The sequence below is a fragment of the Martes martes genome (assembly GCF_963455335.1).
Source record: "Martes martes genome assembly, chromosome: 18".
Taxonomy (NCBI): domain Eukaryota; kingdom Metazoa; phylum Chordata; class Mammalia; order Carnivora; family Mustelidae; genus Martes; species Martes martes.
The window spans coordinates 13,432,762-13,560,357 of NC_137906.1; the positions used below are offsets into that span (position 1 = coordinate 13,432,762).

The 127,596-nt window shown below is 51.7% G+C and overlaps 1 protein-coding gene across 1 annotated transcript; it reads left to right on the top strand.

Annotated features, from left to right (window-relative positions):
* Positions 1–1,172: 1,172 nt before the first annotated feature.
* On the top strand, positions 1,173–111,696 carry CARD11 (caspase recruitment domain family member 11; the record flags this gene model as incomplete). The annotated part of the gene is given in 27 exon segments (XM_080830705.1): positions 1,173–1,190; positions 1,192–1,287; positions 1,290–1,352; positions 1,354–1,390; positions 80,356–80,568; positions 82,445–82,582; positions 83,469–83,794; positions 86,499–86,678; positions 87,546–87,698; positions 88,117–88,242; positions 88,711–88,908; positions 90,025–90,201; positions 90,965–91,016; positions 92,616–92,698; positions 93,804–93,904; positions 94,126–94,178; positions 95,556–95,688; positions 96,320–96,521; positions 96,917–97,043; positions 98,840–99,080; positions 99,656–99,752; positions 100,149–100,244; positions 101,819–101,954; positions 103,148–103,327; positions 106,994–107,118; positions 108,127–108,242; positions 109,953–111,696. Coding segments are annotated over 27 exon segments (3,672 nt in total). The 3' UTR covers positions 110,158–111,696.
* Positions 111,697–127,596: the final 15,900 nt, after the last annotated feature.

The following is a 127,596-nucleotide window of genomic DNA, read 5'->3' on the forward strand; positions in this document are numbered from 1 at the left end:
TCTCGATCACAGTCTCGAATACGCTCCACAGAAAGCAAGCCTGTGTTCCTTCGTCCCCAGTGCACACGCATCCCCACCACCGCGCCCCCCAAGATGGCCTGGATGTCCAATTCTCCCGCGCTCCGACCACACGCCGTGATTGATTTTTCTCTCGCTTAATGTGTTAATACATCAAATGCCTTGCGCTCTGGTAGCTCAAGGGACTTTTCTCAGAGAACTTACAACATGAAATGGGAAGGCGTGTCCTCTAGCTATTACAGGGGTAAATGAAAAGAGTGGCAGAAGGGGGAGAAGGATGGCGAACTGAGGCAGAATGGGGGGGGCTGGGGGAACAGGGGTGCCTCAGCCGGGAGAGAAGGGTCCGAGAATATCAGGCTGTGTCCAGTTCAGCCAGATTTTTGGGTTCATGATTCAGATAAAGCCTCAGGCAGGATCTTCCCATCCATACAGTGAGGATCAAGGACCGCCACCCCCCGCCCCTCCCCCGCCCCACCCCGCCCCAGGGCCTATGGCCATAGCTGCTGCCAAGAGTGCATTATTATAAACGTGGACATCTGGAAAGCACAATTTCTCTTATGGGGTCATTCAGCAGAACTTTGAGAGCACTAGTGGGCGTGGGTGTCCTGGGCCCAGGACAGTGGGGGGGGGGGGTGGGAGGCACAGGTAGGGTCTTTGGCCATGAAGTGTCCAGGATTGGCACATGCCAGGCAAGCCCAGGGCAGTTTCCAGAACAGAGGCTGAGGGTGAGGAGAGGTTGGGGCTTGGGCGGGTAGGGGATGACAAGACTATAGGATTCCTAGCTTCCCACTCCCTTGGGGGAAAAGCCTCCCACCAAATCACAAGGAGGAGGCCTGGAAGTTCTTCAGAATGTGCCCAATTCCTGTAAAAGGACAGCTGCCTACACCCCGACCCGGAGCTGGAGAAGGGGGCATCCCTGCCTGAGGCACCCCCTAGGTCCTCCCCAGGTCCCCTGAGCCAAGGCAGTAGGACTGGGAGGTCTGAACTGCAGCCCCAGGACCCACCTGCTCTCCCCTCCACTCTCCTCCCCTCTGCTCCCCAGGGACCAAGGACCCAAACCCCGCCCCACCCCCTCTTCCTTATCTCTTTCTAACCTTTTGCATTTTTTAGTCTCATTTCCTGTCGGGTTTTGCATTTCCCTCCCCTGCCAGCCTATGACACACTTTCTCTCCTTTTCTTCTCTCTTTCACCTCCTCTGGCCACGGGACTCTGGCCAGGGCTGCGCGTAGCCCCCTCCCCGCCCTGCAGCCCCTGGGCCGGCGGCACCCTTTAACCGACAGCCGGAGGGCCGGGGCCCAGGGGGAAGCCGGCGGCCTGCGCGGAGGAGGCGGAGGAGGCGGCCAATGCGGCTGGTGGAGCATGAGCGCCCCAGGTAGGCAGGGCGGACGCGGGGGTGGGGGGCATGGGGCGCGACTAGGGGGCGCAGAGTGGGGAATGCCTCCGCCGCAGGGGGCACCGTCTGGGGGGGGGGTGCTGCCGGGGAGAAGATACACGGGGGTGGGACGGCGTGAGGGAGGAGCCACAATGCATCCGGGCCCAGGAGGGGTGCGGCGGGAAGATGGGGGGCTGGGCTGAGGGGGACGGTGCCGGGGGTGGGGTGCGGTCGCTGTGGGGGCACACCTGGGGAGAGCACACGCGGGGTGGGAGCGTCGTGAGAGGTCTGGGATGACTTGCCCTCCTTGCCCTTGAGCTGGACCCCCATCTATCTCTCTCCCCCTCCCTTTCTCTACCTCACTCTCCATGTGGTATCCCCCCCTCCACCGCTACCCCAGCCCTTCCAGTCCTGATTAGTCCCACTTTCCACCTCCCTGTGCCCCCTCCATGGCTCTCTGGGACAGTCTGTCTCCCTGTGTCTCCACCTGGCAGAGTCCCCACACCCCTCTCAGAAGAAAGGGATGAACCTGGGAGTGAGTCCGGGGAGCAGGTCCCCAGAGTGGTCCCTGGCAGTGGCCTGGCAGGGTGCCCCTCCATGCACCTGCCCCACAGAGAGGAAAAGAACCTTTTCTAACACCTGAAAGGACAGGAAGTTTCCATACCACAGCGAGGCCTGACTCAGAGGCTCCCGAGAAGGTGGGGCCCCTGGGTGCAGAGGGGGAAGGATGGCCTCCCCCGTGGGGAGTGTATGAGAAGGGGACAGGAGGGGCTCCAGTTCCCAGCAAAGCCAGGAGGAGGTCCTGGTGACCCCAGCCTGCAGTTCCCTTCCCTGGATGGAGGACCAGGGAGGACCACCCCAGCACAGGGTTAGGCAGAAAGCGCCCCCCACCCCCCACCAAGCTCTCCCGCGCCCTGGGGCATGGGGAGGGAAGGTGAATTCTCTGTGGCTTCAGAGCTCAGAACAAAGTTGGAGAGGCCACAGAGAGACTAGTAGGCTGTAGGGAAACAGCCTTCCCAGTTGCACTTGCCCTGCAGGAACGAAGAGGTTTGTCTAAGCTAGGAGCCCCCCAGCACCAGCCCTGGAGTGGGTCAGCAGGGGGCCATTTGCTTACACCTGGACTTGGACCAAACTGACCTCTGTGCCTGGACCGCCCTGAGAGCCTTTGATTTGCAATTCCAAAAATTTGTCCTGACATTTACAACTCTCTTGAAGCTACAAGGTTATCAACCTTCTAGAAAGGGAAAACATGTTGGTCAGTCCCTTGACAATTACTGAGTGCCTACCGTGTGTGTAATGTTCCCTGGCAGTCCTGGGGGCCATGGATTCATGCAGCGACTGGAATTTAGTGAAAATTCTCCTCTTCTGTCCTTTCCCTGCATATCCACTCCTGTCCACCCCCGAGGAAGCCATAAAGAAATGCTGGTCCCACCGTGGGCCAGGAGTTCTCTGAGGCCAGAGGGAGCCTGGCACCGAGCCTTGCCACACTCCAGCAACAAAGATTATATCAGCACTGGCATCAAAAAGGAAGGCTTCTGGCCCCACCAATCCAGTCTTGAGTCAGCACACAAATGATCCTTGATGGGATGTTTTTCTTAATGGTGGTAAAATACACGTAATGTGAAATTTACCTTCTCCACTGCTGTTGCCGTGTCCAGAAATTTCTCGTCTCCCCACTCTGAGACTCTGTTCCCATTCAGCTCTAACCCCCACACCCTCCCCCGGTTCCTGGCATCCATCCTGCTTTCTGTCTCTGTGAGCCTGATTCCTCCAGGGACCTCCCATAAGGGGGTTCCTGCGGCATTTGTCTTTCTGTGGCTGGCTTGTTGCAGTGAATGCGATGTCCTCCAGGCTTACCCACGCTGTAGCAAGGCATCTGAATTGCCTTCCTCTCCAAGGCTGTTGTATTCCATGGTGTCAACGCTCTTGGCTTTGTTTTATCCATTCATTCTTGGTGAGATCTTTTAAAATGACTGTGGACCTAACTGTTCATTGAAACGTCACAGCCCTTGTTTGAATCAGGCAGTGGGCACTGTCTAGGGGGGTGCTGCCCTGGGCGTCGTGGGGGACACACTGAAGGGAAGTGAGACCCAGATGTCCTCGCCCTAAGTAGTTTGTGCTGAGCGTACTGAGACTCAAACAAGATGGAACAGAATTGAGGGGAGGGAGGACTGTGGGCGGTAAGGCTGCGACATGGTAGGTGGGCGTGCTCAGAGGACATGGGGTCTGGTAGAAGGTTCCAGGCTGAGACAGCACTCCCGGGACGAGATCCTGGCCTCTTCTTTACTTTCCTCCTAGTGTTTCTCCATCCTTTGGAGAGACCATTTGCTTCCCAGGACTGAAGGGCTGTGTGTCTGGTGCGCCAGGGCGGAGGGGAAGGACGGGGTCAGGGGCAGGGGCGGTGAAGGATGAAGACGGCTCTTCTTAGCATCTCACATGGAAGACGAGCTCGTGTCCTGATGTTCAGATGACGGCGATGAAGAGGAACGTTGGAGGATCCTCAGAGCTCCTTAAGTCGGTTTTAAGGCCGTCTTCCACTCTCTGCTCAGCCTTGAAGGCAGTGCGCCCTGATGATGGGGACAGGGCGTGACGTCTCATCTGTGCTCTGCCTGTGACCTTGGATGGGCCATCGCGTCAGCTTCTGGGAGTCATTTCTCCCCAGTGAAACCCGGATGTTCATACTGATTATTCTCAGGATTGTCGGTTACACCAAGCATAAAATGAGAAAACACGAATTGTGACAAATGACCACCTTTGCGAGTATTACTGAGATCTGGGGGAGGAGGAGAGGTGGGACAGTGCGGTCCAGACTTTCCCACTCAGCCCAGCTGGGTGGACTCCGTCACTCAGCTTCCTTGTGCACAAGCGCCGTCCTCCAGGCAATTGTGTGGACATTCTTCAGTATGCCATCGGCCTAGAAAACATTTGCATCAATTTAAATATAGGAACAGAGAGAAAAGGGAAAGACAACTTTCCAGGAAGCCCCTTAAAAATGCTTTTCTCCAGGGCACCTCAGTGGCTCAGTCATTAAGCATCTGCCTTAGGCTCGGGTCGTGATCCCGGGGTCCTGGGATCGAGCCCTGCTTTGGGCTCCCTGCTCGGCGGGAAGCCTGCTTCCTCCTCTCCTTCTCCCCCTGCTTGTGTTCCCTCTCTTGCTGTGTCTCTCTCTGTCAAATAAATAAACAAAATCTTTTTTAAAAAATGCTTTTCTTCTAAGATTAGTTTCCCAGATGCCAGTCCTGACGTGGGCCAGCCCTCGCAGGAGAAACACTCTGGGCATCATCCCCTGACCTCTTGGCGAGCTCCTCCTGCTCTGTGGATCAGTGGTTTTAATGTTCTCAGGAGGGTAACCTTTTTTGGTCACGATCTGTTCAGGTCTCTGAGATTATCATGGCCGCTGTCACGCTTGTGTTCGGGTGTCCATGGCCCAGTGCAAAGGAGTCATAGGGGTTGTGTTCCCACCTTCCCGAACTTGTGTGCTTTCTCCGTGGTCCAGCCCCATGGTCGGGCTCCCCCAGACACATGTACTGTGTCACAGCTCCCCACACAGCTGGGGGGGGGGGTCATTCCCCAATGGATGATGGTCCTCACTTGTGGCTGAGCCCAAGGGAGGGGTGCACAGACTCCACACCCCAAAAGAGGGCTCCCTCCTCCCCATTGGTTTCTCTTTCAAGGGTACAGACTTCCTTCCTGCCCCACTCCCACTCAGGAATGAGCAGTCCTCGGACACACATGCGGCAGTGACAAGGTGGGGCCTGACACACTTCTGTCCCATATCCCACCACACCCCCCCCCCCCAGATCCTGGTGGTGCCGCAGGCAACACTCATCACCCTTGGCTTTCTCCAGTCACTGCCACCCACCCCTGGTGCTGGCCCTGTCCATAAGGAGGAAAGATCCTTGAGTGGGAAGACTGTGGTCTTGGGGCCAGACAGAAGGGGCGTGCACCCTGGCTCTGCAGAGTGCTAGCTGGGTGCCCTCAGCACACTCAGGAGAGTCACCATGGCCCCAAGCCTCAATTGCCTCTGTGTAAAATGCGTATAAAAATACCAACCCTAGGGGTGCCTGGGTGGCTCAGTGGGTTAAAACCTCTGCCTTCGGCTCAGGTCATGATCTCAGGGTCCTGGGATCGAGCCCCACATCAGGCTCTCTGCTCAGCGGGGAGCCTGCTTCCCCCTCTCTCTCTGCCTGCTGCTCTGCCTACTCGTGATCTCTGTCTGTCAAATAAATAAATAAAATCTTTAAAAAAAAATACCAACCCTTAATTAACGTAGACCTCAGTGTCTCTAAATGAAGGTGTCCGGGGACTTCTTTTAAAGTCATACTTCTGACTTGGTTCCTTGGGGTGGAGGTGGGGAGTGGGAGGTAGGACAGAGTGAGGAGTTAAACACGAAACCGTATGTACCACAGCGCTCTCTTCTAATTCACACACACACACACATACACACACACACACACAAATCAACGAGATGGAGGAATTGGCACACTTTCTCTGTGACGGTCCAGAGAGTAAATATTTTAGGCTTTTCAAGCCAGACGGTCGCTGTGGAAACTGCTCAGCTCTGGTCTTGCAGCATGAGAGCAGCGGGCATGAGCGAGTGTGGCCAGATCGGGCCAAGGGCACAAAACAGGGCACGCAGGATTCACGCCTGACCATAATTTGCCAAATCCAGAATGGGGGAACCTAGCCCATGAGGAAAATTCTTTTTTTTTTTTTTTTGTTTAAAGATTTTATTTATTTATTTGAGAGAGAGAGAGCACGAGCGGCAGGGAGCAACAGAGGGAGAGAGAGAAGCAGGCTCCATGCTGAGCGGGGAGACCCACACGGGGCTCGATCCCAGGAATGCTGAGATCATGACCTTAGCCAAATTCAGATGCTTAACCGACTGAGCCACCCAGGCACCCCAAGAGAAAAAGTCTTAAAGGACCTGAGCAAACAGTATGAACATACCAGTCAACGCGCTTCCTTTCTAATGAAATGCATGCGAAGTCATATGGCAGGGGCGTACCAGTTTCCACGTTGTGGCTTTGACAATATTTACCAACAGGATAAGTGCATAAACCCTCTGGCCCAAGAATCCCGCTTCTAAGAATTTATCTCACAGATGGAGTGTTTCTGCGCGCCAATGTCCGCTGTAGCATCATCACAAGAAAAAGTTCGAAGCCACACCAGTGTGCCCCAGGAGTGAAGTCCATCCAATACCATGGAATTCTGTGAGGCCATTAATGGGCCAGGCAGGACTCTAGGGGACATCCGAGGAGTTTCTGGAAAAAACTCTAACACATATAAGAAACTGCTCTGGTCTGGACCTTGGGGAGAGCGGCTTGGTATTTATTTTGTGTTTTGTAGGATTTATTTTGTGTCCTTGTCCCTCTTTATGTTTCTTTTTTTTACCAAGAGCATCTGTTATCTTTATGATCAAGAAAACAACAACGTAGGGGTGCTCGGGTGGCTTGGTTGGCATCTGCCTTCGGCTCGAGCCCCGATCTCAGGGTTCTGGGATCGAGCCCCGTGTCGGGCTCCCTGCCCAGCAGGGAGTCTGCTTCTCCCTCTCCCTTTTTCCCCTCCCCCTTGCTCATGCATGCACGCATGTGCTCTCTTTCTCAAATTAAATTTAAAAAAAAGAAAACAATATAAAGTAAGGTTAGGAAGCATGTCTAGGTTCATTCCCATCCACTGTTGCTGCCGTCCTAGCTGCCCTGGGTCCACCTTCCAGCTCGCCCCCCTGCCCAAAGAACCTGACTTCTGATCTCAGTGGCATCGCAGTAAGAAAAATCCCAGGACCTCAGCGCTCCCGTTGAAAGACAAGACATGCGTCTGACCTGCACGGCCGCTGAGTGTGTCCATCCACCCGTGTAGCCAAGCACCCAGGTGGAGACACAGGTCCCTTCCAGGCCCCTGGGGTCGGGGAGTGTCTGGATCCCCTGCTCTGCCGCTCACCCCCCACCTGCTTTGCCTGCCCTTGGGTGTCACATAAATGGAACCACAGGGCACGTTCCCTTCTGTCCCCCGCCTGAGACCCCCTCGTTGGCACCGTGTGCTGCCGCACTGGGGTTGTGGGACCCGCGCCGTACGAACATACCACGCTTTCTTTACCATCTCCTGCTGGGAAACATCTGCGTGTTTGCACTTAGGGGCTCTTACGATAAAGGCGCAGTGGACATTCTTGCGGAAGTCTGAGTAGCAAGGACCCATTCTTTTTTTTTTTTTAAATCTAAAGGCGCACAGAAGCCCCACGCCAGCATTACTGAACGTCAGTTAATTATATTTTAGCGGATGAACATTGGAATGAAATATAGCCGTGACTTACCGACATTAGTACTTCCTTCCTGGCCTCTGAGTAAGGATTATGGGATTCACTGAAGGTTCCTAAGAAGAAATGGTCTTTTCTTTTCTTTTTTTTAAGGGATTCAAGTATAGTTGGTTCAGGGCGACATATTCAGTTGAGTAGTAGGGATACATCACTCGGCCGTCCCAGGCTCCAGGCCCCGATTCTCAGGTGCTTTTTGAAGCCCGAATGTTAACCATCACTCCTGAGGTGCCGTAGCCCATGGTCATCCCTGTTTGTGGACGAAGAGACAGGTGCAGAGAGATCCCCTGTTCCCAGGGATGTTCTCCCGGTGGGCCTCTTGGGAAGTTTCTGTTTCATGGCTTCTATATTCGGGGAGGTTTTAGGTCTCAGAGGAAAGTGACTCCAAGTAGGGAACCCCCCCCCGACTACAGCAGAGCACGGGGATCCGCAGGGAACGGACCTATGTTTCTCCCTCAGTGTCATATAGAACCTTGACACTGTATTGTGTCTTTCTTAACAAACTTTAAAATACACTTTTTAAGCCCAACCTTCTCTATCTTATGGCAGAGTCACACAAACAGGCCCTCCTGCCCTGAGCCGGCGGCCACCCTCCCTCCTGGGTCTGGGCACGTGGCCACTCCCCACCCTCTTCCCCCTGCATGGGTCCCGGGGCCAGTTGCATCTGTCCAGAGGATCCCTGCCCCCCAGCACCCTTGCTCTCCTCCATCATCCACGTCTCCCCTCTCCCAAGGATCATGGCCATCTGCCTACAGATAGACTGCGGCTCTACCAGGCTTTAAAGAAAAGAGCAGCCCCCCACCCCTCAGCTTTCCTGGCCGCTCGCGGCTCCCAGCAGGCCTGGCTCTGGCCGGCTTCGCACCGGTCCCCCAGTGGGACTAGGCTGTTTCAGAATCCACTGGAGCAGAATCCCACAGTGGGGACTTACTGTCTCAGTCCGGGAGGCTGGACGTCCCCGAAGAATGTGTGGCCAGGGCTGAGGTCTCCGAAGGCCCCTCTCCGGGGCGGGTGGACGGCCGCCTTTCCCTCTCGTGCGTTTGCTGCTAAGACTCCGTGTGTGTTCCCTTTCCTCCTCTGACGGAGACACCGGTTGTGCCAGATTGCTTTAACTTAACTTAAATCAGCTTCCTTTAACTTAACCACCTCTTCGCAGGCCTTATCGCCGACAACAGGTCCCGGGGCTGGAGCTTCAGTTTATGAACGCGGGGGATGCGATTTAGGCCATCAGCTTTCGAGCAGGTCTCTCTGGAAAGGTTGTCTACACTGTCTGTCCCCCACTCCTCCGCTGCCCTCCGTCTGGGCCCCAGCACTCAGTTTTAATAGTTCTCATCAAGGTCACGGATGGCCCCCAGACAGCTTAGTCCAGGGGTCCATTCTTAGTCCTCCCACCACCTGACCCTGGCCTCATTTGACCGTCCTCTCCGTCCTCTTCAGAACACGGCATGGGTCCCGCCGCACTGACCACTCCTTCCTACTTCTCTTTTCTGGTTCCTCTGTAACCCCCGACCTCAGGGTCAGAGTGCCTGGGGCCTCTTCTCCCCGTGCTCACCTTCCCCGGGTGCCCCCAATCTCACGACAGCCAGGTCTCTGTCTGCTGCTCAGGCCCCCTCCTGAGCTCTAGAGGCTAACAGCCGACAGTCTCAGCTTGACCTGGACACGGAGCAGATCCAGAATTTCACGACCCTACCAGGTGCCCAGGCTTAACCACCTCCTAGAGGCTCTGGATTCCTCTCTCAGAAACAGCAATGCGTGCCCTGCTCAGCGCGGAAGTCCACCTGCTCCGGCGAGGTCGTGGAGAACGCCCTTCTTACGCCTCGGCGGTGCATCTGTTTGGGGCCTCGCTCCCCCAGCAGGTGGAGAATGGCGTGGGGTGTTGGAGACACCGCCCGACTCAGCAAGGCGGGGGGGGGGGGGGGACTCGGAGTCTGGGCCACGAACCCATTGCGCAGTCTTGGCCAAGTCCCTTCTGCCGTCTGGGCTCAGTCTCCTCCGACGCGACGCAGTTACACAGGACTCGGGACGGCACGCGAGGTCCTTCTCGAAGGCCAGTCCTTGCAGCTAGTGATGGCTTGCATGAGAAGGACCAAGCGCGGTGGAAGGGTTCTGTGCTCGATTGCCCACGTCTGCTGTGGGTGTAAAACTGAAAACTGAAGCCGGGTGCCCCCGATGAGTCATCTGCGCACTTGCTTGTCAGAACCAGGAACGCTCAGAGCCTTCAAAATCCGTGATCGCTCCGTGACCTTGAGCAAATCACCTCACTGTCCCAAGATTTTTGCTTCTTTACGAGCAAGAGGGAGATAAATAACCTCTGCCTCCCTACCACCCAAAAATTGCTCCGGGGAGCCTATGAGATAGCCGGTGAAAAATCGCTTTGGAAATTACAAAATGTTATATAAATGTGAGGTTTTATGGTTATTAATTGACCTCTCCAGTCCGTAATTCTTGGTAGCCATGCCTTCCTCGGGAACATCTCCCTGGGCTTTGCTTTTCTTTTCTCCCGCTCTGGCAAGACTATGCCATTTGGATTTCCCTAATGATGACGAGGAAGGGAGTGACCATAATATTGGGCGTGGGGCATGATCTTTTGAGCTCTGAAGATCGCGACATCTTTAATGCCAGGGCAGGTGGCTTTCTCTGGGACCTCGCAGGTGGTCAGGGGTGAGCCATTGTGTCTCCAACCATGGTCTGCCCCCCCCCGCCCCCACTTTGTGATGCTTCTGCACAACAGGTGGGGAACAAAAATCTTCCCGAAGTAAATTTTTGTCTCCCTTCAGGGTTCATCCTTAGGACCCAAATTCTGGAGTTAAACTAATTCTCCCTTTGGGCAGTCGGGAGAGGTTGGTCCTGTGGCCGAGCCCAGCTCTGGCTCATTTCCAGAGTGGGCATCCATGGAGGAATCCTTATCCATCCATTCTGTCACCAGGTAAAAACTTCCCTGTCCCCAAATCCACACGTCTCCCTTCTTTCACCTTGAACGTTGTTAATGCCCTGTGTTTTCCGTGAAAATCCCAAACAAGAGTCCCCATTTGTAGCCTCCTGTATGCATGAACTTTTCCCTCAGACCCAGGGGAGCCATCTGTTCTTACATTATTTGGTTTAAGCGAAGCTTTGGGGCATTTCTTCTTGCCAGTGGTGTATTCTGAGTTGGATTCATTGGCCGGGCTCTTATTTATTAGCGAGTATGTTTTATTGTAATTCATTTCCTTCTGGCTTCATTCTCCGGCCTTTGTCATGAACAATGTTTGGTGTGGTGTGAAATGAGCAGCATTCACAACTTTTCAAAGACATAAAGGGTCTTTTTTTTCTGGGTTGATTTCTTTCTTTTCTTTCTTTCTTTCTTTCTTTCTTTTTTTTTTTTTTTTTGGTTAGTGTCAGAAAAATAAAGGACTTGTGTTTCCTGTAGGCCTGGAAACAGTGAATCAGATTTTTGTTTTGTTTCAAACCTGAAAATCTCAGGCAGGCGTTGAAAGTCTCTGGACAGAGCTGAACGTCGTGTTTAAGGGCTCGGGGTGGTGCCCCTTCCCAACGGGCCGTTCCACAGGACAGGGGGTGGCTACCCACAGAGACTGATTTGAGCAGGACCAGAAGAGTAGCCTGAGTCAAACCGCGGCTGGGGTAGAGTGGGTCCTGACACTTCCTCCCTCGCCTTTCCTGTCCCGAGGGACATTTTTGTGATTCAACACCTGGTTGTTATTCACAGAAGAAAGAGTATACGTGGAAGGTGTGGGCTCTGCCTCCCACCAGACACGAGACCTTGAATGGATCCCCAAACATCTCTGCACTTCTCCTCTTCTGTAATGTGGGGGTCACAGCAGTATTAGGCAAGATGCCGTCCCCTGAGTGCCCAGCACCTGCAGCGGGCTCGTCACTCGGGGAGACACACGGGAAGGGACACGTGCACATTCATGGTACAGGGGTATGCTGCTTGTTAGCACGGGAACCTAGAGTGAGCTCCAGAAGGGCTCCTGTCCAATCTAGAATTTATCGAGAACAGTTTACTCCTCTACCCGATCCCCCGTACCTGAACCCCCCATTACTACCATTATCCATTTACCCATCCCTCTCACACATGCCCAGTGTGCACCAGCCATGGGCTCCTTGCTAGGTGCTAAGGATAAAAGGAGGGCAAGCTGGCATCCCGGCCCCAACCGGCCTGTAGTATGGTGAAGAGACAGGTGAGGGAGCACCTGGGGCTGCCCGAGGAATTTAGAAAGACTTCCCAGGGCCGATCGAAGCTGAACGGAGTCTGGGAGCATAACAAGGCTTTTGCCTGCAGAGAACCAGCCTATGCTAAAGCCATGGAGGGGCGGTAAGCGTCAGGCTCAGACAGGAAGATGGGGAGGAATCTGGGCAGAGGGAGGAGAGGCCACTGAGAGCCGTGGGCTGCCGTGCCAAGGAGGCAGATGCTGTCCTGTGGGCGAGAGCCGGCCGCTGGAGGGTTCTGAGCAGGAGCCACGAGCCAGGATGGATGTGCAGGTTCGAAAGATCACGAGTGGCAGCAAGGGGGACAGATGGGAGACTCGAGGCGAGAGGCAGGCCCCTCCCTGTGATGGGACACGGGCCAGGATTCGTTTTATTGTGATTTCAGATAAACTTCCCATTGAAGGGTAACTTTCACACGAGAGACGTGTGCAGACCCCAAGCACGTGACCCCCGGGAGGTTACGCAAAGCGCACGTGCCCGTGTCACCAGCGCCCAGATCAGGAAACAGAACGCGACGGGCTGAAAATTAACGACTGTCATTAATGATTATAGTGACTCTCCATATAGTCATAATGACTAGTGTGGGTGTGTCCCCAATATTGTGTGGGACATCGAGGTGCTAAAAATATACTGTTTCTTCAACTACCAATCTAACTGGGTGCTGTATCTTCTCTCCAGACCCCCCAAGTGGCATCTACGTTTTGCACATGTGGCTGTACTTTGCCCTTAGCCCCTTGCCAGAGACAGCCCGTTTCATGAATGTTGCACATTTTATACATTTTATCTGTACTTACTGGTGAAGGCTCCTTGGGCTGTTTCTGATTTCTTGCCATTGGGAATAAGGCTGCTGTGAACATTCTTATCACCGTCTTTTGGAGATCCATGCCTGTTTTTCCACTCCAGAGGGGGATCTGCTGAATCACCGAGTTTGCTGCTAGTCAGCTCTGCTAAATTCTGTCAAGTCATTCTCCAAGAATGTTCCAGACTACACCCCTATCAGTGCCACATGTGAGGTCCAGCTGCCCGGCATCTTTGCTCACACATGCTGGTGTCTGTCTGTGCATATTATCCATTCCAGTGGGGCTATGGCCAAGACAAATAACGTTGTGGTTTCGATTTGCATTTCGCCTGTGACTAAGTCAAATCACCTTTTATGTGCTTATTGGCCATTTTGGATATCGTCCTTGGCAAAACATGTTTTGCCTGTTAATCTCTTAGGTTGGCAGTTTCTTATTGAATTATAGTAGTTCTTTATATATGATAGGTAGGAGTCCGTTGTCAGACATGTGTGTTACTGCTGTCTTTCTTCAGTTTATGGCTTTCTCTTTCACCTTCTTAATAAAATCTGCTGATGAATGGAAGTTTTTCATTTTAACGTAGTCCAATTGACGTGGATTTTTTTCTTATGGCCAATTATTTTTTGAATCCTTTGCAGAAAGACTTGTCTACCCCAAGGTTTATGGCTTCTTCTTAAAGCTTGATTGTTTCATCTTTCACATTTTTGGGATGATTTCATTTATTTATTTGAGAGGGAGAGAGAGAGGGAGGACAAGCAGGGAGAGGAATAGAAGGAGAGGGAGAAGTAGGCTCCCCACAGAGCAGGAAGCCTGATATGGGGGTCTATCCCAGGACCCTGGGATCATGACCAGAGCCAAAGGCAGTCACTTAACCAACTGAACCACGCAGGCAGGCGTCCCTCTTCTTCCACATTTAGATCTAATAATACCTCTAGAGTGATTTTCTTTTAATATAAATTTTACTGAAGGATAATTTACATAGGATAAAATGTACCCATTTTAATTATACAGTCCAGTGTGTTTTGAAAAATGTATATACCCATGTAATGACAACCACAGTCAAGTCATAGACTGTTTCCATGACCCCATAAAGTTGCCCCAGGTCCCTTTGCCACTCAGGGTGTGGGCCACGGACCAGCAGTTACCGTCTTATGAATATTCCACTTACCTGGAAGCCGGCTAGAAATGCAGATTCCCGGGTCCCGCCCCCAGACCCGCTAAATTAGAATCTGCATTTCAACAATATTCCAAGGTACTTTGTATGCACACTAAAGGTTTAGAGGCAATCTGAGTGCCTTTGGAGAAAGATGACAAGCCAAAAATGCCGTTTCTATTGTTATAAATAGCATAGCCCCAGGCAAGGCAGGGTAAATGATAGATTATCCCGTTTGGGGGAAAAATGAAAGTGAGAAGAAGGACTAAGTTGGGAAGAAGTGTTGAAGTCATCACGGGAGCACCCTGTAGTCCCCGGATGGAGTCCTGGCCCCAGCCATGTCGGGACAGGGCTCCCGGGAGGGATAGGATCTGACAGTGGGGAGGCTCATGGGGCTGCTGTGTCCTGCTGTGTGCCCTGGACCAGAACGGAGAAAGCCATCCTAAGGACCGAGCTCAGAAGAGATTTAATTGGGGGGTACTTATTGTTACATTTTTTACTTTGTTTCAAGTTTGTTTTTTTGTTTGTTTGTTTGTTTGTTTTTCAAGATTTTATTTATTTATTTGATAGAGAGAACACAAGTAGGCAGAGAGGCAGGCAGAGAGAGAGAGAGGGAAGCAGGCTCCCTGCTGAGCAGAGAGCCCGATGCGGGACTCAATCCCAGGACCCTGAGATCATGACCTGAGCCGAAGGCAGCAGCTTAACCCACTGAGCCACCCAGGCACCCTCAAGTTTGTTTTTTATATTTATCTAATAAATACATGTATTGGTTTTAAATGTGCAGCATTTCCTCATGGCTTATAATAAAAAGTAGCAGTCCCCCCAGCCCTCCCCCTGCCCCATTCTGCCGCCATCTTCATTACCTCCTCTTCCCATGGCCCTTTAAACCGCTCATACCTGGTGCCCTGTTCTCCAGGGAGCAAACCTTCCTTCTCCTGGTGGACTGGGGTGGAAATATGGGGGTTAACTGCTCCTTTTCCACATCTTCAACCATCCCTCCTGGTGTAAGCCGTCCCCTGCATGTCCATCGTCTGTAGTATAAAGTGACTATTTCCTGAGCCTTTCTGGGCCCTTCTTGCCAGCTCTTTGACCACAAAGCACTAGATTACATGTTTCTCCAAGTCTTTAAGCATTTTTAAATTATACACTAAGTATCTCTTAACAATTCAAATAAATTGGGGCACCTGGGTGGCTCAGTCAGGTTAAGCATCTGCCTTGGGCTCGTAGGTAGCATAGGCACTGAGAGAAAACATGGTCATTCATTTCACCAGCCCCCATCCTAGAATCACCTGATACACTGTAGCTATTAGGGAAAAGTCACAAACATTGTTGCTATCGTAGACCGGCCCCTATTTGTAATGGTTCCACTTACGACCTCTCATTTTTCAACTTTACAGTGGTGCAAAAGTGATGTGCCTTCAGTAGCAACTACACTTTGAGCTGGATTTGGGTATGTTCCCAGCCTGGCGATTGCAGTATGATTTCTCTCATGATGCTGGGCAGCCCTGGGCCATGGCTGTCACTCAGCAGTGCCAGGATGAGCATAGCCAGTATGCTTCCAACCATCCAGCACCCACACACCCACGTTTTCACTTTCAGTACAGTATCCGATGGATGACCTGGCATACTCAGCCCTTTATTATAAAATTGGCTTTGTGATAGACGATTTTGCCCAAGTGTGGGCTAATGTCAATGTTCTGAGCCCATTGAAGGTAGGCTTAAATGTAGCTATGATGTAATGTTCCACAGGTTAAGTGTATTAAGTTGCATTTTTTTTAATGATTTTATTTATTTGTCAGAGAGAGTGAGCACCGGCAGCAGAGAGGCAGGCAGAGGCAGAGGGAGAAGCAGGCTCCCTGCCGAGCAAGGAGCCCGATGTGGGACTCGATCCCAGGACTCTGGGATCATGACCTGAGCCGAAGGCAGCTGCCCAACCAACTGAGCCACCCAGGCGTCCCTTAAGTTACATTTTTGACTTAACAGTATTTTCAGCTTCCAATGGGCTGAACAGGAGGTAACCCCATCAGAACTCGAGGAAGATCCGTACTTGAGAGAACAGTTCTATTTTAGGTCAATTAAGAATGAGAAAAATGAAAGAGCTTATTTTACATGTATTTATTTATTCCTTCTCCAGTGTTCTTCCTTTCTATATAATGTCTTTCTTCTACCTGAAGATCCACTTTTATTTTTTTTAAAGATTTTATTTATTTATTTGACAGAGAGACCACAAGCAGGCAGAGAGGCAGGCATAGAGAGAGAGGAGGAAGCAGGCTCCCTGCTGAGCAGAGAGCCCGATGTGGGGCTCGATCCAGGGACCCCGAGATCATGACCTGAGCCGGAGGCAGAGGCTTTAACCCACTGAGCCACCCAGGCGCCCCTGAAGATCCACTTTTAACATATCTTGCAGGGCAAGTCTTGCTGGCCATAAAATCTCTGCATTTAGTTTATCTGAGCAAGTCTTTATTTCTCCTTCCCTTTGAGGACAATTTCCTTGGATATAGAATTCTAGGTTGGTAACTTTTTCTTTCTTGATACTTGGATACCGCCCTCCACTCTCACGGCATGATGGCTGACAAGGAGACCACTGTGATTCTTACCGTTAGTGCTTTGTAGGTGTTTTCTCCCCCTGTGGATGCTTTCTGGATTTCCTGTTCATCTTTGGATTGCTGTAGTTTGGATCTGATGTATGTAGGTGTGTTTTTCTTTTCTTTTTATTTTTTAAAAGATTTTATGTATTTGAGAGAAAGAGTACAGAGCGACCGAGGGAGTGAGAGAGAGAGCATGAGCGGGGAGGAGAGGGAGAAGCAGGGTCCCCACTGAGCAGGGAACCTGATGCAGGACTCGATCCCAGAACCGCAGGATCACGACCTGAGCCAAAGGCAGATGCTTAACCGACTGAGCCACCCAGTCGCCCTTGTAGATGTGTTTTTCTTGTTATTTATCCTTCTTGGTATGCTCTAAATTTCCTGGATCTGTGCAGTTTGGTGTCATTAGCTCTGGAAAGTTCTAGGTTATTATTAATTCAAATATTCCTCCTGCTTCTCTTTTTCTCTGCCCCGTCCCCCACTCATCCAATTACATGTATCCTCTGCCCCTGATACTAACCAATAATTCTTGCTTATTCTGTTCTGATCCCCCCCCCTCCCGCCGCACTCTTTTCTCTTTCTACATTTCAGTTTGGAAAATTTTATTAACCTATATTCAAATGCACGGATTTTTTTTTTTGCCTTGACGAGGTTGTCAGAGATGCTCTTCATTCCTGATACTGTGTTTTTTGCTTCTAGCCTGCCCTCTCGGTTGTCACCAAGAGCTTCCATCTCTGCTTACGTGACCCATCTGCCTGCTACTTTTACTACTGGAAAAAATAGCACCATCCACCTGTTAACCACAGTTATTTGAAATTCCCCATCTGATCATTCCAGTACCCTTGTCATACCTGAGTCTGCTTCTGATCACCGCCTTGTCACTTCAAAATGTGGCTTTTTTTTTTTTCTTGCCTTTTGGCATTCCTTGTGCTTTTTCGTGGAGAGTAATAGAACCTGAGGTAAAGAGGCCTTTAGTGGGAGAATATACGTTCGTATGACCAGGACGGGGCTCTGTTTAATGTCCACGGTAGCTGTAGGTACAAAGCAAGCTCCCGCCGCCTCGGAGATCCCTCTTTTTGTCTTCATTCTTGACTTTGAGCTTCCCTCCTCCTCCAAGCGTGAGTTTTTACAGCACTTTCAGCTCTAATCCACGGTAGTCCTGGAGCCTGCTGGTGTGGTGGAATGTTCTAGAACATGTGATAAAGTGTCAGTCTTTTAGTGGGCCTGTGCCTCGGGGCTGGGATACCCCAGCGATACAGATTTCCCTCTATGCCCCACTTGCTCCTCCAGCCACAGTGTCTTGGTCTGTTTCCTTGACGCCTTTCTTACCTGTGACTGTGGCTATGAAAAAGGTATTGGGTCTGTTCAAGGTGGTTCCTTTCATCTCCCTCTGCCAGAGCCACCGCGTGCATCTTCCTGGGGTCCTCCCTGTGAGAACTTGGTGGGGTTCCTGGTAGAAAAACCAAGAAGATTGTGGTGTCCCCTTCACAGAGAGGTCCCCTAGCTTTTCAGTCTCACTGGTCTACACTCAGCCTCCAGCAATCTGCCAAAACCACCGTGAAGAGTTCCTACCAGTGTATGGCAGCAGCGCTTCTGTTCCCTCTAATAGGTCTCCGTTGCTGCCTCCTGCTAGATGTCCCCGTCTCTCACATTCTCAAGGTGGCCATTTGTCCTGTGACCTCACTCCTCTGATGTTAGTTCTCTGAGTCTCTTAGTTCTCAAGAAAATCGTTGATTTGCCATTTATCCAGCTTTTTCTACCCCACATCACAGGTCGATACCAAGCTGCCTTCATTACTGTAGTATAGTACTGAGGGTGGGCTGTACCGCAGAGCAAGGGGACCCTACAATACCAATGTCTTAAAGAACAGAAAGTAGGGGCGCCTGGGTGGCTCAGTGGGTTAAAGCCGCTGCCTTAGGCTCAGGTCATGGTCCCAGCATCCTGGGATCGAGCCCCACATCGGGCTCTCTGCTCAGCAGGGAGCCTGCTTCCTCCCTTCTCTCTCTGCCTGCCTCTCTGCCTACTTGTGATCTGTCTGTCAAATAAATAAATAAAATCTTAAAAAAAAGAAAAGAACAGAAAGTATATGTTTTTTTCTCAAGTAAAGCGCAGGGCGGGTTTTCAGGTTAGGAGGAGAGCTGCCTTCCCTGCTGTTCAGGGCACCAGGCTCTTTCCACCATACCCAGTGGCCACGGTGTTGTTCTCACCTTGGTTAGCGGAAGGAAAAGAGCAGAAAAGCGCACACGTGGGAGGTTTATTATGCACCTGTCCTGGGAGGAAGACTTACTGCTTTTGTTCACCTTGAATTGAAAAGAACACGGTCACATGACCACACTTCATTCTAAAGAAGCTAGGAAATGTACTCAGTCAAGCACCTGTCCCCCCACCCACCCCACAACACCTACCAACCTTTTTTTCTTTTTTTAAGATTTTATTTATTAGAGAGAGCACACAAATGGGTGGGAGGGGCAGAGGGAGAAGCAGACTCTCTGCCAAGCAGGGAGCCCGATGCGGGGCTTGATCCCAGGACCCTGAGACCATGACCTGAACCCGAAGGCAGACGCTTAACCCACTGAGCCACCCAGGCACCCCAGCAGCTACCAGTCTCAATCACTTACTGCTTCACTTTTGATCTTAATGCCTGGTAGGACCAATCCACTTGACTTCATTCTTTAATCTTGTGTGTCTTGATTCTTCTTGATCACTTGCTTCCCCTCCCGCACCTCCCGCACCTGCTCCTGATGTTCTATAAAACACCCTGTTGGGACTTCACTTGTATCAAATCTATATACAGATCCATTTGCAGAGAACTGGCATCTTTCTGATACTGTTTCCGCCTGTGAATTTGGCTTATCTTTCCATTTCTTTAGGTCTTCTATAACGTCTTTCAATAAACTTTTAAAATCTCTGTAAAGGTCTTGCTTAGTTTTTGCTAGTATAGTGTCTTTTTAAAACCTAGCATTTATGTTTTTACTAGTGTAGAGAACATGGGGTTTTCTATATATTTAATCTTGGGATCAGAATGATACTGAATTCTTTTTTAAATTCTGATAATTAGTCTCCAGGTTTTTTGATTTTTCTATGCAGATAAGAATATCATTTGTGGGGGATAATAGTGATTTTTCCCCTTCTTTCTCAATTCTTAGATCTTTTATTTTTTTCCTTTCATTCTTTTTTTATTTTTAAAATATCTTTATAATATACTATATACTATATAACATTAATATTATAATATACAATAATATAATAAATATATTATATAACATATATAATATTAATTTTATATTATATTAATTATATTAAATATATATTAATATATAATATATAATTATATAATATATAATTTTACATAATTATATATTATATATTAAATATATTATGTAATTATATATTATAATATATAATTATATATATTAATTATATATTATATTATATTAATAGTATTAATATAATACTATAATATTGTGTAACATATAATTTTATATATTATAAAATATTTGTATATATTAATGTTTTATATAGTTATATAAATATATATAAATATATAAATATTTATAAATATTTTATGTGTATTATGTATATTTATATAAGTATTTTCTATTTTTATATTTTTTATATTTTTTTTATTTTATTTTTACTATGCTGGGTAGCATCTTGAACAAAACACCAAATAGTAGCAGTAATAGTGAGCATCTGTGTTTTCGTTCCAATCTTGAAGGAAAAACTTCAGACTTTCACTCTTAACTGTTATATTTGCTGGAGGATTTCTGTGGAGAGAGATATATATATATATTTAGTTTATTTATTTCCTTTCCATTCCTAGTTTGCAAATATATTTGATCTTGAACGCATGTCAGATCTTATCAGCTGCTGTTTCTACAGTTACTGAAGTATGTACAATTCTGCCTTACTCTTAATTAATCAAATCTCTCTCTTTTTTTTAAAGATTTTATTCATTTATTTGGCAGAGAGAGAAATGGCGAGAAAGGGAACACAAGTAGGGGGAGTGGGAGAGGGAGAAGCAAGTTTCTTGCTGAGCAGGGAGCCCAATGCAGAGCTCGATCCCAGGACTCTGGGATCATGACCTGAGCTGAAGGCAAAGGCTTAACGACTGAGCCACCCAGGCGCCCCTTACTCAAATCTCTTTATACTATTTTCTGAACTTAAGCAACTTTGTATTTCTAGGATAAACCCAACTTGGTCATGATTTTGTTTATTGTAGTTAGATTTTTTTTTTCCTACTTGACAATCTTTTTGAGTTAGAGCACTCATTTTGTGCTCTTTCTATTCCCCAACTTCAACTATATATATAGATATGCCTATATCTATCTATCTATCTATATATATTTTTTTTTCTTCCCTTCAGGATTGAGATATTTGTTGTGTTTTCCTCCCAGTTCTATCCCTCACCCACAGGTTTCTGGTTTGAAAGTTATACACTTCATTTTATATTCACTTACTGGAGACTGGAGACATTTAAACATTCGTGTTTAATACATTTTAATACATTTGTATTTAATAAATTATAAAGTCAACTAACATCTTTGCTCTCCTCCCCCAAAATGCAGGGACTTTGGATTCATTTCCAAATGTCGAGCATACCAATTCATGGACTGCTGCACAGTATTTTAGTTCTCTTATTTTTAAACCCACAAAATAGGCATCATTAGTTTTGTTCTCTATGTTTGCCTAGATTTATGTATATATTTGCCATTTTCTTTGGTCACTATTCCTCTCTGCATCCAGACCTAGTATTTTTCTTCCTTCCAGAGCTATGTGCCTTAGAAGTTCCTTTAATGAGGGTCTGTTGGTGATAAATTCTCTCTTTTTCTTGGTATGAAAATGCCCCTATTTTGCTGTTGTTCTTTTTTTTTTTTTTAAGATTTTATTTATTTACTTGACAGAGAGAGATCACAAGTAGGCAGAGAGGCAGGCAGAGGAGGGGGGGAAGCAGGCTCCCTACTGAGCAGAGAGCCCGATGCAGGGCTCAATCCCAGGACACTGAGATCATGACCTGAGCCGAAGGCAGAGGCTTAACCCACTGAGCCACCCAGGCGCCCCTTACTGTTGTTCTTGAAATAAAATTGCACTGGGTATACAGTTGCGAGTCAGCTGATCCGTTTTCTCAGTACCTTGGATGAACCATCGACTGCCTGAAGTTTCTCGTCTTGTTGACAGTTTTCTCCTCCCCGAGTGATTGTTGTTCCTTCGGAGGTGGTCTTCTCTCTGGCTTCTCTTACAGCTGCTTTCTGTCTTAACAGTGTTTGCTCTCCGTCATCCCACAAAACGCATGGGTGTGGGTTGACACATCTGTTGTGCATCTCGGGATTCCTCGAACATCCTGCGTATGGAGACTCACGTTTTCCTCAGTTCTGGAAAATGCTCAACCACGCCCCCTTCGAGGGCTGTCTCTACTCCTGGACATCCCAACCCACGTGGTGTCCCTTCCGTTGTGCCTCCACGTGCCTCAACCTCCCTGATAGTTTCCGTCTTTTCGCCTTGCTAGGCACCACCTTCTTGGTAAATTCTTGGCAGTTGGTATCTTAGTGATTTCTTTTTTTTTTTTTTTTAAGATTTTATTTATTTATTCGAGGGAAGGAGAGAGCAGGGGGAAGAACAGAGAGAAAGGAAAAAGCAGACTCCCTGCTCAGCCCAGAGCTCCATGCAGGGCTCAACCCCAGGACCCCAAGACCGTGACCCAAGCCAAAACCAAGAGTCAGACACCCAACCAGCAGAGCCGTCCAGGGACCCCTAGTGATTTCTTCATATCTGTTTTCAGTTGATTAATCCTCCCCTCTGGTGTATCTGTCTTACGTTGAACCACCCTTTAAGAGCTTTAAAAACCATACTAGGAGGACTTATTCAAACACACGCAAAAGTAGAGATTTGGATGGTGAACACTTTCCATGTCATTTTCTGCACGTGGTGCTCTCCTTACAGCCCGTGGACCTTGGGGCACATCCCCAGCTCTCCCTCATTTCAAAGAGAGCCCCTCACTTCGGGAAGTTTTCAACGTCAATCATGATGGCTTGGTTCGTTTAGAAATCTGCCTGTTTGCTTTGAGTTGCTCTTTACTTTTTATATTTGGTTTCTTTAAACATATTGAACATTTTGGTTATTTAAGCGTATTAAAGTTAACATGTCTGCGTTCCGCATTGTTCAGCCTCTAATATCGGGATTCCTTGTGAGTCTGATGCTACCGTTGCTGTTCCGTTGATGACCAGGCTTTCCTTTGCTTTATCCCTTTTTTAAAATTGTTCCCTGTTTTTGTTTCTTTGGGAAACATGAAGTGTTTCACTTAATTGCATAAACTATTTCTCTCAGTCGTGAATTCAAAAAAAAAAAAAAGAAGAAGAAGAAGAAGAAGAATTTGGCTTGGCAGTTCTACAGATAATTTTATTGAATTTAATTTTTAAAAATTTTTTAAATGTTTAATGGAAGTACGGCTTCAATTGTTGGATCGCAACATGATCCAACAATTATAACAATCCAGAAGGCTCACCACTTTGAGCACAGGACAGCATTACTGACTGTATTCCCCATTCCGCACTCACCATCCCTGTAACGGAATAATTTTATTTTATTTATAAAATAATTTAATTATGTTATTTTATTTTTAAATTTAAAATTCTTTTAATTTAATAATTTAATTTAATAAAATTTTAATTAAAAATTTAAATTTATTTTTAAATTTAAATTTAAATTATTAATTAATTTTATTTCTATTTAATTAATTAATTTATTTGATGACTGGACGTCTGTGCCTCTTCACCCCCTTTACCCATTTTGCCCACCCTCTGTCTTCGGCAACCACCAGTTTTTCCTCCGTATTTACATGAGCCCACGTTCTTTGAAATGTTCTCCGCAGACAAGTGTCGAGGCCCAAATAGAGCATGTGTTTCTCCAAAGACGATGTGGGTTTGCCTCTGCCAGACGCCCGGGCCCCCTAGGAGCAGGATCATGCTCTCTGTTTGGTTCATGGGAACATTTTATGGAAGTACGACATACATATGAACAAAACGCAAGTCATTACCCAACAGTGTTTGTGGCCAGCCAGCGGACGGTGATCCGAACATCAGAATTCCCCTTTTGCTTCCATGGGTCATGTCCTCCATCCGAGCTCAAAACCATCCTCAGCACAGGGTGGTTCTCTCTGTTTTCTCTTGACCAAACCTCACACTCTGGGCTCTTCCTTCGTAGCTGGCCTTTTTTAATGTAGCACGCACCTGTGAGACCCATCCATGGGGCTGTGCTCCCTGACTTTGCTGTATAGTACTCCACTTTGTGTCTCTCTCTCCTGTGGTTGATGAGCATGAGGAGAGTGGCTTCCCTTTGGGGATCTGATGCCACGAGCTTCCCGTGTGTGTCCCATGTGAATAGACCATGCTCGTCTGTCAGGTCTCACACTTAGGAACGGAGGAATTGGGCGGGGGGAACAAGATACTTGTGTTTCTGCTTTCCTACTAACCGTGTTCTGCAACGGTCGTGCTCACATATTTCCATCAGCTGTACGAGCATGCAGGACGATTTAAACTAAATCTTCCGCTCGGTGCATTTTTGGTCCATGAAGTCAGGTGAATGAAAATCCTCAAGCTGGCCAGAAACAGGTGGCTACAGTTTCACAGCGGGGGCATTCCCCTCCTCTCAGCAGAGGCTGAGATGGGTGAATTCCCTTGTGGTCTCTAAGTTTGTTAAATCTTTTTTTTTTAAGATTTTATTTATTTATCAGAGAGAGAGAGAGAGAGCACGCACAAGCAGGCAGAGGAAGAGAGAGAAGCAGGCTCCCTGCAAGGAAGGAGCCTGATGCGGGACTCGATCCCCAGACTCTGGGATCATGACCTGAGCTGAAGGCAGCAGCTTAACCGACTGAGCCACCCAGGCGTCCTATGTTAAATCTTTTTTTTAAGATTTTATTTGTTTATTTAGAGAAAGAGCGAGCGAGCAGCAGGAGGGGCAGGGGGGAGGGGGAGAATCTCCATCAGACTCCTCACTGAGCGTGGAGACCAACAAAGGGCTCGATCTCACCACCCTGAGATCAGGACCTAAGCCGAAATCAAGAGTTAGATGCTTACCCGACTCTGCGCCCCTCCATCTGAGCTTTCAAAATCCATCACGTCTCTGGGAATACAGCCCATCAGGGGTCCTGTACTGTAGGTGAGGGTGTCTGGTCTGAGTGCCCATCGCCAGCTGGCCCCAGGTTGGCTCACCTCGGCTCGGTGGGTAGCCCAACCGCAGTGTTTCCTCCCTAACTTCTGTAGCTCCCGCTCTGGTTTTGCTCCCAGCCCCTGAGGACTTCGCTTACAGTCTTGCGGGGTCCGTTATGTACTTTAATTAACATTCTGAAAGGCTTTCTCTGGCATTTTCGATCTATTATGGTGGAAATGTTTTAGACCATGTAGTCTTCCCAGAAGGGGTAGTCTCTGTCTGCTTTCCATCTCCAAAACTTTGTTGATGGGTCTCAGCTGCCCCGGTCCCTTCCATTCTCTGCGTCCATGTGAACACACACACACGTGTGCGTGTGTTTCGTTCCTTTATTGTCAGATTGGTGCCGTGTCAGGAGGAAACGGAGAGAAATGTGTAGGCATATAACTGGAAATCCAACGTGAAGCTTTTTTTTTTTTTAAAGAGTTTTATTTATTTTCCAGAGAGAGAGAGAGAGAGTACACACAAGCAGGCAGAGAGGCAGGCAGAAGCAGCGAGAGAAGCAGGCTCCCCGCCAAGCAAGGAGCCCGATGCGGGACTCGATCCCAGGACCCTAGGATCATGACCTGAGCTGAAGGCAGCGGCTTAACCAACTGAGCCACCCAGGCGTCCCCAACGTGAAGCATTTTAAGTAATTTTGTTTCTCTCTCTCTCTCTGTATTTGCTGACGACTTCTCTCCTGGTGCCCCTTTCTCCTGGTTCTCAACCGTTGGTCTTCAGGACATTAGCACTGACATCTCTTGGGCTCTTGCTAGAAGTCCACGCTCCCAGGCCCCACCCCAGACCCTCCAAGCTGTTTCTACAAGAGCCCCTGGTGATGTCTACAAGCAGCAGATCTCAAGAGGCATAGCTCAGTGAATCCAAGATCCCAGGAAACAAAGTTCTGGGACTTTTACCATGAATCCAAGCCTCTGACTCCATTGGGCCCCACATGGGCCCCTTCTCCTGGCCCTGCTCCCTCTTGCGTCCTGGCTCCTTCTTCCTTTTCCACTTGGGTCCCTGTTCAGGCCAGGAGCTCTGCTGTAGTGCTTTTCAACCTCCATGTTAGAACCAGCTTCTAAAACTCACTCTTCCTGGGCCACACCACAACTGGTCACATCCTTATTTGGGGCAGCACCCCAAGCATCGAGTATCGTGTTCTAAAACTCCACAGCTGAGAGCCAGGTGTATCCAAGAGATGCAAAGATAGTGAAAAATAGCCATGGCCTTGGGAAGTTCCCAGCCTGGCACTGAGAAACATTCTAGAGAATCACAAGCAGCCCTGAAGGCAGAGAGTAGATTTCTGGGCATTTAATTAATGTAATTTACGCACAGCTAATGAGCAACAGCATTATTTTGGAGTCAGAGGCTTGGACTCGTGGTAAAAGTCCCAGAGCTTTGTTTCCTGGGATCTTGGATTCAGTCGAAGCGCTCAGGGTTTTCCTGGCCAAGTTCGGGCCCCCATGACAAAGTAAACAAATTGAACTCGATCGCTTTGTCCAGGATCCACAGCGGGACCCAGGACTGATGTGGGAAGAAACCCGTGACCAGGGTATCATCGAGCGGCATCCTCTGGAAGTTTCTCCCCAGACAGTCTCGTCCTGCCCTACAGACGTCCTGTTTGAGCAACAGGTTGAGGGGCCTCTCCATCTCCACTAGTGAGCAGGGTGGCCCCGGCCCCACAGAGGCAAAGCGGGCCTCTGCTCCCCAACATCCCACAACCTCCCCTCTGCATCTACATTCTGATTTTTCAATGAGACTTGCCTTAACGCAGCCTCGGGTTCGTGAGTGGAGGACAGACCGTCCTAGAGCTGGGTTCTCCGGGACCCGCTGTCTCTCTCCTCTGCCTGCTGGATGAGGCACCTGAGTTTCCCTGGAGATGCTGGGAGTTTTCATTCCTGGTGCTGTGCTGGTGGTTGAGACTCCTGCATGCCTCCCATGGGGAACTGGTGCCTGGGGTTGTTCTCCGAAGTTCCCCCGCCAAAACTCACCTGTTGAAATCCTCACCTGTGGCACCTCGGAACGGACTGTGTCTGGAGACAGGGCCTTGAAAGAGGTCGTTAAGGTAAAGTGAGGTCAGTAGGGTGAGCCCTAATCCAGTCTGACCGGTGCCGTCCTGAGATGAGACGATCAGGACACAGACACACCCAGGGGGATGTCCGTGGGGAGGACACAGGGAGAGCACGGTTGTCTGCACGGCAAGGAGAGAGGCCTCACAAGGAACCGACCCTGCCGACACCTTGATCTTGGACTTCCAGCCCCCAGACCTAGAACAGAATGAAATTCTGCCATCCCGGCCACCTGGTCTGTGATACTGATACAGGGGCCCTGCTGACGTCTGCCTCCTCTGATGTGACTCCCTGCCCTGACGTGGGCGACAGCCTGAGACAGGGAACCAGACGCTCTCCTCTGGACACTGGAAGCAGTGATGTAGCAAATATTAGACCTGACTGTGGCATCAGCCCCAAATACGCATCCAGCCCGTGGGTCCCCAGAGCGGAGCGGGAAAGCGGGCTGGGGAAGCAGTTTGGGTTTGCGCCTTCCCCGTGGTTCCCCAGTGTCCTTCCCCATTACTGTGGAGCTGCTGGGTGAACACAGAGCTGAGCTGATTTTTTTTTTTTTAATTGGCCTTCCAGGCCCACTGTGGGAGCTCCTGGGAGTTCATTTTAAAGTCAGAGAGAGAGAGAGGAGAAGCAGGAGCCGGCTGATTCCCGGTTTGACTGCATGCTAAATCTAGTTCGGTATTTTCCCCACTTGGCACATCTCTTTTATGGTAGTTGGAAGCTGATGAATGACAGGTCTGGGTATCCTGCCTCTGTAATTCGAGGGTCAGGACAAAAGAATGACCTCATTACAAGGCCCCCCGCACTCTGTCCTGTCTAGTCCGCCTTTTATTGCAGATTCCCACGATCTGCTTAGAAGCCAAGGGACATGGGTGACAGGGATTGGGTCCCAAGCCAGAGCCCAGTCTCTGCTAAAGGGCCCTCAACCCACCCATCAAGTAAACTTCCTGCAACATGGGGCGCCTGGGTGGCTCAGTGGGTTGAAGCCTCTGCTTTCGGCTCGGGTCGTGATCCCAGGGTCCTGGGATCGAGCCCTGCATCGGGCTCTCTGCTCAGCGGGGAGCCTGCTTCCCTTCCCCTCTCTCTGCCTGCCTCTCTGCCTACTTGTGATCTCTGTCTGTCAAATAAATAAATAAAATCTTTAAAAAAAAAAAAAAAAAACTTCCTGCAACTTAATGTGGGTACTCAACTGAGCGGATTACATAGATGGTGGCCGGACCAGTCCCCACCTCTGGGGCTCAGCCTGGGCTCCCTCCCTGCACTGCCTGGCTGTCCTCTGTGCCCACGTAGACCACCCGTCCTGCAATCTCGCTCGGGCCCCGTGGAACCTCTGCTGGGTGCCATCTTCCACTCAGCTGCCTCCCTCCTCGGAACTTCTAATGCTCTTTGTAATTAAAAGCAAAATCCTGGTGGGGTGAGAAATGGTGCAGCTGGTGTGGAAAACACTTTGGCGCTTCCTCAAAAGGTTAAACAGTGAGTTACCAGCAATTCCACTCCTAAGTGAGCCCCCCACAAGAATTGGGAACAGGTGTTCACACAACTTGTACGCAGATGTTCACGGGAACACTATTCACAAGAGCCAAATGGTGGAAATAACCCAAGTACACATTAGCAGAGGAAGGGATAAACAAAATGTCGTAAATTCAGACAATGGACTGTTAATCAGCCATGAAAAGAAACGGCGTCCACACGCCTGGTGCGAGGACAGCCTTGAAACCGTCGCGCCGCGTCGAAGCCAGGCACAAAAGAGCCCCGTTCCTTCCGCTTACACAAAACGTCCAGGATAGGCAATTCCACAGGGACAGAAAAGCAAACCAGGAGTTGCCCAAGGCTGGGGGTTGCGGGCGGGAGGACCTGACTGTGGAGGGCGTTTAGAACCAGGTAAATGTGCTTGTACAACACGGGGAACATGTAAAACGCCGCTAAATTGTGCGCTTGAAGCGGTCGATTTCCTGTTGTGTGAATTTCATCCCCATGAGAAGGAGGAAATCGTGGGCTCTTAGAGCCAGCGGGAGCTTGGATCCAGTCCACCCTTGTAGGTGAGGCAGGGCTCCTGTGTGGGAATGTGTGAGAGGCCACAGCTGATTAGGAGAGGGTCACGGGCAGGCGGACAGCTTAGTCATGGTCTGTGGGTACGGACCAGTCCCCTCCGCTGTCCTTGTTGGGGTTTTCGCACTGATCACCAACTCGGTCGTTTCCCTGAATGGTTAGGATGACTGTATCCCTTCCTGTCAAATCAGGACGCTCTTTGTTTCAATTAACGTACAAAACAGTTAACGCCCTTTGCTGGGTCGTTCCTTGATTTTCAGTGCATATGTGGATTCAGGTGACCACCGCCAAAATCCACATTGAGAACCGCTCTGTGCCCCCAAAACAACTCCCTCAAATCGGCAACACCCTCCCTTCACCCCAGCCCTGCCAACCAACTACTGATGTGTTCTGACGCTATACTTTCTCTTTTGCAGAACATCATACATGTGAAATTTTGGAGACTAGATTCCTCCATCCAGCATAACATCTTTTTTTTTTTTTTAAAGATTTTATTTATTTATTTGAGAGAGAGGGAGAGGCAGACTTGCTGCTGAGCAGAGAGCCCGACGCAGGGCTTGATCCCAGGATCCCGGGATCATGACCTGAACGGAAGGTTGACGCTTCACCGACAGAGCCCCCCAGACGCCCCATCAGGCACAATGGCTGTGACGTTCATCCACATTATTGTGGATATCAACAATGAGTTCCTTCTCTTGCTGGGTAGATTATGATGTTCTGGACACAAGTGCTCTGTGAGACAGGTGATGTGCAATCGTATCCTCCCAATCAGTAGCTTCGTTTTCATCTTTTTAATCCTGTCTTTTGCCAAGTTTGCGATTTTCGAAAAATCCCACTTGTCCATTTCTCTTTTCATGGACTCTGCATTTGGAGTCTTGTCTAAGAACTCTGTCAGATCCATGGTCACAGATATTTTCTATTTTTTCCTAAAGGTTATACAGTTGTACGTTGTATTCTTAAATACAGGATCAATTTTGAATTAATTTTTAGACAATGGAATTTTACGTGGAAGTTCATGTTTTCGCATAGGGATGCCCAATTATTTCCTCACCATTTATTGAAAAGACCGCCCTTCTATTGAGTAGCTTTGAACCTTTGTCATAAATCTCTTGGCCATATTTCTGTAGGTTTATTTCTGGACTCTCTTCTGTTCCTCTGATCTGAGTCCACTCCTTCCCCAATACCATACCCTGTTGACGACTCTAGGTTTATAATAGTTTCAAAATCAGGTTTTCAAATTGTTTCGATCATTCTCGTTTCTTTGCCTTTCCATATAAATTTTAGAACCAGCTTATCTGTATCTACAAAAAATCCTGCTGTGATTTTTTTTACTGAAATCAGATTAAATATATAGATCCATTTGGCAAGAATTCATATCTTTACCACGTTGAGTTTTTTCGTCCTTGAACACCAGATGTCTCCTCATTCATTTGGGTCTTCTTTGAGTCCTTTCGTCACTATTTGTTCCGTATTCAGATCCCACACCTGTTTGGGGAGAATCGTGCCTGCGGTTTTTATTTTTGTTTTTGGGAGAACTTCTTTACATCAAACCAGGGAACTCTTGATTGAAAGAAGAGACACTGTTCATAATTACACTAGGGCAATAGGCAGGAACCAGGTTGTACTGGGCAAATGAGAAAGTATCGTAGAGATAGCACACTCTGGTCATGAATGTCTCTCTTCGAGCATGATACTCTGATCGGTCTCAGAATCACAGACGTCTGGCCCTCCCACCACACAGGGGGAGTGGCTGTTGCTTCTTATACTCTGGATACCCTACTCACTCCACGATAAAGTAACCAAAGATTGCATTGGCGTTTGGTTTGGTTTTGTATTTTATTTATTTGCATTTCTAAAAATTCATAGGTGAAGCCATTCTTTTAAGTTTTTCAAGCAGTGTAGACAAAGCTGTGACGTCCCTATGTACATGCATATCGTCAGTCCTGGGGCGCTCCCCTGATGAAAGTGGGGCTGTCCATAGTCTAAGCTCTGCTCTGTTCTCACGAATGCCAGCAAGGTCTCCCGCAGTATGAAAGCCCCATGTTTTACGGAACGTAATTTACAACAGGGAATTCCTGGATGTAGGTTACAACCACTGTATGTGTGAATGGTTATCCCCAAATCATCCAACCAAAGCTGGCTGGACCAACTTATATTCTACCAAGACAGTGTGAGAGTATTTTTTTTTCCCTGTATCCTTACCAAAACTTTGTATTACCAACATCTAACATTCGTGCCACTCAGACTGCTAAAACCTGCTAAAGACAATAATAGTCACTAATGCTTATAGACAGTTGACTGTGTTCTGGGCACTACTCCAGAATCTCTACTTATATATTTATATAAGCTCAGTGAATCCCATAGCAACCCTGTGAGATGGGGTCGTTTTATTGTTCCTGTTCTGTAGCGGAAGAAATTCAGGTGCAGGAGGAGATCTCATGGTTTCAGCCGGTTTTCAGAGCCTAATTATGGCTTCATGTTTATTGATCACGGAAACCTTTGTGACTTGCAGGTTCGTTTTCCTTCTGCTCCGTTCCTCATCTGTTTCTTATTGATCCTCTGCATTAATCTTTCTTTCATACATTACAGATGTTTTCCTAGACCATAGCCTACATTTTTAACTTGGTTGCACTGTTTTCCATCATACGGAAGTTTTAAATTATGATGGACTCAGACGCATCAATCTTTTCCCAAATGACATTAGCACATTATGCCTTGTTTGGGGAGGCCTTCTCGATCCCAAGGTCATAAGCATATTTTGGTTCTTCTAATACTTTCAGAATTCATTATTTAATTTTTAAGTCATTAATCTACCCACAAATCATTTTGGCAGTAGGGCAAGGGAGGAGTAGAATTTTCTCCAAATTGTTGGCAAATTATCCCAACAGTCATTGAACACTCCTTTAATTCTCTGCCTGGATTTGGAGCGCCACCCTACTCATGCACTTAATTTCTGCACATAGTTGAGTTGTTTGCTAGACTTTTGTTCATTGATCTAATTATCTGCATCTGTGCAGATATGTTTTAATATCTGGAGAGATACAGACTTTTGTTCATTGATCTAATTATCTGCATTTGTGCAGATATGTTTTAATATCTGGAGAGATACAAGATGATCCTGTATCTGGTCACCTTGGTCAGTCTTCCTATCAGCTCTAGCAGTTAGTGTTCTCATTACTGTTCCTTTTTCAATAGCTTTTAATTTATGTTTTTGTTGGAAACAAATAGGTTGGAAATGGGAGTCTCTGGCCATTTTTAAAAATTTTTATATTTTCACCAGCAAATATGCCCTATGTTATTTTTGCTTTTCGTTGGTTTGAAATTTCCCTTGTGGCTAATACGTGGTAAATTTTTGTAAAATTTCTACGTGTATTTGAGAAGAACTTGTCTTCCCTGTCTGTTGGATACAGAATTCTGTAGATCCATTACAGCAAACGTGTTCATTATTTTTTGTCTTCTGCAACTGTACTTTTCTGGTCTTTTCTCCAGGACTCTATGAAATCTCTTATGGGGGCAGCGTCTTTACCAACTTCTTCTGTTTCTCTTAGTTTGCATTACGTGCTTCAAAACTGTATTATGAGGCGCATAAACATTCATGGTGGTTGATGGTTTCTCTTAATCACGTAAAAATCTTTGTCCCTTTTAATGTTTTTCCCCTTGAATTCTGTTTTCTCATAAATCCTTTTATATTTACTGTAAATTATGACACACTGGACTTATTCTCAATACTTCATCTTGTGGTTCCCATTTCTCATGATTTTTTACCCTCTTGCCTTTTGTAGAATGGATCAGGTATTTTTGTTCTGTTTTGTTCCTATAATGGTTTGCTCTTCGTTGTTTCTTTTCTTTTGCTGTTTTTTTTTTTAAGAGGTGGGGGAGGGGCAGAGGGAGAGAGAATCTTAAGCAGACTCCACACCCAGCATGGAGCCCAGAGCAGGGCTCCATATCTCAACCCTGAAATCATGACCTGAGCTGAAATCAAGAGTCAGACACCTAAACCGACTGAGCCACCCACGCACCCCTCATCATTGTTTCTCATCGATCTATCTGGTTATTCTGTTCATTATTGGAAGTGGGTTATTAAACTATCCAGTTTGTTATTGTAGAACCATTTCTCCCTCTAATTCTTTAGCTATATGTAATTTGGGGCTCTGTTATTAGGTGCATATATGTATATAATTGTTGTATCTAATTAATCAGTCCTTTTACAATATATAATGTCTTTGTCTCTTATAACAATTATTACTTAAGTCTATCTTGTCTCATATTGGGAAAGCTGCCCCACCTCCCAGTTCTCGTTATTATTTGCATGGAATACCTTTTTCCATTCTTATTATAATCCCATCCTAATGGTTTTTTAAGCAGTCTTTTTTTTTTAAGATTTTACTTATTTATTTGACAGAGAGAGATCACAAGTAGGCAGAGAGGCAGGCAGAGAGAGAGGGAGAAGCAGGCTCCCCGCCGAGCAGAGAGCCCGATGCGTGGCTCGATCCCAGGATCCTGGGATCATGACCCGAGCTGAAGGCAGAGGCTTTAACCCACTGAGCCACCCAGGCACCCCCTAATGGTTTTGTTTTAATTTAATCACTTCTTTAAAGAGCTGTCTTCAAATACACATACATTCCAAGGTACAGGGGCTGGAGAACATTAACATATGAATTTTGCAGGGCACCTAGGTGACTCAGTCGGTTAAGCATCTGACTCTTGATCTTGGCTTAAGTCTTGATCTCGGGGTTGTGGGCTCAAATCACTCTGGGCTCCACACTGGACATGGAAACTACTTAAAAAAAAAACAAACCATGAATTTTGCAGACACAATTCAGATCATAGCAGGTAGGTACCATTGTTTCTTCCCCCTTGAAATTCTTTCCTCCTCACTGAGGTCCATTGCTTGGTGATTTTTTCATTGTAGGTCCGTGCACGGTAAATGTTTTGAGTCCTTGTGTGTGTGCAAAGTGTTTCTTTTCCTTTTTTTACACTCGAGTCATTGTTAACTGAACATAGAATTCTAGTTTTAAAAGTATATTTTCTTGGAACTGTAAAGATATTGTCCCCAATGTCTTCTTGTATCTGGTACTGCAGTTGGTCCCTCTGATTCTGTGTCTTTGTAGGCAATATATCTCTGTGAGCTTTTAGGACTTTTCTGTGTGAGTCTGGTGTTCTAAGCTTCATCACAAGGTAAATGTGGTCTTCTTTCCTTTATCTTACTGGCAATTTGTGTGTCCTGTTAGCTGAGGCCTCCCATCTCTTTTCAATTCTGGAGGGTTTTTTTCCTAGAATGTCTTAGACATTCCTAGAATGTCTCCATTCTTTTCGTTTTCTCCTTCTGGGTCACCTGTAAGAGAAATGTTGTCCCACCTGGCTCTAGCTTCCATTTCTCTTGACTTTTCTTTCATTCTGTTCAGCAACCCCCCCCCCTTTTTTTTCTGGATTCCGGGAGAATTCCTCAGTTCTATCGTGCAGCTCACTGATTCAGTCATGAGCTCTGTCCATTCTGCAACTTGGATCCACCTGCTGATTTTTGGCTCAGTGACGTTTCAAATCTCTCCTGGCTGAGCCAATATTGTGCCTCTTTCTGAAGACATTAAATATGCATGTTCTCATTCGTGGCTTGTTCTGCTGGCTCTGTGAACGGTTTCCCCGGGCGGGAGGTTCTGTTTGTTGCACTTGGTTTTCCTCGGTGGCATTGGTGTTCTGCAAACACCCAGAGTTTCTCATGAAGGGACTATATTTGCACTGAATGTTCTGTCACCTCTCTGTTATGGCTGCACTTGTCACTTCAGCCTTCCTGTGAGAGAGATGATCGCAGGAGTGCCATGGGGAAAGATGCTTCAGGCATTCCTTTTCTCGGTTTTGAATCCTCGAGGGTTCCTGGACCTTGCCTGCATACCCCATCCCTCATCCCTCGCCCCAGGGGCTGCCCCGCCTCTCTGGCCACCAGACTCCCGCCTGTAGGTAGGCACCTCCATGATTTGCTGCCTGGCCATGGCTGAGGGATAACAGTCTGCTGAGCTGCCCCTGTCCCTGCAGAGCTCTAACCTGTCACCCTAGGGCCGCTCCTTTGCCAGGCACAAGCTGGGAATCGGCCCTTTCTGCAGTCATTTGGACCTGGGTTTCCTCTTTCAATCTTCTGCTTATTAAAAGAATCCTTGAGACTCTTTTGCACTCTTTCTCATGCCCTGGCCGGTGGTGGGAGGGAAGGGAGAAACTACATGATATACAGACTTTCCTTTCTTCATACGATCCTACATGGTATTTTAAGTACTTGTGTTACATTATCGGGTCCTTTTCAACATTTAGTTAGTCGAAAGCATATGCACATCGCGCCTTTTTATTTGCACGGGCCTCTGCCATGCTGAGTTCCCCGTATCCTGCCCTTCTACACTTTATAAAGGCAAATTTCAGCATTTTACATTTATTTCTGTTGAATCCCGTCTTGTGGTTAGGCTCTATATCCTTGCCTATCAAATCTCGCTGAACGTTGATGAGCACATTTATCATATTAACGGTCTCTCCCAATGTTGTGTGACCTGCAGATCTGATAACATTCTCCTTTACACCTTCCTCCACTGTCATTGCCAAAAAATGTTGACCACAACAGGGCCCAGAAACGAGCTCTTTGGTTTTACCATTTGACACCCTGCCCAATGTTTATTCACTTACTCAGCAGACATGTCAGTACTCTTTAGGTGATGCTGTTCAACAACTCCCGAGTTCACCTGTTGGGAAGAATAGTCAATCCAAATTCTATTATCTTATCCTCAAGGTTATCACAGAAAATTAGTCAGGAGCTGAAATCAGGACGTACCGTTTGTTAATCCTAGCAGATCAGCGTGTAATTGTCTCATTGTTTCCCGATTGCTCTGATATACTGGTTTGTCTCCCGAGCTGGAGTAGGAGCTTCTTGGGGGAGAGTATTAGTGTCATTTCCTGAGGGGCCTTACGCGTACACATATGCTCGTTCTGACGCGGAAGCCATCGTGTTCAAGACATAGTGCGCCATACCACAGTTAAAGAGATGTTGTGATTCTGACTTTATAGATGAGGAAATGCCTTGCTGGCCTTGCCTTTATAGATGAGGATATGCCTTGCCTTGCCCAGCTGGTTATGGTGGAGTTTATCTGTCTGACTCCACGCCCAATCCCTCTGTGGCGCACTTGGTCCCTCCCCAGGTGTGGCACCACCCAGTCCACAATTTGGGAATAGGCTCAGAAAACACTATCCTCTAAAATTCCACCAGACAGGAAATGAGGTAAAATGAGTGAGATGATCCCTAGCAGGGGGTCAGCCACCCTAAAAGATGAACCGGAGTGAATGGGTCCTTCCCACACCTCAGCAGTAGACACCAAGCCAAATGTAACCGAATGCACGGGATCTCATTCACTGGGCTTGTCCTTCATGAATCTTGGTGCCATGACAGAGCAGGGGAGTTCTTGGCGGAGAGCGAGAATTGACCTTGTGTGCTTTACCTGCACTAGCCTGGGGAAGGCATAGCCTGGTGCTACTGACAAGTCCCTGTTTTCAGAACAGACACATCCCTGGAGTGAACATGAGTTCATCATGCTTTTCCACGTTGATGAATGTGAAGCTGAGATGACGCTTCTCGAAGTGTGTGACAAAGAACACCAGCCCTGTGAGTTGCTCCATAAAGCAAGGATTCTGCGATCAAACAAGTTGGGAAAGGCTACCTGCTGCTTTTGCCTTGGGGAGATGTACGAGCTAAGGCTCTGAGAAGTCCTGCAGTATGCCAAACTTCCAATCAATTTGAGCACATCATAGCCCCCACTACTCACTTTGTTGTTGTTGTTAAACATACTTTGAAGGAAATCCTGACTCTGGAGACCTTGCATTTTTTGCTCTGTTTTTTGAACTTGCTCACTGGGCACATACCTCAGTCCTTTACTCTCTTATAACCTCACTTCACTGCTTTCAAATCTCATATCACAATGTCTTACTCTGGGTTTATTAGTATGCTTATTTGTTTCATGCTAATATTACCCACTGGACTGTAAGCTCCATGAAGGCAGAGATCACGCTGGTTTTATTCACCCCTGCAAACTTAGTGTCCAGAGAAGAACGGGCGTGTAGTAGTGCTCAGAAGTGTGTACGCATAGACTAAATGTGTCTCCAGTCATTATTTTGGTCTCCTGGGGCAGAAGTTTGTGCAGCTAACAGGTTATTCTAATTGACTTTCCACGTGTCAGGCCCTAGGCTAAGCTTCTGCACATCACTTCATTTACTCCCTGTGGCAACCCTGTAAACTTTCTAGAGTCACCGTTCCCCTCTTACAGGTAAAGCATTTGAGGCTTGGAGAGTTCGAGTCACTTCCCCAGCTCCCTCAGCCAATAAGCCGCAGAACCAGGTTCAATCCCAGGCCTGCCTCACTCCGGAGTCTGCACTGCTGTGCTCTTCTGGGGGAAGGTGACCATTTATAACGGGACAAAAATGAATTAGCATTCTGCCTCATGAGTCAGCCTCATAAGAGCCCGGTGCTCCAGATGACCCGGAACGAAGGGGAAAATATTCAATTCCTCAAGCTTGCAGAATTGAGTCTCTTGTCCCAAGTGGAGGGTGACCCAGGGGACCCCAACTACGGTGCAGCCAGAGTCTTGGTCTCTTTCTAGAGATTTCACTTAACCTCTCTGTGGCCAAACTTTCCTGCTGAAAGAGATCAAGCGTGGTGCCAGGCACGTTTAGGCATGACTTAGCTGCAGAAGTGTGTGCCGGCGAGTGCTTCCCTGGGAAGGCATGGCTGTGAGCCCAGGGAGGTGGGGGGGGGGCACTGCTGGCCTGTCTCCCAGCCCCAAGTGGTGCTTTAAGTCAGGGTCTGCTCTCTGGAACTTCCTGGCGTGTGGCTGTGGGTTATGCGACATGCCCCAGGGTGCTGCCCTCAGTCGCTGCACCCCCGGCCGCTGACCCAGCTGCTTCTCCTCCCTCTGCCACTCTCAGAGCCCCTTGGGAGCCCAGAAATCCCCACTCTGCCTGGTCCTGGGCCTCTTGGCCCCTCAGCCCATGACGCTCATTCACCCTGTCCCCGTGGGGACCTGACATCCCATCTCCATAGTAACCTGCAGGAGGCTCGCGATGCTCTGGCCCGGAGTAGACCACGTTGCGATCCACATGCAGCAGATGTGGCCTCCTCCCACGGTGACCCGAGGTGGGGAAGAGGTGACTCGGAGCGGGCAGTGTGAAAAGCTGGTCCCCGCGCTTTCTGGGCCACTTGTTGGCAGAAGCATCCGCTCCTATGCCCTTCTTGACTTTGAGTTCTTGCCAAAACACATCACTGAGCCGATGTGACAGTAGGTTAAGGTTCTAAGAGGCCCTCCCGGCAAAGATTCATTATTAATAGGCCAGGCTGTGATGAGTAGTTGGGCAGGAGACTAGACCGCACGAGGGACGTGTGCGATCTGCTGCAGGTGTGTGGCTTTCCAGTGTCTGAGGGGCCCGGGACCAGCAAGGGTTCCCCCAGCGGTGCGACTGCCTGCTGAGTTCTGGGCCCCGCGCTGGGACAGGAGGGTGAGTGAAACAGACATGGGCCTTAATACAGGAAGCACTTGAGGTGGCATCAGTAGTGAGATCTTGAACCACCATCTAGTACCTTAAGAAGGGTCTTTTAGGGGCGCCTGGGTGGCTCAGTGGGTTAAAGCCTCTGCCTTCAGCTCAGGTCATGATCCCAGGGTCCTGGGATCGAGCCCCGCGTGAGCTCTCTGCTCGGCAGGGAACCTGCTTCCCCCCCTCTCTCTACCTGCCTCTCTGCCTACGTGTGATCTGTCTGTCAAATAAATAAATAAATAAATCTTTCTGTCTGTCAAATAAATAAATAAATAAATCTTTAAAAAAAAAAAAAAAGAAGGGTCTTTTAGTTATACCAGGAGTTAGGTGGTGAGATGGGACAGTCAGCCCCTCTGTTCACTATCAGCATCTGGTGTCCAAGGTCACCATGACCCCACGCCCCCTGAGTGGTCCCCTCCCTTCACTCTTTCCTCCTGAGTCTGTTCTCCCGAAACAGCCTCTTCAGTCTGTTTAAGATGCAGACCACGTCACATCACGCCTCCTGTCCCCGAAGATCAGCACTCGCGCTGCATTCGCCCTCTAGCAGCCCTCTCTGTGCCACTCCCCGGTGTGGCCATCGGGCACTTGAACTCCATGTCTCAACTGGGAATGTGCTGTACGTGTAAAGAAACGCACTTTGGGTTTCAAGGTCTTAGAATTTTAAAAAAATGCAGAATGTCTCATTGACAGTTTTTATGTTGATCGCATGTCAAAATGTTCATACTTTGGTTATATTGGGTGAAATGCGACGTATTATTGAACTTACTTTTCCCTGTTTTCTTCTGAGTTTCTGTAGCGTCACAGCTGGAGGATTTACGACGATGCCCCTATTCCTGGCCGATGTGATCTTCCTCTTGGACCACTGTGGGCCTTTTTCTTCCCTAGATTTGTGCGTGCTTGTCTCTCTGCCAGGATCCCTGGTTCCCCCGAGACTTCATTTACTTGGTTCCTTCTCATCCTTTGGGCCTTGAATTAAGACTGACACAGGTGGCGCGCCTGGGTGGCTCAGTGGGTTAAAGCCTCTGTCTTCGGCTCAGGTCATGATCTCAGGGTCCTGGGATCGAGCCCCGCATCCAGTTCTCTGCTCAGCGGGGAGCCTGCTTCCCCCTCTCTCTCTGCCTGCCTCTCTGCCTACTTGTGATCTCTCTCTGTCAAATAAATAAATAACATCTTAAAAAAAAAAAAAAAAACTTCATTCGGGACGTGGTTCCAGATACCGAATGGGTTCGAGAAAGTTCGGAAGCGCCATCCCCGGGGGAGGATTTCCTTGTGCTGGACACGTCCTGGGCGTTCCTGCACTGGAGGGAGTGGGCAGTGACAGTAATGGATAATGGGTGACAAGAGAGAGGGAGTGGGCCAGCCTGAGCACGCAGAGTCGACGGCCCAGGTGACTGTGAAGGCAGGTGGCCCATCAGAGAGCACAGGAGTGATGCTCGTGCCCTCGGAGCAGCCGCAGGGCAGAATGGAGCTCGTGGTGTCCACTTTTCAACCCGCCCAGCTTTGGCTTGGAGGCTTGACCTTCATTGCTTGAAAGACCCCTTGAGGAAGTGAAGACGGGAAGAGCTCCAAGTAGCTTCCTGAAATACACGGCTAGGCTTGGTGAGCCCTCTCCGCTCAAGGCAGAGCAAGAGGGGAGCCCTCCGTGGCAGGGAGATGATGGGGTGACCCACATCTCTGCTGCAGAAACAGGGAAAGGAAGGCACGTTTACGAATGGCGTGTCAGCCGCAGTGGTAAGTTTTCCAGTTTTACTAGTGTGTGTCCTAACCTGAGCATTACTTCAGTGTGGCTTGGTGGTGTTTTTTATCATGGTTTCCCCCTCTGTCCCCACAGCTGCTAATATTTCGTGCCGCAGCTCCCCACTCTCTCTTGTCACCCGTTATCCATTACTGTCACCGCCCTGCCAGGATGTCCTTGGAGGGGACTCTTAATGGAGCTGTCCTGGTTAAAGAAATGCGGTGCGATTGAACCGCAGTGAAGAATCAAAATCCAAATTTCTGAAAGGGATGAATAATAACTAGGTATTAAAGCATATTGGTTATTTATTACTGGCAGAAGGCAGGAAAACATTAGCATGTAAAAAGCTGTAAATTAATCACGGCCCGCTATAGGAGACCTGAAAGAGTCACCTCTGTCTTTGTTAACTCGGTTTTGTTATTCTTGATGTGTTCCTGAGTCCCCATTTCGGTCTTTCTGTGATATTTTCATCCCAGCTGGCCAGCTGAAGGCAGGAAGGGGAGAGATTAAACAAAAAACAGGGTTAATCTCAGGTCACCCGGCGTTCAAAAAAAAGGTAGCGGGGGAATGAGCATCTGTTGGCTGACCTGGATTCGAATCCTGACCGTACCACGCACTGCCCAGTGACCTTGGACCGGTCACCCGCTGTCTCCAGATTCTGGGTCTCAGTTAAAGGGCACATGATCCCAAAACCGTGCTCACATGGCTGTCATAAGGATTACACGAGAGACTGCCTTTACCGGTTTAGTCCCATGGCTGATGGCAGCTGTTGGTGACCGACAAAGGGGAAAAAGTCCTTGCCACTCAAAATGCCACCTGTGGGCCAGCTCCGTCTCCGACCTCCTGCATCAGGAATCTGCATCCCAGGTGCAGGGAACAGCATGGGCCAAGTGCAGGGACACGAGGAACCCAAGCTCTTGGGCGGGGCTGCTGTGCGGGTCCCAGCTTTCCCAGGGTCATTGTCACCGCACACAAAAGGACTGCAGTCCTTCCCCCCTTGGGATTGCTTTCCAAGCTTCCAGACCGTCGCCAGGGGGAACAATTCAGAGGGAGGTCTGTATTTGGAGCAATTGCGGCATTTCGGGAAAGAGTCTTAAATAACCGTGTTATCCGCCAAGTCCCTGTTGTTTAAAGAAGTCCGTGGGGGTCCCACATCCTTCAGGATGGAGAGCAAGTGGTGAGCTGAATCACTCTCACAGACTGAATTGTGTCCCCTCTGAATTCACGTGTCGACGGCCGGAGCCCCCGTGGGACTGTCCTGGGAGACGACCCTCTAAGAAGCTAATTAAGGCTAAAATCATATCATTAAAGGGGGGTCCCTGACCCAGTGGGATGAGTCCCTTTATAAGAGGAGAAGGAGACACCACATGTGGGCACGCAGGGGAGGCTGCCGTCTGCAAGCCAGGAAGAGGCTCTCTCCAGAAACCAGCCCTGCTGGCACCTTGGTCTTGACCTTGGAGCCTCCAGAACTTCGAGAAATCAATATTTATTGGTTAAGCCCCCCGGTCTGTGGGGCTCTGTTTGCACAGCCGGAGCCAGTACGGTCACCGGCAGAGACTGAGCATTTCTGACCCGCCTTCTTCAGACGTTCCTGCAGACTTCCGAGCTTCCTTCCAGCAAAGGCGTTCACGGGCAGAACGCACCGCCATTCAACCCTCTACACGTGTTTTTTTTCTCGTGGACAAACAGTGCTATGTTTTCGAGGCGCCCTTTCCCAGAACAGCTCTGTCCCCGTGCCCCCACGCACGCTGTCAGACCCCTGATGTTTGCAAGTCCTCAGTTCGGAATCGCTGTTTCCACTGTTCCCAAGCAGGTGTGTGCAGAAGGGCGGACGCACAGAAGAGCCGGCTGCCGGAGCCCAGGTGTGGAGGGTCTGGAGGTCAGGGAGCCCTGCCCCTGTGTGTGAACAGGGCTCAGCCACCACCCCTCCCCAACAGTATCACCCTGCACGGGGGCTTTGTGCCTCTGAGCCCAGTGTGACCAGGAGCATCTGTGTCCCAGGGGACTTGTGAGAAGACAGCTGGTCGCTCTGTTTCTGCCCTACACGTCTTTCCTGGGAGCAGAGTTTGATGGGACAAGACTAAGGAGGCATAAGGACTCTTGAGAGTTTGGTGACGTAGCCTGGGGAAAGGGGAGGGCTCGTTGGAGGGGTGGGGACAGGTTTCCTGAGAACCAGCTCCTAAACCCGCAGGAGGTCACCCCCACCGAGGCTCAATCATCTGTCCTGCCGGGGGTTCCTTTCTCTGTGGATGCAAACTTCTCCCTGACACTCACCCCCTTTCCTGCACTGTGAACAAGTGTGGGGCATGTTCCCAGTTTCTCAGGGCCCTCCAGATTTGAGTCATGCTTCCAGATGGATGAGATACCAATCCAGGATGGCCACCAGAAACTTTCTCCCAAGAACCCCGAGAGGTGCTTTCTGCAGTCCTGTGTCCCGTGGGAGAGTGGCTCGAATGAGAGCCCATATTGCTCTTTTGAATTTTAATGCAGAAAAACAGGCCATTGCTGCACCTCTCTGGCCTGGGCGTGCAGATCCTGAACCCAGACATGGGCTGTTCAGAGCCCCCTTGGAGACCCAGGCCCCGTGCTGTTCCCTGATGAAGCCCTGCCCATTTCCCCTGTGCTGAAGCTTGCTTGACTTGTATCCTCTGCGGGGAACCAGGATCCCTGAGCCCATCAAGGTGAATTACAGCTTTCTAACAGGACAAGAGAGTTGCCAGGACCAGCCTCTCCTTTCAGGAGACGTGTGTGTTTTAACAGCAGCCTTCTGGAGACAGACTCACCGGGTGTTGGAGTTCATATGGGTAAAGGGTAGCCCCTGCGTCCGCTGACTGGCGCCCCTGTGAAAAGAAGAGGATATGGAGTGCCTGGGTGGCTCAGTGGGTTAAGCCTCTGCCTTCGGCTTGGATCAAGATCCCAGGGTCCTGGGATCGAGCCCCACATCAGGCTCTCTGCTCCTCGGGGAGCCTGCTTCCTCCTCCCTCTCTGCCTGCCTCTCTGCCTACTTGTGAGCTCTGTCTGTCAAATAAATAAATAAAATCTTAAAAAAAAAAAAAAAAAAGAGGATGCGGAGATGCACAGAGAAGAACATGTGGCCCAGCAAGGCAAAGATTGGAGTGATGTGTCTCCAGGTCCAGGAATGCCAAGGATCACCAGAAATGGCCAAAAGCGGAGAGAAACTTTTTTTTTTCCAAGCCTCCAGAAGGAACCCATCCAGCCCACACCTTGAGATCAGGCTTCCCGCCCCCCAAACCGAGGCCTGGATAAACTTCTGTTGTTTCAACCCACCCCCGTCTTACTGCCACATCCCCGGGAAACCAACACAGATAGACTAACTTGGGGGGCACTCAGCCTTTCCGTACTCCCCCACACGTGGTGGTTGGGGCTCCCACAATGCCAAGGGCTCTGGTGAGGTTGAGCTCATCTCCCGGGGTGTTTGCCAAAGTTCTACCTCTCTCCCCCACCCCCACTGCAAGGTCATCTTAGATGGCAAGGGAGCGATAGCGCAGCTTTGCAGTAGAATGGTCATCTCGAATTCTCTAATTCTAATTTCTTTTTCCCATGGAGACCCGATCGTACACTGGAAAACACAGCCCTTAAGTGTAGAAGCGCTTCTGCAAGCTTTCCATCTGCTCTTTGACTTATTACTGTTTGGTTTTTATCGGGGGTGGGAGTTCTTTATTTGCTCTATGTACTAGTTCTTTATCGGGGGCATATATACAGCAACAATTTCCGCCATGTCCGGAGCGTCCCTGTTCATTTTCCTACAAGTGTTTTTAGTGGATGGTTTTTCAAGTTTTTTATTTTGATGACGTTTATTGATTTTTTTCCCCCTATCTTCAGTTTTGCCATAAGTGCTTTCTGGATCTTATCTAGGAATTCTTTGCCCACCTTAAGGTTGTAAAGATGGTCTTATGTTTTCTTCTCCAAACATTATAGTTTTGGATTTTAGGTGTTGTTGTTGTTGTTGTTTTTTAATTTCAGGCTTAAAGCTGTATCTTGAGTTAATTTTAGTGTCCAGCGTGAGGTAGGAGTAGAGGATTATATTTTTCTGTGTGGCTGTCTAGTTGTTGCAGCATCAATCACTGAAAAGACTCTCCTGCCACCTTCTAATTGCTTTGGTGTCTTTGGCAAAAATTAACCAACTATGTAGCTATAGATCTATTTTTGGACTCACTCCTCTGTTAACTGATAATGTTGCCTATCTTGACACAGCAAAACACACTGTCTTGCTGATTGTAGTTTCACAGTAAGCCTGGATATGATACCTGTATATAATATATGTTATAATATAATAATTACATTTTATTTAAGAATGTAGTATATAACATATAAATGAATATGTAATACATAAATTTATAATTAATATATATTAATTTATATCCTACTCCTCCAATTTTGTCCTTTTTTTTCCCACAAATCTTCCGTGCTCTCCTATATAAATATTACAGTTAATTTATTCATGCTATACCAAAAAGGCTCTTTGATATTTGATTGAAATGTATTGCTGTCGTAGGTAAATTTGGACCCTAATAGACACCTTAACATCTTAATGATACTGAAGTGTCTTCCTGTCCATGAACATTGGGTTAGGGCTCTCCAATTGGCTTAGGGCTTCTTTCTTTTTTTTTTTTTTTCTTTTTTTTTTTTTAGCAAAGCTTTGTAGTTTTCAGTGTGGACATTTCATACATCTTTCACTGTATTTAAATCTACAGTATTTTATGTTTTTTGATACTAGTTTTTTTTATTTTTGTATGTTGACCTTGCATTCTGCATCCTTGCTAATTTGTGATTAATTGAAAGTAGTTATTACTGATACTCTAGTATTTTTTTACAGATTCCTTTGTATTTTTCCTGTACAAAATTATGATGTCTATAAATAATGGCAGTTTTACATCTTCCTTTCCAACCTTCCTTTCCTTTATTTCTTCTACTGGCCCTAATCCACATCTAGAAACACCAGTACAATGTTGAATAGAAGTGTTTAGTGTGACTATCCTTGCTTTGGTCTCAATGTTAGAAGGAAAGCATTTAGCCTTTTTTTTTTTTTTTTAAGATTTTATTTATTTATTTGGCAGAGATCACAAGTAGGCAGAGAGGCAGGCAGAGAGAGAGAGAGAGAGAGAGAGAGAGAGAGGAGGAAGCAAGCTCCCTGCTGAGCAGAGAGCCCTATGTGGGGCTCGATCCCAGGACCCTGGAATCATGACCTGAGCCAAAGGCAGAGGCTTTAACCCACTGAGCCACCCAGGTGCCCCAGCATTTAGCCTTTTATCATGAAGTATGGTGATAGCTGTTATCAGCTTGAGGGAAATTCCTTCTATTCTAGTTTGCTGAGAGTCATTAATATGAATGAGTTGAATTTTGCCAACTGATTTCTGCTTCTATTGAGGTAATCATATGTTTTTTTCCTCTAGTCTCTTAATATAATGAATTAGAGGTTGATTTTTGAATGTTGAACTAACCTTGCATTCCTGGAAGCAACCCCACTTGGTCATGATGTAATATCCTTTCTATATATTTCTGAAATTTTGTGCTAAATTTACATTAAGGATTTTTGCATCTATATTCATGAAGGGTACTGGGTTTTTTTTTCCTGTACTTTTTTTGGTTTTGGCATCAGCATATGTTGGGCACATTAAAATGAGATGGGGAGTACTACTTCTCTCTTTTATGAAAGAATTTATAGATGTTATATTTATAAAAAGAATTTGTAGGTGTTATTTCTATCTGAAGTGTTTGGTAGAATTCACCAGTGAAGCCAAATGAGTCTAGAGCTTTCCTTGCGAAAGAGTTTCTGATAATGACTTCAGAATCTTTATTAGACAGGCTGACTCAAGTTGTCTGTTTCTTCCTAGGCCAACTTTGGAAATTTGCATCTTTTGAACAATTTTTGTCCTCATATGCATGGAATTTGTGGGCATAAAGTTTTTCATAATATTCCCATAATATCTTCTCAGCACCTGGTGAATCTATAGTTAGTATCTCATCTCTGGTATTTGAATTATTTTGTTTTTTCTTTTTTTTTCTTAATCAGTCTAGCTAGAGGTTTGTCAGGTTTGTTAATCTTTTCAAAGAAGCTGTTTTGTTGATTTTTTCCATATTGCTCTTATAGTTTCTATCTTATTGTTTCCCACTCTTACCTTTATTGTCTCCTTTCCTCTACTTACTTTGACTTTTCTGGCTTCTTAATGTAGAAATTTAGATCATTAATTTTACATCATTCTTCATTCCTGATATAGACCTTTAAAATTATAAATTTCTGGGGCACCTGGGTGGCTCAGTTGGTTGGGCATCTGCCTTCAGCTCAGGTCATGATCTCAGGGTCATGGGATGGAGCCTCACATCGGGCTCTCTGCTCAGTGGGGAGCCTGCTTCTCACTCTTCCTCTGCCTGCTGCTCTGCCTACTTGTTCTTCTCTCTCTCTTTCTGTCAAATAAATAAATAAAATCTTTTTAAAAAATTTTTAAAAATCCTAAATTTCCCTCTAACCATTGCTTTAGCTGTGTGCCCCCAATTTTTGACATTGTGTTTTTATTTCTATTCAGTTCAAAATATTTTCAAAATTTCCCTTATGCTTCTTCTTTATTTAGGATGGTACCATTTAGGACTGTACCATTTAATTTCTAAATATCTAGGGATTTTAAATTATCAATTTCTAATTTATTCCCTTTTCCCCTAATTTGTTTCCCTTTTTCTAATTTTTCCCTTCCCTTTTGCCTTAAATTTATAAATTTATTCTAATTTATCCCTTTTTATTATATTTTATATAATTCTAATTCCTATAAAGTTATTGAGACTTGTTTATGGCCCAACATAAAATCTTAGTGAATGTTTCATACACACCTAAGAAGCACCTGTGTTCTGCAGGGATCCCGCTGTTGCTAGCTGTTGTGTTTTGTAAATGTCAGTTGGATCAGGTTGGTTGGTAGTGGTGTTCAAATCTTCTGTGTCCTTGATTTTTATCTACTTGTCCTAACAATAACTGAGTGGGTTGTTGAAATCTACAACTATAATTGTCAGTTTATCCAATCCAGTTTTTTTTTTTTTTTAAGATTTTATTTATTTGATAGAGATCACAAGTAGGCAGAGAGGCAGGCAGAGAGAGAGAGGGGGAAGCAGGCTCCCCACCGAGCAGAGAGCCCGATGTGGGGCTCGATCCCAGGACCCTGAGATCATGACCCGAGCCGAAGGCAGAGGCTTTAACCCACTGAGCCACCCAGGCGCCCCACCAATCCAGTTTTGTCCATTTTTTGCTTCACATGTTTTGAAGCTCTATAGTTAGATGCATACATATTTAGAACTGTTAAAGCTTCTGGATGAATGGACTCCATTATCTTTACAAAATGTCCCTCTTTATCTCTGGTAATACTCCTTTTCTGAAGCCTATTTTTGGGATACTGGTATCCCAGGTTTTATGAATAATGTTTCCATGTTTTTACTTTTATCTTACTTATGTCTGTATATTTAATGTGTGTCTCTTACACACAGCATATAGTTGAGTGTTTTTTTTTAATTCACCCTGACAGTCTCTGCCTTTTAATTGACGTGTTTAGTCCATTTACATTTACTGTCTGAGTCTTTTCTTTATGATGCATCCATTCTTGGTTTCATTTTTCCTTCTTTCCTGCCTTTCTTTGGATTAATCAAGGTCTTTTTTGATGTTCCATTTTTATCTCCTCTGTCGACTTGTTAGACAACCTCTTTGCTTTATTTGTGGGTATGCACAGTTGCTGTATGGTTTATATAACGCATCTTTAACTTACCACAATCTACCCTGCACTTGTATCACTTTATGCATCTAGTGTAAAGACTTACGACAGTATGCTTTCATTTAACCCCCCTCATTCTTGTGTTATTGTTGACATGTGTTTTCTACATATGTTATAAAGTACACAATAAATTGTTGTTATTTTTGCTTTAAATCATCAGTTATCTTTTAAAGAAATGAAAAATGAAAAATAAATGTATTTACTTACATATTTACCATTTTTGACACTCTTCAGTTCTTCATGTAGCTTCAAGTTTCCATCTGGTATCATTTGTTTTCATTCTGAAGACTGTTCTTTACATTCCTCATACTATAGGTCTGCTGTGATGAATCTTTTCAGGTTTATATCAAAGAAAGAGCTTTTATTTCATCCTCCTTTTGAAAGATGTCTCCACTGATAAAGAATTCCAAGTTGACTTTTGGTTTCAGCACTTTAAAGATGTAGTTCTATTTTCTTCCCCCTCATATTGTTTCCCATGAGGAATGAACAGTAATTCTTATCACTATTCCATTGTATAGAATATATCTTTTTTCTGTTGGCTTTTAAAATTTTTCTCTTTATATTCAATTTCCAGCAATTTGAGATATTCCTATTATAGTTTTTTATTTATTTTGCTTCAAGCTCACTGAGTTTCTTGAATCTGTGAGTTGATATTTTTTGTCAAAAATGGAAACATTTTGGGGCGCCTGGGTGGCTCAGTGGGTTAAAGCCTCTGCCTTCAGCTCAGGTCATGATCCCAGGGTCCTGGGATCGAGCCCCGCATCGGGCTCTCTGCTCAGCAGGGAGCCTGCTTCCTCCTCTCTCTCTGCCTGCTTCTCTGCCTATTTGTGATCTCTGACTGTCAAATAAATAAATAAAATCTTTAAAAAAAAAAAAAAAAATGGAAACATTTTAAAAATAATTTCTCTCCGCCAATTTCTCTTTCTCTTCTCCTTCTGGGACTCTAATTACATGAGTGCTTGACTATGTGATATTATCCCACAATTCACTAATTCTCTGTTCAGTCTTTTCAGCCTTTTCTTTTCCTCTCTGCCTCAGGTGGATAGTTTTTCTTGCTCTGTTTTCAAGTTCACTGATGATTCTGCATGTCCAAGTGGTTGTTAAACCCATCTATTTGAATTTATTACTTATATATTCTAATTTTTACATCTAGAATTTCCATGTAGCTGTTTCTTGTTTCATACCTGTTTTACTCTTGTGCTCATGCTTTCTTTAAATTTTGACATATTTATAATAGCTGTTTCAAAGTCTTAGCGTGCACATTCCAGATCCAGAAATAAAAAATTACATTTCTGTAATTTCTGGATCTGTTTCTATTGAATTTTTCCCCCTTCTGGTTATGAGTCAAATTTGCCAGCTTATACACATGTCTAATAAATTTTTTTCTTGAACTCTGGTCATTGTGGATACCAAGTTTCTGGATTTGATTATGATTCATGATAAGTTTTGATTACTTTATGTATGAATGGGCCTAATCCTTTTGAAACTTATTGTTAAGATTTGTTAGGTATATCTAGAGCAGTCTTTATTCTGGAGTTAGAGTAGATCTATTGCTAAGGTATAGATTTTCTGGACCTCTGAAGTTTCTCTGGTCTGGCTAGTTGGAAGTCTGACATCTCTCAGTCCTGTGTGTCATCTGAAATTTATCAGTTCACAGCCTGTGATAGTTGCTGTCTGCCCCGCTCTTGGAGTGTTCCATGTGTAAGAATAGTTTAGTATTTAGCTTGTGTCTGTGTCTGTGTCTGTGTAGTTGCTCTTGGTATCTCTCCTCCCAAACTTTAGACATCAACAGCCCTGAACTCTGATCTCTTGTCTCCACGGTTTGGTGAACCTGCCATCCTCCGGGCTCCACCTTTTTGCCTATACTATGTAAAATGCATCCAGGCAAAAAGCCAGAGCAGTCATGAGGTCAACCTCCTAAATTTCTCTTCTGTTATGGTCATCCTGAGCCACCTGTCCCAGTGTCTACAAATAGTTATTTCAGATATCTTGTCACACTTTATAATTGTTTAATATTTTTGCTACTATTCATAGTGTGTTACTTTCTGCATACCTCATGACTGATCTGAATTCACCAAGCCAGATAAGAAGGTATTGCAAAAGATGAGCAATGATTTAGGATTTATTGTAAGTAGAAATCATGGGGCACCCTGTCCACAAAAAAGACTTCAAGTATACCCAAAAATCTTATTGTATAAAATATTGGAATTTTAGGGATGCCTGGGTGGCTCAGTTGGTAAAGAGTCTGCCTTCAGCTCAGGACATGATCCCAGGGTCCTGGGATCAAGCCGCGCATCGGGCTCCCTGCTTGACGGGGAGCCTCCTTCTCCTTCTGCCTGCCACTCCCCCTGCTTGTACCCTCCCTCTCTCTGACAAATCAATGAATAAAATCATAAAAAATAAAATAAATGTTTTAAAAACTGGAATTTTATAAGAAATACCTGAGGAGCTTAATCCTACTTTGCAGAAAAATCCTTACTTCACTTTACAGAAGAACTAGCTATAAGTAAACAGTGTTCTTCCATGACCCATTAGAAGGTGATTGTTGGAAGAGATAGGTAATGGACAGCAGAGCCCAGGTCCCTAAGTTTTAGAAGTTGTTTCCAGGTTGTTGATCAGAAATGAAGTCAGCGAACCACTGCGCTGTTGCATTGCATACATAAGCATCTAGGGCCCACAGCAAGGCCAGGACAAAGTGAGGGCCACTGAGGGATAAAGTATAAAGACCTGGTCCCACATGGGGCTCAATCACCTCTACAATCTTAAATGAATGTATTGAACCAAAATGGGAAGTCAGAAGCTCCATCAAAGGCCAGACAAGGTATGAGCCGTGAGAGATCAGCACAGGTGTCAAAGAAACGTTCTAGAAGACTTGGATGGGGAGGGAACAGGCAAGTCAGCAACCCGCGTCTCTGCCAACAGTGAGGACTGAGCTAGGACAGAACTCACCCGTGTTTGTGTGAGTCACCCAGAGAGCTTGTTAAAATGCAAGCTCTGACTCAGAAGGTCTGAGAGGGGGCCTGAAGAGCTGCAGGTCCCACAGGCTCCAGATGGCGCCGAGGCCGTGGGACAGCGCTGATCGGGGAGGCATTTCAGCCTGTGAGCCAGGGCAGTTCCTCACATGGGCAATCAACGGATGCTTGTGTTGAGACCACCATGGTGCTAAACCCAGTAAATGGAGACAATAGGGTTGGATTTACACAGCATCGTTTACCCATGACATTTAATCCTTAAAGCCAGCTGCACCTGCTGGGGCTGACAGTTATACCTGAGGGGGTTCAACCTCTAGCATCCCAGAAATCTCAGCGGTGACCCTAGGAGAAATCCCCACAGAGCCACAGGAGCTGAAACATGTGCTATTCCTACTGGTTCAAGTTCTCATATGCCAGCAGAGCGGCAGCATGCTTCAATTAAAAAAAAAAAAAAAAAGGCAAGCATGAAAACAACCCCCAAAACACTATTACCTTCTGCCATAAACTTTTTTCTAGAGTATCGTACTGTCACGCAAGTGTGCCTTGACTTCAAACTCAGTCTGAAGTTTCGTGCTGGAGATCCCGTCAGGAGGGAAGGAGACCCTCACATCTAACAGATGTTTGTGTTTGGGGAGTCTGTGCGTGCGCCATGACCTCTGCATGCTTGATGGACATACTCTCACACCATCCACACGCACCTGGGTCTTAGACACTGTGGCGCAGGACACACTTGGTTGATGACAGCATTATTTTAGCACCAACCGTGTGGATTGGGTTTCCATGTTTCACCTTCAGCTTCTTGAATGATGCTTGAAATAGTCTGTTTCTTCTCAATAGGACTTCAGATCTTATTGAGTTCTGGACTTTGGATTTAATGAATGAGTCCATACAAGGATAATAATAATGACGGCTCCCATTTATTGAGCACCTGCTATATTCCAGGCACGGGCTTTAGAAATACGTTCCATCATCACTAAAATTCCACCAGCTGTGAGCATTATGCCTATTTTATAGATAAACTATTTATAGATTATCTACAGATTCCCATTTTGTAAAAGTTAAACTGAGACCAGGGTAGTTGGAGAAGCAGGGTGGGTGTTGGATTTCGTGTGTTTGGTCAAGTGTGAAGAGCCCCAAGTGTCCAACAAAACAGAGTAACAGGGCTCTTCCTTAGCTCTAGTACTTTTTCATTCACCCTCTTCCCAGTTCCCCCCACCCTGCCATGGAGACACAGCCAGGCCAGAGTGCCCAGGAACTTCCCACCAACTGGAGGGGACATCAGACCCGCATCCTGTTCTCTAAGTGAGTAACCCCTGCCCCGCCTTGTCCTTCTGGCTCGGAGGCTGCTCCCTGCTCTCCAGGCTTCGGGGGTCCTGGCGAAGGGCAGAGGGAGAGGCAAGGGTTAACAGGTCCACAGGTTCTGTTTAATGTGGGGCGGTCTTTTCCTGCTCTGCTCCTGCTCTGCGGTTTCCAGGCTGGCTTCCGTGGCGACTTCATTAGCAGCAAGCTGCTAATTAAATTTCATATTTATGGTCAGAAAATAAAATCATTGGACCTTTTTGAAACAGGATTTTATGAGTTTTGGCTCTGGCAGCTGAGTCAGCAGTCAAGGGCCTACAGTGTTTAGAACTATGGTTTCAAGGCGGAGATAAATAAAACAAATAACACAGAGGGGAGAGGTTGAATCCTGCGTCCTTGGGCGGGCCCAAACGAATGCATTTTGGGGCCGTAGCAGGACAGACCGGGGCCTCTGGGGTACGGCTGACGCCCCAAAGCGCCACTCCACGTTGGGCATGTTTTGTGTCCGGGTCCCCCGCCCCCCACACCACGCAAGGCTGTTATTACAGAGCCGGATGTTTTGCGTTGTTGTTGTTGGTTTTTTTTTCCCCCCTTCTTGGCATACTAGAGAAATCATTCTTCACCTACAGCTCAGACTTGAACCTCGTTGGGTGTGCATGCAGGAAGCTGCCGGAAGCCACTTCCTCTCACGTGTCACTTAGCTCCTGCCGCCTCCCCTGGAGGGGCTCTGGGCACCTCTTCTCAGTGGCTGCCCATGACAATACAGCTCCCTCTGCCTTTCCATGAGGGCACCCCCTACCCCCTGTGCTGCATGCCTGATGAGGCCAGTGGGCATCTCCCCATTGAGTCCAGGAAAGAATTCTACCAACTACGTGCTGGTCTCTGTGGTGGGGAGTGTCTTAGACTCCCGGGGACGGAAAGACATGAAGGCACCTGGCCCTACCCTGCAACATGATTGGACTGCCTTTCCCCACCCTCATCTTGGTTCTGGTGGGTTTATCTCTCCTTAGAAAGATCCGCTTTCTGGTCAGGACAAAGAAAAATGGGGCGTGATGGAAAGTCCAGGGTGCAGAGGTAGAGAAGACTGGGTTCGGTCCCTGTGCCTCCCCCACCACCCCATGGGGTCCGGGCCCTGGTGTCTGGACCCTCTTCCACCGTTCGTGGGTAGCGTTCATTCAGCAAGTGCTCCCTTCTACCTGTCGGTGCTCATGTTCGCTAATGGGGAATTCACGGTACAGGGGTCTGAAATGGCACCAAAGACCACTCCTGGGTCTGAAATCCCATTACCTTGAGCTCGGACCATCTAAGGACGGAGGCTTCACCATGGTGCTTTCTTTCCATCGATGTGCTGGCGAGTCCAGGTGTCGTCACTCAGTTAACAGTGTCCTGGTGATGTTCACAGCACAGCAGGTAGAGGGAGGCCCTGTTCCTGTGGGACACACACAGGAGCCTTCTATCCCACACAGAGCCAGCCCTAAACCCTCCCCAGAATTCATGTGGGGAAGCCCTAAGCCCCCATGCAGTGGTATTTGGAGGTGGGGCCTGTGGGAGGTAATTAGGGTTAGATGCGGTCATAGTCATGAGGGTGGGGCCCTAGTGACAGGATTGGGGGTCTTACAGGAAGTGGAAGAGGTAGGGGGAGCTCTCTCTTCATGAGCTCACACCAAGGAAAGGCCAGATGAGGACAGCATGGGAGGGTGGCCATCCGTGAACCAGGAAGAGGTCTCTCACCAGACACCGAACCCACCAGCACCTTGACCTTGGACTCCCCAGGCTGGAGAACTGTGAGAGGAGAGCTGAGTGCCTCTTGTTTAAGCCCCCTCAGTTTAAGCCCCCCAGTCTGAGGTGGCAACAGAAGCTGATGAAGACACCATGTGGCCTCGGGCCAATCCTATGAATCCCCCAAGCCTTAGCTTCGGGCGGTAATGTCAGCTGCCACACATGACTGCTGGCCAGTGGAAGGATTTGCAGTTAAGCAGGACTTCCCTTCTGTGGTGTTGCGGTAGGGCTCGGCTGTCAGAATTGGAGGACGAGAACCGGGAAGAAGACAGACCCAGCTGTCCCTGGGAGGTTCTTCTGAAGGTCCTCCCCTGCCCAGAGAGGGGGACGTGCTCACCTCCTTCCTCCTCCTTTCCGCTCACCCAGCAGTGATGCCATCAGCACCTTGAACATGGGAGCATGACCAGGAGTTGCAGCAAACCCCTTTCTGTCCTCAGGAGGGAGGCTGGGCCATCCCTGACAGATGAGCCATGTCCAGCTCTGAGTGCTGACCGCGTGTAGGCACTGAGCTCGTGTTCTCCAAACCTCTTCTTTTCATCCTCATGCCCCCAGTGACGCTGGCACGGTCATTGTCCCCATGTGACAGTGGAGACACCGAGGGCTCAGAGGGTGCCCTGTAGACCCAGCCCACCCACCGTGCCCAGAGGCTGACCCGAGTGAGCTCTGTGCATGGGCTCCCTGACCCTTGGCTTCTGTGTGTGACCGCTCACCCGCTCGGGCTGGAGGGCAGGACCCCGCGGCCACCTTGGAAAACAGGGGCAGTTTCTTACGGAGCTGATGGTACACCAACTCCATGACCCAACAATTCTAGGAATTTATTCCAGGTATTTATTTCAAAGAAATGACAACACATGTCCGTATGAAGATTTGTGCGAGAATGTCCCCAACAAGTGAACTTGGGACACCACCCAAATGTCCACTGAGAGGCGAACAGATAAGCTGTGGAGTGCACAAGCCCGTGACCCGTGCCGCAAACGCATGCCCCTCCACGTGCTGAGCACAACAAGCCAGGTCCTAAACAGTGCGTTGCACGCTTTTCCGTCTTTCAGTGACAGAAATCCCAGGACTGGTGACCTCTGAGGGTGGGAACACAGGATGGAAAGGTCTGTGAAGGAACTTTGTAGGGTGTTGGCCACGTTCCACTTCTTAACTGGTCATAAGGGGGTCTTCTTTTCAGAACTCACTGAACTGGGTACTTACAATGCGTGGGGCTTCCTGATCTCACTGCAGTATTTTAGGAAAGGGGAGAAGGTCCAGAAAGTTCTGTGGGGATCCACACAGGCTGGGACACAGGAGGGAAGCTGAAGCAGTGTGGGGCTCCGCCGTGTGGGGCCGGGGCGCCTGGGCGGGGACGCTCATCCAGGTGTGGAGGAGGGGAGGGGAGCTTCTAGGAAGGGGGCGGGCCGGCCTTGCTGGGTCACCGGCGTGTGCGAGCGTCACCTGGACCCGTCCACCCACGGCTTCCGTTGCCCCCATTTCCCCGAGAGGACATGGCCCTGTGTTCCCCCAGGGGAATGGGGTGATCAGAGCCCCCCCCCCACCCCGCCGGGCAGCCCGCAGGGTAAGAAGGCAGAGACACGAGTGGCCAGAGAGGCAGAGGGGAGCCGGGTCAGTCGCCTGCCATGGACACCGGGATGTCTGGAGGAGAAAAGAGTAGGATGGGCAGTTTGGCTCTGGGCAGCTTGATATGAGTCTTGCGGAAGCATCTTCCCTGGAATGTTCTAGGCCAGCCACACTTCCTCCTTGGCGCGGGTCACAGGCAGGAGACTGCGGTGTCCCTGATGAGGTCTGCGACAGCAGCAGGGGCCAGCAGGAGGGGAGAGCACGAGTGATGCCAGACTCCTGGCCGCCTCTCCCTCCACTCTGGCACCCCCAACCTCTCTGCGTCCCAGTGGCAGACGCGGCCCCCCCTGCCAGAGAGTGCAGCGTCTCCTCCGCGTCTCCCAGCCTCCCCCTCGGTGGAAAGTCACCCACAGACTCTGCTCAGAACAAAAATAAAAAGGGAAGTATGGCAGCCCCCCAGCCCCCACCTCTGCCCCTGCTAAAATTAGAGGCGGCCTCCGAGGGGGTGTTGTGTGGGCTTCCGGGGGAGGCCGCTGGCTCCCTGCAGCATCAGCACTTTCTGGGGGCCCTGTAGGCCACGCACCGGAGGAGAGGGAGTTGGAGGGGACCACACAGAGTCCCCCCTAGGCAGACCCGGGACCGAGCTAGTTTGCAAGCACGTGAGTATATTTTCCGACTGGCTGGTCCTTTTGCTCGGAGCCATGTGGGTGCGGAGCTGGGGAAGCCGTGTCCTTGTCAGGGAGGGCTTCTGCAGCAGACTGGGGGCTGCTGGGCGACCCCCCACACGTCCCCCACCTCCTCCCTCTTGCTCTCGTCCACAGCGTGTGTCTCACGGCTTCACGCATATTCCTGTCCATTTCTGAACTTCTTGAACAACACGGTGTGGTTCCCGGCCGCTGGTGCTGGGGCGACTCTTTGATGCTATCATGTCGACTGCACAGAGCTTGGAACAGAGCTCGGAGAAGGGCCCTCGATAAATGCCTGGTCGATTTGGACCAGAACGCTCCTATTATTGTGTGCTGGGTTTTGTTGTTGTTGTTGTTGTTGTTGTTGTTGTTGTTTTTTAACTTTCTTCTGACGGGGCGGGGGCCGAGGGCAGAGGAGTGGGCGTGAGTGCACAGAGAGGTGCCCAGGCTCCCCACTGGAGGGGTCGGCAGCCAGAAGCCCCACAGTCTTGCCCTCCCGGGATCCCCGCCCTCCCCAGGAGCTCCTAGCAGCCTCTTCTGAGCTTTAGTAAGATAACGTGTGCAAAGAAAGAACCTGTTGCCGAGGGTCCATCAGCGCGTGAACCCGAGGTCCAACCCCTGCCCTTAGCCAGCACAGAGGGAGAGAGAGAGAAGCTGGAGCCTGAGCCAGGCAAGAGAACTTTGATCCAGAACCCAGGGCAGAAAAGCACAGCGGGGCATGAATGAATTTTCTAGGAGGCAGGAGGACCAGGGCCCAAGGGGAAGTCCCCCCACCCCTTGCCCCCACCCCACCAGCATCTCCCCAGGGCCTCAGAGAAGGTTCCTCATTTCCTACTAAAAGGCTTCAAGAATCCCTTATGTCCTGCAGGGCTGAAACTTTTGCAGCCCCTGGTCTCTTGTGCTTATCAGACAGTCGTATCTTGCGGGGGTCAAACTGACATCACGGGTTTGAAAGAAGGCAGGGAGGTCTAGGAGGCATCCTTGAAAACGAGAGATGGTGTAAGCGCAGGGGTGTCTCAAAGTCTCGAAGCAGGTGCCATTCCTCCATGGAGAAGTCTCTTGGCCCGAGGACGAAGGCCCGCCTGGCCAGTGACAATCGCAGAGAGCGCAAGGCAGCTGGCCTTCAAGCCTGGCTTTGCAGATGGACTTGTTCCCAGCTCCCCACACAGGCCGAGAGAGGGTCACAAAATCAGCCGGTTCCCCTGTCCCCAGCAATCCACACTCACTCCTAACAGCCCTCCAGTCCGTCCTGATTTCCCATGTCTGGGTGCAGTTTTGACAGGCACCTTATTTAATTATAGGTGATCAAGTCATTTGACACAAGCAAAAAAAAAAAAAAAAGGGCTTTCTGGTTGCATCTGATTTACCAGCTTTCGCTTTCATGGACAGAAGCTAGTGATGATCTCTGAGTGTGGAGATCCCCAGATTCCTGCCCCTGTTGCCCTCGGAGGCTGGGGAAATGTTTCCATCCCACTGTGTAGGAAGCATAGAGAACATCAGAAAAACACGGGTGGTGTTTGCCAGCGCCCAGGAGAGGAGAAAGTGAAAAGAGACACCCACCAGCCTCCAGCCCCGACAGATTCATTTAAAGACACTCTTACATAATAGATCATTAAAAAGGAGAGACGCACACAAGACAGGACTCTCCTTACAAGGAAAAGCCGGGTGTCTTAAGATGCTTTGCAACATTCTCGTCCCATCTACCCTCTTATCCCGCACAGAGGAGTGGAAAATGTGAGTTTCCCTCCGTGTCTTTTACGTTTCAAGCTGCCTGGTGGCTTTAACACAGGTGAGCTGGCCTACGGGAAATCGCTCAAGTTCATGCGCCGGTAGCCGGCGGTCGCTCCCAGGAGGAGGGACGTGATGGTCCCACGGACGCTTTCACGGAAGCAGCCCTTCCTGGTGGGACCCCACTTTCCCATTCCCGCCCCCCACCCCTGGCCGGAGCCCGCCCCCACCCGCGTCTGTCCCATCCCTGGGCCGTGCACCTGTGGGTTATTTAACCCCTGTGGGGACTAAAAACCCTGAGTTCCTCTTCCCTTTCCTCCGCCCTTGTCCTCTCTACAAACCCACACGCACCCCAGCTGCTTCTGCTGCCTCTGCCTCCCTTGGGCCTTGTCCTGCATTTCCTGCATGCAGCATCCCTCCAGCAGACGTCACTCCTGATTCCCAGGGCAGCCCAGGCACCGCGGGGAAGGGGGTGCGTGCGGGCCTCACGGGGTTGACCCGGCTCCTCACCCACCCTCAGGTCCCCCCCACCCTGTCTCCAGGCCCCGGGTCTCTTACTTCTTCATCAGAGTCAATAGTACCTTCCCAGCAAGGACCTGGCACCTCACGTGTGCTCCAGAAACTGTAGCTGATTTTATTTATTTGATCTGATTTGATGGATTGAGGTGAAGTTCGCATAACCTCCACACCCCTTTTTATTTTGTTTTTAAAGACCTTATTAACTTGAGAGAGAGAGAAAGCCCAGAGGGAGAAGGAGAAGCAGGCTCTCTGCGAAGCGGCGAATTCCACGCAGGGCTCGATCCCAGGACCCCAAGATCATGATCTGAGCAGAAGGCAGACACTTAACTGACTGAGCCACTCAGGGGCACCCCCGTTTGAAAGTGAACTATTCCGTGGCATTCCGCACTCTCCCCGTGTTGCACAATCACACCCTCCACCTAGCTCCGAAGCATTTTCCAGCACCCCCAGAATAAAACCCCTTCTCTGCTAGCGGTCACCCCTCCATCTCCGCCAGCCCCCATCCCCTGGAAGCCTGTTGCCCACCTCGTTTCTGTGTCTGTGGATTTCCCTCTCCTGGGCATGGTACATAAACAGGATCACACAACACGTGGTCCTTTCCGGTGTGGTTTCTTTCCCTCTGTGTGAGGTTTTCAAGGTTTGCCCGTGGTATAGCACAGATCAGCACCCTGTTCCGTTTCGTGGCTGAATCGTATCCCACTGTACATATAAATGTCTTCATTTCTGGAGTCAGTGGCTTGGAGGGCTCGGGGCGGTGAGGACCAGGAAGGGAGGTAGATGCGGGGGGACCCCTAGTCGGCGCCACGATGTCGCAGACACTAGAAGCCGCCTGCCGGCCTGCGAGGGTCTCTACCCGCCGCCCTCGCCCACCCCGAGGCCTGTGCGGCCCGAACCCTGAGCAGCCCCCGTCTGCGGGCATGTTGGGGACAGGAACGTCTCTGGCCTTCCTTCCTGGGCTGCAGTTGGCTCTGCCCCAGAGCACATTATCACAATTAATTACTGCCAGCCCTTGATTATCCGAGGTGATAGGGGGCCAGAAAACAGAGGGCTAATTGAAATGTGGGGCTGCAGGGGCTGTGGAAAGGAGGGGCCCTGATGCGTCGGGGAGCTGTTTATTTTGCAGTTAATTGTGAGTAAAGGCACCCTTTCTGGGTCCTTTCCTGCTTCTCTCTCCCTCCCGGAAGCCTGATGTTTCATTGGAGGCACAAATTTATTTTGCTCCCAACATAGTGGTTCCTTAATTAATACATTGTAGCTGACTTACTGCCCCCCCCACCTTGCCATCTCTGGACAGACCCCCCAGCACAGGAAATCTGACTGGTTTGAATTTCACCTCTGTGCCTGCTGAATCTGGCATGAACACGCCTGTCGTTACAATGATCTGTTACACTAATCTGGGGAAGGGAACAAGAAGAGTGCTGGAGGTAGGCGCCGAACCTATTCCCCCCAACATGTCTGCAATAAATGGTGACGTTTCGAGACGCGCAGAAGGAGGGGAATGGAACAAATCAGGCATCTGGAACCCCCACAAACTGGGTCATTCGTCCCAGAAGGCTCCGGAGGCCACGGTTTGCCCGGGAGTCCTTTGTGAGCGAGCAACTGTGCTGAGCGGCGAGACAACACTCTCATTTTGCCACCCAGTTGAAACTAACAACCACGGACGCATCCCGCAGCTTTCCATCACCGGAGTCTTGATTGTCCCATTTCTCCTGGGAAGCACCGGTCCGGCCTAGCGTAATCCTAGATTAGGTGACTGACGCCCTCGGCGGGACACGCTGAATTTGCAGAGGGTGGTTTTTGCAGCCCTTCTGCACCGTAGCCATCTTTTCTGACACTCTGCCCGCCTCCACCCCCGCCGTCTGTTGGGGGTTTTGTCACTGCTCCGTTTCTTTCCCCTCCTCTGATAGTGCATGAGTGCCCACTGAATGTCAGACACCCACAGTTTCGTCCAGGAGCGTGTCCCCTGAAGGTCAGCTAGTGACCTCCCACAGGACCGAGTGAGGCCCTCGGCGTGCTCTCGGCGTGCTCCAGAGAGCGCTGGCTGGTACGGGGTTAGCGGTTTTCCGAGAAGGAGGATTCCACGCTGAATGGATTTGCAGCATGCCAGTGGCTAGCACGGGCTGTCCGCGGTGACGCGGATGGCCCTGCAGACTCGGGCGGTGCCCCGAGGAAGGAGCACCCTGCAAAAAGTGACTGATGTCGTGTTCTTCCCAACAGAACATGGGGCCAGCTGGCTTTGCCGCAACTCATCCAGTCGGGGTGGGTTGTGACAAGATAGCTCTGTCCCTGAGGGTCAGAAATTGGACAGAGTGTGGATTCTAGACTTCTGATCCATGACTGATGGAGAGGCCAAGAGAGATCGACGCTGAGATCCAAATTGCAGACACAGCAAAGCAGGCCGGTGCCAAAGAAGGGCGTCTGACCCAGTCCGCAGGCTGTCGTGAGGACCCACACCACGTCTGCAGACACAAAGGTCTTCCCCGCCGAAGGGAGGAAGCTAAAACGAGGAAGAGAGAGAGCGCGCTTATGCATTGGAAATCAATCCCTTTATAAATATTAAACGCCCATCTGTGCAAGCTCCTGTCTGGACCGCAGGGTGGACCGGGGAAGAAAGAAAGGGATCCCTTCCCGGAGGCCGTAAGCAGCACAGTGGACATAGGAGATGCCAACAGTGCTGAGTGGGTGAGAGGCAAACCGGCAGCCCCGACAAAACGGTTGAAGACAGATCTTTGGCATTTTTGTCTACGTTCTGTTTGGCATGGAGGTGATTACATGGGACATCCGGCAGAGACCCTGTTTCTAGCCAGAGTTTGCCATTGGCTTCCAAAGGGCCAGATTAAGTGATATTGATTAAGTGCCTACCGTGTGCACAGCGGCAATCCTAAGATGTTAGCGCTGCTTGTCCAATTCTACAGACAGAGAAATGGTGGTGGTGGTTGGGGGAGGGGCTCGGAGAGGTTAAGCAACATGCCCAAGGCCGCACAGCAGCAAACAGCAGAGCTGGAATTCACACCCAGGATCCCCACTTTAAGATTAGATGCTTTCCGGGGCGCTTGGGTGGCTCAGTGGGTTAAGCCTCTGCCTTTGGCTCAGGTCATGATCTCAGGGTCCTGGGATCAAGCCCCACATTGGGCTCTCTGCTCAGCAGGGAGCCTGCTTCCCTTCCTCTCTCTCTGCCTGCCTCTCTGCCTACTTGTGATCTCTGTCTATCAAATAAATAAATAAAATCTTAAAAAAAAAAAGAAAAAAAGATTAGATGCTTTCCACTAGGACACACAGTGTTAGTTCCTTATGCAAAGATTTTTTTTTGCCTGGACTTTCAGTTTATTTAGAGTAGAATTCCTTGATCCTTTATGTGCAGCCCCCGTCTTCTCCAGGAAGGGGGGAACGTCACTTGACATCGACAAGCACGGTGCACTTTGACTTCTCAAGGACAGGCTCTACACCCTCCTTACAAATGGAACGCCAGCACCCCGGCTCTGTAGGCATACCCGGAAGACGTCTGCAGAGACCGCGCATCTAGCAAAGGCCCTCCCTCTGTCTCTTCTGCTGCTGTTGCCTGCAGACCTGTCCAGGGGATTGAGGTCAGAGAAAGTACAGCTCTGACCTCAAGTCTCAAACACCGCAGGGTAAAAATAAGAAAGTCTGAGGTCCACATACCACGCTGCTTCCTGCCTCAGTGTTCCCACCAGCCCCAGAGGCCTTTCTAGAAGACGTCTGTTGGGAGCCCCTGAAGCCGCGGGAAAGCAGGAGCCTCAGGCCTCTGAGGGGCTGCCCTCCTACAGCAGAGGCGGACCCCTGGTTTCACTTGGTGGCGTTCCGCTCAGACCATAGCAGAAGCATTGGAAAAAGCCGGAGGCAGGGACACCCTGCCCCCAAGGCCACCTCTCTGTTTCCGCAGGAGGAAACCTGAAATCTGCTTGCTTCTAGATACCAGCCCGCTCCCTGATTGAAGTCGTCGGCAGAGTCCTAGTCAAACGTGTAGAAACGTGCTCAGAAGTGTCACTGAGTTACCCGTCCTCGTGACTTTCACGGAAGGCACAGCCGCACGAAAATACAAATGCATTTTCGGCTGTTTACCGCATGGCTTCAAGTCTGTGTTCTGTGCGCCTTCGAAAGGGAAAAGAGAGAGAGCCCAGACCACCTTGCTGCCGGGGCCTCAAGGCATGCTCGTGAGGCTGCAGACCAGCCCTGCGCCCCGGAGATAAGTCCGGCTGAGCGGCAGTGTGGCCCGCGTGGCCCGCTCCTCGTTCCCCTGGCCAATCACCGCATTGTGCCTCAGATCTGTGTTCTCCAAGCAGAGGCTCACCTGCCGCCCGGGGCTTCCTTCTTCCTTTTTCCCCCCAGCCCCTCTCCCTTCCTACTTCTTCCCGCGAACCTGCAAGCTTCCTTACCATCATCCCCTTGGACCCAGCCGGCTCTGCCATTCTGACCTGGGCTCGCACTCCCCCCCGGGGTTGCAGAACCAACCAGGCGACATCAGGAGGAGGTAAACGGGGGAAGATTTAAGGTCCAGATGTGGCTCGCACAGAACCCTCCAGCCTCATCCCTGGCCGCTGTCCGAGTGGGGCTCTTACTTGATGACGCTGGTGACCTTTTCTGTGAAATGCAAGGGCCCAACCTTTTCACTCAAAAGATTCTCACCGCACGCACTCACCCGCCAGCCCCCGGGGGCAGGACTCCATTCGTGTAGGATCCGGTCTAGGGCTGTTCCTGCCCCACGTCTAATTCCTTCCCTTCCCACCCGCCTCCCCATTCCCCAAATCAAAAAGGAACTCGTGGTTTCCTTCCGCTTCTCCCGGGCTGGAATCACGTCTCCTTATGATTCATGCACCAAAATGCACTCTGTGTCCCGTTTCTGCACAGTAGAAACCCCAGGCATGCGGGCCGGACTCTGGAAGGAGCCCCGTTTGTTCGCTCCTCGGGCAGATGTGTGGAGAGCTCACCACAGGCCGGCGGCGTGTGCCTGACACTCACCGTGAGCATCACACAAGCCCTCTCAAGGAATCACAGCAGGTGTGCAAATGGGTGATGGCGAACCCGGGTGGAGAGCGCAGGAATGTGGGTCTGTTCCACAGCAGGGCCTTGGGTTCCACTGGGAGAGGTCGGGGCAGGGCAGCCCCCTGGGCTGACCATATCCCCAGCCGTCATCCAGGGCGTCTTGGCTAACCGACGACTGAACACAGTTCTGCGACAACGGAATGTTCTTATCATAATACCTTAGACCATTAGAGCTGTTACTTTAACAAATTTTCTTTGAAAATCCGCCCCATGTTAGCGTGACTGCAAACCAGGTCTCGGCCTGAAGCCTTCAGAGGGGGCCCGCGGTCGCTCCGAGTTTCTCCCAACCCAGAGAACAAAACAGCAGCTGAACAGTGAAGACTGGGCACCTGGATAAAGCAGAGGGTCTGTCTTTGAAAGCACAGAGGGCTCCGGGGCTGGACTTGGCTGGTGGGTGCCGCGACGTCACCGTGCCCGTGGCAAAGGCCATATGCTGACCAGGCTTCCGAGGTCCGCGCGGGAGAGAACAAATGGCATTTCCGGATCACCGAGGCCAGGGCTCTCCTTGGCCGACCCCGGAGCAAGACCACGCTTCCCAGGTTTGGCCAAGTGGCCCAGCCCCGGCTCCCGGAGACCGTCAGCGCCGCAGGAGCGCTGTGTGCCGGGCTCCGGAACCCAGGTGCTTCTGAAGAGCCAATGCAATGAATGGTTATGAATTTCAGAACAATTTAAACCTGTTTTTCCTGGAAGTCCTTTTTTTTCAAAAGCTGCTGTGCAGCTCTGTTGGGAAAACGGCAGCTGGAAGGGGGCAGTATCCTTTGCTAATGCAAGAGGTGTGTGCCCTTCCCAAGCTCTTTGCCGAGGTGCGTGTCAGAAGCTGCAGGAGAAGGTGGGGTGTGTGGCAGGCCTGGGGACGGGGAAGGGGTGGTGCTCGCCGTGCCTTCGGTCTCTGGCTTCAGTCAATGCCCCGTGCTCCCCACCAACCCCGAACCCTGATACCTACTGAAGCCTCCCTTCTTCCTTCCTAAAAGATATCAGGTCGACACAATTTTATTCACAGAAACCATGGGCCCTTTGCCCGGGTTACCTGAAAGTAGATGAATGAAGCCCCTAGAGGAGCTCCAGGGGTGATTACGGGTGGCCTGGTCCCCGACGAGATGGTCAGGGGAGGTTGGCGGTGCTCTGGGATGACAGCGAGGAGCTTGGCTGTCATGTGAGCAGGGGCTGGTGGGGACCGGGGGGACGGTGGGCTTCTGTGGAAGAACGAGGGCTGAATGAGAGAACAGAGAGATGCCAGTGGACGTGGTGGAGGCTGGAGACATGAGTCGAGGCTGAAAAGGCTGAAAAGCGTGGCTCAGGGTCTGAGGCAGGATCTGTTCATCACATGTCCTGGACTGTGTGCCTTATCTCCTCATGGGCTGCCGGCCCCTCGGAGGGCACTCTGCTCGTGGGCGGTCCTTGCTTCTTACTGATCTCTTGCTTACTCTGGTTTTGGATCTAGAAAAAAAGGAATCGGCACAAATGGAAGAAGCGGTCACTCAGATTGTGGGCCTCAGAAGTCTGTGGCTAGGACTCATAGGACTTTCTTAGGAGGCTTGGATCGCCTTTGCTTGAAACGACATCAGTTTTATGCATAGTAGGATTTTATTTTTCTCATGAACCAAGAATTCAGAGGTTAATCTTGGACCCAAAGTGCTTGTGGCATCCTACTGTGAAATCCTCCACAGCCATACTTAGAGTGTGACCTTTGTCTTCATGCTCACAAGATAGCTGCTGTGCAGCAGAACATTGCATCCACATTCCGGGTAGGAAGACGGGGACAAATCAAGGGTTCTTCTGCCCTGATTCTGCCCCACCCCTCTACAGAGCCATTTAAATATCTCCAGAAACTTCTGCTTCCATCTCATTGGCCGGAACTGTGTCCCATCTAGCTGCCAGAGAGGCTGTAAGCATAGTTGTTCGAGGCTCCCCACAAAATTGGGACTGTGTTGAGAGAGAATGGATGTTAGATAGGCAGCTGGTGGTGTCTGCCACTCCACTGCGAATTTAAAACGATAATTGCTGCTTTCAAAATATGTATCAGGGAAGCTCTGTTGATTGCTGTACACACATTAATTGATGGGGAATACTATCTTCTCAATATTTCTGTTGAATGAGCTGAAGGAGATAGGTTAGAAAGTTACCTGGGATCCCAGGGAAGAATCTTGTAGGGGGAATTTTTCTTCCTGTGTCTCTACGTGTCCTTTTTATAGGAATGGGGACTGCAGGGGGCGAGGCCCACAGGAGGGGGGGCGTTCTGGTCCTTTTCTATAAAGCTTCTTCTCCAGGGCTGTGAACACATAGATGTCTGGACCAGCTCCTCGGCCCTTTCTCCAAGCCATAGGCCATCCTTTTAAAGAATCTTTTTCCTTTTTTTTTTTTTTTTGCCAGAAATCCTTTCAATTAAATGGAGGTTTCTTTGGAATAATGAAACCCTCCATCTCAAGTCTCTCACTCCAATCATCCCTGCAAATCAATTAAGCCCAGATACATCTATTTGACTGACTGCTGACCCCCTTCTGGTTCCAGAGCTTTTGCCCTGGGGCAGCTCTTAGAGAGAGGAGGTGTCTATCCCACAAACAGGGCTCTTTTCCAAAGGGCTGGGCACTCCCTGGATTTGAAATAGTAATAGTCTCTTGTTTATTTTATTCAGGATGTGATTTTTTATTTATTCATGCAGCCAATATATATTGAACAGCTCCTAAGAGTATGTCATCATGCTAAGTTCTATGGGAGATGAGACAGACGTGTGGCAGGTCGCTGAGCCTCCCTGAGCCTCTCTTCTATAAAATGATGACAGTGGTACATGCCTCCTAGTGCTGTTGTAGGAAAGGAGATAATCCACATGGAGCATTTAGCACAGCATCTGCCTAGAGCTACACCATGGACATTTTTGTAGACAGCTATTAGAGGATGTGCTCCCAGAGAATGAGGGAATAAAGCCATAAAGAGAAAGATAGAGAGCCCAGGGAGCCAGGAATCAATTGCTGGATTAGCATCGATGCTAATTAGCATAGATGCATATAAAGCATAGATGTTATGCTTAATAAATATTAGTTGCGACCATCGCTAGTTTAATTAACATAAGATGAGCCGGAATCAATGAGGGCTGAGTTGGAATCTTTGTTCGGCCGCTTAGTGGCTGGTGGGATCTCACCCCATTATTTAACTCTCTGATCCTACCTCGTCCTCAGAGAGTGGGAATAGTAAAACCTAGAATAATAAAACCTACCTAACGGAGCTCCTGGGAAGCGAGGCGACGTGTGTGAAACACACAGGCGGCACTTCCGGTGTATGGACAGGGGAGCTGTCCGACAAACGCTGCAAAAGGTAGACTGTTAAGTGCACAGAGAATGGAGATAACTCTTTGATTCTTTATACTTAAATGTATTGTCTGTATTTCCAGCTACTGACATATGTTAATTTTTGCTCATTTATTTGCCAGGATAAGACATGTCATGCGGAGTCGCAATGTGAAGTAGGCTTGTAATAAAAACATCTGTTCCCAGTCCTGATCCCCAGAGGCAAGCACTTCTGACTCTTCATCGTCGTTCTCTTCTGTTACTTACCTCATTTCTAAGTAACAGGTTTGCATGGCTATTTACAAATATAGCCTCTTCAAGGCGTTCTTTATTGACATACTCTTAGGTAGAGGAGCATTTAGCCCTCTTTTCTGAGTACCCCACCACGCCTCTCCCCTTCCTCCATTCTCTCCGTGCATTTAGAGCACAGTTTTATGTGTTACATTATCATCACTAGGTAAACATTGTTTATGTTGGGGGCAAGTTGTATGCTGTGATGATGTCCTTCCTTACCTTTTTGTTTTCTCCTGGAGTTAATACTGCCTTTTTTTTTTTCATTTGTTGTGGGTTTTGTTTTGTTTTGTTTTTTGTTTTTTAATGTGCCTATCCCTCACTATTTTTCCATCTGACTCACAGGCCTGTCATTTACCTGACAATATTATTTCCTAAATTGTGAAATATATCAGATGACCATTCTGTTTTCCCCCTAGCCACCTCCTGCTAGTGGGCCCTCCATGATCCTGCCATAATCTTGGCTAGCTCCTTCTTTCCACCTCTCTCTCATCCTGGAACTTTCCTTGCTGCTTTGTCCAGTTTTTCTGTTTTCTGAGCTCCATACCTTCTTCTTTACTGCTTTTTTCCCCTCATTTTACTGGAACATATCCTCTAGTAGCTTCCTAAGGAATGGTACACGGGAAATAAATGTTTAGAGTCGGGAAGCCTTGTTGGCTCAGTTGGTTAAGCTTCTGTCTTAGACTCAGGTCATGATCCCAGGGTCCTGGGATGGAATCCTGTATCAGGCTCTATGGCTTCTCCCTCTGCCTGCCACTCCCCCTGCCTGTTCATTCTCTTTCTCTCTCTCTCTCTTTCTCTCTCTCTGACAAATAAATAAACCAAATCTTTAAAATAAATAAATAAGTATTTAGAGTCTTTGCGTTTTGGAAAATAGTATCATTCTATTTTCCTGCCTATAGTTTGGGGGGGGGGAGTTTAATAGAATTCTAGGTTAAAAAATATTTTCCATCAAAAACGTGAAGGCATCACTTCATTGTCTCCTAGCTTCCAGTATTGCTATCAAAATGTCTGATGCCAGACTTACTCCTAGTCCTTTTCCTATGACCTGACGTGTCCTCTCTGGAAGCTTTTAGGGTCTTCTCTTATTTTCTGATGACCTGAGATTTCACAAGGAGGTTCTGAGAAGGTTCTTTTTCCAGTGATGGCAATGAGCACCCAAAGGGCCATTTCAAACTGAAGACTCGTGGTCTTGCATCGGGAAACTCCTCTAATATTATTTCTCTGCTAATTTCATCCCTAACTTTACATTCTAGCCCCAAAAGCTAGACAAGAAAGGAAACATAACCTCTGCACTCTCTTTGCAGGATTTCTATTAATTAGATATTAGACCTAAATTAACCTCCTTTCCCCCACCATTTCTTATCTTTCTTCCATTTAACTTTTTATTAACTTTTTCGGAAGATTTCCTCAAATTTGTCTTCCAAACGTTCTATTGATAAATTTCTGGTATTTTATTTTAATTGCCAAGAACTCCCTCTCATTCTTTGTTCCTTTTTCATAGTATCCTACTATTGTTTTATAGATGCAATATCTTATTTAATTTCAGTGGATATTAATTATCAGGCTGTGGGGTTCTCGTTTTTTGGTTTTTGTTTTTAATTTTCTCTTAATCTACATCGTCTGCTTCGTGCAAGTTCTTTGTAGCAACTTGTAGCTTTTGATCTCTTCCTTTCACATGAAGACTCTCCTCCAACATCAAGTGATCCTTGGCTCTCTGTTTATTCTTAAGTAGGAGGTGATAAAAGCAGTGTGTACAAGTTCTGTTTGTCGATTAAACAGCTTCACCGTAGGGCGAATGGGCACCGACTGTGTTTCAGTAACACACTAATAACTCACTAAGCAGTTGACTTCCAGAAGCAGTAGTTGTTCTTTTTTAACCCTGAGCCCATAGCTGCCCTCTTAGAACGCGTTTGAGTTCTCTCTTAAGTTTGCGTATAAAAGTGCTATTTCGGGGAATGTATGTACATACCTTTTCTGGTTCCCAGTCCTTCTAAAAGCAAACTTGTCTCTTTTAAAAGGTGATTCTAGGGACTGTGTGGTAGTAAGAGTAAGTCAGAGAAACTTGGGTCCAAATCCTGACCTCCATGCTAATTATATGACCTTGAACCTCTCCCGGGTTTGGTTTGCTTGGTTATAAGATGGGGATGATGATAGCAATAATAATACGAATAATACCAGCTATCTTGGAGAGTTTTTGAGGTTGCTTAGTTGTGTTTAGCAAGGGCCTGGCACATGGTAAATAACCTATAAGCCTCAGGGATGGTGTTTCAACCAGTTTAATGTTATACCAATAAGCTAATCTCTCAAGAAACACGACCTGTATGTTTTTCCAACCTTGTGACCAAGTTCTTGAGGGTGTCGTCCAAACTCTAACAGCAGAAACAGAAAGTTCAGCCTCATTACTGGTTGTCTTGTGTCTCAGTTTTTCCAACCTGCGTTGACATGTTGGGTAGCTGTACAACCCTATGGAAATCTGGTTTTCCTTTCTTGTAACTAAAATCTTTCTTACAATTAATTTTGTAAAAGCCTTTTCTTCTGATGATTAAAAAAAAAAATTGCCTGTCCTCCTGCTTGTAAATGCAAATGCAAGGAAAGTATAATTTCTCTTTGCCTTTGCTTATCGGCCTGCTGGTCTCTGCTGGGGCCTCTAGCCCTGCAGATCCCCTGCTTCCCAGGCCCTCGCCCGCAGAGCCGGGCAGTGGCGCCCCTGTTCCCAGCCACAGAGCAGGGAGGCCACGAGGAGACGAAGGAGATGGTGTCCTCCCGAGAAGCATGTCACTGCCACCTCCCCAGGGCAGAGGGCCTGTGACAGCTCACTCTGATCCAAGTGGACGCCCGACAAGAGAAGCTTCCATCAGCCCTGGGAGCTCTGGTGTCACCCGTGATTAATCGTCAAAGCTGAAACCAAACAAGTTCCTGATTAAACGGCGATGTCCCAGGGTCCCTGTCACCGCTGAATAAGAGCTGTTGGTCATGAGCAGCTGCTTAAAGCCCCCACCACCGGGATCCCAGCTGCCGTCGGGACAGGTGTCAGGTCCCACCTCACCTTCTCAGGGGTTGTGCCTCACCTTTCCGCCTCCCTGGCCCTCCTTTCCCGGGCTCCTGGAATGGCCGAGCTGGGCACTGATGACGGCGTCGTCAGTCACCACAAGGAACACCACCTTGGGGAAATTACGGTGCATGCCATGGTGTGTTCCTGCCCAAAGCCATGGCGTGCTGGGGGCTGAAGACATAATTCACAGTGAAGGGACGTTTTCTGGGCTCAGGACTGTGGTTTGCCGCTTTTGACCCAATGAATTCATGGCTGATCAGAACGTCTCCACTCTGCAAACACTCCTGCCAAGGATTTTGTAAAGACCTTCCACCCTGGCCAGGACTAACCTCAGAGCTACCATCTGCCCTCCTCCCCAGTCCCAGAGGGCTCAGGACCTGTGGCCCCGGCCTTCCAGGCTGGCCCTGGGCTGCAACAAAATCCCATCTCCCCAGCAGCTCCTGGCCATGGTCCGCTGTGTTGCGGTTACCAGGAGAGGTGGGCACCCCGGGATTTTCTGGCCTTTTCTTCCAAAGCAGGGCATCACTCTGATGCTTGAGTGGTTCTCTCTCTCTCTCTCCAGCCTCCGCCCTTGTGCCAAGTCAGATTATCTTTCCTTTTATAGATTTTGGCCGTCGCAGCTCTAGATCCCGAGGAAGACTGGCTCGAGGAGGGCCAGGCACCAGCCTGGAGGCTCAGAAGTTGGACCTCCGTATCGGGACGGCGGCTGCTGTCTACTGAGCACCGACTGTATGCCAGGTACTTGGCTTATGTTATCTCCTGTACTGGGGGAAAAAAAACAAAAAAACAAAAAACAAAAAACAAAAAAACCACTGAGTGAGGCTTACCTAAGACTTGACAGGGGAACAGTTGGGGAGGTCCTAGGCAGAGAGAGGTGTGTGAGCAGGTTTGGTGAAGAGCCTGGGACACAGTCAAGAGGAGAGTCTGGGAGCCAGCAGGATCAAAGCTGAGCAAAATGATCCTTCCCATAGAACCTGCCCCAGGACCCTTGAACTTGCTTTTCCCACTGTTTGTAAAAAGACCCATGGGATCTAGGCTCTGACTCAGGATTGAACACCAGCCCCCACGACCCCCAGCGAGGACCGTGACATAGAGCAGGGAGGACCACCCAGCACTGTAGGCTGTCAGGGCCTCAGCGTCTGAGGGCACGATTCTGGGCAAACTCTTTTCAAGGAAACTACCCAGAACTGGATACCAGCTGCCGGTGGATCCATCTCCGAAGACCAGACAGAGTCAGGCTGGGTCACGGCCAAGTGTTCAGGGAGGAAATGATCTGAAATTGTGTCCAAAATGGTTTTTTCTTTGAGGTTAGCTATACTATCTGTAGTTTTTACCCACGAAATACTTCATGCAATTATGTGTGTGTGTGTGTGTCTGTGTGTGTGTGTGAGATGATAATAGAGGGGACACCATGTCCTCAGCTGAGCGTCACCCCAAGCCCCAGTATCACCGGTGTCTCCCGGGGACAATGACACGGTGCTGCCCCCCCCCCCCCCGCACGGGAGCCACCGTTCTGGTTTTTATCCGTTCCTTGCTCCTCAGGATGGTTTTACTGTACATCCTTAACACCATAGCTCAGCGGTCCTTTTTAGAGACATGAACAGTGTCATATTGTGGGGGCTCCCGTGACCCGCCACTGTCCCCGCGTCACACCCCGAGGTTCATCGGCGAGAACGGGGGTAGGCTGCTGCTTCTCTCTTGACCACTCCAGCACGTGGCATCACTGAAGGCACGCGGTGCTTATCCCCACCCCTGCCTCAGGACATCGGCGTGCTTCCTCGGGCTTGGATGCATGCTGTCCCTGCCGGGCCATCCTTGCACAAGCCCCCTGCCCTACAGGGTATTTTCTCGAGGGATCACACCGAGGAGGAAGCCTGGGAATGTGCCCTGCACGTCCAAGCCGACCAGGTCAAGTCAGCCTGTTTTCCAATCCCGAAGTTTATTCTAGCCACTCCGGAAAGCCCGGAGGTGAGTCACTGCTCACCTTGGTCTTTGGCCCTTGAGTGGGAACAGGTGGGCTGGGTCATGGTTCCTAATCCGAGGGAACACCCTTCAGCCCAGACGATGTGTCTGTAGAACATGGATGATCCTGTCTCCCCCCCTCCCCCCGCCTGGGTTGCAGGACCATGACAGTAGGGGACAGGTGCACACCGGGCACAGGGTAGGAGCCCAGCCTGGGGGGCACTTCTGTCCCTTCTCTTCTGCAGCCCTCCTCACACACCCCTGCAGCTGTCTGTGCCAGCAGCTGGCTCTCACCAGCAAACAGTGGCTGCCTTCCAAGGGCGGGGACTGAGTGGGAACCACCTTTGCGTCCCTGCTTCTGGGACCAGCGCTCGGTGCTCATGGGCACTCATCACTGTCAGCTGGTGGTGGAGGCCATGGTGTCCACTGACCAGCCCCGTGACTCAGGACACTCACAAAACTAGGCAGTTCTCACGAGTTTGACTTGACCTGTGTTTGCAAAGTGGCTGCGGGGCACCGGGGTGGCAGTGGTGGACACGAGATCGAGGCTCGGTCATTCCCTTGCATGTAAGGTAGGAAGGTCCCCTTCATTTCGTTTGCAGGGGAAGGCTTGGCTCTAGTCATGTCCTGCTTCGTTTTTATTTTCCTTTTTTCCAGCAGAGACCACAGAAAGGGCACCCAGTCCCTGGAGGAGGCATTTCTGTTGCACTGGGTATGCCTGGCACTGCCTCGTTGACCTGTGAAGGGCGGTCAGAAATGCTTCTCTGCTCCATCCAGACCTGCATGTCTCCCTGGCTTGAAATTTAACGAATTTCTGGGCACATGCCTTGACCCCCAGTAACCAGTGTCAGCCTGTGTGAGCACCTGGTTCTCAGCTCACTGTCCTTAGCTAGCCTTTGTATCACATAGATATGTTCACTAGGCAGGAGGGTTTGGGGTGGATGTAATTGTTGATCCAATTTAAAATGGCTCAGGGCAAGGGGCATTTATTATCTTGCCTATGAAGGAGTCCAGTGGGGGGGGGGGGGCAATCTGGTATTAGCGAATTCAGTGCCCAGGAGGGGACATCAGGGACCCAGGTTCTCTCCATCTTTCTGCTCTGCCATCTTGAGGGTGTTAGCTTTTGTCCCAGGTGAGTCCTCAGGTCACAGGATGGCTGCACAACTCCCAGCATCACACATACCTCCACCTGCTAACATCCCAAAACTGGATGACAGTGTTCCTTCCTGTGTCCGTGTCAAAGATCAAGGAAAAGCACCCAAGTGCCCCCACAGCAGGCTTTCCCACAGGTTGTGTGTGTCATAAAGCACTCCACGTGCCTTTTCTGAAGCCACCGGTAGAGACCACACAAGACCTTGCTCCTCCCAGCTCAGAAGATGCCCAGCCTCCGTGAAGCCCGGGGCTACTCAGTTCCTGAGAGCCCTGAGGATTCTGTAAGCAGGAGGAGTTGGGGGGGGTGACAAGGACAGACACAGCAGTGGCTGCCACATGCTCCATAAATGGATCGAATCGAGTGCTTAGGATATAGACAGAGTCTTTGAGACTAGACTAGGAAAGTATATTTTGCTTCTTGGGTAGAAATGGCCATACTAACCCCACGTCAGGAAGGAGTGGCTGCTGTGGGCATGTTCATGTCGCCCCAAACCACAGGCCCCGGTAGCCAGTGGAGAGGGCTGGCGGGGGTCAGGACTTGTGTCTGGGAGGCAGGGCTGTCTGCGTACCATTCCCCGACCAGGAGAGGGACTGGGTTTCCATTTCTCCCACTGCAAATCCCTTGTCGCTTGTGACAGCAAACAGGTGTGGTCACTCGGCCCTTCAAGTTGTATGAAGCAAACACCCACCTGCGTAGCTCAGATCGGTGTGGAGACTTGGAGATCCCACAGCACACACCAGGCAGCACAAGTAGCCAAGGCTTATGGGGCCAGGACTGGAGAGAGAGGCGGCTTCTGCCTCTTCTTCAGGACCCACCTGGCTTCTCATTGAGGCTTTGCTCAGCAGACCGGCTTCTTCTGCCTTCCTCTACCTTCTCTGGTTCCAGTCTCCCCTGCCTGTGCCGCGGCTTCTCTGTGACCCAGCTCTGTTCACCCCGATGCCGCCTCTGGCTCGATTCCCCACAGCACACTCACGGTCCCGCCATCTCTTCGGCTCCACCTGAAACCCCCAGCCTGTGGACCAGTCCTCCGTGAGGCAGTTCAGTGGACCAGCCAGAGGGTTTCCTTAGTGCAAACAAGCCGCTGGGGCTGTGGTCTTCCCCGAAGATGTGTGTCGGGGGCAAAGATTGGATATTGGCTTGTCTATTGTGCCATACTTGGCTTTTCCCTTCATTCGTCTTTTTTTTTTCCTTCCAAACCGTACAAGTCGTGCACTGCCATATGCTTGTTGTAAATACTAAAACAGTGTCGTGTCCACATCCACCTTGGTCACTAGCCTCTGAAGTTATTCCTCTTCCCAGATGTGACCATTGCGTCCAGTTTTCTGGAAACTTTCCCTGCCCTTTCTCTCTCCCTTCCTTCCTCTCTCTCTGCACACGCACCTGACTAGTCTTGCTTAGTGGTGTTTTACATTTGTGGTTTCACGCTGCGCTGTGACATCTTCTTCCCGACCCCCAAATAACGTGTCATTTTCCACACACCAGCCAATTCTCCGACACTGGCTAGGGGTGCCACAACTCGACTCAATCCCAACACTAACTCTCCAGAGTCACCAAAGACCCCCACAGGCCTGCCCCCACTTCCAATGCCAGCTTCAAGTCCCAGGGGCCACCCATACTCTCCCCGAGCAGCCACAAATCCAGGGTTCCCACAACCCCTTGTCAGGTTCAGTAATTCACCAAAATGACTCATACACCCCAAGAAGACAGGATACTAATTACAGCTTAAGGGATGCAAATGAGCAGCTGGAGGGTGGAGTCTAGAAGGGTCTGGAGTGTGGGAGCCTCTGTCCCCATGGAGTTGAGGTAAGCCACCCGTCCAGTGGGGGCATGTATTCCCCTGGCCAGAAGCTCCTTGAAGCCCACTGTTGAAGGATTTTTATCAAGGTTTCATTACATAGCCATGATTGATTAGATCATTCATTCTTGATGACTGAACTCAATTTCCAGCTTCTCTCTCCTCCCCGGAGATAGGGGTGTGGGGCTGAATGTCATAACCCTCTAACCACTTGGTCTTTCTGGCATCCACCCCGCCCCCCCTCAAGCTATCTCCAAGCCCTTTAACCAAGTGTCACCTCATTACCATACAAAAGACACTCATCACTCAAGATTCTAAGAGTCCTAAGAGCTCTGTGTCAGGAACCAGGACCAAGACCAAATTTTTTTTTTGATAGTATATTTCATATATGTATTCTGAAATTTGATTTTTTTTAAACAATATGTCTTGGGATGTGTTTACGCTACCACATTCCTTTCAAAGGTTACTCCCTAGTACAAAAAGATTGTGGAGTAGGGACTAGCCAGCTGACCGGCATCTCCCTTGCTTCCGTGGGTTCCTGCTGCAAACAGCGCCAAGGGTCCATGCAAAGCACTGGGGAAAATTAAATATTCATCAGCAGAGAAATGGGTAAATAAATTATGGTATATTCTTGCAATGGAATAATGCATAAAACAGTCAAATTGAACAATTAACTGAATAGTCACAGACTTTAATGCCTACTTTTAATAATGGATGGAACCACTAGCCGGAAGATCAACAAGGAGACAGAGGACTTGAACGACCCTATAAACGAACTAAATCTAGCAGACGTCCTTAGCACACTCCTCCCAATGGCAGCAAGACACACTCTTCTTAAGCACACATCCGGAACATTCTCCAAGCTCGGTCGTACGCGGGTCCATATAGCTAGCTTCAGCAGCTTGAAAGGATTGAAATAATACGGAGCATGTTTTCCAGCCACCATGGCATTAAACTAGAAGTAAATAACAAGGGAATTTGGGGAATTCACAAATATGGGGGAAGTTGAACACCACACTTCTACATCACCAGTGGGTCAAAGAAGGAATCGGGAAAGAAATTAGGAAACTTACTTCGAGATGAATGAAGATGAAGATTGCAGCCTACCAAAATGGATGCAGCTGAAGCAGCGCTTGGAGGGAAATTTATAGCTCTAATGTTTTCACTTAGAAAGATCTTAATAACCTAGCGTTTCACCTTATGCAACTAGAAAAAGAAGAGCAAATTAAACCCAAAGGAAGCAGACAGAAGGAGATAATAGAGATTAGTACAGAATTAAGTGAGTTAGAGAGTAGAAAAGCAATGGAAATCAGGGAAACCAAAAGTTCTTTGTTGGTTTTAACTTTTTAAAAAATATTTGACATGTAATGCTACAAGTTGGTTCTTTGAAAGAACAGCAAAATTGATAAACCTTTAGCTAGAGTGACTAAGGAAAAAAGAGAGAAGACTACCCACCAGGGGCAGTAAGAAGTTAAAGTAGGTATTCATTTTGTTCCCCCTAATTGAGGCAAGGTATCCCTTGGTAGAGTTTCAAGGGCACTCTAGATCCAGAAGAACATGATTTTGATTAGTATAATCAGAAATAAAAGAGAGGACATTACTAGAAACCTTCTGTAAATACAAGTGTTATAAAGAAATAATATGAATAATTGTTTCCAATAAATTATATGACTTAGATGAAATGGACAAATTCTTAGAAAGATACAAACTACTGAAACTGACTCAAGAAAAAGAGGAAATCTGAGCAAACATATAACAAGTAAAGAATTAGTAACCAAAAATATACTCACAAAGAAATGCCCAGGCCCAGATGTCTTCCCTGGTAGCTTCTGCCCAACAAAAGAAAAATTCTTCACAGACTCTTCCAAAGGATAGAAAAGAAAGGAATATTTCCCAACTAATTCTGTGAGGCCAATATTACTCCAGTAACAAAACCACTCCAAGACACTCACAAGTGAGAAAACTACTGACCAATATCTCTTATGAATATAGATGCAGAAGTCCTCAAAAGTATGCCACCAAATTGAATCCAGAAGCATATAAGAATAATTACACACCACGACGAAGTGGGATTTATATCAAGAATGCATGGTTTTTCGAATACCTGAAAATCAAGTAATATAATACACCACTTTAACAGAATCAAAACTAAAAATCACATGTTCATCTACATTGATTAATTTCATGACAAAATTACTCAGCAGACCAGGAATGTAAGGGATCTCCCCCAACCTGATAAAAGATATCTAAACACACACACACATGCAAGTAACCAACTAGCATCACACTTAATGACCAAAAAAAAAAAAAAAAGGACACTTTCCCCCTACAATCAAGAACAAGAAAAGACGTTCTTACCAATCCTATTCAATGTTGTGCTGGAGGTTCTAGCTAGGGCAGTTAGGTGAGAAAAAGAAATAAAAGCTGTCCAGATTGAAAAGCCAGAATTAAACTATCTAACTGCAAGTGACACTATCTTGCATAGAGAAGATCACAAGAAACCTACCAACAAACAATTAGAACTAAGAAATTATTTCGGTAAGGATGCAGAATGAGAGATCAATAGAGAAAAATCAGTTGTATATCTATACACGAGCAGTGAACACTCCACAAATGAAATTAAGAAAACGGTACATATTTACGATGTCATCAAAAAGAATAATATACCTAGAAACGCATTAAGCAAAAGAGGTGCAAGATTTGTACACTGAAGGGGCACCTGGGTGGCTCAGTGGGTTAAGCCTCTGCCTTCGGCTCAGGTCATGATCCCAGGGTCCTGGGATCAAGTCCCACATTGGGCTCTCTGCTCAGCGGGGAGCCTGCTCCCCCCCCCCCGCCACCACCTCTGTCTGCCTCTCTGCCTACTTGTGATCTCTCTCTCCCTCTGTCAAATAAATAAATAAAATCTTTAAAAAAAAAAAAAGACATACACTGAAAACTATAAAACATTGCTGAAGAAAGTAAAGACCTAAAAAAAAAAAAAAAAAAAGACCTGTACACTGAAAACTATAAAACATTGCTGGAAGAAAGTAAAGACCTAAAAAAAAAAAAAAAAAAAAAAAGACCTGTACACTGAAAACTATAAAACATTGCTGGAAGAAAGTAAAGACCCAAACAAATGAAAAGATACCCCATATTCATGGGTCACTGTTTTACGGCCTCCAAGTCGATCTACACAGCCAGTGGATTCAGTATTGAAATCCCCGCTTCCTCCTTCTGCAGATATTGACAGACTGATCCTTAAAACCTATGGAATTGCTGTAACTAACCAAAACAATGTTAAAAAGAAGGAAAAAGTTCAGAGGACTCATGCATGCTTCCCAATTTCAAAACTTACTATACATCTACAGTAATGAAGACAGTACAGTGCAGGCGTAAATATAGACCTATAGACCCATGCAATAGAATCGATAGTCCAGAAGCAAACACAGTGAGTTGATTTTGGATGAAGATACCAAGGCCAATCCATGGGGAAAGAATAATCTTTTCGACAAATTTTGCTGGGACAACTAAATACCCGCATGAGAAAGAATCAGTTGAACCTCTACCTCACACCATATGCAACTATGAATTCAAAATGCATCATGGGCCTTAAATGTAAGTGCTAAAAGGATAAAAGTCTTAGAAAAAATAGAAGCAAATCTTCATGGCCTCAAACTAGGTAATGGTTTTTAGGTACACACCAAAAGCCTAAGTGAAAAAAGAAAAAAATAAATCAGTGGGACTCCATCAAAGCTAAAAACTTTTGTGCTACAAATAATACCTTTAGGAACGTGAAAATGTAACCAAGAGAATGGAAGGATATACTTACACATCATATATCTGATAAGGGACTTATATGCAGGTTGCATAAAGAATTCCTACCACTCCATAGTAAAGACAACCCAGTTTAAAACTGGGCAGGGGGGGTTTGAATAGACATCTCTCCATATACAAATGGCTAATACGTACATGAAAGGATGCTAACATCGTTAGCCATTAGAGAAATACAAATCAAAACCACATTGAGATACCACTTCCTACCCACTCAGATGACAAATAAAACAGACAGACAACCACAAGTGTTGACAAGGATGTGGATACATTAGAATCCTCATATGTCGCTAGCAGGAATATAAATTGTGGCAGGCACTTTGGGAAGCTGTTTGGCAGTTCCTCAGGATGTTAAAGATGGGCTTTCCGTGGCGCTCAGAAATTCCACCTTCTGTGTCTGTTCAAGGGATATAAGAACATAGGTCTAGGGGCTTCCGGGTGGCTCCGTTGGTTAAGCATCTGCCTTCAGTTCAGGTCATAATCTTGGGGTCCTTGGATCAAGCCCCACATGCAGGGAGCCTGCTTCTCCCTCTCCCTCTGCTCTCTCCCCTCCCTGCGTGTGCTCCCTGCTCTCTCTCAAACAAAAACAAATCTTAAAAAAAAAAAAATAGGTCTATACAAAAACCCATACACATACACACAATTCATAGCAACATAACTTATAATCACCAAGAAATAGAAGCCACCCACCCAAATGTTCACCAATGGATAGGTAAATAAGATGGGATATAGACATATAATGAAAAATTATTCATCAGTAAAAAGAAATGAAGTACTGAAACAACATGGATGAAAAGTGAAAACATTACACTCCAGGAAAGAAGCCAGTCACAAAAGACCACATGTTGCAAGATTCTACTTACATGAAAGGTCCAGAATATTAAGTCTACAGAGACAGAAAGAAGATTGGGGGCACCTACCACTGGAGGAGCAGGAATGTGGGAAATGGGGAGATGCTAGCTAAGAGGGATGGAGTTTCTTTTGGGGTTGATGATGGAAATGTTCTAAAATCCATTGTGATGGTTGCACAACTCTGTGAATACGCTAAAAACCACTGAAATGTACACATTGAATTTTTAAAGGTGAATTGTATGGTGCATGATTTATATCCCAATAAAGCTGTTTTTGAAAAAATGAACGTACACGTGTGTGTGTATCAATGTAGATAAAATTCAAAAAAGGTAAAAAAAACTCAAAAAAAGAAAAACAAGTTGAAAAAGGAAACAAGCATACAATATGATGTCTTTTATGTGAAATTGTAAAACAGAAAGCAATAGTATCTATTGTTTGGGGGAAGATAAATTCTTAGTAAGATAAAAACTTGGATGGAAAGGATATACTCCAACTGCAAAATTTCCCCTCTCCATAAATAATTTTTTTTTCAAATTTTATGGCTTACTTGTCCACTGTTTATGTGTAGTATATAAAGAAATATATATCTCTATGTCCATATCCTTTTCCTTTCTTAAATAAGAGGTAAAATACCATATGTACTTTATTACTTTTTTTTTTAACACTCGACAGTATATTCTAGAGATCACCCTAAAAGAGTTTAAGGAGCCATAACGGTGAGGCTCCTTTATTAACCTTTTTGGGGCTTTTGTCCAAAAGGAGGAGGACCAGAGATGGACGACTACATGGAGACACTGAAGGATGAGGAGGATGCCTTGTGGGAGAATGTGGAGTGCAACCGGCACATGCTCAGTCGCTACATCAACCCAGCCAAGCTCACCCCCTACCTGCGCCAGTGTAAGGTCATTGATGAGCAGGATGAAGACGAGGTCCTCAACGCGCCCATGCTGCCATCCAAGATCAACCGGGCAGGTAACCCGAGGAGCCGCCCAGGAGGAAAGGGTGGGCGGCCTCTTGTGGCAGCTCCAGGAATTACCCCGTAGATGACTACCCGAACGACGTTTCTCCCGGTCAGGAATTTTCAAACTGTGGTGCGCGGACTTCTGCCCACCTCTGTTCCCCCACCGAGCTCTCTACATCTGAAAGTTAAAATAAGTATTCATTTTGTTCCCCCTAATTGAGGCAAGGTATCCCTTGGTAGAGTTTCAAGGGCACCCTAGGTCCAGAAGAACGTGATTCTGATTAGTATAATCAGAAATAAAAGAGAGGACATTACTAGAAACCTTCTATAAATAAAAGCATTATAAAGGAATAATATGAATAATTGTTTCCAATAAATTATATGACTTAGATGAAATGGACAAATTTCATCTTCGGCTGGGTCATGATCCCAGGGTCCTGGTATCCAGTCCCGCATCAGGCTCTCGTGAACTTGGATGGGAGGAAATTACATCTTTATTTTACTAACTTTAACCAAGATTTAGCGTTTCCATCAATTGCAAATGTATGTAGGCGACGAATCGCAGTGGGGCTTAGCAATACCTGTGACTTTGTCAACAATAAAATTACAGACATCTTCATACCACATTACAGCTGTTACAGATCTTCCAAAATAGCATTTACACTCATCTCCCCCTCAAAATTAGAGTAGTTATTAGAGCTGCCAAGAGATCGTGTTATTAATGCATTAGTGAAGAAGCACTTCTATTACTGAATCTCAAATTTAATATTTGATAACATCTTATTAGAATTGATTCCCTTTATAGTCCAATTCCTTTTTATCTATTTAAAAATATTATTCTGAGGGACGCCTGGGTGGCTCAGTTGGTTAAGCGGCTGCCTTCGGCTCAGGTCATGATCCCAGCGTCCTGGGATCAAGTCCCACATCAGGCTCCTTGCTCCGCGGGGAGCCTGCTTCTCCCTCTGCCACTCTGCCTGTGCTCGCTCTCTCTCTCTCTCTCTGACAAATAAATAAATAAAATCTTTAAAAAAAAAAAAATTATTCTGAGAAGGGGTCCACGACCCTTTATCCCATTCTTAAAAGGTACTACGTGTGATTTGTAAAACTTGGTTTTACATACATAAGCGTATATATACACCTGTGTTTGTGCAGGTGTGTATGGGCACAAGGTCACAATGTAAAATATCTTTCTTTCAGTGGCTCACCATTGAAAGGGTTTGGAAATCACTTCCCTGCCGTACAACGAAACGTATTTATTATGTCTGTCCTGGGACCTCAAAGGAAGAAATATCTGAAAATAAAATATTTGACGATGGGCCAAGAAATGTAAATATTATGTGGAGCCAGTAGCAAAGAACCTGGAAGTGCCTGGCAGGTTGCATTTAGGTTAAAGATGTTTCCGGACTAGGAAATAATCCCAAAGATCATGGAGCTGTGCCTGCTTCCCGTGACTTTTCCTAGCTCTGCCCCCGAAGATTTGTCTTCCGGCTCCGAGTATCCGAAAACCATGCATTACTCTGTAATTGCTTTGTACTTCCAGCCCCCTTCAATCACAGAAGAGCTGGTGCCTGCGTGGTTAATTTCAGCGCGGTCAATTGGGAAGCTCTTTGAAACTGTTGGTTTCCCATAACTGCAAATCCATTTATCCTGGTTCTACCAATTTCTCAGAGAAGGAAAACTAACAGCCACTGAATCCCTGTTGAGGGCCTGGCACTTTGATTTATAGTATCTGGACTCCCAGATACCACTGTCGAGTGACAGGATGTGGTGAGACTGTCTTCTTAGAGTTTATTGAGGGTTAGGAGTCCAGGGTGAGGCTGGACGCCGAGACCGGCATCCAATCAGAAGTGCACTCTTCTTCTCACCGGGTGATTTCTGTTCCGCCAGGCCGACTGTTGGACATCCTACATACCAAGGGCCAAAGGGGCTACGTGGTCTTCTTGGAGAGCCTGGAATTTTACTACCCGGAACTGTACAAACTGGTGACCGGAAAGGAGCCCACCCGGAGATTCTCCACCATTGTGGGTACGTGGCTTTGCCATCAGGAGCCTTGGAACTCTAGTAGGAGTGTGTGTGCATCTGTGTGTGTGTGTGTGTGAGTCCAGTGGGGGGACAGTTCCATGACATTAGGACAGTGTTCACGTGGCCCTTGTGTGCTGTCAACCACTTATTTCTGCCTGATGATCAAAGGCAGGTGACGGAGACAGACCAAAGGAGGAGCCAAGAGAAGTGGGTGTTCGTGGAGCAACCTCCATGAGTGTTGGTGCGGGTGGGGCAGAAATCCCTAATGCCCTCTGGATCCTGTCCTTGCCTTGCCTACTGCATAGGCAGCAACCCTGAGCCAGAGCCCTCGGTAACCTCATCTCAACTTTCCTCCCTAAATAGTCCTCAATCAGCCTTCTCTCCGCCTCCACCACTACCCCGGTTCCAGACTCCTCCAATCCCATCCACTCCGCAGCCATTCCTGCTCTGCTCCAGTGCTATCTCCACCCTTCAAGTCACCCTCCTCGCTGAAAACCTTTGGTGGTCTCCCAGGGCATCCAGCTAACACCCATGGCTTTAGTGGAGCGAACCCCAGGCGGTCAGCCCCTCTCCGCTGACGCTCCCAGCCTCCCGCTCCTGCCTCTCCACCTCTCTGAACTCCAGCCACATCGATCTTCCTTCAGTTTCTGAAATGTGCTAAGTTCCTCCTCGCAGGGCTCCCTGGAGGGCTTTGGCAATGTTTTTCCACCTTCTTAGGATGTGTTTTCCCTCCTCAACGCTGTCTTGCTCACTCTGAGCGCCCAGGGTTGAAGCCTTGAGCAATGTTGGTATGAGTGAGTGAGTGAGTGAAGGACGGACCCCCACCCCACCCCTGGGGCCCCGTGCACTCTCCCCCTCCTCGGACCTGACGGGCGCCCCCTCTCCGCAGTGGAGGAGGGCCACGAGGGCCTCACGCACTTCCTCATGAACGAGGTCATCAAGCTGCAGCAGCAGATGAAGGCCAAGGACCTGCAGCGGTGCGAGCTGCTGGCCAAGTCGCGGCAGCTGGAGGACGAGAAGAAGCAGCTGACGCTGACTCGGGTGGAGCTGCTGACCTTCCAGGAGCGGTACTACAAGATGAAGGAGGAGCGCGACAGCTACAACGACGAGCTGGTCAAGGTGAAGGACGACAACTACAACCTGGCCATGCGCTACGCCCAGCTCAGCGAGGAGAAGAACATGGCGGTCATGAGAAGCCGAGACCTGCAACTCGAGGTGAGCGGCATGCGCGGGGGCGGGGCGCTGCTGGGGCTCGGGACCCCCGCGCGGGCAGGTGCACACGGGCGCGCACGGGCCGCCAGAGCTTCTCACTCAGCTAGGAGAGGGGCCGTTGGGGACACTGTGTTCTTGGGGGCGCCTGGATCCACCATGCGCGTGAACACACCAACCCAGTGAGGCTTAGCATGACAGCCGAGGGCCGGGGCCACCGTGCGCGTGTGCAGACGTGCGCATCCGGACCGGGCGGGGCTTCCCACCCCTGGTTCCGGCCTCAGATACCCCGTGCGCACGCACACGGACCCAGTGGGGCTTCCCGCCACCTGCTCCGCCCGCCCCCCCATCCTGCCCCGCCCCCCATCTCCGCCCCAGGTGCCATGTGCATGTGCACACATGTCCACACAGCCCCCCTACAAAGCCAGGAGAGGGGGACGCTGGAGAACCCAGGGGCCCTGACCGTGAGTGACCCTCAGGAAGATCAGTGAGGAGGCGGATACTTGGAGACTTGAGGTGTCCAAGGCTGGGACCCCGCCGTTCACAGCTGTATCCACAAATCTCCGCATGGCACTGGGGACGGTCAATGTACTTATCAATGAACAATCCGTCACCCAAGTGATTAATGTCATGAATGAGTTTACCTCCAAGATGGGGACAGGGAAGGGAATTTGCTTAATTCATTTATCCTTTTTATTTATTGAGGGCCACCGTGCACCAGGCTCTTTTCCAGGGATACATAACTCCAGACTCAGGCTCTGCTGTCACAGAGCTCACATGCTAATCAGCAAACAAATACATAAGCACCTGCTAATAATAAGTGCTAGGAAGAAGAGGGAAGGAAAGAGGACGAGGATAGTGAGTGAGAGATGCGGCTTTGAAGAGGATGGTCAGGGTCTCTGAGGAGGGGACACGGGAGCAGAGGTCTGAGGACAGGGAGGGAGCCAGCCACGCAGGGCTCATGGGGAAGAGCAAAGAGCACATGGAAGGTCCTAAGTAGGGGGCATGCTTGGTGTTTTTGACCATTAAGAGAGCCAGTGGCCAGGAGCCAACTTAGGAAGTGGCCCAGAGAGGTGGCCACGGTCCAGATCGTCAGGGCAGGGTAAGAACTCTGGAATTTATTCCGGTTGCGATGGGAAGCCACTGAAGGATTGAGAGCTGGAGAGTGACAACTGATTTATATCTAGAAGGATTACTCTGGCTGCTGGGTGGAAAATAGATTCGGAATATTTATTAAGCGCTTGCCGTGTGTAAGGCGCAGTGCTAAGCACGGTGGGGGACACGGGGATAAATAACCTGATTTCTGCTCAGGTCACTTACAATTTAGTTGAAGCAGACAGATCAGTAAACAATTCACTGGAATTCAGGTGACTGGAGTCAGGGGCATGGCGGGCAGTAGAGCATTTCTGCCAAGAACACAGGACTTCGAAAGCCTATACATTTGGGTTTGAATCTGCCTTCCGTTTCTGGCTTTACCGCTTTACTTGGCTTCTAGCCCGTTTCCTCGTTTGTAAATGGCAATCATGGAAAATAATTCCTGTGTCCTAGGGTTGCTGAGACACAGCCCCTTGTCTTCGGCAAAATGGCTGACACAGTAAGCACCCCACAGTGCTGGCACTCCGTGCCCACTTGGATGGGACACGAGATCTGGACCCAGCACTGGGCACTCGGGCTGACCTTCCAAGATGCCGGGAAGGAGTTTTGTTGTAGCTAGGATTTGGAGACGTTAGCCCATGACAGCGACTTAGAAGTTTCTCTCCTAGAACTTTGTCCTATATTATATTTCCCTGGTGATATAGGAACAGAAGGAAGCGTGTCCAGAACTTGAAAGAACATCTGGCCAGCTGAGTCCCTAGGTCATTTCCCAGCCCCAGGCTGCTTCCCTGTGTGCCTCTTCCTTCCCTTCCATGGGGGCCCAGGCACTGTTTTCCTTGCTAAAATTACCACCCTCTGCCTGCCAGGTGCCTTGCAGGGTTCTCCCCGTAAGCCTAGATTTGTAAGAGGGGGCTCGCCCCTTTGGTGCCTCCCTTTCCTGTGGCCCTTGAAGACAGGCCTGATGTGGGTGTTCTGTGAGGTCGATCAGTTTGGGGAGACAGACACACTTAGTCACAAAGTTCTAAGAAGTCTTCTCCTGGGCCACCTTCCTGACAGTCGCTTCTCCAGGGCAGAGCTCAGAACATCTCCACTTGTCTTGTTGCATTTCCAGATGTCGAAACTGCCTCCTCCAGGCAGCCACTTTCCCAGCCCTGAGTGTGGGTCCTTTAGGCCAGAGAGGCTGTGAACCCAGAGGGTCTCACACTGTCCTTTTCACAGCAGTGCTGTTTGTCTGAACAGAAGTTTGTGGGAAACCCACAAGGACAAACCTATACCAGTCACCCTAGGGGCAAAGCCAGGGTGTGGGGCCCAGAACCCTGAGCTCGTGGTCACCTCACTTCCTGCGGTGACATGGGTTTTTGAATGGAGCCCCCCCAGGTTCTCTAAGGGATGTGTAGCCCCTTTCAGAATTATCCTAAATTAACAAATCAAGAGCTCTTCATCAAGAAGATGGCACTTTGTTTTACCGCAGCAGGTTTCTTTGAGCCCTTCTCTGTCGCTAACCGGAACAAGGTGGGTGGGCATCACGCAGCTTATGCGGGAAGTCCGCCGGGCATCTGGGGGACCGTTGCCTTTCCTCCGTATTGCCTGCCAACCGCACCGTTGGATGTTTCAGATCGACCAGCTCAAGCACCGGTTGAATAAGATGGAGGAAGAATGCAAGCTCGAGAGGAACCAGTCTCTGAAACTGAAGAACGACATTGAGAACCGGCCCAAGAGGGAGCAGGTTCTGGAACTGGAGCGGGAGAATGAGATGCTGAAGACCAAGATCCAGGAGCTGCAGTCCATCATCCAGGTGTGGGCTGGGGCGGGGCAGCGGACGGGAGGGTAGACCCCGGCCTGGGTGTGTGTCCCCATTGCTGGCCGTGGGGCCGCAGGCAGTCCACGGTGTCCCTGGCGTCCTTTGTGTCTCCGCTCTGCCAGGTGGGGTCACCGCACTCCCCACTTGTCGGAGATACAACATTATGTGAGATGACACTTGTCCTGGGCTCTGTGAGGCAGGGACAACCAGGAAACCGATTTCCCCTTTAAAGATCCCAAGAAATCCACCTCTCAGCTCCGCATGATTTGTTAAAATGTCCAGTGGCTCCCCACGTTTCTCATCACAGACTCGTTTTCGGGTATGGAGGAGGAGGTAGCTGAGAAACACATGGACAGGGAAAGAAAAAGGCTTCCCCTCCCCCTTCCTCCAGAATGGTTCCCCCAGGGTTGGCTGCCCGGGGTTTAAGGTGTGGATCTGGAGCCAAGAATGAATCCCGGGTTAACCGAAGCAGATTAATTGATATTTGGGGGGATGCATCTGGACGGGAGAGCTGTCCCCGCTTTGCTGTCACCTGTGAAGTGTTTGGGGGAGCGCCGACTGCTTTTCTTGGCTCTGATAAGAGCTAGGGCAGGACAATAGGCATTGGGATGTTCCTGAGCAGAAGTGGGTTTTATGCTTCTTTCCAGGAGATAAAATTCTTAAATAATAAGCTGCTTAAGGACCCCAAGAGGCACCAACTCCTTCTCTGCTTCCCTGGCACAAAACCTTCTGCTCTCCCAGCGTCTGTCGCTGGCTCTGTGGTTCCCCCCTTCCCTTCCCCTGCCCCTCCCTCTGGGTCCACCTGGCTCCCGGCCCTGCCCCACCCCCAGCATGGTCACACCTTCCTGACCACCCGCCCAGGCCGGGAAGCGCAGCCTGCCGGACTCAGACAAGGCCATCTTGGACATCCTGGAGCACGACCGCAAGGAGGCTCTGGAGGATAGGCAGGACCTGGTCAACAAGATCTACAACCTGCAGGAGGAGGTCCGCCAGGCGGAGGAGCTGCGGGACAAGGTGGGAGCCCCCAGGCGGAGGGGCAGCACCCCGCCCCCACCCCCAGCCCCAACCAGTACACCAACCCCCATTCTCTTCTGGGGACTAAGGTTTCAGCCCGGTCCAGATTTCCCAGGAGTGCTGGCCTGAGCCCCTCGCTGTGACTAGTGAACTGCCGCATACCCCAGCCCCCACCTTCCCCCTCCTGACCGCAGGCCCCGTGAGGGCACGCAGTGTCTGCCCTGTCCCCCCTCCGTATTCCCTTGCGCGAAGTAGGTAGGAAGCACATCCCAGCTAAATGCCCCCCGATGTGGCCCCTGCTCTTCAGAGAGCTGGCTCTCCAGGGGGGACAGCCCAGCGGGGAGGCTCGGCTGGGAGACCCCCCGCCCCGCCTGCTGCCCACTGGGTGCTGGCCCTGAGCTCTCCCCGTCGCTCGCAGTACCTGGAGGAGAAGGAGGACCTGGAGCTGAAGTGCTCGACGCTGGGCAAGGACTGTGAGATGTACAAGCACCGAATGAACACGGTCATGCTACAGTTGGAGGAGGTGGAGCGCGAGCGGGACCAGGTGCGGGCTGGCGTCCAGACGGCATGGGGGCCTGAGCCGGGCTCCAAGGGCTCCTGTGCCAGAGCGTGGTCCCCAGAGTCAGACAGCCACGTTTAGGTTCTGTCACTCATCAGATGTGCAGGCTAGCTCCACCCCACAGAGGCCTCAGTGTCCGCATCTGGAAAATGGGAGGAGTAAGACAGCCCCACCTGCTAGGGGAAGGCTGTGGGCAAGGCTGCGGGCGGGAGATACTGCCCCAGGGCTCTCAGCACAGTGCTGGCTCCTGGCAAGGGCCTGGCTAGGGCAGGACACTTGGCAGCTGTGATGTGGACTGTTAGGGGAGAGTTGGGGTCAGGAGAAGAGCAGGCTGACCCCCGGGCTGGAAAGCAGATGTCCAGACAGAGAGCACATCCCGGGTCTGATTTGGATCGGTCGGGGTGAAGAACCAAAGCGGCCTTGTCCTCCCCACCCCCCACCCCCACCCCGCAGGCCTTCCATTCCCGGGATGAAGCCCAGACCCAGTACTCACAGTGCTTAATCGAGAAGGACAAGTACAGGAAGCAGATCCGGGAGCTGGAGGAGAAGAACGACGAGATGAGGATTGAGATGGTCCGGCGGGAAGCCTGCATCGTCAACCTGGAGAGCAAGCTCCGGCGGCTCTCCAAGGACAGCAACAGCCTGGAGCAGGTGGGACCGGGCTGGGCGTGGCCCCGCACACCTGCAGCCAGGGGCCTCCCCACACCTCCACCCCACCTTTGTCCTTGACCCTCTTGCACATGCACACACCACTCTGCACAGACGGTGAATTTTGAACTTGGAAAATGCGGGGTGATACCCTGTCTTGGCCACTTGCTTAGGCAAGTGACTTCACCAGGTAGCCTCAGCTCCTTCTCCGTGGACCTCGGCTGCCCACCAGCCACCTGTTGCGGTCGCCACCACCACATGGAGGGTCACTGGGTGTCAGATGCCTGCTGCCCACTGCAGCCCCCGGTGCCTATGAGGGCACTGTCCTTTACGGACGGTATGGCGCTGGCCATTCATGTCACTGCAGGGCTCTGGGGGTTCGGGGATGAGTGGACGCTGCCATCAGAGCAGACGACGTTACCATTGTCTTAGCCGTGTGATCGAGTGTGGTCGCACACAGATCCAGGGCTGACTGCCTTCTGCGTGTGAGCTTCGGCCCGCCAAGCCCTCCTGCCAGGAAGGTACCATGATGGTTCATGTACTGGGGAAGGAGCCCGGACCCTAGCAGCTGGGGGCACACCGGGACGGGTGGCAGGAGGTGGCCAAGTCGGCTTGAGGGCTGAGGCCCTTCATTGTTCTTCGGGGACCTTGACGCATTTTGTGCTGGGAAGTAAGGCAGAGAGCTTTGGGTTTGGAGGACGCGGCAGGAAGGTTGTGTGGTTTGGGGAGGGCAGCTGGAAGTTACCAGCTGCCGGTGCAGCTGGGCCTGAGGCAGTAGCTAGAAAGCACCCGCATGGACAAGGCCTGAGCTGCCAGCTTCTGTTTGGAGCTCAGGCCCAGGGTTGCCCCTTGGGGTGTGAAGGTGGCTTGTCAGGCCCCAGGGACCATTCCGTTGATGCTGCAGACACCACAAAGCAGGGAGAGACAAGCGCAAGAGGCTGCCGATGAGTGAATAGATTCGTCTACAAGCCTGGGCATCAGGGAGGGAGAGAGGGGGACACGGGTAAGGGAGATGCACAGGCCGTCCTGAGTTTCAAGCTGGAGCCCCTGGGAAGGTCAGCCGCCTACAGTGTCCGCTCATCCTGCCACATCACTGGTGCTGACCTCTCTCCGCCCCAGAGTCTGCCCAGGAACCTGCCAGTGGCCATCATCTCTCAGAACTTTGGGGACGCCAGCCCCAGGACGAACGGGCAGGAAGCTGACGACTCGTCTACCTCGGAGGAGTCTCCGGAAGACAGCAGATACTTTCTGCCCTACCACCCTCCCAAACGCAGGATGAATCTGAAGGGCATCCAGGTACGGTGGGGAGGGGTGGCCACGGGGCCCCTGGGGGACGTGGCTGGATGCGACTCCTCCTGTTCCAGCCCCATCGGTGGGAATCCTGCCAGGCCCCAGCTTCTCCCCCATTTGCTTTCACACACCTCCCATTTCTTGTCCGCGTAGCTGAAGTTAGAGATGGAATGAAGTAAGCATTATTTCGAAATTCATTCGTTTATTCAGCAAATAGGTATTGAGTGTCTATCCCGAGTTTATTGACGTTAATGGCTTGTGAGAGGCCCACTGGGGTTCCTGTCCTCTCCGCTCAGTGTCCAGGGCCGTCCGAGGCTCCCTCTCCAGGAGGAACGAGCACATGAGATCATCTCACATGAGAGGGGCCAGGCAGCGCAGGGTGGAACACCCCCCCACCCCCCCACCCCCCGGGAAGCACCAGCACCTTGTGCCGGGCGAGGGTAGCCGAAAGCCTCGTGCTTTCTGGAAAATTCCCCATGTCTGCGTCATGTACCCGGTTCTGCTGGGCCTCACGCCTGCACGCGCTCCTTCCCTGGCCTCCACTGTCAGCTCTGATACCCACTGAGCCATGTGTTGTCACCTCCCAGGATGGGGGGTAGGACCTCTGTGCCAGCCGCTGCCACACATCCCGGGGGGCGGGCATCACATGCTATCAGGTGTCCTGAGGCTACACAAGCTTCCTCTGTCCGTTCCCTCACTCTGCTGACAGGTGTCTCAGGCCTTGTCTGATTTGTCCCCTCTGTCTGTTGTCTTCCCCTCCCTCTCACAGCTACAGAGAGCCAAGTCCCCCATCAGCCTGAAACAAGCCTCAGATTTCCAAGGTTGGTATGCGCCCAGACCCCTTTCCTCTCTGTCTGTCCATCTGCCTCTTCCACTCCTTTTTGCCCATTGTGGCGATCTGTCCTGCACAGTCCACCTGAGACAGGCCTGGGCGCCCGGGATGGTGGGGCATCTGATAGTAATTAACGCTCATCGTCATGGGACAGGGATAGAGCTATGATGTAGAAACGTCCCGTCTGGCACACGTGCGCACACATGCACACACGTGCTCACACGTGCACACACACGCTCACACACACACTGAGGTCAGCCCGGAGCCCATGATCCCTTAGCCAGGGTTGGTCCTTCTGCTCACGGCTTGTCAGCAGGACACAGGCTCGACCGTCCTTCCCGGCTTTTGGCCAGGCAGTCTGGGTCCAGCTGTGAGCCCCTGGTTCTCCAAGACACAGCATCTTCAGAATCCCTGTCCCTCATTCTCGCTGTGACTCTCGGGGGACAGGTGGCTAGTGAGGGTGTGCCCGGGGAAGTCCGACATCTGCTGTGTGCCAGGTGCCCCTAGGTGGGAGCCTGTGCTCTGAGATGGGGCCATCAGTGAGGAGGGAGAATGTGGCTCTGTGCGCCCAAGAAAGAGGGGACGGAGGAGGGCTGGAGAAAGGGCCGTCACGAAGGCCACTCAGGACACGACGGGGAGCAGGGGCAGACTGGAGGAGCCTCGTGTGCTGCCCTTCCAGTGCTCAGAGCAGGGAATTCCGGGAGTGGGGCTGCAGGTCAGAGGGCAGGAGCCCCACACTGAGGACATGTACCCCTCCCGGGTCTGGGGGGGCAGGGGAAGGAAGAGCCCAGAGTGGGCCGCAGGCTGTTCCCCTTGGACCTGAAGGAGCCCAGAGGTAGGGGTCCCTCCACCCGTCTCTTTGCCAGATCAGGTATCTCTAGAATCTTCTTCATCAGAAGGGGGTGTAAAGGGCCTGAGGCCTGTGGAAGGAGTGTTTGCCCCACGAAGAGGGAAAAGAGGCAGCAGGATGACGGAACTTCTGGACCCTCCCCAAGCCTTCGCCGCTGTCTAGGGCAATGTGTGCGTGTGTCCGACTGTTCACGCACAAGCTTTGGGGGGGAGGGTGGTGGGAGAGCCGGCTTTCCTGTGCAGCAAGGCAAGGGCTGAGAGGAGTGTGCACAAAACCCCAGACAGCCCCCAAAGGAGCAGGAGGGGCACCCAGGGCTTTACGGAGGAGGCAGCGGACTCTGGCTCCCGTCTCCCGTCGGCCTGTTTGGTAGAGACGGTGGGATCCATCTTGAGGATGGGATCCCTGGGCAGGGGGTTTCCAGTCTACCAGACCCATGCTTCCATTCATGCCGTTTCACAGAGCGCCGGGTGGGGCCCCCACCTGAGTCCCAAGACGGGACATCGTCCCAGGCTGCCCAGGGCCTGGCGGCAGCAAGACACACTAGTGGGCAAGACCAGAGACTCCCTCCCGGGGGGCCAACAGCTGGGGAAATGAGAAGAGGGAGGAGGCCGCCGCCCACCCTCCCTAGGAGAACAGGCCGCCCAGACAGGACAGCCCCCAGGTGCTTGGTGCTCACGGGTGGCTCTCAATTCACTCTCCCCTGCCTTTCCCCTTTGCCTCCTGCCTCTGCGAGGACAGGGCGAGGGCTTGAAGAAGAAGCCACAGACGCCAGCCCCAGCTCCTCCAGATCCCTGCCCATCACCAACTCCTTCTCCAAGATGGTAAGCCAGCCGGGTCCCCAGCACAACCCCTTCTGGCTCAGAGCCCGTCCCCAGCCCCACCTCTCCGTGGGCCGCGGCAGCCCCACCCCCTTGCTTTGCGCTCTGTGCTCTGCCCTGGGCCTGCGAGCAGCCTCACTCCGGGGCTGCAGCCCAGACCCTCCTTATGTTTATTTAAAGATGTTTCCACCGGCTCCGGATGTATTTACACCTTCTCGCTGCTTTCTTTCCCAATTTAACACTTGGCGGGAGGAAGAGATGGGCCTCCGAGGAGCCGTAGGGAACCGCACAGGCAGCCGCTGAAAATTCTGCCAGGACTTCAGGTCCCAGGCCCCTCTGGCAGCCCCGGGGGGCTAGCCCCGGAGAGGGGGATGCTGGAGCAGCTGGAGCCGCAGACCACGCAGCCCAGGCTCCCTGCCCCGCCCCCAGTCCCAGCCCGCCCTCCTCACCCCCTAACCCCCCCAATCTGGGGGTCCTAGCCCCCCCAGCCCAGGCAGGCAGCAGAAGGCGTGGGATTAGAAATTCTAACCCCAGAGGCAAAGCCCTGGGAAGCTTGTCAGCTCAGCTTCCAAAATCAGGCCCTGGGGGACGCAGAGGTTTGATAAGAAATGGCTCCTGTGTGCGGCTCTGGGGGGCAAAAGCCTAGGCTCTTATTTAAGACAGCTCTTGGCAGGAGCCAGCAGGCCTTCTTTCAAAGGTCGTCCTCCAGCAGCCATGCCATTTGGGGCATCTGTCGCTGCCGCCACCACCAGGCCCCGGGGTCTTCCTCTCCAGAGTCAGGGTACAAGCCTGGCACCGTGGGACCCATGGAGCCCAGCCAAGCAGGGTTCACCCCAACCCAACCCCAGCGGCCTCCTGCCTGGGCCTTCCCTGCCCCCACCCAAGGCTAGCAGATGTGCGAGCAGATGTGCGCCCCACTCTGGCTACAGCTGCCCTAAGTGGCCCCCAGCTGAGCGCAAGCCTTCTCTGGCCAAGGTCGCCACTGAGAACCAGTTCGCCTGCCCCTGTCCGGGGTGGGGACGCATCCGCATGCATTTGAGTCCCTGTATCTGTAATATTTGTGCCCGCGGAGGCACGGGGCTCCCCATCGCGCATCTGTGCTTCAAAGCAGCCCCACCGGAGCCGCTCCAGCATCATGTCCATCACCGCCGAGCCCCCCGGAAACGACTCCATCCTCCGGCGCTACAAGGAAGACGCGCCTCACCGCAGGTGGGTGGCGGGGGTGCCCAGAGGGTGCCCCACGGGCTCCACACCCACTCACTCAGCCCTTGAGCCAGCTTCGTGCTTCCTTCCATGCTGCCCTCTCCAAGCCAAGGCCTCTCGGAGAACCAGAACGTTCCAGAATCTTTCCCCGCCCTCAACCACAGCACACAGCCTGGGAAGCTCCCTTGGTCACCCGCCCTTCCCCGTGCCTCCCTTGTGTCTTACAGCACAGTCGAAGAAGACAATGACAGTGGCGGGTTCGACGTCTTGGACTTTGACGGTAGGCACCAGGCGGATCTCAGAGGCACACCTGTGTGGCGGCTGCCTGCCGTCTGGCGGGGGCACAACCATGTCACCCACACTCCGGGCCGTCCAGCTCAGGGCAGAGCCCTGCGCCTCCTAGGTCCTCAGGAAACAAATGTGGTGTGGACGTCGAGAGGACAGTGTTTTCTTTCCCTTCCTCCCTGAGACTGGAGGTGTGGGGCAGACGAGCCCTGGGGAGACCGGGGGTGGGCAGCAGTCCTAAACCAGCCCCACAGCAGAGCCGTTGTGACAGAGGGGACGTTCTCTGCGCCTGCAGAGAGCTGGGAACAAGGGCTCAGTTTCCAGGGAGCCGCGGCCCCTTACAATCAGGTCATGGGGGGGGGGTTCAGCCCAGCGCACATGGAGCCCCCACAGCCCACTACACTTGGGGCACAGGACACAAAGACTCATCCCTGAGTCCTTGCGCTGGCTGACCCCTGGGTGGTAGGGCTGTGATGTACCCACCCCGAGCATCTGCCTGGGCGGGCAGAAGACAGGGGTGGGAAGGGTCCAGAAGCCTCCTGGAGATGCCCCCGTGCCTCCAATGGCCCCTCCTCTGCTGGAAGCACGGGGGCTGGCCCCCACGGCCCCAGGTGGGCCAGCCACCCTCTCTCGTTCCCGTTCCTGGGTTTCCCCCAACCCTGCCCACACCCTCAGCGGCTCAGGCTGCCAGCAGATATGATGAAGGATTAGCAGCTCTCCCTAATTGGGGACCATCAGAAGCTATCAAGTGTTAAAGAGAGGTTAGCACCTAATAGAGGCTGGGTAATGAGAAGAATTGAAGCAGTTTTGGAAAGGGGAGAGCTCCAAAGAGAATTCTGGGCAGCCATCCAAGGCATTCTGCAGCGTCAGGACAAATTCCCGATGCTCGGAGGCCTTTGTTACCAGCTCGGAGCTGGTTTGCACGTCCTCTATTCTGGCACCTGGGCTGCAGGGAGCGGGTGTCTGACCCCCGAGGCCTTGGGGTCCCACTGAGTTGGGAAGAGGGGTCAGTCCTCCATCCAGAGTCTGCCCTGCAGGCCCCGCCCCAGCCCACAGGCCTAGAAGCAGCAGATGTAACACCAAAGGTGGTCCCGAGATGAAAATATGGACCCCAATTCAATTCTGCTAGGGCAGACCCCTTTCCCACGTACAGAAACAGGAGTCCTAAAAAGCAGGTAGCTGGCAGGGCTTCCCGTAGGAAGGGCCTCGGAGGCAGGGGCATGGGTTTTTGGAAGAAGTTTCAGTGCAGCCTCTACGGCCAGCCTCCTGGCCCGGGGCCCAGTAGGAGAATTTCCTGGGAGGCAGGCGGGGAGCAGCAGGAGCTGCCCTCCCTGTTCTGCGGGTTCTCATGAGCACACTGGCCCCTTTGCAGACGACAGTCACGAGCGCTGCTCCTTCGGACCCCCGTCCGTCCACTCCTCCTCCTCCTCCCACCAGTCCGAGGGCCTGGATGCCTACGACCTGGAGCAAGTCAACCTCATGTTTAGGAAGTTCTCTCTAGAAAGGTACCCTGGTGACGGGAAAGGGGAGCCACAGCTGGGGGAGGGGACGGCGGAGGGGACGGCGGGGTAAAGACCCGCCAACCCCTAGATCTCCCAAAAAGGGACCATCCAGCTCCCCTGGATTCTAAGCTCTGAGGGTCCCAGAGCCGGAAAGCATTTCCCCGGACCCCGATCAGGCCCAGAGAGGAAGGGGCCTGTCCAGGGCCACCCAGAGAGGCAAGGGGGCAGCCCTTGATGTCCATCGGGCCCCCGCCCCACCTTAGAGGCAGGAATCCTGGTGGCCGGTGCCTACGGCAGCCCCCCACGCCCCGGTGTGCGAGGAGGAGCCGAGCAGCCCGTTGGCACAGACGTCCGGTGGGAGAGCTCAGTGTGGCCGCTGCCACGGGCTGGGGGGACAGCGATGGGACCCTGCTCCTCCTCCTTGGCTGTGACTCCTGGGCAGTGAGCACCAGGCTCTGTCTTCCAGTTCCCGAAATCTAAGCTCCCATTCTCATTTCTGGGTTCCCCCCATCCCACGGGAGCCAGTTACACCTCCCAGCCCAGGCAGCTTCTCCTGCAGCACGTGGGAGGGGACCCTACCCTTGGAGGCCAGCCGTTGGGCGTGTCCTAACTGCCGCTCCCTTCCCTGACCCAGACCCTTCCGGCCGTCTGTCACGTCTGTGGGGCATGTGCGGGGTCCCGGGCCGTCAGTGCAGCACACCACGCTGAACGGCGACAGTCTCACCTCACAGCTCACCCTGCTCGGGGGCAACGCACGAGGGAGTTTTGTCCACGCGGTCAAGCCGGGCTCCCTGGCCGAGAAGGCGGGCCTCCGTGAGGGCCATCAGCTGCTGCTGGTGAGGGGCCGGGGGCCGGGGGCCGGGGGAGGTGGCAGCACAGCCAGAGTAGGGTCCAGGGCTTTCCCCACTCCTTCCACACCTGTGCTCACAGAGGGCACACACACCTGTAGGAGGGAGCAGGAGGGGGGCAGGCCTGCAACCCCTCAGCCCAATTCTCTCCAAAGGCCCCCATGCGTGTGTGTGTCTGGAGCTCGTATGCACACACACCTGTGCACACACATCGGCCCACGGGGAGGGAGATGAGTTTAAGTGGACCACTTCCTTGGCTCTCGGTGACCTTGAGCTGGTCACAGTTTGGGGAGAGGGGTTTTTGTTTCCCGGCCGGGCGGACTCACCCCTGCAGCCCCGCCCACCCGTGGAGCCCAGAAGAACAGTGTGTCTCTGATACCCAGCTGGAAGGCTGCATCAAAGGCGAGCGGCAGAGCGTCCCCCTGGACACATGCACGAAGGAGGAGGTGCACTGGACCATCCAGAGATGCAGCGGCCCCGTCACCTTGCACTACAAGCTCAACCAGGAGGGTAAGGCCGCCACGCCCACCCGCGCACGGCCACGACCAGCAGGACAGCCCGTGTGGGTGGGGCCCTGGATAAGCAGCCTCCATGTTCAGTGGGAGGAACGAGCTGGTCGCAGCCCCATCGGGAGGGTCTGACGGGACCCTGGCAGGCAGGGGAGGGCAGGTGAATGGGAGCTCTGGGGAACGCACCCTGGCCCTGGGATATCTCGGTGTAGACAGTCTGCTTGGCCGTATGCATGGCGGCCTGCTCCCTGCCCGGCCTGCCTCACCCCTTTCCCTGCCCGGTGGAAGCTTACTTCTTGGCCCCAACGGAGACGGGGACTCCAGGCTGGCCACCCCGGCACCAGCAGGGCCACCACGCCATAGTCTGGGCCATGCCTTCTGCTCCATGGTTGGGGCTCCAGGACCATCTCCAGAAGGCCTCCCTCCCTTCTCATCTGGCCCCAGCAGGGCTGCGATCGCGGCTCCTCTTCCTGGGCCACGAGTCCTGGGCAGTGAGCGCCAGGCTCCGCCTTCCAGCTCCCAAAGACTAAGCGCCCATTCTCACCTCTGGGTTATTTTTCCTGCGTGATTGTCTCTGCAGCTGGATCTTATTTTTAACCACTAGGGCTCATGAATGTTTTAACAGAGAATAAATAGCCACTTTCTCTCTAGCCGCTCCCCACTGCCCCCTGCTAGCGCGCACTCCTTCCCGGCAGTGGCTGGTTGCTGGGGAAGATGACTGTGACGGCTCTGTCCCCACACACAGGGCCCAGCTGCTGCGGCCTCCTCCTCCTCACGCGGGCAGGCTCCTCCCCTCTTCCCAGCCCGGCTTTCCAGCCCAGCAGAAAGTCTCTGGGCAGCGCCCTGCCCACTGGCCAGCAGTCCCCTGAGTTGAAGCTCTGTGGTCCAGAATTCAGGGTCAGAAAGGCCCCACCTAGCAGGGTCACGTCTATAGGGCCTTTCTCTGAGTCAGCAGAGAGCTCAGATAGTGATGGGCATTAACCCTGCCCAGGGGAGCGGGAAGGACCCGACCAGCCATCCCCGGCTTCTCCAGAAACATTGACCAGACAGCCCTGCTGGTGGGTTCAAGCCTCCCCCAGTGCATGTGGTGACGACACGCTGAGCCTGACTCTTAGAACGGTTATAGCTTCTACTGGGTTAGGCAGCTCTGGGAGAGGGGGCTGATTTGGGGATTTGCATTATGGATTTATATTATAGATATTCAGTTTGCTGGATTTATTGTATTCGAGGTTTATGCCCTGCTTTCATCCAGAGGAATTTGTACAAACTCATACTGTAGAGGACAGTGGCATTAAATAAGCTTAAAACAGCACACAGTGTGGTCCTACCACTTGGGGAGACCTTTGGGTGGTGTCTAGACAGCTACATGTGTAGATGGTCAAGGACCTAGTGATTGCACTTCCGTGAGTACAGCCAGGAGAAACGAGAGCGTGTGTCCACAAAAGACACGTATGAAACTGCTCCCAGCAGAGCGACCTGTCACAGCCAAATCCCGGAAACAGTGCAGCTGTGCACACAGCAGAAGGGCTAAATGAAAGCTTGGAGGGTGTCGTAGCGGAGGTCCCAGACTTGTTGCAACTTGGCACACAATTTGGCTGCGAGTTCCTTGGCAGCCAAGACAAAGAGGGAAACCCGCACAGGACACAGGGGAGTCCCTGCGAGCTCTAAGAGGCACGTGCCACTTGGGTGCATCCCCAGGGGCAGCGAGGAGGGAATTTGTGCCTGAAGGATCTTGGCAGCGGGAAGCCCTTCGCCGGCGGACAGCCCCAGCGTCCTTGACCTTCTCTCCTTGCACAGGGTACCGGAAGCTGCTGAAGGACATGGAGGAGGGCCTCATCACCTCGGGGGACTCCTTCTACATCCGGCTGAACCTGAACATCTCCAGCCAGCTGGACGCCTGCTCCCTGTCCCTCAAGTGCGATGACGTCGTGCATGTCCGTGACACCATGTACCAGGACAGGCACGAGTGGCTGTGTGCGCGGGTCGACCCTTTCACGGACCACGACCTGGACGTGGGCACCATACCCAGCTACAGCCGGTGAGGATGGAGCTGGTGCCACGGCGGGGGGAGGGGAAGGAGGGGCTGCCGCCCAGCAGAGGGGCTCACCGGGGGCCTGGCGTCTGCTGACCAGTGAGGCCCCCCCATTCCCTCCTCCTCCTGAAGCTCTCCCTGCCGCCCAGGGATATTTCTCCCTTGAGTCCTGTTGCTTCACTCATGCCCGGGAAGCTGTCCTTCAGCCATCACTGGGGAATGCTGTGGGCTCTTGGTTTTATGCTCTTTGGCTAGTCGTGGCGAGCGTTGCCGCAGGCCACCTCCCTGACATCCTCACGTAATTACACAGCTGTAGCGCATCGGTTAGACACGGCAGGTGTCTGTTAAGCACCTGCAGACTCCAGCGGTCACTCAGGCCGGCCCTGTAAGGTCAGCATCTGCAGACACCCCCTCCCAGGGCTCGGAGGAGGGGATTTGCCATGGTCAGCCCTGGCTGCGGGGCTCAAACCGAGCTGCCTGGCGTCTTGTCCTCCCTGGGATGGCCCCTGAGCCCCAGAGCTCCCCCTGCCTAGGGGCAGGCCTGGCCCTGAGGTTCTGCCCTCCTCTCCCATCTCCCCCAGAGCCCAGCAACTCCTCCTGGTCAAGCTACAGCGTCTGATGCACAGGGGAAGCCGAGAAGAGACAGACAACACCCACCACACCCTGAGGGCACTCCGGGTAGGTACCCCGCGCCCTGCCAGCGGACACCTCCTGCCCAGGGGCGGTTTGGAGAGGGCTGACACAGGAGACACTAATCTCAAGGGTGAGGGGCTATAGGGACTTTGGTTCCTCGGGAATGGGACAGCCCCTGCAGGAGGAGCCCTGCCCTCGGGGACCTTCCCAAGCAGGGACACAGCCTTTCCCCTGCATCTCTGGTCTCTGCTAGAACAAGTCTCGGGGCTCCCCTTACCCTCCAAGCTTGCTCCCCATCTGGAATGCCTTGATTCTACAACTAATGCTTCTCCCCTTCACACCAAGGGGGCTTGAGGACACGTCCCTGGTTCTCAGTGGCCTCCATGGGCTCTCGCATCCTGCCGAGCCCAGCAAGTCTGACCGACTGATAACTGATTTCAGAACACCCTTCAGCCCGAAGAGCCACTTTCCACCAGTGACCCCCGGGTCAGTCCCCGCCTCTCTCGAGCAAGTTTCCTTTTCGGCCAGCTCCTTCAGGTAAAGTGCCCCAGAGCGCCTACCGACTTTGCAATCATGTTTGGCTGTGTCTATGCCCTCTTGCTGCCGAGAAGAGAAGACCTGATCAAAATAACTGTGCTTTGCGTTTGTACACCACTCGAAACTTTCCCCAATGCCTCACGTTTCCCATCCCATCGTACCCTCACAGTGACAGGTCAGTAGACAGTCTCTGCACCTGTTGGAAACAATGTCACTTGCATAAAAGATGGGAGGAAGTTAAGGCTAGAAGATTTTAAATAACTTAGCTATTCAAGTATTAATAGATAAGAAACAGTGTATCAGGAAAAAAAAAAACAGACGTCGCAGGTGTCTAGGTCAGTTTCATCCGTCTGATTGTGCATGAAATTTATCTCTGAGCATCCCGGCAGCCAAGGGAAAAAGGGAAAGGCTGCAGATTCTTTAAATCTTATCTGATCACAGAAACATTTTAGTTCTTTGGGACCAGAAAAATGTTTCCCTTATGTTTAATTCTAAAATGGATTTTATTTCGCATGAATCCTTTTATAAGGACATTGACCAGCACAGTAGGTGATAGCTTCAGAAGGGATTTCACATAAATGCAGAAGCTTCCTCTGCAGCCCTTTCTTCTGTCACCTGCTGACAAGAGCTAAGGGAGGAAGGTTAAGGTGTGGTCCCACAAGGATGTCCCGGTGTTGGTACCATGCTAATCAGGCCTCAGCGGGGCCGGTGTGTCACTCCACTTGCTCTATCCTAATGTGAGAACATAGGAAACCCAGGGAAATGGAGAGCAGTGTGACCCGGAAGCCAGGTAGATGCAGACAGGTACCAGAAAGATACTTAGGGAGGTAGAAGGAGCCCTCGTGAGTCTGAGCTACTCCTAAAGGCAGGACCACGTGAGACCACAGAGTCCTGCCCGTGTCACTGCCCCCATGTCATGCAAAAGTCATAAACCTTGGGCGCCCCTGGGTGCGTCACCCAAGGGCCACTGAACAACAGAGCCCGACTGAGATCTCAGCTCCCCGGATTTTTCTTCCTGCCACAGGAGGGTATGGAGAGATCAAAGCAGCTCAGAGAGTCGGTGGGAATTTAGAGTCTGTGTCCACCATGGAGGAATCCCCCTCCACCCTCCAGGGCTCAACTCTGAATTGTACAAGACGGGTACTTCCAGAGCACTTGGGGAAACTGAGTCAGGGGCTGTGGAGAATAGTGTCGCGGGAGGTGGAGCTGTCCTGCCCGAGCCCACCAGGTAGGGGCTCCCAGCCAGGGACCTTCCACCCACGGCTCCCCAGGAATGCACGTGGGATTGCCAGAGGGACTCCCCGTGCACCCCACCTGTACCACACCCCTTGGCAGGCTTCAAGCCTGATTAGGGAGGAGAGTCAGCCTTTGTTTGCTTACTTACTTACCAGTGATGTCCAAAATCACTCAAGGACCCTTCCAGCCTGCTAAGTGTCTCCTGTCTTCATGGGAGAATGTGACTGACCCCAGTCCCTGGGAAGAGCTGGGGTCCTACCAGAGGTCTCCCCAAGCCTGGTGGCGGCAGCTCAGTCTGGTTAGAAGCAAGGCCCACCAGCCCCGCCCCTGTCCTCCAGTTCGTCAGCAGGTCCGAGAACAAGTACAAGAGAATGAACAGCAACGAGCGAGTCCGCATCGTCTCGGGGAGCCCCCTGGGGAGCCTGACCCGGACGTCTCTGGATGCCACCAAGCTCTTGACCGAGAAACAGGAAGGTATGACGTTCCTAGATGCCACCTAGCTCTTGACCGAGAAGCAGGAGGGAGCCTGGCCCCTCCCCACCTCTTGCTGGCTTGGGGGGCTTCCGGGGGGGTCCGGGTGGGTCCTGTGACTTCCCACCAGGGGGGCTAGGACACGCACTCCCTCGAAAGGGGTTCCACCCTGGGAGGAGCTGCCAGGGGACCCGCCTGGCCTTGGCCCCATAGCGCACACAGCCTGCCGGCAGGGGTGGGGGAGGAGGGCATCCCGACAGGCTCACCCCTCACAAACACTCGCTAGCGTTGGTTGGAGCCCAGATGCCCATGTTAATTGGAGCTGTTTGCTGTGAAGTGTTCACTTATTGATTTCTCTCCCCACTGCGTGCTCCTTGCCATTTATCAAGCCGGCCCGGGGTCACCGGCTGCACGGGCCCCTGTGGAAGGGGACTGATGGCGAGCCAGCCTTCCCAGCTGCCCTCATGGGGCCAGGTGGCCCAGGCACAGATGGCAGGAGGGCCTGGGCTCCCCTCCAGACTGGCCCTCTGACGGCCAGGTCAGGGGACCAAGGAAAGGACAAGCCGCCGGTTTCTGGGGCGGTGGTTCCTGGAGCTCCCCACACACCAGCCAGAGAGCCTGGAAAAGGCAGAAAGGAGGCCACATCGTTCCCTGCCTCTGGCCCTGGTGGCTTCCCAGAGCTTCTGAAATAAGCCCCAAGCCCCTCTTGGCTGGCCCTTCCCACCCAAGCCCCCTCGTTCGCTCCTGCCAGCCCCTCACTCTCCTCCTGTACCCCCCATCCACCGTCCCCTCCAGGGTCGGCTCTTGCTCCAGCTCTTCTCGCCTGGCTCCTTCTCTAAGCACTGGCCGCAGTCCCTGACTGGCCTCAGAAAAGCCATCCTTGCCTATCCTGCTCCCACTCCCTCCTTGAGAGCTCAGCACTGCTGCCCAGAGTGGTGGGGCTCATTACAGGCCTCTGACCTGCCTCCGGCCGCCACCACCTCCCTGAAAGCAGGCACTAGGAGAAGGGGCCATGGCCCCAGCTGCCCAGAGCAGGGCCGGGCCCTGGGGTACTTCGTAAACACTCCCGGATGGCCAAGGGGCATCCTGGTTCCTGCAGACCCCGTGGGGTCAAGGGGGCTCCCAGGACCTCCGTGCCCTGCGCCCCGGCAGGCGGGCCAGGGTCTCACCGCTGGCCCTTCCCTGTCCCCTCCCAGAGATGGACCCCGAGAGTGACCTCAGCAAGAACCTCAGCCTGATCCCCTACAGCCTGGTGCACGCCTTCTACTGTGAGCGCCGCCGGCCCGTCCTCTTCACGCCCACCATGCTGGCCAAGGCTCTGGTCCAGAAACTGCTCAACTCGGGGGGTGCGATGGAGTTCACCATGTGCAAGCCAGGTGAGTGCGCCCCACTGGCCGGGAGCGCATCCCGGGGCCGCCGCCTCCACCAGGTCGGGTGCAGGGCTGGGCAGGAGAGCGGATGGAAGGGCCACGCTCCCGCCTGGCCCGGGGTGCACGGGGAGGTAGAGTCACGGTTCCCGTTGCTGTGACGGCCCCCTTGGAGTTCCCCGCGGCCCCAGAGCGGGGAACCTCCCCTTCACCATTCACACCGAGGGTCCGGGATGAAGGGCACAGGGTCAGTTAGGAGACGGGACTTGGGGTGCCCACTCCGGGCCCTTAGGTAAGAGCCGAGCCATCCTTCATCGCTAGGGCGCCCGTGTCCTCGATGTGGCTAGGGGACCGTGGTCAGACACCCTATAACAGAGGGCTGAACCCCAATCCTGATCGCGAACTAACTACAGTCGTCCTTAGCATCATCTGTATTTAATTCGTGGCCATCCGGGACCGCCCGTATCAGCCGAAAGTCAGGTGCCCAGCGGGGCGTTTGTTATAATAAAATACACGTAATGTAAAATTTTCCACTTCAACCACTTCAGGGTGTGCAGTGCAGGGCTGTTAAGTCTACGTGTATTTGCAGAACTTCTTCATCATCCTAAAATGAAACTCTGTCCCCACTAAACCCTCAGTGCCCACCCCGAGCCCCGGGTGCCCACGTTACTCTCTGTCTGTGTAGATCTGACTTCTCTGCAGGCCTTGTGTGAGGGGAGTCATCCGGTGTCTATCCCTTGGCCTCTGGTTTCTGTCACTCAGCATCATGTCCTTGAGGTCCGACCCCTTGGTAGCTGGTGGCAGCATGTCCTTCCTCGTTAAGGCCGAGGGACAGTCCCCGCTGTGTCTACCTCACCAACACTGGTCCTGTGCCTTAACAGCAGTCGTGCTAGTGGATGTGACATGCAGGCCTCAAGGTTTTGGGTTCGCCATCAGAGGTGCAGTTTACATACAGCAACACGCCCCCATTTTCAGCGTGACCTTGAATGAGTCTGGGCGGGTGTCTGCGCCCCACAACCCAACCACGAGCAGGGGGCAGGACATTGCGTCCCCTCGGGTTCCCCTCCACCCCCTGCCCCAGGCGCTGCTGATCTGCTTGCCATTACACATTGGTTTGCGTTTTCTAGACTCTTCTACAAACAGGACCACGCAGTATAGAATCCCTTATAACTGGCTCCGTTCACCCCACATAATGTTTTTGAGACCCATCCGTGCTCCTGCTGCTTGCAGAGTCCCGTCCCTGCGACCCAGGCAGCTGTATCCATCCATCAGGGGTCCTTTCTGCAAACCTCATGCGTGTTTCTCGTGTGGGACTGGGTCCGGGAATGTTCAGAACCATCACAGGGTGGGGTGCAGATATCACGAGCATTCTGTCCTGCTTTTGCCACCTGCATTCATCAGTAAGCCCTAACACTGGGGGGGGCGGCCTGAGCGGGAGCAGACCCCCCTGCTGATTCCCGGGACACGGTGCCACATGCAGCCTTCTCCTGCATGCTGGCACTGACGCCCCTGGGCTCTCCCTGGATGCCCGGCTCAGTGGGAAGTGAGAGGCTGCACCCCCAGTGCCCCCCACCGTGGTTTAGACCCTCTATGGTCCAAGGCCAGGAGGACCTCGGCAGACAGTGTGGTTGGTGGGAATGAACATGTTCCTTGAGGCGAGTGGTCTCTGGGTTAGGTTCTGCCCTTCCCATCCCTCACCAGCTGTTTATTTGGGGTGAGGTATCAAACTCTCTGTTTCTTCTGCTGCAAAACTGGGATAATAGTGGCCCCTTCTCCTAGAAGTTAGAAGCTCATGGATGGCCAGAGGCTACCCTGGGGCCAAGGACAGCATGGGTTCCAGGTTCTTAGCCCCCCACGTGGAGCAGGTGGGTACATAGAGCTCACTGAGTCCTGCAGCTGCCGCGACACCCACCTCCTTTCTCAACAGGGTCCACTTGCCTCCAAGGCCCTTCCAAGCCCAGCTTCAGGTGCAGGAACCTTTCAAGGGTGTGCAACCCCATGCTCTTCCCTCTGCCTGCCTATCTGGGAACCTCAAACACTCTGCAGGGAGGCTCTGGGAAGAGGACCTCACTCTTGCCTGAGGCTCCCTCTCTGGCAATATGAGATTAGGTAGAATGCCTGATTTAAAAATCTCACTTAGCTGCTCCGAACCCTGCAAATGTGCTCTGTCCTCCCTTTGGCGCATTCACAGCCAGGGAGCTGTGGGCACTGTAGGGTGGGTGTTCTAGACTGCCTCCCTCCCCCAAAATCACCTTCGACTCCTCCCATGCTGGCTCTCCCCCAGATCCCTTCCCACTCACTTCCAGTGTACAATGTAGCATACACGCCAAATCTGCGGGCTAGTGTGGGCTGCCCCGGCCAGCCTGGGCCTGAGCAGGCAATTCCAGTCCTGGACTGACTCTACCCTCCTCCTTTCATAAATGGAGAAGCTGAGGTCAAGAGATTAAAGATGTGTTCATGGTCACCCAGCAAGTGAGTTGGGCCTCCAGTATATACCTCCTCTTCCAGGAAGCCTGCCTCTTCCTCTATTCCCTCCAGCCCTCCTCACTGCTGCCACAGTAAATAGCCCATCGCTGTGCCTGCTAAATTGTTTCATAGTTTTCTGTATCCCACATTCTTTTCCCCAGCTGTGTCATAGGTTCTCAAGTACAACAACAGCTATGGTTTTAGCATATTTTTATTCTAATGATTGATCCTTAGATTCTCAATAAGTGATAAATTCCAATAAAAATTAACTTAATGGATGGGCAGATGGATGGTTGAACGGATGGGTAATTGGATGAGTACATAGATGAACGGGTGTATTGGTGGATGGGTAGATGGATGGATGAATGGATGGATGGATGGGTGGAGGGATAGACGGATGTATAGATGGAGGAGGATGGATGGTTAGATAGGTAGGTGGATGGGTAGCTGGGTGGATGGATGGTTAGATGGATGGGTAGATTGGTGGAGGGATGGAGGGATGGTTAGATGGATAGATGGGTGGTTGGATGGGTGAGTGAGTAGGTGGTTGGATGAATGGTTGAATGGGTGGGTGGATGAATAGATGGACGGATGAATGGATAGATAGTAAGTGGATGGATAGATGGTTGCATGTGTGGATGGGTAGATGGATGGATGGATGGTTGGGTGGATGGATGGATGGATGATTGGTTGCATGGGTGAATGGATGGATGGTGGATGGGTGGATGAGTAGATGAATAGATGGACAGGTGAGTGGATGGATGGATGGTTGGTTGAATGGATGGGTGGATGGATGGTTGGATGGGTTGATGAATGGGTGGATGGGTGAGTGGATAAATGGATGGGTTGATGGATGGATGGTTGGGTGGATGGTTGGTTTGATGGATGGATGGATGAATGGTTGGATGGGTGGGTGGGTGGATGGATAGTCGTCCATCCTTCATGATAGACAACTCACCAGTATTGCACTTCAGTGTCTGAGCTACTTTGTCCAATGAAGCTTAATGCTGCGAATTTACGAACCAGCTCTTCTGTGGGCTGCTATGGGAAGTGTGAAGAAGCCCTTGACCTTGCCCTTGAGAAGCCTCACAGTCTAGTACAGGAGCTAGGGTTCATTTAAACGTGGCCCGAAGGGTATCAAGGTGGAGTTCTGTTGAGCCCAGAAAGGGGAGGTTTGTGCTGCCCTCAGGACTGGCCGTCTGTCTGCAGACGTTGTCACCAGAGACGAGTTCCTCAGGAAGCAGAAGACGGAGACCATCATCTACTCCCGGGAGAAGAACCCCAACACTTTTGAATGTATTGTTCCCGCCAACATCGAAGCTGTGGCCGCCAAGGTGAGGTGGGGTTGGGGGTTGGATGGGGTGAGACCACCAGTGATATTTGTGAGGCGGCCTCAGCCGTGCACAAGGGTGGGGTACAGAGTTGCTCTGATCTCCCTGTGGGCGAACCTCCTCCTTTTCCCTTTCTCTTCTGGTCCGTGTTCCCTTTCCACACACCCTCATTCTCCGGGGTCTGACATGCACGTTGATAGTTTGAAGTCACCTTCTATTTCTGATGACTCCCTGGCACTGGTCTTCCCAATTCACTTTGCCCAGGGTCACATGTCTGTCTGTGAGAACAAGAGTCAGAGATAGAGGGCGCGTGGGTCAGAGAGACAGGGAGAACAAGTGGGCACCAGGAGTCCTATTCCCCTCAGAGGGAAGTTGGTAGCAATGCAGGAGAGGTATCTGCATGCATTCTAGAACCTTCTGCAGCCAGACAACATGGTCCTTATCAGCCCCCAGCATTGAGTTGTTTCTCCTTCCGGGGCCTTTCCAAAAGCAAAGCTAACTGTTGAGTGCTGCCCCAGCATGCGGGGTGTCAGCTCTGCAGTGGATGGTGACCTTGGGGTCACACGGAGACTGTTCTCCTTCAGAAGCAGTGAGCTCCTGGGTGCCAGGGAATCACGCCTTGCAGATGCTCCCGGAACTGTCCAGCCCCACCTCACTTTTCGGGGGTTTTCCACCTTGATAGAACCACGAACGCCTTCATAAGCGGAGAGGGGTAGCAGGTGTTCCTGAAGCTGATTTTGCTTTTCATTAAAACTCACTCTTGCCGCCTGCTTCCCCTTGGGCTCGATGCCTGGGTTCTGGCAGCACTCACTGCTGTGCATAGCCTCGTGGGACCGAGTGTGCCAACAAGCAGGGGTCGGGCTTCACCTGGTTCCCTGCTGCCGCTGGGGGCGCTCAGGGCTCTCTTGCCCCTGTCCCTGTTCCACGGAGCCTGACCCTGCACCACGGGCCCCGCCCCAGCTACCCAGAGGGGCTGGAGGAGCTACTGACCACTGGCCGCTGTGCTTGCAGGACAAACACTGTCTGCTGGAGGCCGGGATCAGCTGCACCAGAGACTTGATCAAGTCCAGGATCTATCCCATCGTGCTCTTCATTCGGGTGTCGGAGAAGAACATTAAGAGATTCAGGTAGGGCTCGGAGACCCCTCTTGCCAGGCTTCCTGCAGCCCTTCCCTCCTTGCACACTGCTGGGGTTGCCACTGAGAACCGCTGTGCACTTGGTCCCCCTGCTCCCCATTTAGGGTTCCTGGCTGTGCCCGGCTGCAATCCAGGGCAGACGCGACCCCCAGCCTCTAGCAGCAGAGACAGTAACACCCAGAGCACGTCCAGAGGGACGAGGACTAGGCGGAATGGCCACAGGCCCCAGGCGGCTGGGGAAGGGAAGCTGACGTTGGAGCAGCCCGAGGGCTGCGAGGGCAGGCAGGGCAGGTGCTGAGGGAGAAGAGCCCAGACCTCGAGGCAGGGACAGTGGCAAGAGACCATGTGGTGGACTGTGGCGGGGAGAGCCACCTTGCAGCCGAGGGGTCCAGACCACGCCACGTGACATGATCTAACAGGATGTAAAAGGCTCCCTCCCGCTGCTGTGTGGAGACAGGGGTTAGGACCACCCGGGCGAGAGCTGGCACCCGATCCTCTTTCGCGGGCGGTGAGGAAAGGTCTGAATCCATGTTCAAGGTCAAGCCGGTGGTATTTGTGGCAGGGTTGGCTATGGGGTTTGGGGCCTGGCCATTAGGTGGAGCTATCCCTGACCCCAATTCTCCCACACATACACGGCTGCAAGTGAGAGGAGGTGGTGAGGCCACTGGCCTCTTCCACCAGATCCTTCTAGTGCACCTGCTAAGTGCCTGGCCCCAGGGAACCCACGAATGAGCACACAAGACAAAAATCCCCACCTCGCCACCGCACACACATTGTGACGGGTGCTGTCCGGAAACCCGAGGTGGCCACGTGATGGCAAGGCTGGGGGGAAGCCTGGCATGCTGCGGGCGGGGACGTGGGAATGCGCGGCCACTGCCGAAGACGGCGGCACGGAGGGTCCTCGCAGGATGACCGCATGACCCAGCGGTTCCGCGCCAGGGCATCCTGCCCAGAGGAACCCAAAGCATCGTCTCCGGAACGGCTCACAGCCATGACGCAGCCTTAGAAAGGAAGAACATTCCGGCACCTCCGACATCAGGGATGAGCCTCGACGACACGAGGCTCCGCGAAACAAGCCAGGCACAAGGGGCAAATACTGCACGATTCCACTTACTCCAGGCCCCTGGACGAGTTGCAGACGAATCGATGGTGGCCCCAGGGGCCAGGGAGGGTGAGGGGGGTTAGCGTGTTCGCGGGTGTGCCGCTCAGTTTCGCAGGATGAGAAAGCTCTGGAGCTCGGTGGCATGATGACATGAAGAGACGTAACACTACCGGACTGTGCTCTGTAACAGCGGTCAGGACGGGAACTTTTACGTGTGTGCGACCATGATTATATAAGACTAAGCAGCGTAGCTCCCCTGCGCAGTCCATCAACTAGCTCTGAAAGATGGAAGAATTTTTTTTTTTAAGTAAACTAAAGGAAAAAAATTAAAAGATTTTTTAAAGCCCCACCTCTTGGGATTTCCGCAGGGACCAGAATAACAAAGCCCGTGGCACGGTGGAGTGCTGGAAGGCGGCAGGGGGTGGCCGTGGGGCGGGCAGGGGAGGTCAAGTGGCACAGCACCCCCTGACCCCCACCCCGAGGCTCCCCCCCACCCCCCCTGCCCGGGGACAGATGGGCCCCCAGCCTGGGCTCCCGCGCAGCTCCCACAGCGCCCTGTGTGTGTGTGTCCCTCCCCCGCCCCTGCCCTCTGCCCACAGAAAGATGCTGCCGCGGCCAGAGACAGAGGAGGAGTTCCTGCGGCTGTGCCGGCTGAAGGAGAAGGAGCTGGAGGCCCTGCCCTGCCTGTACGCCACGGTGGAGGCCGACATGTGGGGCAGCGTGGAGGAGCTGCTCCGAGTCCTCAAAGACAAGATCAGCGAGGAGCAGCGCAAGACCATCTGGGTGGACGAGGACCAGCTGTGAGGGGGCCCCCGAGTCCGAGCGCAGCTCCCAGGGTGTCTGGACCCCAGCAGGCAGTGCCGGGGAGCGAGGGGGCTCCGTCCTCCCGGTCATGGGCCACCTCCCACCAGGGAGCCCCGGGACAGACGCAGCTGAGGGGACAGACACTCTCCAGTGGGGACGGGACGGGTTTATGCCCCCCGGGGCTGACCTGGCCCCACGGCACCAGCAGGGAGGCAGGGTCCCCCGGAGGACCCGACGCCAGGCCGGAGGCCAGTGGCCCCACGGAAGCCAGAACAGGAGATGAATGTAATGCATGGAGCAGGTGTCCTCCTTGTAGGCAGGGACCCTGAGCACCAGGGCACCTGCCAGCCCTCGGAACATGCCAGATACGCCTTCCCAGGCAGGGCAGTTGGGGCGGAGGGGGAAGCGTGCCATGCTATTATTTTTCTTGCATTAAAATCTCTCCATTTCCTTGTTTTCAGCCTTTATAAAATTACGATTATTTCATCATTGGCAGAGTGTTCAACTTTTGCCCCCTCAGTAACCTGCAGAGCATTCTGGGATAGCTTAGGTCAGGCCCCATGTCCAGTGCAGGCAGGGAGACTGGACATCCCAGTTCATCCCAGTTCACCCAGGACACACCTGAGTCACCCCTGGTCTTTGGGCGGGATGGCTCCCAGCCCCTCTTTGACTAAGCTACGTCCTGATTGTGGTGACAAGTTATCAAGTCACTCTGGAACGGGCCTGTCCTTCCGTAGGCTGCTTGGGAGGTCCCCCCCACCCCTATCCCAGACTCCAGCCCCAGAAGCTAGGGCCCCTTACTCCGCTCTCCCCACACGGGCTCTCTGCACGTCACGTTCATACACGCAGCCTGACTGCTTCCTTCCGTTGAGCATGCGGGGTAAGGGTCTGGATTGGGTTTGCTCCCATTGCCTGAGGGCTGGGCTGGCGGGTGTGTGTGCAGGACAGCCGTGCTTCCCTCCGCAGCAGATAACAAAGGCCCTGTGGGTTCTAGAGCCATTCTCCTGGACCCCTTCATGCAGACTTTCCAAGTACGGACCTGACTGGGCATGACCAAAACCAGGCCAGTCCAGCCTGCCACCACGCTGAGTATTTATCAGATGGGTAGGTGGCAGGATGGGCTTCCATCCCAGGTCTGCGTGTTCATGGGAACCCGGGGAGAAACTGCTGGTTGACAGCCCACTTACTAACAAGATCTTGTTTTTATTCTGGGAAACGGTGTACAGCTAAGAGACCATATACCCTAGCCTCCCTTGCAGCTAGGGAGGAATCAAGAAAATGTAAGGCAACAAGGTTTGGAGGAAAGACAAAGCAGACAAACAGCCCTTCCTCTAGTTTCCTGCCTGGACTACAGATGTGATGGCTGGAGCTCCAGCAGTCATATTGGACCTTGAGGTGACCTTGAGAATGGAAACTCTGTGCAAGAAGGTGGTGGAGAAGAAAGAGAAAAGGAGTCTGAGTCACTGATGGCACTTTGGAGCCCAGGACTACTGCTTGGGTTTTGTTTACATGGGACAGAAATAAATTTTTATCTTGTGTTCAATGACTGTTATTTCAGTCCTTGGTTACTTAACAGCTTAAAGCGATTCCTAACAGATATAGGAACAACTCTTGGTCTTAAATACCATGGGCATGAGTGATTCAGGGTTTTGCCACATAGTCAAGATATGAATTACAAATAGAAGAGCTTTTGATGAATCTCTCGGTCTAAAAAAACAACACTGTGCATCCTGCGGGATTTTTTTTTATTTTTATTTTTTAGCGTTTTGACCCTTAGAAGTCAAATGAGCACCATACCGGGGAGGTATAAGTGGGGGTGGGGGTGAGGGGTGTCCGAGGCAGGGGGTCTGCTCCCCTTGTCCCTCTGTGATGACGATTCGTCCCCGCATCCCTGAGATCCAAGTTTGCCAGACAGAGCAACGCCTTTACAAACAAAAATATATTCCCCCAAGAGCCAGTTAGTGAGGCTTTTTTTTTTTTTTTCTTCCTCGAAACAGCCCCCAGAATCAAGCTGGATGCGCTGGGCCCGGAGAGGCCATGCTTCTGGAGGCCCAGCTGTGGTTATTTGTCCCCAGATAAGCCATCCGCCCCGCCAGGAGCTGCAGAAGCTGGAATGTCTCGGCTTCCGTCTTGCCAGAGCTGTACGTTGAACAGTAAATTCTATCCAAGCTGAGGCAGTCGTGTTCCCCCTCATACCCGGTGCTTCCTCATAAAGTACTTAGAGCCAAGGGGACAGACGTGACCAGAAGAGGGACCCGGAATAAAAGGTCTGCTGATTTATTTCTATTTATTTGTTTAACTTCAGATGCTCAGGCCTGTGCAGAATAAGCAAACTCGTGGCTTGCATGTAATTTGGGAGGTGGGAGGAGACGACGAGGGGTGAAGAGACGACACACGTGGGGAAAGATACCTGGGAAAAATTGGTGGTGGGTTCTTCCCCCTCTCCCCTGCACCCCTGAGCCATTTTCACCAGGTTGCAGAAGGCAGGGCTGTGGGCCTGTGTGTGTGCTACTAAGATGAGGCAGGAGGAGAGGTCAGGAATGAGTTGCTGTGTTCTGGGTCAGTTCCCGATGGAACGGGGAAGTCAGCAGGAGACTGGGGTTTGGCTCCCCGGGGGGTTTTCAAAGAAGACCCCTGACATCATCTGCTCTAGCTCCAGGCTGCCTGGGAAGGAAAGTGGGGCATGTGTGGGGCTGGGCGATGGGGAGACTACAGCTCAAATTACTGCACCAGAGTCTGCAAGCCGTGTTTTCCCCTGGGAGCCAGCCCGGGGCTCAGGGAGGCGCCCGAGATGCACAGTAGAGCTTGCTGCCCGCATGGGGAACCCAGGGCCCCAGGCTCGAGCAGGGACCCTGTTGCAGGGGGTAACCCCAGGGATAGATGCGTGGTCTTCCTCCAAGGACACCAACCACACATCCACACATGTGTAGATCTACACTTTCCTGGGGGAGAAACGGCAGGCTTTCTCAGATTCCTGGGGGCCCTGCATCCCCAGATTGATGACCTGTGCTCTTGGGTTGGGAAAATATTAGCAGCTATTTTTTGAGCTCCTACTCTGTGCCAAGCATTTTGTAAGTGTTCTTTGACTTACTGACCCCACAACTCTTCTCCATTTTATACGGGAGAAAAAAAGCCCAGAGAGGCCAAGTAGCTAGATGAGGGTCACACAGCTGGAAAGCTGGAACTCTAGCCAGCCCCGGCTGACTTGCCAACTGCAGGCTCTGCTGGATCTTCCGGTTCAGAGGGCAGGGCCCTGGTGGCAACAGCCAGGCCTCTCTGTTCTTGCAGTGACTGGGGACAGACTCCGGAGTCCCAGGCAGTGGCTGGCTTAGAGCCAAGTCTCAGGATCAGATGGGAGAGGATGTGGGTTTCCTCTCTTCCCCCAAGGCAGCCTGCTTGGGTTTTTACCTAACCAGGCCACACTTTGGGGGTGGGGAGGGGAGTGCGGGAGGGACTCATCTCTGAGCTCTGGCATCGTGCCATCACAACAGCCTCAAAACCCACGGCATCCAGGGTCACGTCCCCTGCAAGTGCATCTATCTAGGTCGGCATCTCCCTCCGGCCCTGCTTTGCTCCCTGTCCTGGATTTGTCTCTGGCAGTCCTGCCAAGGTCAACCAGGATGTTCTGGCTGCTTGATGGGGAGATGCACCTCCTAGCACCTGCTCCAGTCCCCGTGTTATCCAGAATGTTCTGCAGGGGTTCCAGCAACTTCCAGGAAGCTTAGCCTGTGCTCTGATGACCTGGGGCCAGAGAAATCTCCAGGGGCAGGAGTTGGGGGCCAGGGGGAGGGTTCCAACTGAGGCTGAACCTTGGTTCTTTTGTTTCCATTTCAAACCCCAGGAACCCAAACTAAAAGCAACAGGAGGTGTCCTACCCCACTGTCCTGGCCCCCTCCCCCACCCAGGCGGCGGGGTTCTGGGGGGGGAAAAAAACATACCCTGAGAACAATTCAGACCATCGCCCTTGAGGCCAGTAGAAAGGACCCAGGAACCTCAGGGGGGCAGAGGCTCTTTGGTTTTTAATCTAGAATTCTGTACCCATTTCTAATAGATAAAACATTCACAGGCTTCGGAAGCATGTGTTAGAAGACGGCATCCACGTAGATCCCATCCCCTGCCCTGTCCCCATCCCCGTCCCCATCCCCCAGAGCCACCTGCACCCATCCAGGCTCTTCCTGCACAGACAAGCTATGGGTGTGCTTACTGCTCGCTTTGGGGCATGACAGAGACACTACTCACGCTGTCCCATACTTTATACCTAGGGGCTCTCTCCCTGTCCGTTCCCACAGCTGTCCAGTGTCCCCAGCGGGCCACCCCATCATTTCCTCGTCAGATATGTAGGCCATTGGCAGGGACTAGCTGTGGCCCTGCATCTCTGAGAGGGGCTCTGCCTGGGTCACCCCACTGCACGGCCCCCAGTGCCCTCCGTCACAGTGGTACCCACTGACGGCCCGGCTTCTGTGGGTGAGGACCAGAACAGGCCTGGCACTCTGGTCTGGGGCTTTCTCCGTGGGCCTGTCGCAGAGACCCGCAGGGGCTGTCGGCATGTGGCCGGCCAATCCTCTCTGGCCTCGGGGAAACTTGGAAGTTCTAAGACCCCCCACCCCCGGGGCTGCTCTCTGCTGTGAAGTGGTAAGCAGGGTTTGGTGGGGGGAGCTTTGTACAGGACCCCACACCACCTCCTGCCCTCCACTAAGGAATACCAGTCCACACAGGCCTAAAGCCAAATTCATGCCCTCAGACCCCAAACCTGCCTCTCCCCACCCACCCCTGCTCAATCCTGCAGCCAAAAACGCTGGGTGACACCCACTTTCTCTCACTGTGTCTCTGTCTCTCTTACACTCTCACTCATCCTGGAAACTCTTAACTCTCTCCTGAAGCCATTCACCTCTCCCCATCCCACCACTGCCACACTGGCCCAGGCTGACCTTACCTCTCGCTGTCAGCTAGGACACCCCCAAACCACACATAGCACCCCCTAACCACATCAGCCCTCTTGGTTTTTCTCTGGCTTCTGGGGCTCCACACAGGCTGTTCCTCTTCTGATATGCTGTTCCCTTCACTTCACTCTGCCTCCCTCCTACTCATGCATCAGGTGTCCTCTGGGGGAGGACGGCCTGACCTGATCTGACCTGACTTGAGGGGCACACCCACCACAATTCTTGTCAGACCATGTTGGGGTGACTGTCTTCACTGTGAGCTTCACAAGGGTAGAGAGCAGGTCTGTCTGATTTACCCCTCGTGCCCAGTAGCTGGGCACAGGCAGCTGCTGAGTTGGACATACAATTAAGTGCAAGTCATCACATCGCCATCAGAGCTGCCCAGAGTCCAGCAAGGATGTAAGTGAGTGAAGTGGGCCATGGTAAGGCCACAGGGATAGGTGGGAACTGTTGCAAACTGGCCAGCATGTAGTTCATCTAAAGGAGGTAGTTGGAATTCAGCCCCAATCACTTAACATGTAGGAAGCAAACCCTGTCTTGCCAGACCTTCTCACTGTTCTAGAGAACAGCTGGTTTCCTCTTCAGGCCAATTACCTCATTGTTACAAGATGGCTGCCACAGCTCCAGACATCACATCCTCACTTCTGGTGCCCAAAACAAGAAGGGAAGATCTCTCCTTTATTGTGGAGGAACATGTTTCCCAGAAACCCCCAGTAGGCCTTCTCTGATGTCCCATTTGGCGAGTATTGAATCCTATACCCACTCTGGGGCTATGCACATTGTCACTCAAACATAGGAAACAGGACTGGTCCTTATGAGAACAAACAACAACATTTGCCACAGGAGAGCTTATTTAGATGGTAAGGCCTCTTTGAGGAGGCAACATTTTGAGCAAGGGCCCAAAGGGAATGGCAACAAGCCATGAAAAAACAATGTGGGGCAAGAGCGTTCAAGCAGTGAGCACAGCAGGTGCACAAGTCCTGGGGCAGACACAGAAGCCCGCCCCAGCTAGCTCAAGTGGAAAAGGACAGGTTGTTGTGTGATGGGATACACTGTTCCCCTCCCTCTCTCTCCCCCTAGGGAGGGCTCTACCACTCCCACCCTTGGACCTTTTATGACAGGAGGAGGCCAAGAATGAGACTAGGGGCTTGGGAGAAATCCTCCGAGAGAGGAGGAAGCAGCCACAGTGAGAGAAGTCGATGGGAGAAAGAGAGAGCCTGTTTTCCAGGGTTATAGTGCACACAATGTGTTTGCTTCATGACATCTAAGGAACTCAAGTCTTGGGATGCCTTTTTTGGTTGCCGGACTGTGTTTCTTGGCTTCGGCCACTTTTGAGAGGCCGCCCTCAGGTCACATCACCAGAGGAGCTGAGAATGTCTGCAGCCAGAAAGTTCCAGAGCAGTGAGGCCCCATGGGGGTGGGAAGGGGCCAGCAAGCAAGGCAGCCCTGCGAGTGGCTGAGCCAGACGGTACCAGGGAGAGCCTCGGTGTGGGGACAGTGTTGATACCATGGGATCAGTGAAAACTCCAGGTCAGGACTCGTTCTCCCCTGACCAACAGCAGGCAGGGGGCTCCCCTGGCCGTGCCTAGCTGTGAGCACAGGCAGGTCAGAGTTAGGGGACCAGCCATTGGCAGGGAAAGGGGTATGGGGGAGGCAGCCCAGGTACCTGTGCTCCCACAAGCCTGGCTCTCCCCAGGCCCTTGCCTTCAGAGAAGAGAAATCCAAGAAGGACACCAGAGGGACACTGCATGTTGGCAGCTGGAGGTGTTGCTCTGAGCAGAAAGGGCAGCCCACGGTCACTCCTTTTCCCGTGACCTTTACCCGGCTCGCACCTAATTTTTCCCGATCCTGTTGTTTTGCTGAATTTCTATTCGTTAGAGAAACAGTCACAAACCAAAGGTGGCTGTCACTTTCGCTTGCAGGGTTCATGGGGTCCCCGGGGTCTGGGCCAGCCAGGGTCCTCCTGCAGGGTCCAAGCACCCCCTCCACACAGACCTGGGTCAGGGACGCGGTGGCCCATCCGGGCGGCCTGCCCTCACCTGGCGGCTTCCCTTCCCGCCTCTCGCCCTGCCCTCTTGTCATCCGACCTCTGTGGATGAATCAAGCTGCCTCCATGGGGCTGGGAGGCTGCCAGGCGAGGTCAGCCTGTCCTCACCCACATTGATTTTCCCTTTCATTTTCTTAGTCATCTGCTCACCTGAGGCTCTGACCACCACCTCAGGTGAGCTGGCCAGGATTGCCTGCTCCCTTGGCTTTGAGGCTCCTGGACCTCTGGCCTTGAACAAGACCCTCAAACCAGTCCCGGCACCATCATGTCCCAGTGGCAAACATCACCCCCATTTAACAGACAGGGGAACTGAGGTACAGTTGCTGGGAAGGGGCAGAGCTGAGATTTGAAGGGGGGCCTTGGGGTACCCCTCACAGCCAGCTGGGGCATCCCTGGGGTAGGCTCCACTGTCGGAGCGGGGGTCAGGGTCACGCCGGAGCACCCAGGTCTTTGGGAGGGAGAGGGAGGGGCCCCCTGCAGGGGCGGCAGGAAGCGTGGGGCTCACAAGAAGGGCTTGGGAGAGGAGGGGCCGTGGACCAGGAGAGGAGACGCTTGGCTTGCTGGTTTGTTTGGGTGCTAAAATTAGCAGCTTGTGAGTGAGGGGGCCACGGGCTCACGCTCTGCCCTCAGCACTGGCTGAGTCGAAACCCCAGGTGCTCGTCTAAAAATTGTCTCGAAAGTTTCCGAGCCGGTATGGCTGACTGGAAATGAATGTCTAATAACTGGAATTTCCTCCTTTTCTATCACATGTCGTGTTCAGCTCTGACCTTGTTTTGACCGAGGCTGCAAGTCTCCTCAGCGGGGCTGACTGGGCACAAATGTGGGTACAAGGCTGTGGGGTGTGTGTGTGCGCGCAAGTACGCATGTGTGTGTGAGAGACAGAGACACACACCAAGGTTCAGAGACCTTTAGTTCCTCCAGAAAAGACTGGTCCTTACCCTTCGTGTCCCCAGCCCGAAGCCCAGCACGGGGTGGACACCAGACTCCTTTGGTGCCTGCACGGGGAGGGGTCCCCAGGCATCTGTGGGCTGGCGGGTGCAGGATCCCACGGATGGAAGGAGGGACATTTGAGTTCTAAGGTAACTTTCTGTAATTCCTTGAAGGTCATCTTTCTGAAAGTGAGGCTGTAAAACCTGATATGCCGAGCCGGGGGGGTGGCTATGAGGGCCAAGTGACCTCACACAAGGGAGTCCCCAAACGGGACGGTCTGGCAAGGCCAGGGCCCCCTAGGCTTCTCAGGTTGGGTTTGCTCCAAATGTTCAAAACCAAACAGGGGTGGCCTGAAAACAGATTCCTCGTCCCCCACCAGCCACCAACACTCAGCCTTAGTGCCCAGGCTAACCCGCTGTGCCCTTCAAACCCTCTCCCCCACTGCCAACCCCCCAACACCGCCCAGGGAGCGCGCTGGCCAGACCTCACCCCAACCGGCCCCCATGCCACCGGTGTGTCTCTGGCTGGCAGTGGTTGTCACCAGTGTGTGCCCCATGATCCCTCCAGCATCTGAAACCCCTCAGAGACCCCCTCCTCTCAAAGCAGCGTTTGCCCATGCATCAAATAAGGCTCACAGGATTGTAAGGGAAACCGTCTTTGTTGAAATACAGTTCTCAAAGTATTTAAGAGCAAATCTGTAATCTGGTCACCGTTGTGCCTTCTTGTAAATGCTTCAAGTAACAAGATTCAAGAGCAAGACCGAGGGCGGGGACGTTGGGACAGGTGTGATGGTGTCTCCAGTCACCAGTGGAGCTGCCATGAGGTGCCCGCGTATCTGTCGGCGAGCAAGCCTCAGGGGCGCATGCACCCCTCGGGGGGCTCGCTTGTTGCCCCCGCGTGTAATGGAAGGAAACACCAACCTTGATTCAGTTAGAGAAAGTGAGGTGGTCATTCCGTCCAGTCGAAGCACACAGATGCCCCTGGATTCTGTTCACAGGCCCAAGGGAAGGAGCCCGTCTAGAACACAAATTGGGTCTAGTTCATCCTTCTGTTTCCAAACTTAGCAAAGCCTGGAGCGGGCAGCGGTTGTCCCCGACACAGGGCAGGGGAGCCCAGCCCCGCCTCCAAGGTACAGTATGGACAGACCAGGAGGTCTGGTGTCCTGAGTACTGAAAGTGGAACCAGGCACCACCCCCCACAACTGCCTGGCGAGGGTTGAGGGCATGTCTGACCTTGATCGTGGCTGGGGGTGCGCTGTCAGGGACACCCTAAGCAGGAAGGAATGCAGACCTTCAACTAAAGCTTGAGCTGGGGAGGCCTGGCCAGGAACTCACCTAGAGAGGAACCCCGGACACTCTCAGCTACCCTCCCCATGCACCAGACGAGGGGGAGGAAGGCTGTGTTGCCACAAGGGAGAGCCGCTGGGCTCATCCTGGCTCTCTGCACCCAAGGGCAAGGGGCCCGGGAGGGACCCCCTGTGCTGTGCGCCCCTGCTGGGGCTGGGTAGGAAGCCCAGGCGGCCAAGGGCTGCTATCCAGGAGGCCTCCGGGCCCAGTAGGAAGGGTGGTGGGCCGGGCGCTCAGCAACATTTGCAACACCCAGTTCCTGCTGCGTTCCAGGTCACGGCTGGGGAACAGGGTGGCTGGCGCAGCCCGGGAAATGCGATTTCTTACCCCCGCATCCCCATTCAGCTCTTAGGGGCAGTGCGGAGAGGAGTTAGATGAGAACACCGGGAAGGAGGCCCGCCGGATGCCCAACACCCCGAGCCCGGGGCTGGCGCAGCAGTGTCTGTGCAGCCCCTCGATCTGGGAGGGAAGGCAAGAAACATGGGTTCATCTGGCCCATTGCTTTCATACTTGATTACTGAGAGCCTCCTCTGGGATCTGCGGCCCTCGTCCACTCGAATTACCATCAGCTGCTGGTTTTTCTGGGGATTTTCTTCGCTCTTGCTTTTCCTGCTTTCCTTTTCTTTTCGACCCAGGCTGTGTGTGTGTGTGTGTGTGTGTGTGTGTGTGCATGCACACCAGCTTCAGCCAATGGATGTAGAGGCTGGGAAGACTTCTAGCACCCTCTAGTGGTGGGAAAGGCTTCACCGTTTCCGTACCCGCGTGTGTGTTTGGGTGTGTGCACACTTGTGTGTGTGTTTTGGTTGGGTGTGCACATGTGTGGAGGGTGTCAGGTCCATGGTAGGGCACGCAGGAGTCCAGGGCCCTCAGCCACACACATATTCATGGGGCAACCCCCCCCCACCTCGCTGCCCCAATTTCCTCCACCACCCCCAGCCCCACTGCTGGCCTTGTTCCCTGCAGGCTGACTGCCATCTGCCCTCAATGCACCCTCCCTCTTCAAATCCCCCCAAGCAGGCTGCGGCCAGCTTGTCACACCCGGTCCCCCGCAGATCCTCACCCTCAGGCCCACTGACCCACTTTCTGGTCAGAGACGGGGGTGGGGGACCGGGACCCTGTTCCCCCAGCCCAGAGTTCCGAGATACTTGCTGACATTAGTCTCCCAGGATTATGCCCACCCTGGTTCTGCAGAGACTCGGCCTCCCCTGTCCCCTCCAGAGCCACAGACTTTCCCCGCACCAGCTGCTAGAGCAAAGAGCTATTGATTTCCCTCTGTAAAATAACACGGGGCCAAAAGGGCAGATTCCTCTTGGCTCCTGCCATCCCCCCAAGTCACCCGGGGCCTTCCGAGGCCTGGCACTTCCTTGGAGGTCCCAGACCCCAAAAGTCACATCAATAAATCCAGCATCCTCCCACAGGCCCCGGGTGGCCCGTTCAGGGGAGAAATTTCTCTCTGTGGTTTTACTGGAGCCCCCACCAGCAGGGTGTGAGTCTGGCTGTGCCGCTCACAACTGTGGGAACTTGCATGGGTGTTTCCAGCTGTAAAATGGGCGTGGGTCTGTATAAAATCAGAAGAGGGTCACACAGACCGTTTACACTGACATACGTGCCCAATCACACCATGAATTCATGTGATGGGATGACGAATAGTCATTGCAAATGTGGCTCTTTCCCGGGTAGGAGAGAAAAGGGAAAAGGCCTGGGGTAGGGTACGGGGTGGAGGGGGAGAGGGACCTAAGTAACACCTGTCATGGTCTCTTTCTTCCATCAGATCTGAAAAAACACCTGCGGGACAAGTCATAGAATTCAGGGAAGCTGGAAGACAGGCATGGGACAGGTCTATTCTACTCTCTAGTTTTCTCTATGTTTTAATTATTTCACGAAAAGATAGTAAAATGAAGCAAGAATGTTAACGCCCCTCAGAGGACCTCTAGGAGGGTGTGTCGAAAGCACCCAGTCCCAGCACCAGGGACACCCCTGTCCATCCCACCGCACCCACCACCTGCTGCCCACCCCCACCAGTCCTGACCCGGGGCCCCACTGTCCCCCTCTGCTGTCCTCTGCCCCTCCTCAGCCCTGGGACCGCCAGCCGATCAGCTCCTCCTTGGGCCTGAATTTGCTTTTGCTTGCGGGGTGCACGGATTAGCAACAGACCTCAACCCAAGAGAACGAAGTCACAGGCTCAGAGTGAGGAAGCGTTTCCCGGTATGCAACACGCAAGTGACATTAGGAACTCCGCAAACTTTTGAAAAATAATATCATGTATGATGATATGTATGTGATATACACAAATAATATATACGTGATATATTAAAATACATATACATGCATATACAGATAATATACACTACAGTATGAGGAGGAGACAGGAGACAAGGGAGATATTTATTTTTGAGCTGTCTGGTTTTGGCGAGCAACGCTGGCTTCCCCTAGACTTTTCTTCTGTAATCAGTGTGTTCACATTGAAGAACAGGGTGGGCACGTCGGTGCCGGTCAGGACCCTCTGGGCCAGCCAGGGGCCCTGCCTCTGCCTGCTCATCAGGCGATGGGCAGCTATGTTTATACACAAAGGGATGGTACCACACGAGGCCTCCTTTCTATCTGAGGACCCAGGAACGACCCATGTCTCTGCATCCCTCATTCCGGGGGGGGGGGCCGTGGGCCTCATCACAGCTTGCCTGAGCCTGGAGACCCTACAGGTGCCACGGTGGGATATGGACAGGGCCTGACGTGGGGAGGGGTCCAGACCCTCAGGAACTGGGCCATTCCCCCTGCCTCACTCATGGGGGGACTGCACCTGAAGCCACCTGCCGGGCGTCACACAGGAAGCCCCAGGCAGGGCCCAGATGATGGAGGTCACCGAGCGGGAATAGGCAGAGAAAAATTCTGGTGTTGCTCCCAGCCTCCCAGGCAGGTCAGGTCAGGCTCAGCCCCTCCTGCCCCTTCAGCCTGTCCCTGCTTCCCATCCAGACAGGACCCCAACTCCCGGGACCCCTGCACCTCCCCACCCGGAACCTCTGTGAAGCCCCCTCCTCACTGGGCCCGAAGGAGACTCTCATTCTCCCTTGGCCACGGGGGCGGGTCCCACGCTGCCCATGAGATCTGGGCCACGCCTGGGGAAGCTCCACTGGGGACTGTGGTTCCTGCAAGTCTCACCTCCACCGTGGGCCGGACACAGAAACACCACCTCCTGAAACCTCGAAACACCCCAGAAGATAGGTGGTCCCACCATCTCCAGCTTTGGAGGAAGAAACCGGCCCGGAGGAGGGCAAGTGGCTTTCCGAGGCCAGGAGACGTGGGAATGAGGGCCAGGTCAGTGTCACCCCGAAATGTTGACTCTGTGATGTGCCCTCCCTACCCCACCCCCCAGAGCACGTGGTGACCGCTGCACGCTGGAGGGAAGGGAAAAGCCAAACGTGCCCATGGGGATAACACCCTTAAAACTTTGGGGAGCACATGCCACCCTGGCCAGCCCATGCGTCCCTCCTGCAGGATTTGGCTGTGGCACTGCAGGGCCCCCAGCCCTGCAGGAGAAGCCCTCATCCTGGGGCTGAGCCCACCTCTGCCCAGGCACGCCCCTGGCCCCCACCCCCTGTCGTGGGCTGAGATATAAATTAAAATTCAATTTCATTAAGCCAGTGAGCAATCAATCCCATGCTCTGGCTAACAATGCCGGGCAGGGGGCCTCGGCTTCCTCCGTGGCTGTAATTCACCCGACCTCCCCCGCTCTTGTTCGCAAACTGCTAGAGCAGCACTTCCCGCCCAAATTTATGGCGCTGGCAGCGTCTGGGGCCTGAGTTACAGCTGCAGGTTTGATCGGGGACTGCATTATTCTGCATGTAATCCTCATGCCCTGACAGGCGGGGAAGGGCCCGTTGTTCTCCCAGAGCCGGGCATTGTTCCCCTGCTGGCCGGGCCCCACTTGGAGCCTGGGATCCTGGGTCCTGGGCCCCAAACCACCCAACCCCAGGCGGAGACCCGTCATCAGAGAGGTTGACCCACAGTGGCATCAATGCCCCGCTGAACACAGACCCATGCAATTCTGTAAAAGGGGAGGGGGTGGCTGGAACCCCATTTCACAGATAGGCAAACTGAGGTACAGAGTCCCGTGTCTGGCTCGGGGAGAGCCAAGCCTCAGCCCCAGGCCAGCTAATGGCAGAGCCCACCGCAGAGCCTCCTTACCAGTGAAATTCACCTCCAAGGGCGTACCGGCTATGTTCATGCATGCCTGCTGCTTGTCATAGCCCAAAATCAGAGCAAAAGAACATATTCAGCAGTCCACGGAGCACGGCCATCACGGACCCATGGGATTCTGGGCTCGTGAAAAAGAGGGAGGCTGCTTCGTGTGTCCTGACATCCAAAGGTGTCCCAGCCCATGGAGGGAGAAAAGGAGAAAATTACCCTTCTGTGTAATACATGCATGATGCATGAAGCACATACATATATGTGAGCGTATACACACGTACCAATGTGTGTACGCATGTATGCAGGCTTGTGCATGCACAGAAAATGTGCCTGTAGATACCAGGGTCAGCAAGGCTTACCTCTGGGCTGCAGAACTGCAGGGAGGAGGGGGTCCGCTTCCCGCCTTGCAAAGATCTGGACGTTGCAGCCAGCCCATAATACTTCTGTAATGATAAAAACCATAAAGCTTTTTTCAAGACCCATATGCTCCCCCGCAGAGCATCTGACTGCTTCTAGAAGTTTCCATAACCCCGTCTGGGCATCAGATGTTCACACAGGTGCATAGAGGAGAGTTCAGCCCTCTGTGCCCTCCCCCACCCTTACCCCGCCCCGTGCACACCTTGCTGGAACCCTGGGCACCTCCTACAAGGACTGGGGCACCTCTGACCTTTGGGGGTGGCCCTGGGGAAGGGAGGATGATGGCTCAGGGCTGCAGAGCTGCAGGACAGGGGGACTGGCCTGAGCTGGAAGCAGAAGGCAGGGAGGAAAGAGGGTGAGACCCAGAAAAGCACGGGGATCGTTCCTATCATGTTAGGGAGCTCCCAGCTCATGGAGCGGTGCTTGCCCCGCTGTGGGGGGCCAAAAACCGTGGTCCCCTCCCCATTTCATATTGTTCTCTTTTGAGAACCAATAGTTGTTAAAGCTTCTTTCCCATCCCGAGGCTACAACTTCCAGATCTGTGCCCCCCATGGGCTCACAGGCTTAGAAGCCAAGCAGAACAACGTGTCCAAAGTGTCAGCGTGTGCGGTGGTCCTGCACGAGAGCCCGCAAGACAGACACACTCAGAAGGGGGTCTCTCTCTCCATCATCAGCCCCACCCCAAGGGCAAGCCCCCCTCCCCTCCACTGGAAAGAGAAAGGGTCTCTCCCCATTCTGCTCAGGCTCCCTCTGCCTGTTCCCCTCGCTGCAGCCAGAGGAATCTTTCTAGATGCAAATATGGTCTGGTCCCGCCACAGCTCAGAACCCTCCAGGGACCCCCTCCCAACTGCTCTCAGGACAGCATCTGCTCTGCTGTTTGGTTTCCAAAGCCCTGCCCAGTCTGGTCTCTGCACCCTGGGCCGACTCTATCATCTTACCCTACACACACACACACACACACACACACACACGTGCACACACATGCACGTACACACACTCCAGCTGTGCTCTGCCCCTTCCCTCCCGTTGCTGGCCCTCCCCTGTCTGGCTAGTTTCTACTTTTGGGACTCAGCTCAGGGTGCAGGCTCCCAGGCATCTACACTGTCACTGGGTTCCCTCTCCTTCCGGATCTACGGCTAGTTTCTGCTTCCCGCCGCCTCGGGTCAGGCTGCACCACGTGACCAGTCGTGGCCAGTGGGCTGTGCTGTTTCCTAGACGAAGCATTGAATTAACCAAGGGAGAGACTCCCGTGATCCTTTCCCTTTACGGACCAGCACATGTTGGGGGTGCGGGGAATGGGGATGCCGAAGATCAAAGTCGCCCAGTCACTGCCCAAAGGACGACTACCTGAGAGGCGCAGGGACTCACAGCCAGGTGTGTTACCAACACACAAAGCCTTGTCATTCTAAGTGATGACGTTTGGGCTATAACCATAGCCCCAGTAGACTGTCACATACATCAGCCAAGCTTCCCTCTAGAATTTCCTGATCACCAATCCCTCTGTTCCCACCAGAGTGAGGCCAGCTGCCCTGACTCTGGTGCCCACAGGCCCTGAGTGCCCCCAGTACACCTCCATACGCTGGATTAGCCCTGCCTGCTCAGGGCTCTGCACGCAGCTACACGGCTGGAAGGACTCTAGATCCCGACGCAGGAGCCCAGCACAAAGGAGGGGCTCAGTACATGATTGATGAGCTGATGACCAATTGGAAATGAGCTGGGCTCTGAACGGTGCGCATCCCAGGTAGAGGGTACTGCACAACCGTGGTGCAGAAGCCAAAACAGCCCAGCGAAGGGGGCTCTGAAAGACAGTGGGCCAGTGGGGGTGCTGACCTCAGCCTGGAAGTTCCAGGCCCCACAAATCCCACAGGCAGGGCACCGGCCAAGCCCCGCTGATGCAAGCGGGCTCAGCTCCGAGGACGACCAGCAGTGTCAGCCTCTCCCACCCAGGTGCCAACTCTCTCCAGGTGACACTCCCGTGTGTCCCTTGGTGGGAGGGTGGACCGAGGCTTCTCTGCAAGAGAAACATCCCCGGGTGGGGCCAAGCTGGTCATCGCTGCTCCCTCGGCTTCCTTGTGATTTGAAATGTATTTTTTCCCCCGTTCCTAATTAACTCCCTGCCACCCTGCTTGCAGTAAAGCCTGATTTATCTCTGCCTCTCTGCATGCAGGGGACGGGCTATTTAATCTCTGCCACGTGGACTCGGGCACACCGTCTCAATGAAATGTACATCCCTCATCCTGTTAGGAGCCTGCCAGCTCTCCTCCATCTCCCTGCTGTCCGCAAGCCCGGCCGTCCCGGACCGCTGCTGCTGTAAATCACGGTCTCTCCTCTATAATAACACCCTCTGCCCTTTGGCCTCCCCTGTCAGCACAGCTTGGACTCTGCCAAGAGACAGTCCGTGGCTCAGTCCCATTGGCAAGCCTGGCAAGCCGGAAGCTGGACCCCGGTATTCCCCAGCCCGGCCCCCTGTGGCCGGTGCTCTCCGCGCTCCGCCAAAGCTCAGAGGTCGCCCTTAGGCAGTTCCCACATGCTCCTCCCCGAGGGATACCCGGTCAGGGGCGCCTACTCTGCCCACCGACTGGGGTGCCAGGAGTTAGCGCACCGAGAGCCATCCCCATCCGTGGAGGGGCAGGAGCGGTATGGAGAGCTGGTAACTAGAAGGGAAAGCAAGCCCCGATGGCTCCTGTTCACGGGGTCTGTGGTGTCAGTACTCCTCCCACAGCCCACGTCAAGCCAGCCAGGTGCTGCTGCTGTCGCAGCTGCTAAATGCAAAGTTCAGGAAAGACGGGGATCCTGGGTCTTCCGCACTGGTCTGAGCCCGCTCCGCACACCCTGGAGGGGAGGGGCTGGTTTCAACCCCAGCTGCTTACCCTCAGGGGGCAGTTCCTAGGTGAGTCCCACACAAGCTCAAGCAGGAAGGAGGGGACACTGAGGCTAGATGCCGAAGGGTGAGTTGGCACCACCCCCCAGCTGGAGAGGAGGGGGGCAGAGGCATCCACCCTCTCAGCAGAGCAAGGAACATGGCCAGAAGCGCGGGCAACTTTCATGGCTGCCTGTTTGGCTGCTTCAGAAACTGTATGCAGAGCAGGTGGGTCTTGGCCAAAGCCATACCGTGGCTCCCAAAACCAACCCCGGCATTGCACAGACACCCTTCACTGCCTGAAAATGGATGGAATTCTTTTGCAGAAGAATGAGCCTATGAATTCTATTTCATGCCAACCACCCAGGCGTTTTCCCACAAAGCACAAGGTGGGTCTCGATGCATTTTTTACCGACGATGTCAGGTAGGTTCTCTGGACACTAAAGGGCGGGCGTGCTGTCTGGCCCCATACAGCCCCGGTCTCCATGCAGGACCCAGAGCAAGCCTGGGGTTAGAAGTCCACACACCTGTGTAACGCAGAGCTGGCCCGAGACTGTGGCATTCCCAAACCGGAATGGGCACAAGATCATCAGCTGAGCTTGGGAAAGTCCGATCCCTCGACGCCCACCCCCAGGACTCCGGTCCTATTGCTCTGGGCAGGGCCTAAGAATCAGCATTTCTCATGAGCTCCCGGGCGTGAGCTCCCTGTGCCCA